General features: G+C 50.7%; 4 protein-coding genes across 5 annotated transcripts; 3 read left to right on the plus strand and 1 right to left on the minus strand.

The window, feature by feature from the left end:
* The first annotated feature begins 48,152 nt into the window (after positions 1-48,152).
* LOC115651218 lies at positions 48,153-73,605 on the plus strand. The gene is given in 25 exon segments (XM_030562168.1): positions 48,153-48,533; positions 50,668-50,789; positions 51,081-52,119; positions 52,900-53,043; positions 53,732-53,916; positions 54,002-54,099; positions 55,024-55,151; positions 55,255-55,444; positions 55,532-55,682; positions 56,561-56,708; positions 57,046-57,072; positions 57,666-57,770; positions 63,711-63,905; positions 66,703-66,824; positions 67,232-67,438; positions 67,928-67,947; positions 68,552-68,736; positions 69,565-69,749; positions 69,832-69,929; positions 71,423-71,550; positions 71,647-71,836; positions 71,931-72,081; positions 72,288-72,372; positions 72,852-72,974; positions 73,589-73,605. Coding segments are annotated over 25 exon segments (4,236 nt in total). The 5' UTR covers positions 48,153-48,340.
* Positions 52,798-57,843, plus strand: LOC115650653 (zona pellucida sperm-binding protein 1-like). The gene is made up of 9 exons (XM_030560903.1): positions 52,798-53,043; positions 53,732-53,916; positions 54,002-54,099; positions 55,024-55,151; positions 55,255-55,444; positions 55,532-55,682; positions 56,452-56,536; positions 57,046-57,169; positions 57,666-57,843. Exons 2-8 carry the CDS (start codon positions 53,749-53,751, stop codon positions 57,165-57,167), a joined length of 942 nt encoding a protein of 313 aa, XP_030416763.1. The 5' UTR covers positions 52,798-53,043; positions 53,732-53,748; the 3' UTR covers positions 57,168-57,169; positions 57,666-57,843.
* An 8,061-nt stretch (positions 73,606-81,666) lies between the features above and the next one.
* Positions 81,667-87,793, plus strand: LOC115651219 (zona pellucida sperm-binding protein 1-like). The gene is given in 11 exon segments (XM_030562170.1): positions 81,667-81,683; positions 81,685-81,735; positions 81,737-81,843; positions 83,612-83,733; positions 83,903-84,187; positions 86,100-86,339; positions 86,426-86,523; positions 87,139-87,206; positions 87,209-87,265; positions 87,361-87,550; positions 87,637-87,793. Coding segments are annotated over 11 exon segments (1,392 nt in total).
* Positions 87,794-97,609: 9,816 nt separating this feature from the next.
* On the minus strand, positions 97,610-108,565 carry BAAT (bile acid-CoA:amino acid N-acyltransferase). Of its 2 annotated transcripts, XM_030560904.1 has the most exons (5): positions 108,250-108,565; positions 105,303-105,400; positions 101,749-102,236; positions 100,116-100,318; positions 97,610-99,384 (listed from the first exon to the last, which is right to left on the minus strand). In XM_030560904.1, exons 3-5 carry the CDS (start codon positions 102,209-102,211, stop codon positions 98,794-98,796), a joined length of 1,257 nt encoding a protein of 418 aa, XP_030416764.1. In that variant the 5' UTR covers positions 102,212-102,236; positions 105,303-105,400; positions 108,250-108,565; the 3' UTR covers positions 97,610-98,793. The 2 variants fall into 2 exon arrangements, with proteins under 2 accessions (XP_030416764.1, XP_030416765.1); XM_030560905.1 differs by lacking the exon at positions 105,303-105,400.
* Positions 108,566-112,211: the final 3,646 nt, after the last annotated feature.

Consider the following 112,211-nt stretch of genomic DNA (forward strand, 5'->3'; position numbering starts at 1 on the left):
GGAAACAGAATCCATGGGTCCTCATGTGAATGACCCTGGATGTATGGAGGAGACAAGAGCACCAGTATGCGTGACCCTTTTTCAGCTCCAGGCATTGTGCTATCTTGCAGCAGTAGTCATGCAAGGCTATTGTTGCATTTGGGTGGCAGCCTGGCTTCAGTGGTGACTTTTACCAGATGCCTTTGACAGAGGCAAGGTAGCCCACAACACATGTAGCCAGGTGCACTGTATTTTGAAGGTTATACAGAAACAGCTGACATGCAGGTCTTCTGCTGAGGAGAAGAAAGGCTATGTTTGTGTTATGAGATCTTCATATGGTAAGTAGGATGCACCCTCTTCTAGTATTTAGATCCACAGAGATTGAGTGATCTGGTGCTCGTAAAACAGTGCCTCACATCTGCTCTACAGATAAAATAGATCAGACTTACTTGTAGCAGCGCCTGGTGGACAAGTGGTCCTGCAGGCCTCCAACTGAGAGGGGTGACAGGCAGATGCACTACAGAAAATATACACCTGAAACCCACAAGTTAGGAGCTAGTTAGATCTGGCCAGGGCTACTCAGTGCACTGAGCCAGCTGCTGGGAGGTCCTATTTTCTAGAGGAAGCCTCTTATGTAGTATGTTTAGGGAAGGAGAGTTTACTTAGGACTGTTATCTGCAGGGTTAGAAAGGCCCCTAGCACTGAGCTTGATGAGTTTTGTTAAAGTTAGAATAAGGACTCCCAATTTGTCAGACCACTCTGTTTTATTAGCGCAGCGCTCCGCCAATAACACCCAGATAATGTGAGCACCATGCAAAACACAAACTATCTTTTTTATACAGATAAAAGGGCGAGCACTTAACAAGATAACAAAGGAAGCAGAATCTGATAAGTTTACCTGGGCTAGGCATGCATATCTTATTTCCTTACTAACTATTACCGATCTTCTGTTAATGTTTCGCCATTAGCACGCTTGTTTATGCCTAATGTTTCTTTTCCTGGCACCTGTATTTCAACATTTCTTATTTCTGCTTAAAGGTACATAAAACATTTCTTTAATCCATTCTTATTTTTACAATTTAATTCATTCTACTTTCACAATCCCTCCTTTTGGTCAAGCTCACGTCATGACCAAAATTTTACTGGTTTCACAAATCAATCATTTTTTATTTCTTTATCAGTGATATTTAGAATCATTATATTAGCACTCTGGTTTGGGGCAGCTATCTGTGTGGCATGGTCTTACACCATTTTGGATGCAACAGGAGATTAACTGAAAGCATACAAAAATCACTAAGATTTCAAACAGGATAGTTAGGGCTTCCTGAAACAACCAGTTTCCTATGCCAGAGAAATTGAAAAGGTTACTTAGGCCATGGCTACACTCACACTTTACAGCGCTGCAACTTTCGCGCTCAGGGGTGTGAAAAAACACCCCCCTGAGCGCTGCAAGATACAGCGCTGTAAAGCGTCAGTGTAATCAGGGCGCTGCACGCTACACCCGTAAGGGATGTGGTTTACCTGCAGCGCTGGGAAAGCTCTCTCCCAGCGCTGGCGCTCCGACTACACTCACACTTCAAAGCGCTGCCAGGGCAGCGCTCCCGCAGCGCTGCCGGGGCAGCGCTTTGAAATTCCAAATGTAGCCATACCCTTAACCACTTTTATAAAGAACTCAGCTCTACTTGGGGAAGATATGCAATTTGTTTTAAGTGACTAGCGCAATTTATTACCTCACTGGTATTGTCAGGTATAAACAGACAACATTGTTTTCCAGTGAGAGCACAGGTCCCTTCTTTGGCTGCCAGCACTATGTCCAAGGCCTGGTAGTTCTGGAGGGCCACCTGTCAGATCGTCCCTGTTTCTTTGGCCAGGGCTCTTAAACTTTCTCTGGTTTTATTTGTCATTATTTTAACTACTGATTGTAACCTTAGGAGCCTTTTTGCCTGGTGTATTGCTCCCCCAAGTGAGATAAAGGAACTGCCAATAGCCTCTTCCCAGGTGTCATTACTGTTCCATATTGTGTTAAACGGACAAGGTTCTCCAGTGAGGTCTGGGGAATTGAGTGGGATAGCCAGGACAGGAACACCAGTTTGAGAGTGGGCTGGGATGTGGCTGCAGACCCAGCATTTAGAAATAATAAGGGTCTGAGCTATCCACACTTGCTGCTGGATAAAAGAATTGTCATTGTGGACTCCCCAGACCTTAAGGGTATGTCTACATCTACAATTTTGCAGCGCTGGTTGTTACAGCTGTATTAGTACAGCTGTATAGGGCCAGCGCTGCAGAGTGGCCACACTTACAGCAACCAGCGCTGCAAGTGGTGTTAGATGTGGCCATGCTGCAGCGCTGTTGCACACCGCGGGGAAGGAGACCTGCTTGGAGGGGGGGTCGGGGAACGCCAGAGCACACCGCGGGGCTGGATACCTGCTTGGAGGGGGGGTCGGGGAACGCCAGAGCACACCGCGGGGAAGGAGACCTGCTTGGAGGGGGGGTCGGAGAACGCCAGAGCAAACCACGAGGAAGGAGACCTGCTTGGAGGGGGGATCGGGGAACGCCAGAGCACACCGCGGGGCTGGATACCTGCTTGGAGGGGGGGTCGGGGAACGCCAGAGCACACCGCGGGGCTGGATACCTGCTTGGAAGGGGGGTCGGGGAACGCCAGAGCACACCGCGGGGAAGGAGACCTGCTTGGAGGGGGGGTCGGGGAACGCCAGAGCACACCGCGGGGAAGGAGACCTGCTTGGAGGGGGGGTCGGGGAACACCAGAGCACACCGCAGGGCTGGATACCTGCTTGGAGGGGGGGTCGGGGAACGCCAGAGCACACCGCGGGGCTGGATACCTGCTTGGAGAGGGGGTCGGGGAACGCCAGAGCACACCGCGGGGAAGGAGACCTGCTTGGAGGGGAGGTCGGGGAACGCCAGAGCAAACCGCGGGGAAGGAGACCTGCTTGGAGGGGGGGTCGGGGAACACCAGAGCACACCACGGGGCTGGATACCTGCTTGGAGGGCAGTGGAGTTTGCTTAATTACCGGAGAGGCTTCCTCAGGTATGCTGGGATACCTGCTTATTCCACGGAGGTCAACAAAAACGCTGGTGAGTGTCTACACCTGATGACCAGCGCTGGTGATCCAGCACTGGATCCTCTACACCCCAGGCATTACCGGGTATACGGCCAGCGCTGCAAACAGGAAGTTGCAGCGCTGGTAATGCCCTGCAGGTGTGTACACATCCTAAGTTGCAGCGCTGTAACCCCCTCACCAGCGCTGCAACTTTGTAGTGTAGACAAGGCCTAAGACACCAACAGCCGAGGAACAGGCACCACCAGAGGTGCATGTTGGAGGCAGGGCCCTTCTGGTTCTGACAACCTCAACTGAGGGAACTGCAATCACAGTTTTATGTTCACCAGGCAGCAGGTGCTAGGCTCACTACTGCTTCTTCTTAGGCCTTGCTTTATGTAATCGTCTGCTTCTGGCAACCCTTACAAGAGCGTAGATTGTAAGGGCTTGGCTACACTCACACTTTACAGCGCTGCAACTGGGGTGTGAAAAAACACCCCCCTGAGCGCTGCAAGATACAGCGCTGTAAAGCGTCAATGTAATCAGGGCAGCAGCGCTGGGAGCGCGGCTCCCAGCGCTGCACGCTACACCCGTAAGGGATGTGGTTTACATGCAGCGCTGGGAGAGCTCTCTCCCAGCGCTGCTGCTCTGACTACACTCACACTTCAAAGCGCTGCCGCGGCAGCGCTTTGAAATTCCAAATGTAGCCATACCCTAAGGTATTGCAGGCTGTTCCTCTATGTCTTCTTCTGGAATCAAAAATTGGCTCTGCGTGGTCCTGAGGTGATGATTGGTTCACTGGGGGTGGTGCATTCTTACACTGCGAAGCATGTATCCACTCTGAGATGCCAGACAGGTTAACAGCCATCTCTTGACTCTGGCTGTAACAATGGCCTTTACACCTTATCTTTTTCTGATGCATACATTCCTTATTTACACAAATAGATTGAGAATACAAACAGTACTATTTTATATAGAACAAAAAAGCATTGCAAATTAAACCTTGCTAAGTTTTACAATTGATAACTAAGACAATTTACATTGAGACCCAGGCCTTTAATGTTTCTTTAATTTACCTAACATAGACACAATAGAGAATCCTGTTTCTTACTACCTAAATCTTAAAACAAAGAGTTAGAGAGGGCCCAATTTGTAATGCATATGGGAAAACAGAATCTTATAGTTCCAGGGGGTCATTTCTTTCTTCTATTTAAAAAAGGTGGCTAGCAGGATGAAATCAAATTATACTTTAATTCTTATAGGACATTATAAAATCCTGCTCCTACATATTAACCTACATATCCCCCTTTTGACTCTAAGATTATTAATCGCCAGTGTCACTTCTTATTTAGTCCACGTAATAGAAAATGCTGGGAGGTGATTTGGGCCTGTGGCTTTAGCTTTACATACATTTGTTCTATTCACCAGCACATTTTAAACATTTCAGTTAAACACACACAATTTAAAACCAAAAACAATTAGGGGTAGTTACATTAATATGCCAGTAGTTGTGGGAGACCATCCAGAAAATATGTTATACCAATGGTAAGCTGTTATGCTTTTCTGCAGTGGCAATTCTTAACATGTCCCATTTGTGTGTATAATATGAATAGTCCCGTTTTTCACAATTTTTTAAATTATTTTTTAGGAACCATGTTACCTTTTTACCTTTTAACAGATGATTGGTAACTGTTTGCCATTCAATACCAAGATTGATAGAGAACTTAGCTAAATCAGTGTTTACAGTAAGCTGAGACTCTGTTGTTGTTGTTGTTGTTGTTGTGGCAAATAGTAAATGTGATTATTCGTAAACACAGTACTTACATTACATTTACATTTGTCTTCTGGTAAGTTGCTAACACTTTTTAAACACTTTTTCCCAAGAATTAACACATACACATAGCCCATTATACAGTACTTTGGATTATCTGAAAGAAAAAAATAACATTTTTCTATCCCTTTTGGGGTGGCATTGATTAGTACATAAAAGATTCCTTTCCTTTACATATACCCTTGCTGATTGCAGGCAAAACAGAGGAATTACCCCCATATTTTTTTGTGTGTTTTTTTTCTATAGGCAGGCCAGGTTTTAATGGGTTTTACTTTTTAAGGGTTATGCGGAAATTATTCCACTGTTTAGTTATTAAATTCATAAGGTGGTGTACCTCAAGTTTTTCCTCTGATATAGCAGACCAAGTTTGTAATGTTTTTCCTGCTGTGTTAAGCTTTAAGTTTATTTACAGGTAATGGCTGAGAAGCATCATTACCATATTACTTTAAAGGATTTTTCCAAAAATCATACACACTACAAGTTGTTGCAGGTGTACTTACTAACATTAAAGTTATTTTAATGTTCCTTTTATGTAGGCAGTTTGTTTGCTGACCAGGTATGTTCTTTATTTGCAGCTTCTTTTGTGCTGGCAGTTTTCACCTTTCTTTATCAGTTAGGTAATTTGCATCAACACAGGCTTGGCTTTTGGATTCAAAGCCATCAGCAGAGCTCACAGACTCTGTCTTAACACACAGGGATCTGAAAAAGAAAACACAGCCTATTGTGGCTCTTTTTGGAGCCCTAATAGGATTTTAATTCAGCAGCAAGTTTCATTTGCATTTCTTTTACCCCTTTCTACAATATACACTGCACACGTCCTAGGGAAAATGCACATTCCTTCTATACTATAACTTTTTAAAAACATTAGCCATATCAATTTTTACATAAGGTGTAACTGTTTCTTTTGTTCTTACAGAGTTTTCATGTACCCTTATCAAAGTGACAGTCTGATTACACAGAGCCATTTTAAGGCTCAGTGTTCTTAACACTGCTTCTTTTTGTTTTGTGCACCTCACCTCTGCTGTTGCTTCAGAGGGTCACTGTTAATTTCTTATTATTTCATTACAGCTCTTATCTGCTATTGTTACAAAAACAAACAAACAAACAAACAAAAAGACTCCAGAATCTCTACCTATTCTCCTGATTTTGACTGCCCTATTGCAGCCATGACTTGGTCTTTATTTAAAAAATTTTAATTTTGTAAAGAATCAAGTTACCTTTGAGGGTTAAATGTTAAATCCCAAAGCCAAACAACACTAATTACCTGTGTCTTGCAAAAAGGTCTGTCAGTTTTGCAACTTTGAATTAAAGAGTCAAATGAATTTGTAGTAGCATTAAAAACAAAAAGAAAATCAATTTATCTTACACCTACAGAACAGGAGTTTTACAAACCAGATGTGCTGGTTTAGATTCTTAGAACTTTACATATTTTCATAGACAAATAGATACATACACATTTTCTTTTTCTTAACATTTTTTTTACACTGCTTTGTTTTTGCATAGCTGTATATATATATGGATTATTTACAGGCACTCTTCTGGAAAAGGGCCCATTTTCCCTTCAGAATGGCTGCAAAGAAACCAAGAATTCTTTCTCTTTAACATGGTTCTTTTTAACATTTTCCACAAAGTTTAACTGCTTAATTCTCTTCAGCCTCTGTAGAGCTAACTTTTCACTCTCTTTTTTTAAATCACTTGTTTATGTCCCAAAATGACACCTTTATCACCTCAGATTTTACCATTTTAAGTATTGTTCCAGAGGTTCATGCCTGCACTTACTGCTTTTCTTACTCCTGACACTCTTCCCTTAGGGCTTTCAACCTGTTTCTTTATCTGTTGCTTGCCTGCTTGTCTGGGCCCGATCCTGCTTTTTCCAATGAACTGTTTGTGAGTGATATTGTGGTCATTTCACATTTTTGAAAGAAATGTTCAAGGAAAGGGACCAGGAAGGGTGGGGGCTAGTTGAGGAGCCCACCCTCCTTGCTGAATTGGTAGTGGAACACTAAAGAATCAGTTTCTGGGGCAGACAACAAAGGGGAACAGAACAAGGGGCTTTTTGTCCTTTTTACAATGAGATGGGAGTATGAAGGGGGTTGGATCGATCTGGGGTTTGGAGAACACGGTAAAGGGGAGCGCTCAGTCTGGTGGTGGGAGAGGAGGCTTTTAATAAAGCTTTTAACTTATTATTTGAATAACTGAGATGTGAGTTTTGATTTTGTCCACTTATGATTTGCCTCTTGCCACCACTGCATGAAACAATTAACCTCTCCTTTAGCCAATTTAGTTTTAGGTTGGCTGAGCTTGTCCTTTAAGACGTCCACTCAGTCTTTGTTCCACGATTTTAACAGTGGCCACTGAGTTTTGGGATCCCCCTGAGTTAGCCTAGACCATTTTTCCAGAAATTTACAGGAGTCTGAACCCTTTTTTTTTACAGGAGTCCGGACCCATCCTAAATACATAAAATGAGCCGGCATTCATTTAGGGAACTGTCCCAACTTAGACGTCTGGTTACCCATACAGGAGGACTTCACAGACCAATCACACAAGAAGGAAATTCAGGTTCGTCAGAGTGATGCCCTGTGCAACACACAAAAGGAGCCCACAGGTTACTGCCTCAATTGCCCTTGCTTTCACACCAGGGGGTGCGGTGCGGCTGTGACTGTGCAGATTCCACTCACTCAGACGCGGAGACAGGAACCCCTTGGTCGGCCTATCCCCGGACGAAGATGGCACCCAGACTCAAACACTCCACAAGAGGATGGATAGACACAGAGACAGGACAGTCCTCAGTCTGGACTGAGGTTTTTAAGGTCAGGCTTGACAAAGCCCTGGCTGGGATGATTTAGCTGGGAATTAGTCCTGCTTTGAGCAGAGGGTTGGACTAGATGACCTCCTGAGATCCCTTCCAACTCTGATATTCTATGAGTCTGTCCCACTGGGGTCTGCCTTGCTTTGAATGATGGGTTGGTTGTCCTTCACCACAGCAGGAGGAAGTGTTCTTCTACTCCTGGGAGTCATACTATGGCAATCAACATAAGCTTATATATTAAGATGATCACTTCTTGCTCGTCCATGTGTGGCCCCAGGAACATTTAGCACACATGGAGTAGTACCCACATTAGAGGCAACATTGACTTAACTAGTCTCTTGCATTGTAGCCTGAGACTTGCAGCCATAATGGCATGACAATTCACCTGTGTTCTCATAGACTTGCTCTCTGCGTGGCCCAGGACTTGCCTGGAAGATCACAGGTCTGCGATAACTCAGTAGGTCCTGGGGCTCTCTTGTCCCATTTCCAATACGCAGAAACCAGCGGCCTCCTGGAAGATGGAAAGGGGAGAGTTAAGGAGTGGTCTTCAGAGAGCTCTCCAGTTCTGTCTAAGGTTAGGTGGAGAGTGCAGTATTTGAGGATGCAGAGGCCAATGTAGACCCAACTGCCCAGATAAGTGGCTTCTGCTCAGTACATCCTCCTGAGTTGGTCATTGGGGGTTTGGATCAGGTGGGAAGAGGCAATTTTAGCAGGAGTAACCCATATTAGAAATCTGTTCTGGGGTTCCCAGTGGCCTATTTCAGTTCCTATATAGCAAGGGTACAGTTACAGTGTAGACCATAGTACCATCTAGCCAGGGTACTTGCCTCCAAATTCACAATGCACCTAACCAGTTTGGCAGGTCACATGTAGGGGATCCAGCTGAGTTCACATTGCAGTGACTATATAATGGAACAGTTAAGAGTTCTAGCTGTTATGCCCCAGGATCTCCTCAAATATTTGTTTGAAGCAGTGGGGCTGGGTATACAGTGTAAGTCTCTGTGGCTTCCTTAAAGTAGCCCCTGATAGGCACATGGTCTTGCAGAGCTCCAGCCGGGAGGGACGGCAGGCAGAGGCACTACAGAAGAGGTACACCTGAAATCTACACAAATGGAAATGGAGTTAGAGTAGCTCTGACCCAGCAGGTAGCAACTCTCTTGTGACAAGCTTTCCTGCATATAGGCAGCACCAAGGAGGGAATTTGGGCCCTTCAGCTCCAGAACTAGCTGCTATCACATGGCCTAAAAGGAGGACCCATTTAGCTGCAGTAGGGACTTATCTTTGCTGGAGTCTGGTCATTGGAAAGATGCTTACCAGAACAGATTCCATCCAGCAGAGGGCAGTACCAGCCTCAGTACATTATATGACAAGGAGGTTCTGTTGGACTAAGCCCCATGAGAACCCAGGTTATGTATCTTGAGTTATAGCAATGCCATGGAGGCTGTTGACACTGGATGCTGGTAAGTGGATATTCTCTCTAAACATGAGAGAAATCCTGGGGAGCATTATCCACTAGCCAGATGGAGCTAGGACATTAAACATCTGAGATGCAGAGACTCCCAGTTGGTCACTGTTCATATACAACCTGGATCACATGTAGTTCAGGGGACTGTGTTCCTAAAGCAGCTATCGTGATGCTGTGCCCATTTTGGGGGTAAGGGCTGTAAGTGCCACACTCAACAAGGTGTTAGATTAGGAGCATCATAGGCCAGTGAGATCAAGGGAACCAATTTCTCCAGCTTGATGCTGGGGTGAGAGTGGGATAGAAGAGAAAGAGGTATTTAAAGCCACACCCTCCCACTTGGCCATGGCCAGGGCCGGCTTTAGGAAGTGCGGGGCCCAATTCGAACACTTTCGGCGGGGCCCTGGCAGGGATGACTTAAAAAGAAAAAAGTGTAAAAAAAAGCTTTCCATTTCTTCCATGTATTTACTTTCCATGACTATATAAATAATAAAATTGTATGTTATGTACATTGCATCATGTATGCTGTTGATTGGTTATTAATGACTGCCGTTTCACATGTGTGGGTCCCCGCCACTCCCTGGGGGCGTGCACATGTGTGGGTTCCCGCTGTTTCCTGCCCCCCTCATTGAAGCAGGTGTGCAGGTTACTGGCCTGGGAACTGCAGGGTGGCAGTGGACATGGGGCTGGTTTGAGGCAGGGCAGGGGCTGACTGGAGGTAGGGTCTGGCTGCAGGAAGGGCAAGGGGTGCGGGGCTGGCTGGAGACAGGCGAGTGTGGGGCGGGCTGGCTTCAGGCAGGGCCACAGGGGGGTGCAGCAGGGGTTGGCAGGGCTGGAGACAGGAGTATGGGACTGGCTGGCTTCACGCAGGGGGTTGCAGCAGGGGTTGGCTGGAGATAGGGCAGGGCGGGCAGTGCAGGGCTGGTGCGGGCAGGGGTGTGTGGCAGGGGTTGGCTGGAGACAGGGCAGGGGGTTGGTAGGGACTGGCTGTGGGCAGGGGGTGCAGAGCTGGCTGCAGGCAGCGGGGGGCAGGGCTGGTGCGGGCAGGGCAGGGGCTGCAGCAGAGGCAGCTGGAGCCCCGGCCCTTTAAAAAGCCCCCAAGCCTCCCGCTATCCCAGGGCTCTGGGGGCTATGTAAAGGGCCCGGGACTCCCCTGCTTCTACCCCGCCCCGGGCTTTTTAAATAGCCGTGGGAGCCCTGGGGAATGCATGGCGGCGGCGGGGCTCCAGCGGCTATTTAAAGGACCGGGGTGGCAGAGGCAGCTGGAGCCCTGGCCCTTTAAATAGCCCCCAGGGCTCTGGGGGCTATTTAAAGGGCCCGGAGCTCCAGTCAGGGGCACGGGGTTTGTCGCGTTCCGGCCAGAGCTCCAGCCAGGAGAGCGGGGCCGCGGGGCTTGTCGCGCTCCGGCCAGAGTTCCAGCCAGGAGAGCGGGGCCATGGGGCTTGTCGCGATCCGGCCAGAGCTCCAGCCAGGAGAGCGGGGCCGCAGGACTTGTTGCGCTCCGGCCAGAGCTCCAGCCAGGAGAGCGGGACTGTGGGGCAGCCGCGCTCCCGCCGGCGCTTTGGTCAGGGGAGCGGGGCCGCGGGACTTGTCGTGCTCCGGCCAGAGCTCCAGCAAGGAGAGCGGGGCCACGGGGCTTGTCGTGCTCCAGCCAGAGCTCCAGCAAGGAGAGCGGGGCCGCGGGGCTTGTCGTGCTCCGGCCAGAGCTCCAGCCAGGAGAGTGGGGCTGTGGGGCAGCTGCGCTCCCGCCGGCGCTTTGGTCAGGGGAGCGGGGCCGTGGGGCTTGTCGTGCTCTGGCCAGAGCTCCAGCAAGGAGAGCGGGGCTGCGGGTCTTGTCATGCTCCAGCCAGAGCTCCATCCAGGAGAGCGGGGCTGTGGGGCAGCTGCGCTCCCGCCGGCGCTTTGGTCAGGAGAGCGGGGCCATGGAAGACCCCAGAGCAGACCGCAGCCAGGGTAAGTGAAAAAATTTAAAAGGCGCCTAAAGCGCGGGGCCCTCTTAGGTGCGGGGCCCGATTCCCAGGAATTGGGCAAATCGGCCTAAAGCCGGCCCTGATCCCCAGTTCCTCTGGGCCAGGGGTATCAATAATTTTCTTCAACTGGGTCCCTAGGGAAAAAAGTTTGAACCACTGATCTAGTCCACACCCCTGCTCAAAGCAGGACCAACCCCATTAAATCATCCCAACCTAGACCTCCCCCACTGCAACCTGAGGCTCCTTGTTCTATCATCTGCCACCACTGAGAACAACTGAGCTCAGGGGAGGGCTAACTATGGCCCGCGGGATTGGCAGCCTTATGGCACAGCGGGGCTAAGGCCGGTTCCGTGCATGCCCTGGCATTGTGCCGCTCCCAGAAGCGGGCGGCACCATGTCCCTGTGGCCCCTGGGTGGGGGGGAAGAAAGTTCTGAGTGCTGCCGTCACCTGCAGGCACTGCCCCCACAGCTCCCATTGGCCAGGAACAGGGAACCACGGCCAACAGGAGCTTCAGGGGTGGTACCCAGAGGCTAGGGCAGTGCGCCTGCCCCACCCCATTCCCAGGAGCCACTGCTGAACATGCTGGCCACTTCCAGCTGTGGTGCAGGGCGAGGGCAGGCAGGGGGCCTGCCTTCCCCCCAGGAGCGGCACCAGGGATTTTGGCACCCTAGGCGCAGGGCCGGCTCTAGCCATTTCGCCACCCCAAGCATGGCGGCACGCCACGGGGGGCACTCTGCCTCTTGCCGGTCCCACGGCTTCAGTGGACCGCTGGAGCTGCCTGCCTGCCACCCTCCCAGCAACCGGCAGAGCCCCAGAAACTAGGCGGGAGTCCTTCCCGTGCTCCCAGTCAGCAGCAATTCTGCGCTGGGAGGAGTCCTTCCATGCTCCCAGTCTTCGGGGCACTTCAGCGGCGGGTCCCGGAGCGAGTGAAGGACCCCCCGTCGCCTTGCCGCCGAGGGTGGAATGCCACCCTCCCAAATTCTGGCGCCCTAGGCGACCGCCTAGGTTGCCTAAATGGAAGCGCCTGCCCTGCTTAGCCCCACTGTGCACCAGAGCCACCCAGGAGCTGCTCGAGGTAAAGAGCACCGGGCCGGAGCCCACACCCCAACCTCCTTCCCAGAGCCCCTGCTGCACCCTGTGCCCCTCCTGTACCCTGAGCCCCTAACCCCCTGACTTGAGCTCCCTGCCACACTGCATCCTTCCCTGCACCTCAACACCCTGCCCTGAGCCCCTTTCCTGCACACTGCACCCTCTCCCCCAGCATGCACTCTCTCCCAACCCCCTGCCCCAGCCCTACATTCATGGCCCTGCATACAATTTTCCCACCAGATGTGGCCCTCGGGCCAAAATTTTCCCACCCCATCCTAGACCCATCCTCTTTGGAACCCCCCTTCAGATAGTTAAAGGCTGCTATCAGATCCCCTCACTCTTCGCTTCTGCAAACTAAATAAGCCCAGTCCCCTCAGCCTCTCCTTGTAAGAAATGTGCCCCAAACCCCTGATCATTTTCGTTGCCCTCCATTGGACTCTCTCCAATTTGTCCACATCCTTTCTGTAGTGGGGGGCCCCAAACTGGTCACAATACTCCAGATCTTACGAACAGAGGCAGATTTACAGTAAAACACAGGGTGCTCTGACACGGTGCCCTCCAATGACAGGGGACCCCAGGGTTGGGCAGCTGTGGGGGAAGAAGCTTGGTTCTGCCGGCTCCTGGGGCTCATGCTGAAGACTGCACCCGCCGACAGCCAAGTTCCCCCTCCCCGCCTCTTCCCCCGAGTGCACCATGTTCCCGCCCCTCCCTCTCCCTCCCAGTACTTCAGCTGCTGCCAAACAGCTGTTTGCCAGCACTCAGATCACTCTGGGAGGGAGGGGTAGAAGCAGAGCCAAAGCACACTTGGGGTAGGAGGTGGGGACTTGGAGAAGGGGTGGAATTGGGGCAGGATGAAGCCAAGGTGAGGCCCCCACACTCCCCCTGTACTTACCTTCCCCCCCGGCTCCTTGCTGTGAGCCACTCAGGGCAGGGGGCTGGGGTAGAGCAGGGGGTTGGAGGCACCTCCGTGATCCCAGCCCACACCCCCAACTCCCTGCCCTAACCCCTGCACCCCTTCAATCTCCACCTGCACTCCTCACATCAAATGGGAGCTGCCCCAGGTAAGCGCTCTACACCTCAACCCCTTCCCCAGCCCTGAGACCCCTCCCACACCCTAAGTCCTGGCCAGACCCTGCACCGCAATGCTTTTTTATATTTTTTCTAAAGCAAAAACAATTATTTCCTGTTACTTATAGGAGGAGGATGAAGGAAAAAAGAATGAAAAACAGGGGCGGGGGGAGATAAAAGAGAATATTCTTTTTCTTGGCTGGGTCCCAAGAGGGGCCCCCTAAAATGAAGGTGAGCATAGGGCCCCACTAACTCTAAATCTGCCACTGCTTACAATTCAACCCATTTACAGGAAGCCCAGAGCTTTTTATAATGAGCAAACATGCCCGGCAGTCACTGATAGCTTTTAATAATCGCTTGCAATCTCTGGGCTGCCAGTCTGCCTAGTAACTGGTGACGGATGCCTGCACTTCGCTTTCTGAGCCCTCAGCTATGCACCAAACATGGCTTGCAGAGACAGGGTTGGATGAAGCAAGCCAAATTAACACAGCAAAGGACTGAGTTGGCTTTGAGCCTCCAGGCTCTGTTCTCTTGAGTTTCCCATCTAGATGTGCATTAACAGGCAGTGCTTCCATGGCACCAAAGGCATCTCTGGAGTAACTCTACTGCTGTCAGGGTGAACTGGGCCCTGTGTGTTCACAGCACTTTAAATCATGAACAAATAAGCAGTGGCTTCATCTTCCCAGCTTTGCAGAGCATGCCCTGGCTGGGATGATTTAGTTGGGGATTGGTCCTGCTTTGAGCAGGGAGTTGGACTAGATCTCCTGAGGTCATCTCCTGAGGTCCCTTCCAATCCTGATATTCTATCCTTCACAGAGACTAAAGGACTGGATGCAGGGAATAGGGCTATGTTCATATACAAGCTCAACCCACAGCACGTTGATCCAGATTTAAACGCAGATTTCAAGCTTCCCAGAGGTGAGGGGGTGGGGATCTAAGGCCCCAGTTCTCCTACATGGGGAGTGATTTTCTTTTGACTCCAGTGGGAGTTACATCCATCCTCCAGCAAGAAAATGGGCCTCTTTGGATTGCTCTGGCCCATTATGAAGATGGGGCCATTGGTGACATGGAGCTGGGTTTGGCTTTCCAATAGCCGCAATGGGCTGTTGGATCTGGGGGCTAGTGACTTAGTTTTTCAGTTGGGAACTTTCCCAGGGGAGTTTCAAAGGCTGGATGAGGTACACCCTGACCAAGCCTCTTATAAACAGCGATGGTACCTGCTTTTGCTTTCAGTTTCTAGAGGGACTTTCCAGCAGCCCCTCTATAAACATCAGCTTGGGCTGCTTCCCAAAACAGATCAACCAAGTGTTGCCAGGAGCCGAGGAGACCCAAGGAGAAATCATGACTACAACTATGCAGCCACTGCCAAAGGTAAGCAAGAGTGAGGGAGGTGCCAGCTAAAGAAAGAGAACGATGTAGCTTTGTTTTTATTTCAGTTTTACAAGCCTGCCACCATCACAGCTTTTCTTTCTTTCCCTGAGATCTCTGCATTTATAACTGGTTCTGATCTGCCATATCCAAACAAAAGGTTCTAAGCAGGGCCTGGCATTCTCACTTTAGCAATTTTTTCTTTGAAATAAACACTCATAGATTGCTGTCTTTCCTCATGACCATCTCAGGTAAAAACCTTTTGCTCTCCCATGATCAGCTGTTCACTTATAAATCACTTCATTCTAACTCTTCTTCCCCTTAGCTGTTGTTTTAAAGACACACGTAGTTATCATTTACCGCAAAGTCCTGTCACACCCTTCTTGCAATGTAACAGAGCCTTCAGCTATGTCTGCACTGCAAGAAGGGATGTGTTTTTTACACTGCAATAGCTGTCTAGATGTAAACTCACACCTGTTTTTGGCAGTGAAGACAGCCTTAAAGTGGGAGCACTTTATATTTACAGCTACTTTAAGTCACCTTTTTAATGACTGGAGCAATGTAAACTGGCCTTAGTATAAATAAGAATCAAGCTCAAATGTTTCTCTACATTCTAGTGAATCAACTACTGACATTGAGTGTGTGGGAAAGGGACTACTTGGCATTCACTTGAGCTAGTTTTTAGTTGAAAATGGGTTTTTGTAAAAATGAAATTGTTCATTTTTCTACTAATTGGAATGACAAATTTTGGAGGGGAAAAGTTGAAGTTTTACAAATTCCATCTCTATTTTTTTTAAATATTCCCCTCCTTTTTCACCATTGGAAAAACAGGAGAATGTGTAACTATGTTAAGAGAAAATTAAAGAGAACACTGTTTTCTCTCAATAGAATAGGAAAAATTAAGTGAGAGGAAGTGGAGAAAAAACATTTCTCACATCTGACCTTTTCCCACTGGAAATGTGTGAAGAGAGCTGTTTCCCTCCCTTTTTTCACACTTTTAAAAAGTCACACTTTTCCAGTGGAAGAAAATAAACAATGGCAAAGAAAGGCAGGGGAAAAAACTAAATATTCTAAGTGAAATTTTTCAAAACAAAATGAAAATTAAAATAGTTTAGGATGTAATTTTTTGCAAAAAATTGCCGACCAAATCTCAACCAGCTGTAATAAAAGTTTGCCTCCCCTTCTCCTCCCTGGTGTGGTATGGATCTTGATACAGAAATAATTGGCCTTTGGTGACTGGGAGGAACAAGTCTCTGAGACTGTATGTACAGTGGCGTCATGTTGCAGGGCTGGATCTGTTATCTCTCTGGCCTAGATCCTACACTGCAATAAAAAACCTGCGCCACCAAGTCTCAGAGCTGGGGTCAGTTGACTCAGGCTGGCAGGTCTTAGGCTGTGGGACTAAATATTGCTGTATAGGCATTCAGGCTTGGTCTGGAGCCTGGGCTTTGAGACCCTCTCCGTTCACAGCCACCAAACCCAGGTCTGCAGGACACAGGCTTGTGAACTCCATGTTTCCAAGCCCATGCTTGAGCATCCATGCTGCATTGTAAACCTGGGCTTACAATGGCTAGACTGGGTCTCACAGCCATGCTAATGTCTCCATGCTGCACCACACAGACCTCCTGACTCAGGTCTCTGGCTTGAGCTGTATCCACACGGCACAATGACAGGGTTTGGACCTAAGTCATAAGGTCCTAGGACTCGGGTTCTGAGTGCTTCCCAGGTCAGACTGATTTGTGTGTGGATGGAAAAGAGGCTCAGGCTCAAATCTGAGTCAGTGCCCAGGTTTAGTGTCCAGGGTAGACAGACCCTAAGGGGTTTAAGCCTTTCTTTCCAAGGCAGCACTGGTAGACTGTGCATTGACTACTAAGCTCAGTTCTGGCAGGGGTTGACAAGCCGGAGAGGATTCAGGGAGAACTAAACAAACCAATGGGCGGGCTGGAGGGATAGAGCAAGAGATCTTAGTGGGCCTTGGGGAGGAAGCCAAACCTGCGAAGCTCCTCACACAAAGGGAGTGTCCAGGACCTGAGTGAAGGTCAGAGGTGAAGCCTGGGGGAGGACAACAGGGCCAGTTCTAACCTCATACAGTTCCTGTCCATAGGGACCAGAATCAGGCCAAGGAGAAACTCTCTGTGAGGCACAACCTTGATGGCTGTATTAAATCTCTCCCTCTCTTTACCTCATCGAGGCTAGGAATGGGGCTTTGAGGAGGGATTAGAGCTAGCAGAACGAGGTGTCTTTGTGCCTAGGGATGCCTGTCAGAGGAGAGGAATGGGGCACCAAGGCTGATACAGCAGTGGGGGTGGGGGAGATGAGGACACCAAGCCCAAGGCATAGGCAAAAGTATGATACATGCCCTCAGAGGCAGGATCTGGGAGATTGAACTCAATGGGCAGCACAACTGAGAGCTAGTGATGTGACCTAGCTGGCATGGAGGTGATATTTTTGAAAAAATGAACAAGAGGGCTGATCTTGGCGGTGGCAGGAGGGCTGGGCTGGAGTTAGGGGTGGTGTGAGGGTGAAGTCCAGAGGAAAACAGGGTAGTGAAAAACACCGAGGGTTGGAAAGGGGGCAAATCCCCAGTGTAGACAAAGGAGCTTTATGGGGCAGGGTCTGTGTCTTGTTTCAAGGAAGTCCGCAGCACACTTTTGGGTGCTAATGAAATGAGACTGGCTGGTTTAGGTAGAGATGGTGGGTGCAGGAGCTGACGTGTGGACATGAAGGGTATGGTAGGTGGGCACAATAACCTAATAGGCCTCTTCTGTCTGTAATGTCTCTGCTTCTTCTGTTCCTCACCTGTCATGTTAGGTAATTCAGAAGCCTGGCTGCTCAGCAGTGCTTCAGAATTCTCCCACCAGTGTCTGGAAGGCTCTCTTGGAGAAGGCCACCCATCTACAAACCCTCATCGGCCCAGAAACTGATACCAAAGTGACCCTGAACATTGTCAGTGGCCAGAAATCCCTGTGCCTGGAAGTCCATCTCCAAAACACGGTCGATCAGATCAAGAAGTGGATCATGCTGGAGGGGAAGTTTAGTGGCTCGGGGTCCATCCACCTGCTGTATGGGAACCAGGAACTGCAGGGTCCAAAGACCTTGGACCAGCACAGAGTGACAAGCCCAGCCACCCTGTTCATTGTCCACAAATGCACTGGGGGATAAGCCACCACAGCATGTTAAAGGCAACATGGGAGAGCGCAGTTGATTAGATTAATGCAAATTGCTTGTTTCCTTAAATTAAATCTGTTTTCTTATTTTAGTTCCAATGATTGTGCTTAGTTTTAGAAATTGAGCAGCTGTTAGTCCTGCACACTAAAAGACAATGAATAAAATGTTTTTCAAGGGGCTGGATTTCTTTTTCTCCACTCATACTCTGACTTTCAGTTCCCTGTCCCTACCCCACGGGGGGGCTTTTCAGCTGCTGGTTGAAAGAGCAGCAATGTGACCTGAGTGCAGCACAAGGAGTCACAACTCCTGGTGTTCTAATCTTGGGTCTGCTGCTGATCTTTTCTGGGCTTGTCTAGTCCTGGGCCCTACATGGTTCTGTTAATTGACCTCTACCCAACCCTCTTGCTATTACAGTCTTATGTCCTTACATAACTCTGCCAATGGACCTCAGTCCTGACCTGCCACCCCCCCTCACTGTTATCACCCTGAGCCCCTGTACCACTGCATTTCTATTTTAAATTATACACAAACATTTCTATTTAGGAAAGAAACAAAGTAGAGCAAAACATTGGTCTGTGATGATGCAGAATTCTCGCCATTTCTTGCCAACAATGTTGGTGAAAGGGTGATTTCTGCTATATACTGAATAGAACTACATTAAAGGAACAGTATCAGATCAGGCACTCCAAAATTGGGAAGTACCAGAACTTAATTCTGGCCCCCTCCCCCACCCCACGTGAGATACTCTGTCATTACATGATCACATTTTTTTTTTCCTATGGGACCCCTGCCTCATTCAATGCACCAGATGGCCAACACTCGCTGAATGAAGCAGCTGATTGAGGTTTCTGTTCATCTTGCCCTGTTTAGCATGTGGCCTCATGTCTACCAACCAAACCCTGCACTAAATGTAGAATTTTGAATTTCCTCCAAGCCTAGTGCCTGAGAGCATTAAGGGGTTTCTCTTCACAACACCTATGCAAGGCAAGGAAGTATTGTTTAGAGCCAGTCAGGAACTCACCAGCAAAACACTTTTCCACTGATAAATGCCGATTGGTCAAAATGGACACTTTTTGGTGGGAAAGCATTTTGTGCCTTTGAAAAAACATTGGACAATTTTTTTTAAAGCCTTGAAATAGTGGAAATGTCCTGTTGTGACATTTTTGCAACAGAATGTTCCAATGTTGTGGGTTGAAATGACTTTCATTTCAAAATTTGGATTTTTTTAATTATAAAGGGTTGAAATGGAAAAAAATGGTTTTGAAATTATCAAAACAAAACACTTTACTTGACCTAAACCACTTTTTTTGGATTTTCAGTTCACAAACATTCTCAAGACTTTGACTTTTCATCCCAGTTTGGGATGGGACCATTTTTTCAAAATCTTGAAAATGTTCCCAGGATAGGCAAACCATTCCCCACCCAGGTGTAATATTGCTATCCTCACAGGTTTTCTAGGTCTTAGTGCAGTGCCTTAACTGTAAAACTATTCTGTCTCTTTGTGTGCACCTCCACGTTGTTCACCGTGCACCTTCCATCTTCAGTTAGAAATGAAGCAAGGGGCCTATGGAGAACATCCTCATCACTACGCAGCCCTGCTATTTTCACCTTCCATCCTGTGCACCGAATGAAACGGGGGCCTGTTGAGAAAATAGCATGTGATCATGTAACAAAAGACTGGATCACGATGCACTGCACGAGGGGGCAGAGTTTAGTGCTGTGGCTTATTACTCATCCCAATCTGGGTTGATTTTTTTCAGAGGGACAACAAAAGGTACTTGCTTGACCCCAAGGCTAACCTGCTGCCAAATGTCTAGTTCCTGCTCAAAATCCCAAAGGTGTTAGAGCTTGTAAAAAACAATTGGAAAACTGGATTACAAGTGGCAAAGCCACTTTTTGTCTCAGCTCATGTTCTCTGAAATGGCAGGTAAATGTTTCCAAACCAGTTTAGCCTGAGGCAGCAGAGACGACCAATCCTGCTGATAGTGGGAGGGAGGAGGCAGAGGGCAGCCAGCTTCAGCAGTGTTATAGCACATGCTCAGTACAAGCCAAGCAGGAAATTGGGGTGGGGGGATGTGACCCTGTATGCCCCCTGCCATGCAGGCCCTATGCGAGGCCAGGAGCAAGCATGGAATATTTTATCCCAAAGAGTTACAATTTGGCAAAGTTATAAGCCACTGAAAACAAATGAAGTGCTAGGCAACCGATAGGGCTGCATGCTAGATTCAAAGTTCAGCCCATTTACGGGAAACCCACAGATTAGAGTAATGTTGTTGGCAGGTAGCTGTGATCAAAGGTGACAATTCGAATCATCTGAAATCCCCAGAGCTTCAATATGCCTTGTGACGCCTGCAGTTGGCCACAGAGCAGGTGAGAGGGAAACAATACAAGATGTTAAGGCAGTGACAAGTTAGCTCTGGCTTTCAAATGAGAGCTCGGGTCTCTGGGGTTCTTTCTCTTGATCAGTCCCACACTCTGCCCGGCAGCACTTGTGTGTCAAATTCAGCCCTGGTGTAATGTCACTGATGGAGCTGGGTGGTAACAAGGCTAGATTTGTCCCTGTGTCTTCACTGCCCTTTACAAACACTAGCTAATGAGCCCTGGATTGGCTGAGCACTGAGAGGTGGCTTCGTGGACAGTGAAAAGCTCCAGGCCAGATAAAACAATGCTCCAAAATGGGCTGGACTCCCAACCAGATTTTGAACACCCCAGGCCCAGTTCTCAAGCAGTGGGATCTGAGCAGCTTCACTACTGGTATACTGAGGTAGGAGAATGAAACCTCCCTGTGGTTTGCTCCAGCTCGTTATGAAGATGGAAGCCATTGATGAAATTCAGCTCCAAACCTGGGTTCAGATCTCAATCACCTTCCATGTTCAGGGGTGTTGAGATCTGGGTCTTTGGCTTGGGCCCACTAGCTACATTTTAGTTTGGCCAGGGTAGAGGGCTCAATCTACCTCACCCCGCTGCCCTTCCTGTCCCCGTCTCGCCCTAAGCTTTCAGCTGGGAATGCTGCCAGGTGCTTTTGGACATGACAGCTGTACAGTGCCGTCCCCTTGTTGCTTGCAGTGTATCTTTTGCTTTCAGTTTCAGGGAGAGAGTATAAAGAACCCCAGATAACAGCTTAGGGGCTAAGAAGAGACAGATTGGAGTCTCCCAACAAGGATATCCTCCGGCCAGGATAACCATGGAAGCGCTGTTCCTAACCCAGGTAAGTGGGTGAGGGGCGGGATCTGCCAGCTAACCAAGAAAATAGAAAAGAAAAAATAAAGAAAGAGAGAAAATACATTATTTTAATTTTCACTTTTGCAAACCTGCCACCATCACCACATACCTCCCCTCCCCCCGCCGCATCTTTCTTTCTCTCCGTTGTTCCACTTGTGCTCTCCCAGCCTCTCTCCTCTTTCTCTACTCCCCCCATTTCTTTCTTGGCCTCCCTCTCTATTTCTCTCCCTTGCTTCATTCTCTCTGTCTCTCTAAAGACAATCTCCATGGTGCCAGTGCCCTGTGCAACCAAATCGGGAGAAAAAACTCACTTGCTTCCACATCAGGTCTGAAAAGGTCCTTTTGACAATGCTGACAGCTTCAGAAGGGGCCACAGATCAGCTGATTTAGAAGTATCAAATGTCCCCTTTCCACATGGATGGACTCACATTACCAATGTAAATGGACCCACGAATCTGCATCGCTCTCCTGTGGACTAATTGTGAACTCACATCTGGTCTTATGTTCAGGGCCGTCCTTAGACATAGGCAGAATAGGCAGCTGCGTAGGGCCTCACACTGCCTGGGGGCACCACGCTGCAGGCAGCCCAGGCAGTGTAGAAGCAGGGCTGCTGGGTCCTAGAGAGAGCCAAATGCAGCATCGTCTGAGGAATGGGATTGGCTGCTGGGGTCTCTGGGAAGGGGAGGAGGCAGGGTTTGAGAATGGAGCACAGGGCCGACCTTAGGCATAGGCAACATAGGCAGCTGCGTAGAGCACCTGAAAATTTGGGGCACCACTGGGTCTTAGTGTCCACCCTCTTGTTTCCTATCCCTGTTTTGACCCTTCCTGCAGGCTCCCACAGATGGCTGCTCTAGCGTGGTGAGTCTTCCTTGGGAGGGAATCTAGTAGTTAAAAGTGAAAAAACCTCCAGCCTGCCAGACCTATTAGCACAACATTGAAACTGTTAAAGAGACATTCAAGGGGTAATAAAGCCATTTAACAGGCATTTGCCAACCCCAAGTATATACTGACAGGTTTCAGAGTGGTAGTCCTGTTAGTCTGTATCAGCAAAAACAAGGACGAGTCCTTGTGTCACCTCAAAGACTAACAAATTATTTGGGCATAAGCTTTTGTGGACTAGAACCCATTTCATCAGATGTCCACGAAAGCTTATGCCCAAATAAATTTTTATACTGTCAGTTTCTGACTTTACTGACAAAAACAGTTGTGCATTAATGTAATATTTACACAGAACATGTCAGTCTACAGGACCTTAGTTTAAAATTTGCTTTAAAAATATGTCATTAGTGAGCTGGTGAAGATTATAAAATCACATTTCTAAAAAATGCTTGCATAGAGTTTTAGATGCACAATCATCTTTAGCCTTAAATGTGTGGATCTTCAGACATAGTTTTTTAAATAAATCCTTCAAAAGACCTCCCTTATCTAAAATACACATTTTAATTACTATAGTTAAAAAAAAAAGTGCTTCCAAGTCTTCCTGTCCTTTCTGTCCATCCCTTCACCACCTCTCCCCCCACTTCCCACTGAAGAGAGCCCTTAAAGGGACAACAGTCCTTCCCTTCCAGATAGCTGGACAAAGAGTTCCCTTTCTTTACTTCTGACTATCCGACAAACTAGTTTTAAAAGAACCCTCCAGCAAAATCAGTACCTTAGTAAGACAAAATCCTTGTTATACCTAAAATCTTCGGAAACATATTTTTTTTAAAGTTGGTGAAATTTCATAACCATGTCTCTTGTTATGGAGATTATACAAAGTAAATTACTGTTCCCTTTTTCTAAAAGCAATGAACATTGTTATGAACACACTACATCTCTCTGATTAATTTAAAAGAATGTCTTTGTTTCAGTGAGTTAAATATGTAGTAATCTGGAATGCTGGCTTAAGATTTGAGTACATTTAAAATATAAATTCAACTTAGAAATACTGATGAAGAAAATGTAAAACAGAGAAGAGCTGCATCATGTATTCCATTATATGTAATGTTGTATTCAGCAGGACAGCTGACTCACCCTTACTATGAAGTTTTTGCAAATAAATCTCTGACAAACTTCAGGGCATATCAAAAAACCTGTGACTGACATTTTTTTATTCCCAAATTTTAGTGCTTTTAATTAGGTACTTTCTTAATGTCCATTCTGCATGAGGGAAAGTGCATGGAAGTCTCTGCGGGGAACTGTGACTCTCCGCCACCACGAGGCAGGCTGGGCATCTCATTATCCTTTGCTGTCAAGTCCCTCCTCCCCCTCCCCCACCAGGCTGTGAGCTTGGGCTGCCATCCGGCATAGGGGCACCAGTTTAATAATACTGCCTAGGGCCCCATAAATCCTAAGGATGGCCCTGCTTATATTAAGCTTTTTGTTCTGCGTCTAGCATCGTGGGGTCCTGTTCCTGACTTGTTTTTTGTAAGCACTACAATAGTGCAAATAACAAATAGTAACTAAGGGCTGCCAGCCCCTGCCCTGCTAGTCTGAAGCCAAAACACTTTTCTTCCATCCTGATGAGTCCGTGCAGGGGCGGCTCCAGGCACCAGCACACCAAGCGTGTGTCTGGGGAGGCAAGCCACAGGGGGCGCTCTGCCGGTTGCCGCGAGGGTGGCAGGCAGGTTGCCTTCAGCGGCGTGCCTGCGGAGGGTCTGCTGGTCCCGGGGCTTTGGCGGACCTCCCGCAGGCTGCTGCCGAATCCATGGGACTGGGGACCTCCCGCAGGAAAGCTGCCGAAGGCAGCCTGCCTGCCGTGCTTGGGGTGGCAAACTACCTAGAGCCACCCCTGAGTCTGTGTCCAACGTTTCTCAATGTGGCTTTGAGCAATTGTCCTGGGGTTTACAGACCCCATCCTGAGCATAGACAGAGAGGAGAGTCTTTCCTGTTTACAAACAGGCACCTTGATCACACCTCCAGAATGACTAGTCATGGAGGCAAGCACCCACAACTGCAATCAGGAGAGGAAACATGGCCTGCTATAAAGGGGAGAGCACAGAGAAGGAAAAGGAGGTAGAAAGGCCTGAGATAGTAAGATGACAGCCCCCCAACAGGCTGCCTCCAGGAAAGCAGCCATCAGACTGCAAGCCCTAAAACAGAAAGGCTGAGGTGAGGGTCCAAGAACTGATTTGATTGAGAACAAACTCAGGAAGGTCAATTAGGAGAAGATAAGACACTCTCCCCACTATACAGACCATGCCAAGAGGTGGCAACAGCAATACAGTCTCCCTCAGCCCTGTCTCATCCAAAGGCAATGTGAAGCTTGAGGATCTGGGGTACAGCTATAAGGCCAAACCCTCTGCTGGTGTTAAACCCACTCATTTAAAACCCAGTTTCTAGTAAATGTCAACTCTTTAATGTGTTTTGCAATAGAGATTGGGGATGTGGGGGATACCAAAGAGAAGCTTAGAAAGCAACAATTTAATTTTTCATGAAAAATGAAACCTTTTGTCAAGGTGTGACCCCAGCACCCCTTAATGCCAGTTGGCAAGGGAGTGCTGAGGGGTTACCGGAAGCTCCTGATTCTGGGATGTACATTCTGATTCACCAAAGACTGTCACATGAGGTCTTAAATGACTCACTGGTCATCAATATCATTGTGAAATGTATGTACAGCTACTTTGCAAGGAGCTGTGTATCTGTACCAGAAACTTACATTCTTAGGCATGTCTGTTAAAAGTGGGTCACCAAAAGGTGACATGCCCTAGACCAGTTCCTCCAGATAGGAGCTAGGAAACATTTATCTTCAGTCGGGATGTAAATTAAGCTACATACAAAGTCAAATGTTAACGAAGAGATGTGAAATCAACAGGAAGAAACAAGCCCTGGGGGTGGGGGGAGGGTGTTATCCTGTCTATAAGTAAAGACCATGTACTTTGGGGGTATCTCTGGAAGTTAAAGACACTCTGTCTCTTCACAGAGGAAGTAAAGAGACTGTGGTTTTGCAGACAGATCAAGGAGTAATGGCCTCAAGTTGCAATGGGGGAAGTTTAGGTTAGATATTAGGAAAAACTTTTTCACTAGGAGGGTGGTGAAGCACTGGAATGGGTTACCTAGGAAGGTGGTGGAATCTTCTTCCTTAGAGGTTTTTAAGGTCAGGCTTGACAAAGCCCTGGCTGAGATGATTTAGTTGGGAATTGGTCCTGCTTTGAGCAGGGGGTTGGACTAGATGACCTCCTGAGGTCCCTTCCAACCCTGATATTCTATGATTCTATGATTCATGAGAAAGGGGTCTCAGCCAGGCTTGCTTGAAGGGGCTGCAGAGAACGTTGGGTGAGAGAAAACTGCAGGTTTAGTCTCTAGAAAGCATGTTTTGACTTTGTTTTATATGTGTCCATTTGTTTCCAATATTGTTACTCCCTGTTCCTTGAATCTCTGATGACAAACATTCCTAGTTTCACTATAAATATCTCTGAGTGCTGTGGAGGTCAGCAAAGGGCTGGTGCTGAGCTAAAATGTACAAGCTGTTGTGCTCTGTTCCTTTGGGAAGAGCGGGATTCGTGGTTCTGTCAGTGCTTGGGGCATAAGGGTCTGGATGTTGCTGAGAATGCTTAGAGGACTCAGCGGCTGGTGTGCACTTATTGCTACCTATACTGAGTAAGTGAGGCCTGCCGAGGCCTGGAAGGCAGCATTTGTATTGCCAGAAGCTGTTGGTCTCAGGGAGCTGAGCTGCAGCAGGCAGAGACAAGCCTGCTTCATGCTAAGGGCAAGGGGTGCAGAGATGCCTCACAGCTCCGGATGCCCTTAGGGATCATCACATGGGATCAAAGGTGCATTTTGTGGGCGGGATTGGTGCATTACGTGGCATACATCACAAGGCCCCGATAATGCACTTGTTCCTTTCTGGCAGCCATGTCTGACTATTTCACTTCTCTCCCTTATGTGTTAGATTCAACAGAGGAATGGCTGCTCCCCAGTCCAGCCAGCTTCTCCCACCAAGGTTTACAATGGGCTCTCCCAAGAGACCATCCACCTCCACCCCTTCATGATTGGCCCAGTAACTGACACCAAAGTGTCCCTGACCATCAGCAATGGCCCGAAAACCATGCTGCTGGAAGTCGATCTCCACGACACCGTTGATCAGATCAAGAAGCGGATCATGCAGGAGAGGAAATTTGGTGGCTCGGGGTCCATCAGCCTGTTGTATGGGAATCAGGAACTGCAAAGCTCGGAGACTCTGGGGCAGCAGAATGTGAAGAACCAGGCCACGCTGTTCATCGTCCACAAATGCAATGGGGGATAAATGGGAATAAGATTAGCAAGGAAAAGCATGCGTTAGACAGAACGCATGCTAATTGCTTATTGCTACTTATCGATCTATCTGCTCACTATGCACAGGCACCAGCTGCCCTGGTAACAAATCCAAATGATCATTTTTACTTCATAAAGTATCATTTCCATGCTGTAAAAGCTATCTGCTTGAGTGGGCTAAAGGATGTCAGAGGGCTAAAGGATGAAGGTCTGGAACTGAATTTTTGTAGACAACTGGCTGAGTCACTTTCTTTAGTTAATTTTTCTTACAGAAATCTAAATAAATGTGAAATGCTAGGCTGCCCAGGAACTCCAGCTGCAATTGCATGATTCAGAGAAATGCAAATAAAGATAATAAAAATTAACCACCCAGCTGGATTTCTTTTCTCCTTGTTTTTGACTCCTGGTCTCTCTCCCTCACACACTCTCACTGAAGGAGGGGCAGGGTGACATGATTTGATCACTGAAAAAGGAGCCAGGACTCCTGGGTTCCACTTCCAAGTGTGACACTGATCCACTGCTTGGCTACTCCAATCCTCAGTTTCACCTAATTCTGCTGATTCACCTCCACCCACCTGGCAGCTCTGCTGCTATTCCAGCTTGTGGCTCAACATAACTCCACCAATGGGTCTCAATCCTGACCTGCATCTCTTCTCACCACTGTCATAATCTGGGCCCACTCTGACACTGCACTCCTGCTTTAAATTCTGTACAAGCACTCACATTTTGCATGCTGGATACTCACACTTGAACATGGGCAGTGGGGGAAACTTCCTCTGGGGGAGGCGAGCTCCTAGTCCTGCCTCTTCCATCCACAGCCCCACCGGCACTCCACACCTGCTCTGCCCCGGGCCATGCCCACACGTGAGGCTGACTCACCATTCACCTCTTCACCCCCCCCCCCCAAGATTCCCTCCTCTGCTCATCTCCTTTCCTGCCTGCTGCTCACCTCCTCACCCCCACGTCAGACTCATTCCCCACCCACTGCAAGACACCCCACCACCACCACCTGCTGTGCAGCTGGCTCACTGCTCGCCTCCTCACATAAGAACATAACATAAGAATGGCCAGACTGGGTCAGACTAAAGGTCCATCTAGCCCAGTATCCTGTCTTCCGACGGTGGCCAATGCCAGGTGCCCAGAGGGAATGAACAGAACAGGTAATCATCAAGTGATCCATCCTCTGTTGCCCGCTCCCAGCTTCTGGCAAACAGAGGCTAGAGACACCAACCCTGCCCATCCCGGATAATAGCTAATCCTCCATGAATTTATCTAGTTCTTTTTTGAACCCAGTTATAGTTACTCACCCTGCTACCGCAACCTTCATGACACTCTCTCCCCTTTTCACCTTAAAGCACTAATAACATTCCCCAAGGGAACTGAACAGGCAACGGGTATAGCTCAGTTGCCAGACAGATTCTCTGCACGGCAGGGAGCTCGGTGTGCGCTGTTTAGAGAGAGATGAAAAGCCAGGCTACCTGCGCCAACCTGAAGCCTAATGTCTCCTTTTGAAAAAGTGTTGGTCATTGACAGCCTGCATTCAGTCAGCAGTTTAATCACCTTTCTTACCCAGAATTCCCTGCCGGACTCATTTACTTAAACTGGGTTTGAATAAAACAACTAGATCAAGAAATAAACTCAGCTCCTCCCTGAGCCAGGTCAGCAGTTACTTCTTCCGGGTATGAGATTATGGAAGGGTTGTCATTTGGAAACCGGTTTTAATCCCAATAACACATTTTCCTACAATAGAAAAGCCAGCGAATGTGGCTAAAGGCTTTCTGGGCATTGGTGAATGCCTGTCAAATGGCTTCATTACCACTTTAATGGCGCTTTAACAGTGTCAGTGATCTCTGAGGCTTTTTCACTGTGTAAAGTTACCCAGGGATCCCCACCACTCGCCTCCTCTCTCTCGCCCCCCCCCCAGTGACTCCCCCCTGGCATTCTCACCCTGCGCCCTGCATGGAGGTGCGTTTGAGGAGAGACACAGGCCGGCAGCTGCAGGGACCTCTGAGGGGGGAAGGGGATGGGGTAGAAGAGAGGAGGAAGACTCAACCCAGGCAGCGGCAGCAAGCCGTGGGAGCCTTGGAGAAGGGTCAGAGCAGGGAGAGGAAGAGGCAGAGGTAGGGACCATGGCCCAGGTGTCGGGCAGCAGGGATGGCTGTGCTAGGGGAGGCAATGCCACCCCTTGCCTATTATACCTGCCACCCATGCACGTGCAGACCAAGCCAGTGGGAGTGTGGATGCTCAACATCTCTGAAAAAGCAGATTCTAGGCTTCTTAAGTGGGGCATTGGGTTCCTGAGACTTTCACAACTAGTGGATGAATGTTTCCCTGGCCCTCTCCGTGCCTCCATTCCCCATCTGCAAGATGTGGACAACAATACCTCTTACCTAGCAGAGGTGCTGTGACAATAAACCCATTGATGCTGGCGGAGCACTCAGGTGCTGCGATGATGTCTACCATATTAAAGCCCAGGGAGAAATTAATTTATTCTGCACTCAGTGCAGGGTTTGGCTGGTGGTCAATAAACAAGGCATGAGGCCATACACATTGAATGAGGCTAAAAAGAGATATTATGCCTCTGTCATTAATGTGCTGGTGCACTCAATGAGGGAGTGGAAAAGAAGAGCATCTGCTGATTCAAAGACCAGCAGAATGCAAATGCACAAGGGGGCATACTTATAACTCAGGGACAGCAAAATGTGCCTCTGTGCCCCCAGCACTCATCCCCTACCTGTAACTGGCGGGTGGTGGGAGGGAGAGAGGAAGGAAAGGAATGACACTCCTTAAAAGAAGACTTGGAAAAGTGGCTGGAACTGGCAAAAGTACTATTTTCCCTAACAGTGTTGTGAGCGATGGCTGAGCCGTTTCTGGGGAAAGTTGGCCAAAATATTAAGCCTTAGGCAGGGAGCAACCAAGGAATATTTGATCCTAAACAGTTAAAGTCTGGCAAAGTTATAAGCCACTGAAAGCAAGTGATGTGCTGGGCAGGTACAGGGTGTCACTCCTTACTCTACTTATAATACCTTGGCCCATTTCCAGGAAACTCACATCTTTGAATAGTATGTGACAGAGTCAGACCAGTGAGGTACAGGAGTCTGGTCCTATTGGCATCCAGTGGAGGTGGGCGGGCAAAGCCCGCCCACTTCTAAAGGGCCTCCCCCCAGCCTAAGGGGAGGACCCACAGGTCTGGGACACCAAGTAATTACGGGGGACAACTAATGAAAAAACAGGATCGGGAGTGAGGTCATAGGGCTAAACGAAGGGAACCTGATGGGGACACCGAGCAGAGAACCCCGGACAATGCCCACTGCTCCTCGAAGGCGTCAAGGGAGCCAGTGGATGCCGCCCAGAGGAACTCTGCCCGGATGCGTGAGCAGACGGAGGAACGGAAATAGGCCCTACAGTCGCAGGAAATCCCGTCGGCCAACCTCCTCTCCCTGGTGTTGTAGATGGCCAGTTTGGCCAGGGCCAAGAGGAGGTTGAGAAGGAGATCCCGCGACTTCGTGGGGCCATGGATGGGGAGCGTGTAGATAAAAAGGTGAGGGGAAAAGTGCAACCAAAAACGCAGGAAAATATTCAGGAGGAGCCGGAACAGGGGCTGCAACCTGGCGCACTCCAAATAAACGTGCGCCAAGGTCTCCTTCTCACCACAGAAAGGGCAGGTGCTAGGGACAGACATGAACCGCGCCAAGTACACGCCCGTGCTCACGGCTCCGTGAAGGAGCCGCCAACTGATATCCCCGGCGGGCCTCGGGACCAGGGCAGAGTACAAGCTGGCCCACCAGGGCTCCTTACCCTCGAGAGGCGGCAGGAGGTCCCGCCCTTTGGCATCGGGGCAGGATGCGAGGGTGAGGTAGTGAAGGGTATGGAGCACGAGCGAGTACAGAGGTTTCCATAGCGCGGTCTGGAACAAAACCGGCTGCAGATCATGCAGCCGGCTGGCAGTGAAAGGGTGAGGGGGCCAATTGGGTCCACGGCGCGGGGGCCCGATAAAAATGTCCACAGGGCCTGGGGTGGAGGGTGGGTGGGGCGTCCCTCTCGCAGGACCCGGTCGAGGTAAGCCTGAGCAGCAGGCAGTAAAGGGGCCTTCACCTCCTGAAGTACGCGCTGGGGAGTACGAGGTCTGGAGAGCCCCATGCGCTGAGCGAGCGTCAGGGGATCCAGCCAGTCTCCCCGGTCATAGTCCAGGAGGTCTCCAACCCTGGTGACTCCTGCCGAGACCAGCCTCTGGCACACCGTGTGGGACTCCGCCACCTGCACACGAAGCTGGGGATTGTGTAGCAGGGGCTCCGCGAGGAGGTCAACCCCCACGGTGGCCGCCACGGACCTGGTCGTTGAAAAGAGCTTCCAGGTCCGGAGGAGATCTTGGTAGAAGACCGTCAGCCCGGAGAGGTCTCGCGGAAGACCTCTTGGATGGAGGTAAAAGAGCTGCCGGTCGTATCGGAGCCCTCGGAAGCGGCGGAGGAAGGCGTGCGCCAATACGCTCCACACCGGACTACCCGCACCAAACAGGAGCCTCTGCAGGGCCTGGAGGTGGAAGACATGGACTTGAGCGCGTAAGCACTTCAGGCCCTGCCCCCCCTCCTCCAGGGGCAGGTGGAGGACCCCTGCAGAGACCCAGTGCGTCCCTGGCCAAAAGAACTCCAGAATCGCCGTCCGGAGGTTGGCCAGGAAAAACGGGGCCGGGACCAGGGTGTTGAGCCGGTACCAGAGCATGGACAGGACCAGTTGATTAAGCACCAGTGCCCTCCCCCGAAGGGAGAGGCACCGGAGTAGTCCTGTCCATTTCCGGAGCCACTCCGTCACCCTGCCCTGCAAATCTTGCCAGTTCTCCGGGGGAGACAGATGCGTGGCAGAAAGGTAAACGCCGAGATAGAGCAGCGGACCCGCGCTCCATCGGATGGCCTGAAGCATGAGTGGGAGGGAGCTCGCTTGCCACCAGTCCCCGACCACCAGGCCAGAGCTCTTGACCCAGTTGACCCGGGCGGAGGAGGCCGCCGAGTACACAGCCTGGCAAGCCTCCACCCGCGCCAAGTCACCCGGGTCCTGGACCACGAGGAGCACATCGTCAGCGTACGCTGACAGGACCAGCCGCAGCCCCAGCTCCCGAAGCACCAACCCCGTCAACCTCTTGCGGAGGAGACAGAGGAAGGGCTCGATCGCCAGAGCGTACAGCTGGCCCGAGAGGGGGCACCCCTGCCGCACTCCCCGCCCGAAGCTGACCGGCTCGGTCAGGGTCCAGTTGAGTCTGACCAGACACTCTGCAGAAGCGTACAGCACCTGGAGAAAACCCACAAACAGGGGTCCGAAGCCGAACGCTCACAGAGTGCCCAGGAGATACCCGTGATCCATCCGGTCGAACGCCTTCTCCAGGGACAAGAGGGTGAACGACAGACCATCCCTACACCCCAATTCCAGAAGGTCCCGGACCAGATACAAGTTATCAAAGATGGTGCGGCCCGGGACGGTGTAGGTCTGGTCTGGATGGACCACGTCCACCAGCACGGACCCTAGCCGCATCGAGATAGCCTTCGCAACAATTTTGTAGTCCGTGCTGAGGAGCGAGATGGGACGTCAATTCCGTAAGTCGCGGAGGTCCCCCCTCTTCGGCAATAAGGCCAGCACGGCTCGCCTGCACGAGAGAGGGAGGACCCCGCTCTGCAAAGCCTTGGCCCAGACGGTGACCAGGTCTGGGCCGAGGACGTCCCAGAACACGCGGTAGAACTCCACGGTCAGCCCGTCCAAGCCCGGAGATTTATTGGTGGGCATGCGATGGAGGGCTTCTGAGAACTCGGCCAGAGTGAGAGGCAGCTCTAGCCGGTCCCGGTCGCCCGTGCTGACCGTCGGAAGCCCGTCCCAGAGCACTCTGCAAGCGTTAGGATCGGTCGGATCCGGGGAGAAAAGAGTGGCGTAGAAGGCCCTGGCCCTCTGGCACATCTCCGCTGGATCTGTGAGGAGGGTGCCGTCCTCCGCCAGGAGGCAGGTGACGTGCTTCTTGGCCCCCCTCCTTTTCTCCAGGGCATAGAAGAAGCGGGAGCCGTGATCCATCTCCCGAAGGAGGTGGATGCGGGATCGAACAAAAGCACCCCGGGCTCGATGGTCTTCGAGGGCCCAGAGCTCCTCCCGCTTCTCCCGGCACGCTCCGCAGAGGGATGGATCCTTGGGGCTGGCGGCCAGACGCCTCTCCAGCTCCAAGACCTCCCGCACCAACTGCCCTATCGCCGCATCCCTCCATCGGCTGGCACCCCGAGTGTAGTCACGGCAGAAGAGCCGGGCGCGCACCTTCCCCAGATCCCACCACTGCCGAGCCGAGAAAAAGGCACGCCTCTGCCCTCGCCAGGCCTGCCAGAACTCCCGGAAGGATGCCACGAAGCCCGCATCCTCCAGCAAACTATTATTAAAGTGCCAATAGGCCGGCCCCGGCCTCTCCACGCAGACAGAGGCCGTCACGGTGGCAAGGTGGTGATCTGAAAAGGGGGCCGGCCGAACGCTGGAGGAGTGGGCCTGTGAAAGGTGGAAACGTGACAGGTAAATACGGTCCAGCCGGGAGTGGCGCGACCGATGGGCCTCCACCCGGACGAAGGTGAACGTCGAGACATCGTCCGGGTGGTGGTCACGCCAGACGTCCACCAGGGAGTGGTGGTCGACGATCTCCCGGAGGACGTCCGCGGCGGCCGGGCACTGCTCGGTCCCCGAGCGGTCCCGTTCCTTGAGGGTGGTGTTAAAATCCCCTCCCAGGACCAGGCACTCACGAGGATCCAGGGAGCCGAGGAAGGCGGACGCCTGCTGATAAAAACATAGCCTCTCTGGGCCCGATGTCGGGGCATAAACGTTGACGAGATTAACCACAAGCCCCTCCATGCGGACCCGGAGGTGCAGCAGGCGACCCGGCACAGCCTAGGCGACCCCCAGCACCTCGGGCCGTAGGTCGGGGGAGAACAGGGTCGCAACTCCAGCCGCGCAGACCGAGAAGTGGCTAAAGTAGGCCCCGTCCCCCCACTCCAGCCGCCAGCTAGCTTCAGCGGCCGGATCCGTATGGGTCTCCTGCAGGAAAACCACAGAGTAACCCCCCTCCCGGAGGAAGGAGAGCACCTGGCTCCTGCGGAGACCCATCCTACAGCCCCGGGTGTTTAAGGTGGCAAGGACGATCGGCGCCATGAGGAGGGCTGGGGGGGGGATCCTCACCGGCAGACACGCCCACGGCCTCCGGCAGGCCGCGCAGCAATCCGTGACCAACCCCGAAGGTGAGTAAAGAGTCACGGAAGACACGGACCCGCCGGTAGGCCGCGGCGGCCTGCTTCCCAGTCCTCTTACCCTCCCCCATGAGGGCCCTCGTGGCCCGGAGGACCTGATGGAAATCCCCCCACCGCTGGAGCGCAAGATGGACTTTGTTCCGGGAGCCACGGACGTCCTCGAGGAACTCCCTCAGCTCCTCCCTCAGCGCATGGGGGGGTGGGGTCACTGATCGATGACTGGCCCCCAGTGGGGCCCCCGTCACAGCCCCGTGGCCCACCGAGGCGGGTAGGCAGGGGGCAGATCCCCAACGTGGCAGCAGATGGACCGACGCCACATGACCGGCCCCGCTCCCAGATTCAAGAAGGGAAGGTGGAAGGAGAACAGCAGCCCCTGGGGGGTCGGGACAGGAAAGAACTAGTGAATCTGCTCCCTGGGAGGTATTCCCAGGGGCGGCACTGGCATCACAGGAAGTTGGGGGGACAAGGGCAGAGCCAACAGGAGTAGGGCGGGGATCAGGGAGAGAATCCGGGAAGGAGGTAGAGGCAGGATCCGGAGCCTCCATAGTTGAGACGCCGGACAGTGGCTCCTCCTGGCCAGGCTCAAGGATCTGGGAAGTGGGCAGGGGACCCCTAATGATGCCGGGCTCAGCCTCTGTGGCATGTGCTGCAGCCTCGGCATCCAGAGAGAGATGGTGGTCAATGGGGTCCCCGCTGAGGAAGGAGGGCGGGTCCTCCACACCCAAGAGGGACACCCCCTGGGAAGCGGGGCTCGGCAGCGGGGCACTCGCCGTCGCCCCAAGGGGCTCGGCAGCCCTCAACAGAGTGCCACCCGCAGCCAGGTCGATAGAACATTCCAGGGGACCCTCAGAGGTGGGAGCAGAAACCCGGGGACAGGGGGGATGTAGTGAGGTCGCCCAGATCGAGGCCCGCCGGCAGAGGGTCGTCCTCCCCCTGCGTGACCGGGGTCAAACCCAGGGCCTCGATCTCTGCGTAGATGGGAGGGAGATCACCATCCACCACCCCAGGGCCTTCCCCGCCAGCACCCGAGGCGATACCCACTGCGGCGCTCTCAGAGGTGTTAAGTGGGAAGGGGGCGAGAGAGGCTCCCTCGGGGGCTTCCACGGGAAGGGACCCTGGAGGAGGGGTGGTGTCACCTTCCGGTGCTGCAATGGCATCCCCAGCCAGCACCACAAACTGGGAGTCATCAGGGGGCAAGGCGGAAGACTCGACATCGGCGCCCCCCTTCCTGCTCTTCCGGGGGGCCTCTGAATCTGAAGGATGTAAGGAGACTCGAGCCTTCTGCTTGCCCCGCTTCTCCTGCACTAAGGACCAGCTCTCCATGGCATCATCCGGGGGCTGGCTAACAGGGGTCGGCTCGGGGGGCAATGGCAATGGCTCAGGGACTCGAGGAGGCAGTGGTGGGACAGAAGAAACCGGGGAGGACTCCCCCTGGGACGAGCCCTCTCCCACGGCTGGCGGTAGCCCCGCCACACCCTCCTCCACAGAGGTGGATCGAGAAGGAGGAGGAGGGGCAGCTTCGGGTGCCGGGCAGCTAGGGGGACCGGCGATGACAGGGCCGGCGCCTTGCCGGGGCTCGGGGGTCCCAGACGCTCCTCCGTGCTGGGCCAAGGGACAGTCCCTTCGGTCGTGCCCCATCGCCCGGCAGAGGTAGCACCGGGCCTCCCCTGTTGAGTAATGCACCCGGTAGTGGGCTCCCTGGTAAGGGACCAGAAAGGACCCCTCAAGCGCCTCTCCGCCACGCGCCGCCGGCGGCAGTTGAAGCTGCACTTGCCGGCAGAACGAGAGAACATGACGGAGGGCGGGGTCCTTGCAGCCCAAGGGGAGAGGGCTGATGACAGAGATGGGGCGTCCCAGGGCAGAAAGGGCAGGCAGCAGGGCGGCATTGGGCAGGAAGGGAGGGACGGAGGTCAAGATCAAGCGGACCCCCAGGTCTTCTAACGGCTCCAGGGGGACGAACACGCCCCCCACCGCCAGGCCCGTCTCTACCGCTTCCTGGGCGGCGGCCTCCGATGCCAGGAAGAAGACCACCTTCCCGTACATTTTGGAGGCCACCACGATGGCCGTGGGCCCCACCACCCTCGCCAACGCCCGCACATAAGTCTCCACGTGGGGCGAGGCGGGCACCAGGAGGCAACGGCCGCCGTGCTTCCTGGTCAAAGTGGGAAAGGGGCCCCGGCCGCTGTAGATGTTGGCGGAAGCAGCGGTTGGAGGAGCAACGGCAGGCGGGGGGGCCACCGCCACCTGGGCGTACGCCCTGAGGACCAGGGGAGGGACACCTGCAGAGCTGGTGGAGGGAATAGCGGGGAGGGATGCCGCAGCCGGTAGCGGGGCTGCGGCAACGGGGGCAGTCTCCACCATGGAGGGCCTGGGCTTTCTAGCGGGGCCCTTACCCTTCTTCCCACCCCGACCCTTCCCACTGGCTGGGGGGGGCTCCCCTCGAATCAGAAGGGGCGAGAGATGTGGCAGCAACGGAGGTCCCCCCGGTACTCGCTGCCGCTGGTGCCCCAGCAGGGGCGGTGGTAGGTTGATCGGCAGCGGCGGTCGAGGTAGAGGCTTGGGCAGTGGACATGGGGGCAGGTGGAGGAGGGGCAGTGGGAGCATCGCGAGGGGTCTCCCCCGCCACGTCCCCCGCCATAACGAGAGCGGGGAGGGGGACAAACAGCGAGGGGAGGGGAAGGAGAGGAGGCAGCCACCCCTCCCCGCTAGGCTGCAGGCAGGAGAGGAGGGCGCCAGAAGGGGAAGGCTAAAGGGGCGTAGGGAGCAACCAAGGACCTAAGGGTGGGAAGGTGTCAGGGCACCAACTCAGGGGGGTTCCGGCTCCTCCAGTTGCACTAGGGGAGTGGGGGGGCAATGGTAGAGGGGGGAGTGCAGTGAACAAGGGGAAACCAAATGGGGAAGGGCACAAGCGCCTGGGAGGGTGCGTGGGCACACGGGGGGGGATCGATCAGGGCTGGGGGAGCACTGGGTAGGGGGAAAGGGCAAGCTGGGATTGGGGTAGAGGGTCCACAGGGACAGCTGCAGGGCTGGGGCAGAGCTATCAGGCGGCAGAGGGAAATAGGTGGGGTGGACAAATGTGGCAAAGGGCAGGGGATCAGTCCAGGAGGAGGGGGGAGGTGGTGCACCCACAGGCACTTGTGCCAAAAAGTCAATGGTTGGCTGCTGCTGCTGCAGGCCCAAATGGTGGAAGTGGGCGTGGTGAGCCAGGCGAGCAGCTCAGACCCAGAGGCAGGAGTCCAAAGCAGAAGAAAAACAGCCAGCGGGGGTGGTGGAGGGGGCAGCGATGGTGGTGGGGGCAAAGGGGGACACAGATGGACCGGGGGCAGGCTCCACACCACACCCCTGGTGCCCAGCAGACACAGTCCAAACCCCCACCACAAGAGCACAGTTTGAAAAAGACTCAGTCCAGAAAAGCCCCCTCCACAGTGGTCTTCGCACAGTCTCCAGCAGCAGGCGGTCCTCTTCTCCTTCCTCTCCTTCTTCGGGCACCAACAGCTCCCCAGCAACAGCCACAGCAGCCCCAGGTGGTGGTGGTCTGGTGTCCAGGCAGGAGGGACCCCGCTCAGAGGGTGGTGTCCTCAGCAACAAGAGCCAGGGTCCCTCATTCCCCTCCTCTCTGGGAAGCAGGCCAGCAGCCCCCCCCCCCCCCCAAGGGGCCGTAGGTGGAGTAACAGCAGTGACTGAGATGGGGGGGAACCACCAGCCAGCCAGCAAACAGACAGCAGAGAGAGGGGCTGGTGGTGGTGTCTAGCCCAGCCAGGGAAGAAGCAGGAGCAGGAACAGCAGCAAAAACAGCAGCAGCAGCAACAGTGAGGGCCCAGTGCCCAGCAGGAACAGCAGCAGCAGCCCTCTCCATCCTTCCTCTACAGCAGAGCAGTCAAAGGGAGAGCCAGTACTAGCCCCAGGAGAAGCAGGCTTCTCCTCCCTGAGTGACCAGAGCAGGGGCTGCACTAGAGTAATCAGGAATCTGCTAGAACTAATCAGCCTGTCTGCCTGAATTGAAACACCTGCAGCCAATCAAGGCAGGCTAATCAGGGCATCTGGGTTTAAAAAGGAGCTCGCTCCAGTCAGGTGGGGGAGGAGCTGGGAGCAAGAAACAGTGTTGTTGGAGGACTAAAGAGTACAAGTGTGATCAGACACCAGGAGGAAGGTCCTGTGGTGAGGATAAAGAAGGTGTTTGGAGGAGGCTATGGGGAAGGAGCCCAGGGAGTTGTAGCTGTCATGCAGCTGTTACAGGAGGTACTATAGACAGCTGCAATCCACAGGGCCCTGGGCTGGAACCTGGAGTAGAGGGTGGGCCTGGGTTCCCCCCAAACCTCCCAACTCCTGATCTGACACAGGAGGAGTTGAACCAGACTGTGGGGAAGATCACTGAGGTGAGCAAATCTGCCAATAAGTGCAGGACCCACCAAGGTAGAGGAGGAACTTTGTCACAACTGTCAGGGACTCTAACCCCCAGATGGCAAAGTTTGTTGTCTGACTGCAAGAGAGACAGGCAACACCAGCAAGGTCTGATCAAAAGCTCTTTATTGACAAGTGCACGCATCAATAGAGAGCAGCTCGTCTCCCGAGAGAATCAGCCTGCTCTTTACATCTTAGTATAAGCCTATATAGACAGTTCTGTTGCGTCATAAATAATTCACTGGAGCAACCCACCCCCTTCTTTTAACAATTAGAAACTAGACACCTTTAGTATACATGCATGCCTAAAGTTAGAAATGTAGGGGAGTTAAAAACAAACAAAGAACAAAACCAGGGAGTGAAAACAAGGAGGCTGGGAAACTAGGGCTCTTATCAGTTCTTTGAAGGAGTTGCCCTAACACAGCATATCTGCTACTATGCCAGGAATGCAGCTTCTCTCTTATCTTACTTTTTTCCAGTGCTTGTGAGACATGCTGTTGCTTCTCAGTGTTTTCCACTCAGGAATTACCCACAAATCTTTGTTAGCCTGACTTTGGTCAGGTTGGCATACCTAGTTGTGTCTGCAATATCTTTATTCAGGCCTAACACAACTAATACAGTAGAACCTCAGAGTTATGAATGCTTTAGGACTGGAGATTGTTCAGTGTTATAAACACTGTAAATGGTGGTTCTTTCAAAAGTTTAAAACTGAACATTGACCTAATACAATTTTAAAACTTTACTATGTAAAAGAAAAATGCTGCTTTTTAACATCTTAATTTAAATGAAACAAGCACAGAAACAGTTTCCTTCCCTTGCCAAATCTTTGTTTTTTAAACTCCCCCTCCTTTTTTAGTAGTTTACATTTAACACCAGGCTGTATTTGCTTTTTTTTATCTCTGCTGCTGCCTGACTGCATACTTCCGGTTCCAAAGGAGGAGTGTGGTTGACTAACTCTGATCTTCATAATTCTGAAGATCTACTGTATTGACATTCAAAGGTGACTGATGGCTTTAATCTTCTCTTGCAAACCCTGCAGCTCCAGTTTGGCTGGTGACAGGTGATGGTTGTCACAGGGACTGTTGCAATTGGCTATCAAGTGAGTGGGAGGGCAACAATGTGAGGAAAATCAACTCAGAGGCCAATACATTGGCCATAGCTTTTGAATGAGTGCTCTAGTGCCCTGGTTTCTTTGTCCTGAGCATTCCCATGGTCATCATCATATTCGGTGCTTCCATGCACTTCTGGACCACTGCCTCCATGGTGTAACTTCACTCCTGTAAGCAGGGCCCTCCTGAGGATTTGTGGGGCCCTGCGTGGCATTATTAAACTGGTGCCCCATGCCCAATGGTAGCCCAGGCACACATGTGTATTTTAGATAGGTGTGGTCTTTTGAAGGATTTATTTTAAAAAATCTATGTCTAAAGATCATAGAATATCAGGGTTGGAAGGAACCTCAGGAAATCATCTAGTCCCACCCCGTGCTCAAAGCAGGCCCAATACCCAGACAAATTTTTTTCCCCAGATCCCTAAATGGCCCCCTCAAGGATTGAATTCGCGACCCTGGGTTTAGCAGGCTAATGCTCAAACCACTGATTTTTTTTTAGCAATGTGATTTTATAATCTTCAGCAACATATTAACGAAATTTTTAAAACAAATTTTAAACGAAGGTCCTGTAGACTGATGTTCTTAGTAAATCTTACAATAACGCACAACTGTTTTTGTCAGTAAATTCAGAAACTGACAGTATATACCTGGGGGTTGGCAAATGCCTGTTCAATGGCTTCATTCCATTTGAATGACTCTGTAACAGTTTCTGTGTTGTGCTAATAGGTCTGGCAGGCTGGAGGCTTTTTCACTTTTAAGTGCTAGATCCCTTCTGGAGGAAGACTCACCAGGCTGCAGCAGCCAGCTGTGGTGGGAGCCTGCAGGAAGGGTCAGATTAGAACAGGGATAGGAAGAGTAGGGGGAGTGGACACTAAGGGCATGGCTACACTGGAGAGTTGCAGCGCTGGTAGTGGGTTTACAGCACTGCAACTTAGTAATGTCCATACCTGCAAGGCACATCCAGTGCTGCAACTCCCTGGCTGCAGCGCTGGCTGTACACCTGGTCTGCTTGGGGTATAACAATTGCGTGCTGCTCGTCAAGTGTGGCCACCAAAAGCACTGTTGTTGGCCTCCAGGGTATTAGGAGGTATCCCAGAATGCCTGTTCACAACAAACCGGAAGAATGGCTGAACTCCAGGCTCCCCGGAGCTGCTTATCTAAAAAACAAACACAGCTTCTGTTTGCTGGAGAACAGGCAGGTAGGGGAATTGCTTTGGAATGTTCACAGCTGTTTGCTTGAGTAGAGAAGCCACACAGCGGAGGGGAAGGGGGGAGTCCGTGTTGAGCAGCTGCTTATGTGATCTGAAGGCTATTTAGGAGTGCATAATTTGCATTCAGTGAATAAGAGAGGGGTGGGGGAAGGGGTCAAAACTTTTAAAATGATTGAAGGTAGGTGCTGTGTATCTTCCAGTCCTTAGAACTTGCAAGGCAGGGAGCTGAGACAGTGTCAACTCCAAAAATCCACTCTCTCTGTCTCCCCCACGCTCCCTGTCACACTCCACCCTACCTGCCTCTTTTGAAAAGCACATTGCAGCCACTTGAACGCTGGGATAGCTGCCCACAATGCACCACTCCCAACAGCACTGCAAATGTGGCCACACTGCAGTGCTTTCCCTACACAGCTGTACAAAGACAGCTGTAACTCCAGCACTGTACAACTGTAAGTGTAGCCATGGCCTAAGACTCAGGGATGCCCCAAATTTTTGGGTACCCTATGCAGCTGGCAGCCTTGTATGCTGCCTATGCCTAAAGATGGACCTGCCTGTCAGCAGGATTACAGCCAAATCTATCCCTGATGTATGTCATTCTAAGCACTAGCTACTATGCTGTAGCCTCATTTTTCTGGCTTTGCAGAACATTGCAAGGGACTGTCGCAGAGACTGTGTAGCTCCAGGCAAGATCTGGAGTGATGTTCAGAAACAGGCTCAAGTTGCAAAGCTCCAGTTCAATGCCACATCTAGATTTCAGACCTGTCAGAGGCAGGGGTGCAGCAATTCAAGGACCCAATGCTTCACAGAGGAGCAGTGGGGCCTTTTGCCTTCATTAGGAGTTATTTTTACACTGCAGGGAGGAAACTGGGTCTCCTGGGGTGGTCCAGGCTACTATGGAGCCAGGGGCCACTGGTGAAATGCAGATCCAGAAATGGGTTCAGATCTCAGACACCCTCGAAGTTTGAATCTGGGTGTCTGGGGCAGGCCTGTCTCTAGTAGTTTGATCCTGGGCAGCAGAGAACACTTGTCACCTCCCCCATCTCCCCTTCCTGTCCTCCTCCCCTGGTTTTGATCTCAGGGGCTTTCCCAGGCCTGGCTGCAGAGCAAACAGTTTCCTTTTTGGTCTTGCAGGGGCTTTTGACCGCTAGGGGCAGGTCAGAGCAGCACTGGGTGGGACACTGACAGCTACAGAGAGAAACTGCATACCAGTGGATAGAAAAGAAGGAAGGTAGAGAGAGGAATGTAGGAAAATATCCCAGCTCAGCCTCAAGCCAAGGAATGGGAAGAAGGAATGATAGCAGCAATGGGTGGGACAGGACTCTCAGAAGCATTGCCTGGGATCAGTGGGGATAGTGGAAATCTCAGTTGTGGGATCCAATGAAGCCAGGAGTCTGAGCAGACATCTCCATGCAGTATGGAAATCCATCTAGACCTGCCTGATCTCAGGGTCTTTGTTAACTACCAATGGTTTCCTTGAGCTCAGAGTAAGGAGGGAAGTAGCATAACAAACCCATGGCCCCACTGGACTCCTGAATGACTGATCTCCTCGGGATCTCACACTGACAGCGAGGACAGAATAGGGGGTCCTCCTGCTTCAGAAGATCAGTGCAGTGAGCGGCTGCAGGTTGTGGCCACGATAACTTAAGAAGTCCCATCTGGCTGTAATGTCTCATACTCTTGCTTCTCTACCTGGCACATTAGGTTAATCTGAAGGGTGGCTGCTCACCTATGCAGCTGACTTGTCCCATCCGTGAGTATGATGCTCCATAGCAAGAGGCCACCTAGTTGCATCCCCTGGCCATCAGGCTGGACCCTCCGACTGGAACCAGATTGTCCATGATCATATCCTGTAGCCAAGGAGTCCTGTCTCTGGAAGTCAGCTTCCATGACACTGTGTCAAATCAGAGCAAGGAGCAGATCATGCAGCAGACGAGTTAGGTGGCTCAGACTCCTGCTGTATGGGAGTCAGGCACTGATTCTTTTTCCTTCACGGCAAAACTACCACGCTTGCTTTAGTTATTGCACAAGTTTCTGAGCTTGATACAGGGGTAACAGGGTGGTGTTCTCTGGTACGCAGTAAATCAGACACAATTATCAAATGGTCCCTTTTCTGGCCTTAAAATCTACATATCAGGGCAGCTCTAGGGTGGTTGGATACCTTCCCATCATTAATTGGTGGGGGCAGAAGTAACTGGTGGATGAGAGGTAGGGCCCGTGTTGTACAAAGTCTACGGAATTAGCTGCTACATGTTTTGTGGGGGGTAGAATGCATTGCTTTGGCCAGGGAAGGATGAGGGGGTGGGGGAAAGATTCAAACTGGATTAGTGAGAAATTGCCTCTTCCATCCCCCACCCTTTAATTGCTCCCACCTAAATTCCACTCTCCCATCAAATCCATTCCCCAGCCAGACTAGCCACACTTCTTACTCAGCCTGTTTTCTCTCCTCCATCTTACAGTAGGTGGGGGGAGAAAATCACAAGGACAAGGGGGAATGGAGGGACAAAGCACCCCCAGCCAGAGCACTTGACTACTCTCACCCTCACCCCGGAGGGGCCAAGCTAGAACCAGGGCAACCCTTCCATCATCCCAATGGACAAGGAGCTACCAGGCACTCTCCACCCCACTGGGGCCACATAACCCTGTTACTAACCACACGCAAACACATGTTCAGCCTGGTCATGTGTGTATTTATGCCTAGGCCTCAAACACAGTGAGTGTTACAAAAGGGTATTGCCCAATTCCTATATCCTGCATAGGGAGGGGAGCTGGAAGTCCCCACACCAGCAGCAAATGTTTTCAATTTCAAACATACACTGGACGTGAGGATTTGGTTAGGACCCATCTCGATGATGTTTTTTATTAAGCACGGTAAATGGATCAAGTCCCCGCCCCCTGCATTCCTGTTTGTCACTTGCAGACTTTCTGAAGTCCTGGCTGCTGTACCCTGAGACAACATCTTTTGCTTTCAGTTTCTGCAGGCTGGGGCATTTTAGTCTGAATTTCAGGGGTTTTCCATGGTGATAACCCAAACATCCCCGAGGGAGTGCCCTAGGACCAACAGCACTGTGCAGCAGAGCTGCCAGGCTAGTAGGGTGACCAGATGTCCCAATATTTTAGGGACAGTCCCAATTTTGGAGGCTTTTTCTTATATAGGCACATATTACCCCCCCACCCGCATCCTGATTTTTTTTGCTTGCTTTCTGGTCACCCTACAGGCTAGAGCCATTGAAATAATAAACTGTGGATATGGGTCAGCTGCTACCTAAGAGAAGTGGGCAAGGTGGTTCTGCTGGCTAACAAGGACAGCCTGAAAGGAAGGGGTGAAGGAGGAATAAGGACAACAGTGCAAAAGAGAGGACAAAATAAAGTTGTTTGTTTAATTTTGCAAACTTGCCACCCCAACAACTCAGCTTTTCTCTTTATCAGTCTTTGTTTTTCTCTCCTTTCTCCCTTTTCACATTCTCACCATTTTCCCCCTCTTTTTTTCTCTTATCCCTGACCCTGTTTTTTATCAGTCATTGAGATGATCTGTGTGTGTCCATGCCTTTGGGTTGCCAAAAATAAGGTGAAAGAAGCCACTTGATTCTCAACCAGGTCTAAAATCCTCCCTTGAGAATGTTTAGATTTCTTCCCACCCCAGTAAGATTGTTTGAATTGTTAACATACTCTTCCGTATAGAATGGGACATCTTATACATCTAGAAGGACTTATGAACCTGCGTCATTCTCCTGTGATTGTTCTCTCAAAACTCATCTCACTTTTGATTCATAATTTGATCCCTGCAGCCTTTTAATCCTTTCCAGCATTGCCAGATGAAAACGTTCAAAAACAGTATGTGTGTGTGCGTGCAACTTATCACCAAAACATACCAACTGGAGGGAATTTAGAGAACAAAATAAAATGCAGTATTGGCAACCCTCATGACTTTGTAAGTTTCATGATATTGTGTGTTTTTCTACCCCAGTTCCTAGAGGCACACAATTAAGAGAATCTCAGGTTTTAGTAAAGAGATTTTTTTTTCTAACTTTCAGGGGTACAGAGAAAAGCCTGAAAACATAGACCTTTAAGGCTCCAAATCAAGAAGGCAATTAAAAACAACCCCAAATGTATTATTTTTTTAAAATCTCATGACTTCAAACATCCCTCCTCCCGCGCTGCCTCCCACCCCCAGCAGCGCACAAATTATATTGGCTTGTTCTCTCCCATAGGCAGTTGTTTCTGTAATGTTATTTCTGGATTCAAATCCTCAAGGTTAGTATTGCCTCAGTGATAGGACAACTGAAAGACTTTGGGTATGTCTTACTTGGGTTTGAGTCCAAGCCCCACTCCTGTCCACACACAAATCAGTCTGTTTCAGGTCAGCAAACACTCAGGACCCAGGTCCTAGGACCCTGCTAGCAGGGCTGGATTAACTTTTTGTGGGCCTGGCTCCAAACATATTTGTGGGCCCCCCGGGGGATGATTGTAAAAGGGGCCGGGGCAAAAGCACAGTGAGGCAGGAGCTAGGGTTGGTCCCTGGAGTAAGGGAGGGGCCAGGGGTAAACTGCAAGCGCAGCAGGGCTGGAGAGGGGGTAAACAGGATCCCCCCCACCCTTACCCACATAGAGCAGGTCCCTACCTTCTCTCTGGTTCTAGCCCATTCTCTTCATCTCTCTCTGTACTGAGCTGCCCCTCCTCCAGTGTGACAAAGTGGGAATTTCTTACAGTTTTCTCTGAATACTGTGTGTGCCTCAGTTTCCCCTATGCATTTCTTAAGTATGTAGGTGGTGGGATAAGGCTGTGTGATTGTTGCAGAGCCCTAGAGGGCAGGTGTGATGCTGTGTGCACAGAGAAGGGCTGACACACTGTCTCCTGGCAACTGATGGCTTGGGCCCCTCCCCTGCAAGGTGCCAACTGAAGGTCTTGAAGAACAGAGATCAGATAACCTCCTGGCCTGGGGAAAGAGACAAAGGACAGAGGAGGGGCTGGAGGGTGTTGCACTTTGGAGCTGGCTAGGGAAACAGAGGGAGACCCAGCACTGGTGTCTGGGCTCCCTACCCCACAAGACAGACCTGATTGAGGGGTCCTCTCTTCCATACCTACAAGCTCTGCTTTGACTGTGTTCCTGTCATCTAATGAACCTTCTGTTTTACTGGCTGGCTAAGAGTCATGGTGAATTGCAGGAAATGGGGGGTGCAGGACCCTGACTTCCCTATATTCCATGACATCCAACAGCAGCACAGGTTCTCTTCCAGCCCTCTAGGGTGGGTGTTGGGAGTGGGAGGAGTGGAGGGTAATGTGCTTACTCCTATAACCTGACTTTTTTTAGTTTCCAGTCAGCACTAACTGGACACCCAGGCCACATTTTGTACTGGAGTTTCCAGGGATACCTGGCAACAGGGCTGCCAGAAAAGCCTGGGGGAGGGGCAAGCAATCATTTTAAAAAGTGAGAGGGCTAAGCCTAAAGCAGTGGGAAGCAAGGGGTAGGTGGGCTAGGGAGTGGAGAGGAACTAATGGGCAGGGCCATGTCTGCTGTATTGCCCATGTAGGTTGGAGACTGTGGGGATCAGCTGACAGTATTCCCAGCCCAGGTGACGTGACAGCCAGTGGTGGATTTAGAGTTAGTGGGGCTCCCTGGCCGTGTGCTCAGCTTCATTTCTGGGGCCCGTCCTTGGGACCCAGCCAAGAAAAAGAACATTCTCTTATCTCCCTGTGCCCCTGTTTTTTTTTTTCATTCTTTTTTCTTCATTCTCCTCCTATAAGTAATAGAAACTAAATGAAAATAAAGTGAGGTACCTTTGATTGTTCTTGTAGCCTAACTTATTTTTCCACAAACCACTTGAAAATTGCAGAGGGTCTCAACGGACCACTTAATGATCTTTCCAAATATTGTAAAACAACATTGGGGTGCGGGGTCTGGCCAGAAGCTAGGGTGAGGGAGGGGCCTCAGGGTTGGGGAGGGAGGTTGGGGTGTGGAGCGCTTACCTGGGGCAGCTTCTGTTTGGTGTGAGGAGTGCAGGTGGGAATGCAGGGGGTGCAGAGCTCACATTTGATGGTCAGGATGGGGTGGGGATGGGGGGGTTCAGGATTCAAGGCATGGGATGTGGGGGGGCTGGGTATGTGGGGGACACAGGAGTCAGGGCAGGGGGCTGGGGAGGTGTGAGGGGAGAGCAGGGGTCAGGACGGGGCTGGGAGGTGAGGGGGTGCAGGGGTTAGGGCAGGAGGCTGGGTGTGTGTGAGGGGGGGTCAGGGTGGGCGAGAGCTGTGGGTATGGGCTGAGGTCATGGGGGTCCTCATGGCAGGGGGCTGGAGGGGGTATGCCCCTATTCTAGCCTCTTCCCCAAAGCCCCATCCCCGCCTCTTCTCTGCTTCCATGCTCGCTGCTCTTGGGAGCTGAGGTTCTGCTCCTCCTCCTGCAGGCAAGCAGCTGATCGGCTGCAGGGAGCAGGGTGGAGGGAACAGAGCACAATGAGGAAAGAGGCAGGGGAGGAGCTTGGCTGCTGTCAGAACCTGCCCTGCTATAGCAGGAGCTGGCAGCACTAAGCTTCTGCCCCCACTGGGGTGGGGCGGAGGAGAGCTGGCTGGGCTGGGGCCCCTTTGGACTGTGGGCCCAGCACCATGGTAAATCCGGTACTGCCTGCTGTGGGGGTGGGTCAGAGCCCAAGTCCTACTGCAACTCAGGTCCAAGTCCTGTCATTTTGCAGTGTAGGCACAGCTCAAGCCACAGGCCCAAATAAGGTCGTGTAGTGTGATATGAATGTTAGCATGGCTGAGAAACCCGGGTCCAACAACTGTAAACCCAGGTTTACAGTGCAGTATGGATGCTCAAGTGCAGGCTTGGAAACACTGGGTCCCACAGACCCAGACTTAGTGTGCAATGTAGACATACCCTACATGGATCCATGCTGAGAAATGCTTCAAGTCCGTCAAAAGGAAAACATGGTAGTGAAAGACACCAATGGCTGGAACCAAGAGAAATCCCTCGTGTAGACAAGGGCTAGGATCAGAAGCTCCTTGGGGCAAGGTCTGTGTCTGTACTTGTTTCAGGGAAGTGCAAAACACACTTTTGGGTGCTACAAAATAAGTAATGATAATGGCTGGGTTAGGGACACACAATGAGTGCAATAGGTGGAATGTGTGGGGATAGCAGGTGAGCATGATGGCTGCAGTAGTTGACACAACACCCCAATAGGCATTTTCTGGTGATAATGTCTCCAGTTCTTCTGTTCCTCACCTGTCATGTTAGGTTAATCAGAAGGACGGCTGCTCAGCAGTGCTGCAGAACTGTCCCACCTATGTTTGCAAGACTCCCTTGGCAAAGGCCACCCACCCACAACCCTTCACCATCAGCCCAGAACCATTGACCAACACCTGAGTGACTCTGAACATCTTCATAGACCAGACAACACTGTGCCTGGAAGCTGATCTCCGCAACACAGTTAATCCCCCATAGTGACCTTGGGCATGTCGCTGTGCTGCCCCGTGCCTCAGTTTCCCTCTCTGTATAAGGGGGATAATGACACTTATTTTTCTCGCCAGATGTGTAGCAAAGCTCAATGAATGTGTACCAAGAGCTCTGAGCAGCTTGGAGGGATGAGGATGTGGAGGAGGGAAAGAGAATAAATATAGACAAAGGAGGCAAATACATGACTGGAAAGAAAACTGTGGGACATCAGGTGCAGTCCCTTGCTATGGCAGGCAATCTCATCAAACATGCTGCCTCCCCACCGGGTGATCAACCCCCAGTATCTTGCATGGCAGGCAGAGATCTGCACCACTACATAAAAGAGAAACACAGAGAAATAGAGGGGAAAAGAAGTTCATGTGGAGAGGGAAGCTTCAATTTCCATCACAATATCAAAACAAGAACTGGGAGGAGGGCAGGAAGCTGGGGTTGCATTTGAAGATGGGGGTAGGAGCTTTGCTGACATTTCCCTTTCACCCAGAGCTTTGCACTTGTGACCTGGCCCTTCAGCAGCAGCAGCAGGGAGCTCCACCGCTGCAGCTTCTCTGCTCTCATGGTTCGCAGCCCGCCCCTTCCCACACTGATTTTATAAAGCTCCAGTCCCATAGCTTTCTTGTAATGAGAAGTGGCTGCTGGGCAGGGTTCTGCTAGCAGCTCCTGAAATCATGGGGCTGGGCTATAGGTATTTTGTGAGCTTAGTACTGCTCTGGTCCCTGGGGACAGCACTTGGGCAGGAGGACTTCCTTCGGGTCAGTTTCTCTGTCTTGCAGCGTGAATATGAGTATGACTGTGGAGATTATGGGATGCAGCTGCTGGTCTTTCCCAGCCCAGGCCGCACTGTCCGCTTCCAAGTTGTGGGTAAGTGGCTGCCTGGTGGGGTCCGATGCCTTTCCATCTGTTAATGGTGTTAACTGGGAGCTTCTGACTTAATTAGTTCCGTTGGGCAGGCTGGAGCAGGGATGTGATCTCTTAACCTTCAGTTGTGAGGTGACCTCCTTCCTTTTGCCATGATCTCAGCTGGCCTGCCTGTTGACCTTAGATCTTGAACTCCTGCGCTAGTCTAACTGACTGGGGGTAACTTCCTGCATATCCATGGGAGGCCTTGTTGTTGAATTAAATATAAGTATCAATTGTCCTAATGGCTGGTCTAGCGCTAACTTGTGCTCCCCAATATGGAGGAGCAGCTACTGCAGCTCCTCCAGGAACTTAAAACAGTGAATGGCCATTATGCAAGCTGGCTGTTTTGCCTTAACCCCTAGAGAGGTACCATCTCCTGGAGAGGCTCCTATATACTAGTTCAAACTGGGCTCTCTGGGGACCAACAGACCAGGAAAGGACTCCTGGAAAAAGAGCCTGAGTTTAAGCTGACTTAGCAAAGGGACAGACCTGTCTTATCAAGGACTGGGGGGCAACGCTTGGGGAAAAGCTGGAAGGAGTAACACCTACCAGAGCTTGAGCTGGCCATTGTGGTGCCCTCTGGTCAGCTTCTTAGCATGCATGTAGGATCTTTTTTTAACATCTTCTCTGTCTTAAGAATAAATGTGCTTGCTTAGAAGATTCTGAGTAGTAACTTACAGCAGCTGGCAATACATTGGTCATAGCTAGGGCCCTACCAAATTCATAGTCACAGGATTTAAACTGTAAATTTCATGATTTCAGCTATTTAAATCTGAAATTGTAGGGGTCCTGACCCAAACAGGAGGTGGGGGAGGGGGAGAATTGCAGTACTGCTACTCTTACTTCTGTGCTGCTGGTGGGGTGCTTGGCACCTCAAAGAGGATGGATCTAGACTGTTCTCAGTGGTACCAGATGACAGAACATGGAATAATGGTCTCAAGTTGCAGTGAGGGAGGTTTAGGTTGGATATCAGGAAAAACTTCTTCACTAGGAGTGTGGTGAAGCACTGGAATGGGTTCCCTAGGGAGGTGGAATCTCCTTCCTTTAAGGTCAGGTTTGACAAAGCCCTGGCTAGGATGATTTAGTTAGGGATTGGTCCTGCTGGAGGTCCCTTCCAACCCTGATATTTTAACAGCTGCTGCTCTCTGGCTGTCTGAAGGCAGTGTAGAACTAAAGGTGGCAATACCAAGACCACCACCCCAGCCAAAAATAACCTTGTGACCCCCTGCAACTTCCTTTTGGGTCAGGACCCCCAATTTGAGACATGCTAGTATCCCCCGTGAAATCTACATAGTATAGGGTAAAAGCATACAAGACCAGATTTCATGGTTGGTGGATTTGGTAGGGCCCAACTATTGGAGAGAAAGCAAAGTGCAGGTGCTGGCCATTTCGGCAGTCTGACTTGCTGGGGATACTGCAGTATAGGCAGGGAATACACTGGTCAGGAGGCAGAGGTGCAGGCCTCTGCCCAAGAGAGGTGATGGCAGAGGAACTGAGGACCTAGAGTAGATGACCTCAAGGGACCACAAGTGGGGAATACAGGTGCTGTTACTTGGAACTGACACTATCCTTTATGCCTCACAGCACATCCTGTGAGTCACTGCTCCTAGGATGTGTCTAGATGGCCTAAACAGGCTGGTACCAGACCTAACTCTCTTCCTTCTAGCTTGTGTTATTGCACATGCTCCTGTCCCAAAATAAGCCTCTCAATTGTAAGTCCTGGACTGAAGAGAGAGGACACGAGCCTTCTTGTAACCTCCCAAAAGAGTGGCTTTGAGTTCTCAGCTGCTTATGTGGCCTAGGCTTGTCTAGTGGGATAACTTTACATTGGAGTCACTGCAGTGTTGTAATAGGACTATGTCCCAAAACCTCACTTTGGAATCAGCTTATCCCTTATAAAAGGGGAATCTCCCTATTTTAGGATCAGGCCTACCCAAGCTGCACTGAGACTCCACAATGTAGTGGACCACTGTCCCTGCTCCAAATAGGAATACTTAAAAGACATCGGTCTTCTGCACTACTGAGGTAGGGGAAGGGTGCTGGAGGAACTGTCTCGTGTCAAGGTTCTTCTGCCACTTCCATGCTATCTCCACAGATGAGTTTGGGACAGCCTTTGAGGTTACTAACTGCTCCATCTGCCTCCACTGGGTCACATCTAACCAGGACGGGGCTGTGATCTTCTCAACAGGCTACAATGGCTGTCATGTGCTGAAGAAGGTGAGTTTCTGCACCTCTGACCTCCATGGCATCCTCTATGCTCCCATTACAAAGACCTGTGCCTGCATCCCAGCAAAGCACAGTCCTTAGCTCTAATCCAGAAAGTGTCACTTAGCATCTCAGCCATGAAGTGTTTACTGTGGGCTGTCCAACTAATTTTACTGACCTCTCCCATAACCCCCAGCAGTGAGGTAAAGTGGTTGGCTCCCTACTAGTCTCCCTGTGCCTACTTCTATTAATACCTCAAGGTTGATTGACACACCTAATACTTGCACTTTCTTTTTTCTACAGGATGGCCGTAACCACCTGCGGGTCCGTGTAGAAGAACTTCTGAGCACCAGAGCTGTTGCTGCCACCTATGACGTGAACATGACCTGCCCCAAGCCCACTGAACATGACTTAACCATGCGCTACGTGCCGCAGCCGGGCCTGGTGCACCCAGACCCTCAGCCACAGCCGGACCTGGTGCACCCGGACCCTCAGCCGCAGCCGGGCCTGGTGCACCCGGTGCCGCAGCTGCAGCCGCAGCCGGGCCTGGTGCGCCCGGTGCCACAGCCACAGCCGGGCCTGGTGCCGCAGCCGGGCCTGGTGCACCCGGTGCTGCAGCTTCAGCCGCAGCCGGGCCTGGTGCGCCCAGTGCCGCAGCCACAGCCAGGCCTGGTGCGCCCAGTGCCGCAGCCGCAGCCAGGCCTGGTGCGCCCAGTGCCGCAGCCGCAGCCGGGCCTGGTGCGCCCGGTGCCGCAGCCGCAGCCAGGCCTGGTGCGCCCGGTGCCGCAGCTACAGCCGCAGCCGGGCCTGGTGCGCCCAGTGCCGCAGCCGCAGCCGGGCCTGGTGCGCCCGGTGCCGCAGCTACAGCCGCAGCCGGGCCTGGTGCGCCCGGTGCCGCAGCCGGGCGTGGTGCGCCCGGTGCCGCAGCTACAGCCGCAGCCGGGCGTGGTGCACCCGGTGCCGCAGCTACAGCCGCAGCCGGGCCTGGTGCATCCAGTGCCGCAGCCGCAGCCGGGCCTGGTGCGTCCGGTGCTGCAGCCGCAGCCGGGCCTGGTGCGCCCGGTGCCGCAGCTACAGCCGCAGCCGGGCCTGGTGCGCCCAGTGCCGCAGCCGCAGCCAGGCCTGGTGCGCCCGGTGCCGCAGCCGCAGCCAGGCCTGGTGCGCCCGGTACCGCAGCTACAGCCACAGCCGGGCCTGGTGCGCCCGGTGCCGCAGCTACAGCCACAGCCGGGCCTGGTGCGCCCGGTGCCGCAGCTGCAGCCGGGTCTGGTGCGCCCGGTGCCACAGCCACAGCCGCAGCCGGGCCTGATGTCGCAAATCTATCCTCCGCTGAGTAATATCGGTACGTTCTCCTGTGTCTCTACTGCTGGGATTCAGGGAAGCTGTATTTTTCCTTCACCCTTGCCCAGGACACTGCAGAACACCTTCAGATTCAGAACTTAGCCCATTCTGACTCTGAGGCCTCTACCAAGAACCATCATGACTTGTATCAGGGACTGGGGCTGGATGATAATAACAGAACCATGACCTTTCTTGTACTAATGTGGTGTGGGGGGTGGATCTGAGCATGTGGTGTCTGGTCCATGGGTATTGTGTAACACCTGTGTGGGTGGGATCTGTTGTGGTGATTGGGTCTGCACATTTACTCTAATTGTGAGATTCACTGTAAAATGTGAAAGTTTATAAAAATGTCATGAAGTGGTGATGCAGGAGAGGTATCAAGGAGACAGGCTGAATTAGCCTAAATGAAAAGGCCTACTGATATAACTGAAGGACCAAATTGAAACCATACTCAGTAAAAACAGATATGGAACCAGAGAACATTTGTTTACCAATAAGGCCTAATAAGGAGGTGGGCTAGTCTATTCATTGTTTTCTTGTGGGTTCTTAAAGATAGTAGTTGTGGGGGAAGACCAAACAAATGAAGGCTTCATCCCACTGTCTCCTGGGGCCCTAGACTTTCTTTACTCTAATCCTGACCTGTCCTAACCAGGCCAGAGACGGATCAGATGATCTCTCCACACCATCAGTGGTACCCAAAAGTGTATTGGGGTAGCAAAGTGGCCATGTGCTGTGCGCCAATCGTCTTCTGTGCTCAGTGGTCTGTATCTTGATCTTCCAGGTGCCCGCCTGACACCGGAGCAGTGCCAAGTGGTGGCTGGGAAGATCCCCTGTGCAAATGCCCTTGACCAAGCTGCCTGCTTCCAGGCTGGCTGCTGCTATGATAGGACTGACCCAACTACTCCTTGCTACTATGGAAACACAGGTAAGGGACCAGCTGAAGGAGTTCTGTCCCATAGATCTCAGGACATGTTCACATGATAACACTCAGTTGGAGGAGCTAGGCCCTGAGCCAGCAACTGCTGCTGTTTCATTCCATTTCCATTGGGCAGGGTGAAGAAGCAGGGGATGGAAAGTGTCCCCAGATCACGTATTCAGGGCCCAGAGTTGATGTAAACTGAGTACATCCATAGATGTTCACACCCAGGTTTGTGGTCCTTCCCACTTAAAGCATGGGAGCTCTCAACAATGATTCCCATTGCCCCAACCATAAGGGTGGAGAGGAAATGGCTCAAGAATGCAAGCCTGAACTCTCTCAAACTGATTGAGGTTTCTCAGGTGTTATGAAGGGCCTATACAGAGTGTGCTCTGCCAGTGCAGGGTAGGTAGAAAGAAACTATCTTATCTCCAGGGGGTTCCATTGGGGGAATATGGCCCAAAGCCCTCCTTTCCATAGCCTTCTCTATCTTTCTGAAGGAGAAATAAAAAAAGGGGGTGGGGGGCAGCGTACTAGCCTGTGTTCTGAGGCACCGTGAATATTGGCTTCTTCCCTCAGCATGTTGGTGCCCAAACCTAACTCTGGCTTGTAATAAAGGGTTGGGGTTCCTGCCCCCACATGTTCAGCATCATTAGGCTGTAATTGCTGTACTTCACCCTACTCCTTTGTGTTGCAGTCACTCTCCAGTGCCTCATGGATGGTCACTTTATTCTGGTGGTCTCCAGGGACATGTCTGACCATCCCATCATCCTGGACAATATACGGCTAGCCTATGCCCAGGCAGGGTGCAATCCCATCAGGATGACAGAAGCTTTTGTGCTCTTCCGCTTCCCTCTCACACAATGTGGCACCACAGTCCAGGTGACAATACATCCCCTGACATGTAGCACAGACTCTTCTGCTTCAAGAAGGAACTAAACACCTCCTGTTTCCTATTCCTCTCCAGGTAATTGGGGACAAATTGATCTATGAGAATCAGCTGATCTCTGGCATTGACATACAGACTGGGCCAGAAGGCTCCATCACTCGGGACAGCACCTTCGTGTAAGTTGGTCAACTTCTGTCCTGCACAGACAAGAGTCTTTCAGCGTGAGACAGATCCTCTCTCTGAGGATCTAATAGATCACCTGTCAACTCCCTTAGTTTCTAGCTTTTTCAGGACAGAAGAATCTCAAGATGCGAAGTCAGTCTTAATTCTGCCATCTCTGTGGTTGACAGCTGATTTTCCAGTACCACAAAGCAACACTGCCTTGCAATTCAGGACTGTTAACAAGTACTAGAGCTTGACAACTCTACATTTCAGTAGGAGGGAAAAGCTGACTTTCTGGGGAAAATAGAAATCAAAATTCTGGACTCTAGTCAGTTGGAATTTGTCATAAAAGATTAACTTTGATTAAAATCCTTCTAAAATATCCTGTGGAAAATTGACACTTTTGATGCATGTCCCAGTCCAATGACAAGGAAGAATAAAACAAGACTAAAATGTGGCTGGGATACTAGGAGGATGGCTTCTACTGTAGCAAACCACCATGCAATTAATGGCAAGTAACTAGAGCCTCTTTCTGAATCTCTTAAGAAACTACTGCCCACCTCTCCCTATATTAACTTGGTGCTGACTCAAAAGAACAAGTGTCAATGACTGAATTGTCAACTATTCATTGGAGACTTCCCTTGGATCTCTTCCATCCAAATGCAACTTAAATCCGCCAACAAAGTTCACTCTGACTAGATCACAGCTTGAGGCAGTAAGGTCAAAAACCTGAGATTAGCTTGGGAATGAGCAATTGTGTAGGATCTTATACGTTCAGTGAGTGGCACTTGGATCTTGCCATGTTGAGCAGTGGTGGGCATTTAAACTGGGTACAAATCGCCACGGGGAGGATGAAGATGCACAATGTGACTCCTAAAACACCTTAGCTTGGCTAACAAACCTCAGCCCATCTCCACCCTCTACTCTCCCCTGTGCAGCCTCCATGCTCGCTGCATCTACAATGCCAGTGACTTCCTGCCAGTCCAGGTCACGGTCTTCTTGCCCCCCACACCTGCTCCAGTCATCCAGGCAGGACCCCTCCGGCTTGAGCTGCGTATCGCCACAGGTAGGTGACCCCTCACTCCAGGGCAGCAAACCCATTCCCTGAAGTCCCACAAGCATCTCAGCTCAGCTCTGCTCTGCTCTCCTCCTGCCCTCTTCCCCCACAGACCTGAACTACAGATCGTATTTCACAGAGAGAGACTATCCTGTGGTGAAGGTACTCAGGGACCCTGTTTATGTGGAGGTTCGCATCCTGCAGAGAACAGACCCATCCCTGGTTCTGGTTCTGCACCAGTGCTGGGCCACCCAAAGTGCTAACCCCCTGCAGGCGCCGCAGTGGCCCATCCTGGTGGATGGGTGAGTGGCTGGGGACAAAGGGATTACTGGCTCTCAAGGAGTGGTAATCCTGGCAACCTGCTTAAATCTACCCCTCCTTGTTCCTAGGTGCCCATTCCTAGGAGACAACTACAGAACTCAGCTTGTGCCCATGGACCCTGCCTCATCTGAGCTGCCCTTCCCAACTCATCACCAGCGCTTTGTCCTCTCCACCTTTGCTTTTGTGGACTCTACTTCCCAGATGGTACTTGAGGGACTGGTAAGTGGGGTGGGGGGCTGAATGCCTATCATTGGTAGCCATTCCTACTACAGCCAGGGGAGTGACCCCTGAATAGCCTCTTCCTCTTAAAGAGGAACTTTGCCCATCCAACTGGAAAAGGTCCATTTTGGAGGGTGTTGCAAGCTGCAGCACCTGTGAGGAGTTATTCTGACTCCTGGTACCTTGGCCATGTTGTGGTAGGTGAGTTGGCTCACATGTTCTGCAGCCCCACTTCCCTTCAGGAGCAGTGCTCATCTGTCATAAGAACATTGGTCTTGAGCCCTATGACCACTGAACTGCATGGTTCTGGTCACTAATGACCTGGATACAAGACTGACCTTGGGTGGAAGCAGCTCTAGCATATAACCTGCATCTTTGCCATCCACTAATTAGAAAATAGCATGAAGATTTCCCTGCTGGAGTAGGGCCTCCTTGGAGTGGACAAATACCACCCCAGTTCTCAATCCAGAATAGCAAACTCATAGGTTTTGCCTACTCAAGAAATCAGTCTGAGGAAATCTTCCAGTGACTTGTACACACTGGCACCTCCTTGGCTGGTGATGTACCAGGGTGCATTGCCCTCTGCTGAACACTATGACTAGACTTTCCAAATGAAGATGCAAGTCCAGTATTACAGTAACTAATCTGACCTCACAGGTTAAAAGGACCAGTCCTTTTTGGGGATGCATGGTTTGAGGCTGTGCACTTACTGACTAGGATGACTGGCCAGTGCATTATGTAACTTGGGTTTCTGCCATGTCTGGTTTAGGTGTACATCTTCTGTAGTGCCTCTGCCTGCTCACCATCCCAGCTGGAGTCCTGCAGGACCATATGCCCATCAGGGGTAACTGCAAGTAAGTCTGGCCTCTCTGTTCTAGGGATGGGTGTGTCATGCTGCTGTTGGTTCTAGACCCACACTGGCTGTAGCCCAGCCAGAGCTCTCAACTGTCCAATTAGCTATATTCTACAGCATAGAAATAGTTGGCAAGGAGTGTGAACTCCAGCTCAGACCAGTGGATCAACTGCGTGAGTAAGGTACTCCACAGCCTCTAAAAGCATGATGCATCAGCATGAAGTAACTCAGTACAGCTACATATGACACAGACCACTAGGTCAGATCCCTTGCCCATCCTTGTGGCAGCCATGATGTAACAATGGCCTGACTGTCTCCTGTAGCTGTGTAGGAACCAATAAACACCCCTTGCCCTCCAGGACAGTCCTGATTCTGAGGCCTGGAGGTGTGAGCAGAGATCACCCCCTTGTCAGGCCAGCAGCTGGTTCCGAGTGAGCTGTGCTTCAGCTTGCTGGCAGCTCTGAAATGCCTCCAGATTCTCCAATTCTCTCTACTCCCCCCTACCCCCAGGAGGCCGTCGGTTCCTGACTATCCAAAGTGAGACAGAGCCTCTTGATGCGGTGAGCTCTCATGGGCCTGTGATTTTTCTGGGACAGCCCAGAGGCATTCAAAGAGCCAGTCTATGGGAATGAAGGTAACTATCCTCTCAGATCTCACATCCCCCACTCAGTGGTGTCAGACACCACAGCCAAGCACATGGTAACTTCAGTCCTGTCTCATTGGGAGGCACTGTCTCCTGCCAATGTGTAAAGGGGTGAGGTAGGGACTGAATCAATGACCTGCCTTGTAGGAGGTAACAGAAGCTTGCTAGCAGTAGAGGATGCACGGACTCCCATCTGGCCTGGCTCTTACTCGTGCCTCTGTCTGGGGAGTGGGGAACACAGGACTGACTCAAGAGTAACTGAGGATGTCCTATTCAAAAGCATGTAGCTGGGATTTAAGTTGCTGGATAGCAGTGTTCCCTAAGGGGCAGGGAGTAATGCAAAGAACCATCTGCCTGCTTCCAGTTTAGATTTAGTGAGTAGGGAAGGGATGGAGTCAGTCTTATCCCATCCCTGGTAGGATAGATAAATCTAGGTATCCTTCATCTCCCCTGGCCACATCTAAGCCATGATCTACTTTTCCCACAGACCCTGGTTCTAGACTGGACCTGTCCCCTGTGCTCCTGGCTGGGCTCTTGCTGGTGGCTGTAGTCTCCATCCTCACTGCCGTGATCCTGCTTTGGAAGAAAAAAGGTTGGATGACCAGGTTCCAAAACCCTCATGAAGGAACATTGTAAAAAAAAACAATAAAACTGGTTGTATCCTGCTTGTGGTCCCCATTCTCTTGGGGTGGGCCATGGCATGCAGTACTCAGAAACAGTAGTTAGATTGTATTACTTTCTGTAAACCAAAGGTGGTATCCTTCCCCCACTGCCCCAGGTGTAGCCTTCTATGTGAGCTTGTGGGGCCCTTGTACCTTAGACTTCATGCATGCACCAGCCCCTCCAAGCAAATATTAACTGCATCAAGACTGCCTCAACCAGCACAAGTTCCCATAGCTCAACTTGCTAAGGAGAGCAAGAAGCAAGCCTTGCATAACTGCAACTATGGTAAATCTATGTTCAGCACAGGTTTCTCCTGCATTGCAACACCCTGTTGCATGTGTCTCCTTCAAGCATCCGTGAGGCAGTGTTGAGGGGAGCACTTCTTCTAAGGGCCAAAATAGAGGAGCTCCCTAGGAGAATTCCATTACTACCCCCCCACAGACGACCTCTACATAATATGCCAGGACTGAGGCACCATGTACTAGATCTACCCACAAGACTTGTCCTCTGAGAGTGGAGGCTGAAGGTAGCTGATGTATCCAGCTGGCACAAGCATTCAGATTCTCCAAAGCAGAGGTCACAAATGCAGGGCAGTAGAGTCTAGATGTGCAGCAGCCTAGAGCTGACACTCTACATTTTTCTTTAGAACTGAGAGCCTAGGTGTTTCACATACACTGCTCGGTTTGGAGATCCTGTAACAGTGTGGTATTCCAGAGCCTACACCACCAACACAGCTCTAGTGGCTAAGTGTCACTAGAGGGGAGATTTTGACAACCCAGCAAAATGCCTAGGCTACTGCTAGTATTAGAATGTATTTTGTTTATTGCCAAAAGCAGCTGACAGCCTTTGTAGCAGCCTTAGCATAACTAGTCAGGAGGGGTTGACCATGAGATGTGAGCATGACCCTGCTGCCTTCCTTGGTCAGCAATTTCAAAATAGCTTACATCTGCCTCAGGTTGTTTGTGGTTTTTTTAAAACAGGAAGTCAAGCTAATCTTTAGATTGTAGTGCAGGAATAGTCCTGCAGCTGTAACAGATTAAAAATCTTGCTTAATGTGTTTTCTCTCCTTGACATGTTGATGTAATTGTAGCAGTTACTAATATAAAGGTGCTAGACAGTTCTGAGGAATTCTGGATTTAACCTTCTGGACATCTCTTGGAATCCCCAGTGATGGGTGGATAGCTGGCCACTTGAGGCCCTCCCTCCAGACCATGGGTAACTCTTGTTTTGCGGTATTCTTATCCTTTAGCATATCTTTAAGTCCTTGACCTCAAAATAAGTTTGGCACAAACCCAAATTGCTTTCATCAAAACAATCTTTAATCAGACAGATGTGTTGTGTCCCCCTTTGACTTCTTCCTTTCAAAGAGTACAATTACCCCAAGCTTTGGTTTGAGAGATTCCTGGGTAACACGACTGGACCAACTAAAGCAAATTCAGACCTACCTGTTACCTCCTAATCATTGAACAAATAACCCATTGGTAGGCACAACCATTTCTGCTGTGCAATTCTCCTACCAAAAGGGCACAAGGAAGTGGCCTTATTAGTAAGGTCCTACCAAAGCCACAGCCATGGAAAAATGCATCCTGGACCATGAAATCTGGTCTTTTGTTTTTACCCTATATTATACAATTTCATGGGGAAGATCACCATTTCTCAAATTGGGGGTCCTGACCTAAGTTCCCTGTAAGCTGTGCAGCAGCCTGTTTACTGTCAGGCAGGCACTCAGGGAACCAGTGCAGCTGAGATCTGTTGGGGGGTGAGGGAGGGAGACCCTTCCCCAGCCCCAGCCTGCCAGAGCCCTTCCCCTAAGAAAATGAGCTCTATCTACTGCGAAGAGAGGTGGATAGTATGGGAGATAGGCAGGGCCAGTGCAACCTACTAGGTGACCTAGGCGGTCACCTAGGGTGCTAGGATTTGGGGGGCAGCATTTTCTTCAGAGGCGGCCAGATCTTCGGCCGCCCCAGTTGCCACTGGCATTTAGGCAGAGGGAGTTGGGACAGGGGGCTACAGGACTGCCTGCAGCAAGTAAGGTGGGGGGCGGCATGCAGGGGAACTCCCCGCCCCTGGTCCACCTCCTCCCCAAGCACGCTGTGCTTCACTTCTCCCTCCTCTCAGGCTTGCGGCGCCTAAGCTGATTGGTGCCACAAGCCTGGGAGGCGGGAGAAGTGAAGCAGCCACGGGGAGGAGGTGGAGCAGGGTGAGCTGGGGTGGGCAGCTGCTGCATGGCTCCCCAGGCCAGGGGGGAGCTGCTGCAGGGACAGGGGAGGGTGCAAGGTGGAAGTTTTGCCTAGGGCGCGAAACATCCTTGCACCGGCCCTGGAGACAGGGGAAGCTTGATGGTTGCATGTAATGTGGGAAGCCAGCTGTGGATTTATATAAAGACCTTAATCATCAGCTGAGGTACTGAAGTGGTTCCATGCCTATCAAAGGCTGTCGAGGATGTTCATGGTCTCTGACCTGTGATTTCATCATCATCAGACTAAATGACTCATCCAAGATCACACTGGAAATTGGTTGCAGTGCCAGAAATTGGATGCAGATCCCAGCCCAACCTTCCTCTGTGGGCAGTAGAGAGAAAAATAACACTTGTCACTGTAATAGTCACTTGTCACTGTAATAGTCATTTTGCCATGTGTGACCGGACACACATGGCAAAATGATTATTCAAGTAGCACTTAACTAATGCACTAGATCTCTGCTAGAGAGTTTTCTTTATTTTCTTCATTTCCTTCTTGCTGTTTGCTTACTACAAATTAAAAAAAAAAAAAGCCCCCAGCCTTTCTGGGCACTTCCCCTTCTCCAGCCAGACTACGTTGTATCTTGCTATGCCTCTGTGATGCTTGCTGGAGTACCTAGGCTTGTGAAAGACTTGATACTACCTGCCCTTAGCATGAGCCAGCCCCATCTGGGCCTGCAGTAGGTTAGCTCCCCAATGTCAACAGCTTCTGGCAAAATGAGCACTGCCTTTCAGGCCTCTGCAGGTCCCCTTCTCTCTGTACAGACTAACAAGCACACTCCAACCACTGAGCATCCAGCCCCAGCTCCATTGGATGCTCACAGAATTCAGAGCTGGAAGTCCCAAAGAAATACACCCCAGCCTACAAGTTCCACCTCTGCTCACTGCTCTGCTTAACACACAGCACTTGGATATGTTTATAGTAAAAACAAGAAGAAATTTAGTTAACAAAATCAGAAATTCGTGATGAAACAAGTAGAATTAATGGAAACCAATGGTTACAAACAGTGGCCTGCTATTCCCCCACCAGTCTGATCCTCTCACCCTACTCCCATGCTGCTTTAACCCTAACCCCTCATTTCAGTGGTACTGGAGCCAGAGTCATGTGCCTGACCCACCACACCTTTCATATAAAACAAAATCATAGCATGCTGTCTAGAGCCTAAACTTAACTGACAAGACATTCCTCTGTCTCATACAGATTAGTGCAGCCAAAGTTTGTCTCCCAGCATCAAACAGCTGGGATCCTCTGTTCATAACACAAGCCAGCTGGCAGCTTGTCCACTTGTGAAAGAAAACTGGGTGTATCGCTGCACCCCCAGATATAGTACCAATGAGTCATTGTCTTTATTTGCAGACAGGATAGCCTCCTGCTTGTTTATTTCTTTCTGTAAATTCCCTTTCTTGAAGATATCATACTCCCTTCACTAGTATTCGGCTTAGACTGTAGCTGGGCATCCATTGTGATTTTAATTTACATGTGGTCAGACTGATAGATAAGCATAGAATCATAGAATATCAGGTTGGAAGGGTCCTCAGAAGTTCATCTAGTCCAACCACCTGCTCAAAGCAGGACCAATTCCCAACTAAATCATCTCAGCCAGGGCTTTGTCAAGCCTGACCATAGAAACCTCTAAGGAAGGAGATTCCACTACCTCCCTAGGGAACCCATTCCAGTGCTTCACCACTCTTTGAGTGAAAAAGTTTTTCCTAATATCCAACCTAAACTTCCCCCACTGCAACTTGAGACCATTAATCCTTGTTCTGTCGTCAGGTACCACTGAGAGTCTAAATCCATCCTCTTTGGAACCTCCTTTCAGGTAGTTGAAAGCAGCTATCAAATCCCCCCTCATTCTTCTTTTCTGCAGACTAAACAATCCCAGTTCCCTGAGCCTCTCCTCAGAGGTCATATGCTCCAGCACCCTAATCATTTTTGTTGCCCTCCGCTGGACTCTTTCCAATTTTTCCACATCCTTCTTGTAGTGTGGGGCCCAAAACTGGACACAGTACTTCAGATGAGGCCTCACCAATGTCAAATAGAGGGGAATGATCACATCCCAGTCTCCCATGGTGCAATGAGTACCTCAGCCAGAGAGAAGACTGTGGTGTATCATAGGAAATGTAGTTCTTCTAGACAGCACAGCCCATAGAGGAGAATGGGAGCATGAGGCACCTGAACTACACCTCCCACAAGACACCATGACAGCATTTCCCAATCAAAATGTTTTCAACTGAAAATTAGAGGCCAGAAATGTTTGTATTTCAGCCAACTTTTTTTCAGTTTTAGTCTGAAAATTTGTTTTTTTTTGACTTTTCACCAAATAGTCAAAAGTTTCTACAGGGGAAAAAAAAACATTTGCAGAGCAACTCTATGCTGAGCACTTATGCTGAGCAGTAAGTTGCTCTGGGAACAATCCCACTTAAATCAACATAAGGATGGGATGCAGAATCTGGCCCTTTGACCACAATGTCTTTGGGGCAGGAACTGCTTCTTACTACATGTATGTTCAGCACCCAGCAAACTGGGGCCTTGATCTCGATTGGAGCCTCTGGGTGCTGCTGTAATACAAATAATAATAACAGTCAAGTGACTTGCTCAAGGGCACGGAAAATCTGAGGCAGAGTCACATTCAGATTCAGAGTCCTGTGGCACCTTATAGACTAATAGATGTATTGGAGCATAAGCTTTTGTGGGTGAATACCCACTTCGTCAGATGCATGTGATTCACCCATGAAAGCTTATGCTCCAATACGTCTATTAGTCTGTAAGGTGCCACAGGACTCTTTGTCGCTTTTTACAGATCTAGACTAACACGGCTACCCCTCTGATATTCAAATTCAGACTGTAATGGCAAAGCCCTTGCTGGGATGATTTGGTTGGGCTTGGTCCTGCTTTGAGCAGGGGATTGGACTAGATGACCTCCTGAAGTCTCTTTCAATCCTAATCTTCTATGATTCTGTGATTCTATGACCCACAGCCCTGGATCCACCCAGACCTACCTGCCCCCAAAAGCTGGGGCTAGTGTGCTGCACCATTCCTGTATGTACCGCAGAATTGGTCACAGGTCAGGAATGACTGTTATGGTGATACAAGGGAGGTCACAGGTCAGGATAGATCAGGACTGGAAGTGGTGGGTGCTAGGCCAAGCTTGGGCAGGACTCCAATTATTCCCTCTCAATAGCAGTTTCTTCTAGCTCCTTCTCAAGCACTGGGAAGAGAGTAAATCTTGGAAGGAGTTCCCCTTCCCTCCCATTGACACCCCACAGTCTTACAGAGAGTAAAGTGGGAGAGTGAAAGGCAAGGAGAAGGAAAGAAAGACAGGGCAAGACAGGGGGACAGAGAGGGGACATCCCAAAAGCCAGAGTAACAGTAGGATTCTCTGTGTGGGGGTTTTGTTTATTTGTTTTTGGTTGGGGGATTCAATGGTTACATTTCCCTTTCATCCTGAGCTTTGCACTTTTTACCCGGCCCCTCAACAGCAGCAGACAACTCCCCAGGTGCTGCCTTTCTGCTCACCTGGTTCACAAGCAGGTCCCACCCTTCCACTCACCCTACAAAGCCCCAGTCCCACAGCTTCCCTAGTTATGAGAAGTGACTGTTGGGCAGGGTTTCTTCTGTAACACCTTCAGCCATGGGGCTGGGCTGGAGGTATTTTGTGGGCTTAGTACTCCTCTGGTCCCTGTGGCCAGCCCTTGGGCAGGGGGACTTCCGCAGGGTCAGTTTTTCTGTCTTGCCGCATGGATATGAGTATGATTGTGGAGACTATGGGATGCAGCTGCTGGTCTTTCCTAGGCAAGGTCACACCATCCGCTTTAAAGTTGTGGGTAAGTAGCTGTGGGGCTTGCTTAATAAGCAGCCAAGGGTACCCCCATCCATGTTCAGATTCCCTTTTAAACAAATATGCTGGAGGGTTTCTTAGAGGCTATTGATAGCTTCCCTGTCTCCCATGGGTAACTCTATTCTTGCATGTGGACTACCTTCCACTCTTAATTGTGGATCTAATTTTTTAGTGTTTACTACAACTCTTTCTAGCTTAGTTGCTGTCCTCCACCCTAGGAGGTGTTATCTGGCTGACTTCAGTAGTCCCTCTTCTGACTGTAAGATAAGGGCCTGACTAGGGGAGGTAATAATAATGCAGGAAGGCCTCCCAGTCTCTGGCTTGGCCCCCTAAAACTTCTCTGCTCTAGGACTCCCACCTGACTATACAATAGATGTTAATATTGCTGTTGTTGTACATTGCTGCAAGACAGCCCTTATACTGCTAGGATTTGGGGCCATTCTACTCTCCTTGGTGGGTTTAGGAGAAACTTGGCAAATAAAGACTAACTTGAATTTGGGGATGGCTGGTAATCTAAATCCAGCTACCCAAAGATACTATTGATGGAACAAGACCTAGTCCTTGCTTCATACATTACTCAGACTTTAAGGTCAGAAGGGACCATTAGGATCATCTAGTCTGACCTCCTGCACAATGCAGGCCACAAATCTCACCCACCCACTCCTGTAACAAACCCCTAACTTATGTCTGAGTTATTGAGGTCCTCAAATCATGATTTAAAGACCTCAAGGCACAGAGAATCCTCCAGCGAGTGACCCGTGTCCTTTGCTGCAGAGGAAGGCGAGAAACCTCCAGGGCCTCTGCTCTTGAGGGAAAATTCCTCCCTGACCCCAAATATGGCAATCAATTAAACCCTGAGCATGTGGACAAGACTCACCAGCCAGCACCCAGGAAAGAATTCTCTGTAGTAACTCAGATCCCATCACAGACCATTGGGCATATTTACCTGCTAATAATCAATTAACTGCCAAAAGTAGGCTATCCCCTCCATAAACTTATCAAGCTTAGTCTTGAAGCCAGATATGTTTTTTTTGCCCCCCACTAATCCCCTTGGAATGCTATTCCAGAACTTCCATCCTCTGATGGTTAGAAACCTTCATCTAATTTCAAGCCATAAACTGGACACTAGGAAGTCTAATCAATTTGTTCTTTTGTCCACATTGGTACTAAGCTTAAATAATTATTTATCCCTCTGATATATTTATAAAGAGCAATCATATCTCCTCTCAGCCTTCTTTAGCTTAGGCTAAACAAGCCAAGCTCTTTGAGTCTCCTTTCAGAAGACAGGTTTTCATTCCTCAGATCATCCCAGTAGCCCTTCTCTGTACTTGTTCCAGTTTGAATTCATCCTTCTTAAACATGGGAGACCAGAACTGCACACAGTATTCCAGATGAGCTCTCACCAGTGCCTTGTATAACAGTACTAACACCTCCTCATCTTTACTGGAAATGCCTAGCCAGATGCATCCCAAGACTGCATTAGCTTTTTTCATGGCCATATCACATTGGCTGCTCATAGGCATCCTGTGATTGACCAATACTTCAAGGTCCTTCTCCTCTGTTACGTCAGTTGGAAGTGTCCCCAATTTATAACCAAAATTATTATTACTCTCTAAATGCATGACCTTGCACTTTTCACTATTAAATTTCATTCTATTATTATTACTCCAGTTTACAAGGTCATCCAGATCTTCCTATATGATATCCTGGGCCTTCTCTGTGTTAGCAATACCTCCCAGCTTTGTGTCATCTGCAAACTTTATTAGCACATTCCCACTTTTTGTGCCAACATCAATCATAAAAAGATTGGTTCTAAAACATCAGATGGGTTAGAAATCCTCAGATAGGTCCCTGAGGAACTCTACTAGTAACCTCCTTCCAGCCTGACAGGTCACCTTTCAGTATGACCCGTTGTAGTCTCCCCTTTAACCAGTTCCTTATCCACCTTCCAATTTTCATATTAAGCCCCATCTTTTCCAAATTAGTTAATTCCCCATGTGGAACCATATCAAATGCCTTACTGAAATCGAGGAAAATTAGATCCACTGGATTTTCTTTGTCTAAAAAATTCTTTACCTTCTCAAAGAAGGAGATAAAGTTGGTTTGGCACGATCTACCTTTCGAAAAACCATGTTGTATTTTGTTCCAATTACCATTGACCTCAATGTTCTTAACTACTTTCTCCTTCAAAAATTTTTCCAAGACCTTAGTTTGACATCTGTAGTAAACAACAGGCCTATAGTTACTCAGATCACATTTTTCCCTTTCTTAAAAATAGGAACTGTGTTAGCAATTCTCCAATCATACAGTACAACCAACCCCCATTAGCTTTCCTATGTCTCTGAACTAGAGTGTCTGTCTTAACTTACCCTTACCCATGGGTGAAGGCAGGGCCAGCTTTAGAGGTGCGGGGCCCAATTTGAACAGTTTTGATGGTGCCCCAGCAGGGATGACTTAAAAAAACAAAACACATGGGGCTTGTACTCGCCAGGTGGTGCTCGAAGTCTTTGGTGGCACTTCAGTGGCGGGTCGTCCACTCACTCCAGGCCTTCAGAGGCACTGAAGGACCCGCTGCCAAAGACCCAGAGCAAGTGAAGGACCCACCGCTGAAGACCTCGAGTGCTGCCAGGTGAGTAAAAATTAAAAAAGCACCTCTAGCCAGGGAAGGGATTCTCACTGGGCGAGGGGGCCCTCTTAGGTGCAGGGCCCAATTTGGAGGAATTAGTGGAATAGGCCTAAAGCTGGCCCTGGGTGAAGGCTTGTCTGTGTGACTCTCTCAACAGATGAGTTTGGGACTCCCTTTGAAGTTACAAACTGCTCCATCTGCTACCACTGGATCTCATCTGGTGAGAAAGGGGAGGTGATCTTCTCAGCTGGCTACAACGGCTGCCATGTGCTGAGGCAGGTGAGTGAGTTGGCACAAGAGGCTCCAGTGTCTCCATCATCCCTGCTGCTACATTGAATACCTGCCTCTAAATCCCAATGTATCAATGTGAAGAGGTTCTTGGCCTCCTTTGTAGGATGCCTGACTGCCCTGTTATTGATGAGATCCAGCTAGCATACCCAGGCTGCTGAAGTGCTGTAGATTTTCCTACCTATTGTCATACAGCTGTGCTAAGCTTGCCAACTCTCCAGGATTGTCCTAGAGTCTCCAGGAATTAACAATGAATCTTTAATTAGACAGTATGTGACACAACCTCCAGGATACATCCAATCAAAATTGGCAACTCTAGCCTGTGCAAGGGGGTCTGGGCTGAGCAGCCATGGACACTCCATTGCACCACAATCTTAATTGTTCTGCTTTCATTACAGGATGGCCGTAGCCTCCTGAGGGTCCGAGTGGAGGAATTACTGAGCACCAGGGCCATCGCTGCCACCCATGACGTGAACATTACCTGCCCCAAGCCCACTGAACATGACTTAACCCCAGAGGAGACCATGCGCTACCTGCCCGTGCCGCGCCCGGTGCCCGTGCCGCGCCCGGTGCCCCACATCTATCCTCGACCAAGCAGCATAGGTGTGTGGGTCCCCTCTAATGGAAGGTTTCCTGCTCCACTTCTGATTCCTGTGTTAGTGTTTAGGGGAGCTGCACCTTGTCTCTTGCTTGTGTCTGCCATCTTAGAGCTGGGGTTGACAGTGTTGTAATCCATACTCAAAAATGAGATTAGATTAGAAATCCAGTTCCCCCAAATAAACTGGGGGGAGGAGGGGTGGCTATTTGCCTTCTGGTTTTTCAAAGCTTTAGTGGGAAGGCACTTGCTTCCAAAGTCTGAGTTTCTTTGGTGCACGTGACTGGATTTTGCCCCAATGTGTCCTTGCCATTGGCTGCTTAGAGGGGTCTCCCTGTTCCTCCAGTATCCCAGGGTTTGGGATCTGATGTTGTATCCCTTCATATCTCACCCCCACATCCACTTGCAGTTGGTCTCCTGCTCCCCTTGTTCTCCTCATGCATCTCACACAGGCTCTCAACAGCTCACAGTCCCTCTGCATTAATAGTGTCCTGTCTAGCCCTCCCCTAAACCAGAGTGGCAGCCACCTTGCCTGTAGGTACAGCTTTGGTCTCATTGAAGAAAGTGGAAATTAGCAGCCATGTTTGAGAGGCACTTCCTCTGATAGGCTCTGGGAAAATGGTAGCCATCCTGCTAGCTTTTGCCCCATTAGCAGTAATGGGAGATGGTGACTTTAGGAATTTTTCCTTTTTTAATAGAGTAGGGGTCTGCTCACCATATCATGAGAGGGATAGAAAAACCCATTCCTGAACTGCTAACTCGTAAATTGCAGTTGACAACACTGGCTGGGGGGGGGGGGGGGGCTCTCCTCTGACACAGCAGCAGATCAGGGGCCTGAATTTCCATGTCCCATTTTAAGACTGGTATCAGGCTTAATGCTAAGAAGGGCAACATGTAACATCTGGAGGCCTGGGGTGGGGCTCTGAGCACAGTGCTGCCTGAGGTGGTATGTGGCTTGAGGCAGGGGTGGGGGGTAGGGTGAGCTTGGATGGAGGACCACTGTGGGAGCTCTTGCAGCCCTTTGGGGAGGAGGGTTGGGCTGGTGTTGAGATCAACCAATTGTCCAGAAGTTGCTACAGACTTTCAAAAGTCTCTGGGGAAGGGTCTCTTGTGATCCCTTCAGAGGATCTCCAGCTCTTCTTAATCCACACCTTGCTGTTCTAGGTACTCATCTCACACAGGAGCAGTGCCACGTGGTGGCTGGGAAGATCCCCTGTGCAGACACCCCAGGCCAAGCTGCTTGCATTCAGGCTGGCTGCTGTTATGATGAGACTGACCCTACTACCCCCTGCTACTATGGCAACACAGGTACGAGACTGCCATCATGTCAGCTTATGGAGCCCTTTGCCATCTGTATCCTGGGAAGCTTGGTGAAACACCATCCTTCTCAGATAAGCTGGGTCACCACCTACTAGCATGCTGAACTAGACTTGGATCCAACTTCTTTGTATCTCTTACTCTGGGCTGCAGTTGGCACCAGTTGTGTGCGAAGGGATTCCTTCCTATGTGACTGTCTCTCTCCTCAGTTGGCCAATGCTTCTCAGATCTTGAGAGCAAACACCAAATGTGTGGTGGCAGAACCATCAGACAGTACAGGCTGGTGCTCCACCATCCAACTGATGGATAACTCTGTTGGCTTGTCTCATTCCTGCACAACATGAGCTGCAACCACTCTGTGTCAAACCCACTTACCCCCATGGAGTTTCATTGGATAGATTCCAAAACCAGAAGGGACCACTGATCACTAGTCTGGCTTCCTGCATAACACAAGCTATAGCAGTTCCCTGAAAATTCCTAGAGCAGATCTGTTAGCAAACATCCAGTCTTGAATTTTCCATTACTTACCCTGGGCAAACCATTCCAATAGTTGATTATTCTGACTGTCAAAACTACACCTTAGTTAAATATTTGTTCCCTGTGTAGCTACTTAGACTGTAATCAGGTCACCCCTTAACCCTCTTATAGAGTAGTGACCAAATTCTGTCCCTAGAAGGCATGTTCTCTAATATTTCTCATGAATCCTTCTCCAAACACGCTCCAATCTTTTTATTATTTATTATTGTAGTGTGACATGGACCTCTTGCCCAACTCTACACCAGGAACATCTATACTTAATCCTGCTCCTTTGTGTTGCAGTCACTGTTCAGTGCCTTGTGGATGGTCACTTCATTCTGGTGGTCTCCAGGGACATATCTGATCACCCCATCATCCTGGACAGTGTCCGGCTAGCCTATGCCCAAACAGGATGTGATCCCATCAGAATGACACACGCTTTTGTGATCTTCCGATTCCCTGTGATGCAGTGTGGCACAACAGTCCAGGTGAGGACACACTCACTGGAAGGGTGAGTGCTCTGCTCAGCGTCTTGGGGGACTAAACCATCCCATATCTCAACTCTACCAGGTGATCCATGACAAACTGATCTATGAGAACCAGCTGATCTCTGGCATCGACATCCAGACTGGGCCAGATGGCTCCATCACCCGGGACAGCACCTTCATGTAAGTTGACCTGCTCTATTGACTAGCAAGGAAGTGATGAGCAGTCTTCAGCACTTCCACAGTGGAAGTGGGAGGCCAGATACTCTTTTCCCTGGCAAAGATCTGATCTAGCCATTTTCTACAGCCTCTCCTGGGGGTTACAGTGGATGAGAAGCTGGATATGAATCAATGCTGTTAACCTTCTTGCCAAGAAGGTTAACAGCATATTGGCCTGCATTAGTAGGAGCATTTCCAGCAAATCAAGAGAAGTGGTGGTTCCCTTCTCAGCACTGGTGCAGCCACATCTGGAGTATTGCATCCAGTGTTTTTTGTTTAGGAGGGCAACTTACAGAAAGGATGTGGACCAATTGGAGAGTCCAGCAGAGGGCAATGAAAATGATTAGGGGGCACATAACTGAGGTGAGGCTGAGGGAACTAGGCTTATTTGTCTGCAAAAGAAAAGTGAGGGATTTGGTAGCCCCCTTTCTCCCCCTGAAAGGGGGGTTCCAAAGAAGATGGTGCTAAGCTATTCTCAGTGGTGGCAGATGACACAACAAGGACCAATGGTCTCAAGTTGCAGTGCAGAAGGTCTAGGCTGGAAATTAGGAAACACTATCCCACTAAGAGGGTGGTGAAGCACTGGAATGGGTTACCTAAGGAGGTGGTGGATTCTCCATCTTTAGAGGTTAAGGGCCAGCTTGACACAGCCCTGGCTGAGATAATTTAGTTGGAGTTGGTCCTGCTTCGAGCAAGGAGTTGAACTAAATGACCAGGGGCTGCTCTAGGTATTTTGCCAGCCCAAGCACGACAGGCAGGCTGCCTTCGGCGGCTTGCCTGTGGGAGGTCCTGTGGATTCAGCAGCATGCCTGCAGGAGGTCTGCCAAAGCCACAGGACCAGTGGACCCTCCACAGGCACGCTGCCAAAGGCAGCCTGCCTGCCGCTCTTGTGGCAACTGGCAGAGCACCCCCCCCATGGCTTGCCACCCCAGGCATGTGCTTGGCATGCTAGTGCCTGGAGCTGCCCCTGTAAATGACCACCTGAGGCCTCTTAGAATCATAAGAGGATTGGAAATGCCACTTGCTACATGATCTCCAATGACAAGTAGACACAGCCAGCCTGACCTGAGAAGGCCACACTGAGGGACTGATCTCACTACAGGGTTGGTAGGAAGAAAGGTTGGATAACAATTGGTGATGACAAAACTGATGATGCTGCCAGGAGTGATGGCTACAAATTAGTAGGTGCTTCTAGCCTGTCTGAGAAGGTGCTCCCTCCCTTCCCCTCCCCCATGTGGCCATGCTCAGGCACTCCTGTGGAGTCCAAGTTGTAGGGAAGAATATCTGAGTTGCTAGAAGGGTTGATGGGAGACATCCAAGAATGCCAGTGCATCCAAGTACTGATAGGGCCTGACCTTGCTTGTCTGAAGCACTAAAAGTCGGTACCAGGAGCAGTATGGCCTCAGTCTGAATTCAGAGCACCACCCCATCTCCTCCCTCTGCTCTCTCCTGTGCAGCCTCCATGCTCGCTGCATCTACAATGCCAGCGGCTTCCTGCCAGTCCAGGTGGAGGTGTTCTTGCCCCCCACACCTGCTCCAGTCACCCAGGCAGGACCCCTCCGGCTCGAGTTGCGAATTGCCACAGGTAGGTGACCTCCCCCCTCACTCCAGCACAGAGATCCCATCCCCTGAAGGACCACTGGCATTTCAGCTCTTCTCTCCTCCTGCCCTCTCCCTACAGATGTGAGCTACGCATCCTATCTCACAGAAGGAGACTATCCTGTGGTGAAGGTACTCAGGGACCCTGTCTACATGGAGGTTCGCATCCTGCAGAGAACAGACCCATCCCTGGTTCTGGTTCTGCACCAGTGTTGGGCTACCCCAAGCACTAACCCCCTGCAGCAGCCACAGTGGCCCATCCTGGTGGACGGGTGAGTGGCTGGGATGGAGGGGGAGCATGGCTTGTGGGGGGGGGGGAGGGAGGGAATTTCCTTGGTCCACCATTCTCTCGTGTCTTGTTCCCAGGTGCCCATTCCGGGGCGACAACTACAGAACCCAGCTTGTGCCCATGGTCACTGCCTCATCTGAGCTGCCCTTCCCAACTCATCACCAGCGCTTTGTCCTCTCCACCTTTGCCTTTGTGGACTCTTCCTCTCAGGTGGCTCTTGATGGACAGGTGAGAAAGGGTCTGCGTATAAAGGGGGTGAGGAGAGGAAGTCAGAGGGCCGGGGCAGGAGCTCCTATTTTAGTTGGGTACTGACCTGCAAATTGTCTGAGGTGCTGCACATGTGCAACTAAACTGATAGCTCTGGGTTTACTTCCTAGCTCCTAGCAGCACTGGCAATCACTCACTAACTCAATTCTCACTTGTGTGGATTTCAGGTGTACATTTACTGTAGCGCCTCTGCTTGCTACCCCTCCTGGCTGGAGCCCTGCAGGACAGCGTGCCCATCAGATGCTACTGCAAGTAAGTCTGAGTGGCTTCATCTGTGTACCAGTGGTCTGAGATCCATGTGGGTTTCTACAAGCTCCCATTCCAAATACCAGAGGACTCATGGAGAACAGAGCTCTGCCTGTCCTATATACTTACTGCAATGAGTTCAGCCTAGCTTCTTATGTACTGTAGTGCTAGCTAGGGTGTGATTGGCCAATCTCCTACAACTGCCTTTTAACCTCTGTGTTAGCCCATGCTGGAGAGCTCAGTGGAGCATGGTCTCCTGAGGCAATTTCTTGTCTCCTACTCCTGAGGAAATGGCCTTTCTTCCCATCTTCTCCCACACTTCAAATAAGCCATTCATGATCTAATACCTGGTACCACAGCCTGTCAGGAGGCCTGTAAGGGCTCATGGTTGAGTCCATAGTGACCATTGCATTTCTTCACATGATGCACTCACAACCAGAGGGCCCTGGACAGACAGCTTCCTAACTCTCCATTCCATCTCCCAGGAGGCCGCCGGTTCCTTGATATCAACAATGGGACAGAACCCCAGGACCTAGTGAGTTCTCATGGCCCTGTGATCTTCCAGGAGAGCCCTGAGCCGTGGAAAGAACAAGTCTATGAGAACAAGGGTGAGTTCTGCCCGCCTAGGGTTTAACAGAACTGGCTTCTTGCACAGTAACCTGGAATACAGCAAGTCAATGCTGTCTAGGGGGTGCCAATCTAAATGTTTATGGAGCTACATGCAGAAGTCCTTCCTTGACTATCCATATGTAAGCTAACGTTGTCTGAACCATGCCTGAGTGCTTCCCATGGGTGAGCGAATGTCCAAAGAATAAGGAAATAACCCAACATTCACAGGATGTCTTAAACAAGAGAACTTGGAGGGTACTAGCACCTTGTATGCCCCAAGCCTTCTTGGCACTCAATGCACTAGGGCTAGCACTGCCTCTGCCCTCTATTGGATGGCTATCAATGGAATGGTGGTGCTGATTCACAATCTAAAGTGAGTTGACCAATCTAGTATCTTTTGGATGAAGACTCGCCTGACAGGCAGGGGGAGAACCACTGGGGGAGGGGAGTCTAGGTGTCATCTCCACACTTTAGATCCTACAAAAATCTGGATTGTCTTAACCTCTTCTCCTCCTACAGACCCTGTCTCCAGACTTGACCTGACTCTGGTGCTTCTGGCCATGCTCTCACTGGTGGTTGTGGTTTCCCTCATTACTGTGACACTTCTCCATAGGAGAAGCAGCTGGATGACAAGGTCCCAAATATTCCATGGCAGATCATTGTAAAATAAGGGGGAGGAAAAATAAAAATCTCTGGATTGCATTAATGTCTTGTGGCCATGTGTCCCTCTTGGGGAGGGAACAGCAGTTTGAGGCCAGGGGTCTATTACTGGCCTTCTAGTAGTGTCCCTGCCCCTTCTCCTCCCACCCCCAATTCAGCAACAGAACAGATCTCTCTGCAGGGATAGACTCCAGAACAGGATGTGGCACAGAAGGCAGGAAAGACTGCAAGCTAGTACTAGACAAGGTACATCAAATGGCTTTCTCTTGTTTCTGGGGAGGAGGGTCATCTATGGGGGAAGCCACTCAGCCCAACTAAATACTTTTTTTTTTTTTTTTTTTTTGTTAACTTTACTGTGAATAGCTGGATTCTAACTCAGCTGGGCACACAGTAAGAACTACTGGTGCTTGCCAACCTAACCTGAAGCCAATGTGAACCAGAGGACTCACGTAAGTTTAGTAACTAGAAACTCTAGTGTCTTGTGGCTGTCCGGTCCTCCCCAGAAACTAGCTTACAGGAGGCAGTGAAGACTACCCCATTGTGAATGACTGACTGAGAAACCTGATGCTTCAAGACCTTAAGCATCTGCCTGCCTTACAGCTGGGATCTCCCCTATAACTTGTATCTTCTGCTTCTAGACACCTTAGCTATAGGGCAATCCAACATGTGGCTGCAGTGCACACAGGCATAAATGAGCTAGCTTTCATCTGGCCAGTTGAAACAGTAGATACATGGAAATGTTAATACCATTATAAAAGGCAGTGAGACCTTATCTGGAAAACTGGACACAATTCTGGTCTCTCACGTGTAAAATGAGTTCAGACTGGACCAGATACAGAGAAGGGCTACTAGGATGTCTAGAGGAATGGATAGCCTCACTTATGAGAAGAGAGAGACATTTGTTTAGCCTCTAACTAAAAGAAGAATGATAAAGATTGCTCTCTTGAAATGCATCAGAGGGATAAATATCAGTGAGGAATTAAGCACCACCATGGACAAATGAATATAAACTGGCCATAAACAAGTTTTAGGCTTTAGAGTAGACAAAGGTTTCTAATCATCAGAGGACTGAGGTTCTGGAGCAGCTTTTCAAAGGGAGGTGTGGGTGGGGAGGGGGGCTTCAAGACTGAGCTTGCTATGTCTAGGGAGGGGATGGTATGATGAGACTGCCTACACTAGTATGCAGCTGATCTGACTAACAGTGAATATCTCCAGTGCCTGGTGATAGAACCCTTCCCCTTTGGTGTCCTGAGTTACTACAGAGAATTCTTTCCACAGGTACCTAGCTGGTGGGTCTTGCCCACATGTTCAGGGTCTAAATGATCACCATATGTTGGGTTGGAAAAGAATTCCCCCCCATGTCAGATTGTCAGAGACCTAGGGTGCCTTCCTCTCCAGCCCCAGGCATAGGTCACTTGCAGACTTAAATGAAAGTAAATGGTGGATTCTCTGTAATTTTGTCTTTAAATCATAATTTGAGGACATCAGTAGAGGTCATGGGTCTATTGCAGAAATAGGTGAGTGAGGTTTTGTAGCCTGTGACATGCAGGAGGTCAGACTAGGTGACCATGATCGTCCCTTCTGGCCTTAGTCTGACAGAAGAGAGGGGGTTCTCTGAAAGCTCAGCCATGGCAGCAGACAGCCACCTATAAAGAGTAACACCAGTTGGGACACAAGTTGCATGCAACTGGATGAGTGCCTGTGACTTTCTTCATACCAGCTAAATGACTGTCTATGTTGATTCATGTGCAAGATGTGACAATGCAAACACTTGATATCATCTTGGCGCAGAAGTAAGATGAATGATTGCTTTAGGGTACTAGAGGCAATCCAAAGGGAGGGGTGTAAGCTACAATTTTTGCATCAGGATGGCCAGCACTGATCTGTGCCAGGATAGAACAATCGCAACAACCTGTTTCCTCAACAACCCAAAGGCTTATTTAAATGATGCAAAGCTGGAGGCTAATACTGGATGACTCACAATTAGGCAGTGATGGGGGGGGGGGGGGAGGCAGCAGTGTGCTTTCCAGGACTGCAGTAATGGAGAGGAAAGGCTTAGCTAACCAAATTAGCCTGGAACCAAAACAATAGGGTGGCAGCAGAACAAGAAGTTTCAGGCACAAGGGTGCAAGTTCTGCATTTTTTTTTTGGTATTGCTGCCTATTAAAATCTTTAAATGGAAAACCCTGGCCACCCCCAATTCTAAAGGCAGGATGAAGAAGGGAGGCCTCACTAGCATGCTGAAAGGCCAATTCTGAATATGTATAAAATGTCGTTGCTGGGGGGGTTTCTTCCAGACACTGAGGGTAAGGTATGATTTTTTCCCTGCCAGAAAAGGCCTGCTTCAAAGTCCATAGGAATCCTTCCATTGACATCAGGGGCAGACACACTAGACAGGAGAGAGTTGGAGGAGAGGAGGAAACTTCTGTAGGGGAAAAGTGCTGATTATGATTGAAAAATGGCCAAATATAGTGTTTCTCTTGCTGACATGGGAAGACTTGGGCTGAGGGTTAGCAATGCCACGAGAAAAAGACAGAGGAAGCCTAGGAAAAACACCAGCCAAGAGAAACTCAAGAGGCATAAGCCTATGGAGGTGTCCTCAGGTTTCACATAGCTCAGGCTGAGGCCAGCCTTGTTCTGTGGAGCTTCATACTTGGACAAAATAGGTTTCTTCAAGGCCTGGTACGAGGCCTCTCTGCTTTTTGACTAGTTTCACTCCTAACTTGGCCTCTGCCCAGGCCACCAGGATTAACCCCCTGAATGACTTTATAGCTCTTTTAAATAAGATTAATAATCATGGGCCTGAGTTCCACACCTCATTAGAACAATGGCACCTCCATCAGCCTCTGGCACCATACCATAGCCCTGTTTCAACACTGAGGCAGAGAGAATGGAGTGATTCCTAGTGAATTAACACCACTGTTTTCTATACCTGCTGGGTTTTGCCCACAGATCTCCCTACTTCACACTGAGCAGGCCTGATTCTTCTGAAGTTATGACATGTAATAGTAGGTCTCAGCTCATAACCCTTATGGGGTTGGTGATGAGACAAAACATCAGAGCGACTAGTGGCCAGGACTACACCTGTGCAGAGATGATGATGTCATCTACATGAGCGGAGAGTGGGGATCTGTTGCTCTCTAGTGGCTGACTCACATGGAGGTTAATGAGTGTGCCATAGCCACTCCCTAGACGTGGTTAGTCCCTTAGCTCAGAAATTACTGGGTTTTGCTCTGAATATCATGGAGTTTAAATTTCAGCATGTGCCCAAGCAGGGGCAGTTAAAATTGCAAGCCAGAGATTGACATACAGGGCAAGGGGGTGCAGAGCAGTGGGACCAGAAGACCAGACTAGCAGCATGTGTTGTAGGTCAGCGTTAAGGGTACTAGCCAGAGGTGAAAGTAAGCCCGCACGGAGGACCGGTAAGAAAAAATGCAATAGCTACCAGCAAGAAAATGGAGCATTTTTTCCCTCTCTGACTCTGCCTCCTGGTTCCAGCAAAATTGAGGGTCTGGGCGCCCGGCTCCATGAATGTTTGGGGCCAGGTCTCCCCCCTGGCCCCACCCCGCACCTCCCAAGTGTGCCCCAGACCCCCTTTGCTGCCCCCGTGCACCTCCCTGTGTCCCGGAGCAGAGCATTTCTCTCTCCCCATCCTCTGCAGCTCCATGCTGCTTGCCTGCATTAACTGTTACCACAGGGTCCTAGTGCCCCCTTTCACTATTGCCAGGGCAGGCTGCCCTTCTCCCTTGGACCCTTTCATTTTCCAGTGGGACCCTCCACCAGGACAGGCACTCCCCTGCCCAAAGTCCCATGCTGGGCAAGGGGCAGTCCCAGTGAAGCGAAAGTGAGGGGCTGCAGCAGGGGAGGAGGCCCACATGTAATGGCAGCCCCCCCCCAGCATGGCGCCCACCACAGGGGAGGCAAGGCGGATTCCTGGACCTTAGAGGGGCCCTAGGAGCATGTGCAGTGACAGTGGGGGAGTGAGTGTGCTGCCGGGGGAGAAGGGGGTCCCTACCCCAGAGCTCGCTGCTGCCAGCAGGGAGAGGGCTAGGAAGAGTCCTTCTCTCTGGCTCTAGTCCCAGGGCAGCTTGCCTGCACCCCAAACTCACCTCAGACCTGCCTCACCTCAGAGCCCACACCCCCAGCCAGAGCCCTCATCCCCTGCACCCCAACTCTCTGTCCTAGCCCTGAGCCTCTCTAACACCCCAAACCCCTCATCTCCAGCCCCAGACAGAGCCCTTATCCCCCTGCACTCTAACCTTCTGCCTCAGCCCTGAGTCCCCTCCCACACCCCAAACCTCTCATCCCCAGCTACATCCCAAATCCACCCCCAGCCTCATCCCTCAGCCCTGCTCCCCCTCTCTCCATACACCCTCTTATCCCCAAACTCCTTCCCAGAACCTGCACCCCCTCCCTTCACACTCCCTCCCATCCCCAAACTCCCTCCCAGAGCCTGCACCCAAGTCCCCTGCCACAGCTCAGGGCCTGCACCCCAGACCTCCTCCCCCACCCAAACTCCCTCCCAGAGTCTTGGGCAGGTTGAGGGTGGAGTTTGAAGGGGCAGAGTTTGGGCAGGGGCAGGTTCTGGGCACCATCAAAGTTTCTACAAATCTGCCACCTCTGCTGGCAAGAGCTGGTGCACCATACCGGGATGGATTGGCTTCCTGAGGCAGCAATTTAAAGGGCTGGAGCCCAGAGCCCTGGGGTAGCGGCTGCGGGGCTCGGGTGGCGATTTAAAGGACTCAGGGCTCCTGCCGCTGCTACCACCCCAGGTCCTTTAAGTCACTGCTGGAGCCCCACTGCCACTACCTCAGGGCTCTGGGACAATTTAAAGGGCCCGGGCCCTTTAAATAGCCCACAGAGCCTGCCAGAGCCCTGGGGTAGCGGCTGCAGGGCCCTGGTGGCTATTGAAAGGGTGCGGGGCTCCTGCTGCCTCTACCACCCTGGGCCCTTTAAATAGCCACCGGATCCCTGCCGCCGCTACCCCAGGGCTCCAGCAGCAGGGCTCTGGAGACGATTTAAAGGGCCCTGGAGGGTAGCAGCAGCGGAGCCCTGGGCCCTGCTGCTGGAGCCCTGGGGCTCCGTTGGCAATTTAAAGGGCCTAGGGCTCTGCTGCGGTAGCAGCAGCTAGAGCTCCGGGCCTTTTAAATCGCCCCATTTAAATTGCTCCTGAATCCCAGGGCTCCCAGCCACCTTTGCAGCTGGGAGTTCAGGGGGTGATTTAAAGAGCTTGGGGCTTTCAGCTGCTGCTACCACAGAACTAGCCCTGGGCCATTTAAATACTGATTTAAAAGGCCTGGGGATTTAAAGACTCCACCTCTTCCGGTGGATGCCACGCCGCTCCTCAGGATTCCAGAGTACCAGCAAGTCCTTTAAGTTACTTTCACCCCTGGTACTAGCAGAGCTGTGGCGGAAGCTTCTTTGGCAGCTGCTAGCATCAGCCTCAGGGCCCAGTTCTCAATTCCCCAGTCACAGGATCAGTTTCTCTACACGCCTTGCCTGCCACAGGACCCCATTGTGCCAGGTACCATACAAACATTAAACAAAAAGAGGAGGGCTAGAAACCCTTTTTTAAAAAGGAAAGCTGATGTTCTGGTATGTTCACATGACTCCAGGATCTGGAGCTTTAAGAAAAGCAAAGTATTGCATCACTCACAATAACATGATGAGAGTTGGCAACTCTGTCTCTGCTTCTTCCCCACTTCACTGTTGTGTTGTAAACACTGGGGAGGCATCAGTGGAGGGATGTAAAACTTATTCAAATAATAATGGTTGAGAGAAGCTTGAAAGCATGACCTCTGCAGATTCAAAAGCCAGAAAAGCATTTTAAAATAGCCACAAATTTGTTATTTTTAAAAGTTCATGAGTTATGGGGGTCTCATGATTTTTGAGTGCTCAGGGATGGCGATACTCTAGGCAGTGAGAAGGGTAGAAAGAAGGAGACGAGATGGAGAGTCCCAATCCCAAATAGGCAAAAATCATGAGATTTTTCAAAAAATACACTTTGGGGTTTTTTCATAGATTCATGGATTTTAAGGCCAGAACAGACCCTTAGATCAACCAGTCTGACCTCCAGCACAGCATAGACTAAAGAATGTTACCCCATTACCTTTGTATTGAGCCCGATAACTTGTGTCTGAGTAAAGCATCTTCCAGACAGACCACCTGCAGGCTGGTCTACACTAGAAAGTTAGGTTGATCTAGGTGTGTCCCTCAGGGCTGTGAAAAATTCACCCTCCTGAGAGACGTAGTTAATCCAACCTATCTCCCAGTGTAGATGCCATGAGATCACTGGAAGAACTCTTCCATCATCCTAGCTACCACCTCTCATAGCAGTGGATTTAGTGTAGTAAGTGTCAGCACTACAGGGCATCACTGCAGCTGTAGTGTTTCTAGTGTAGACATAGCCTGATCGAGAATCCCCCACCTCCACTGTCAGTCTGTTCCAAGGGTTAATCACCTGACCTGTTAAAAATGTGTGCCTTATGTCTACCTTGCCATGGATGGTGGGTGAACCATGGGCTCGGGGAGGCTAGCCCCCAGCCTGGCCCACCCCTTCAGCCTGAGGCTCCCTGGCTGCTAGCCCCCCTCCCTCCCAATCCTGTATTACCTGAGCACCACCAGCCCTAAAGCACCAGGGTGTGCACACACACGGAGCACCAGGCAGGCTGCCCCTGGAGCACTGGGTGCATGGGCTGTCCCCCTCCCCAGCACCAGACCACTGGGCAGGCATCGGGCAGCCTTCCCTCCCCACCCCCACATTCCCATCCACCCAAAGTCCTAGCTGCCCCAGCTAGGAGACCAGACAGCAAATGTGAAAAATTGGGACAGGGGGTGGAGGATAAGAGGAGCCTGTATTAAAAAAAACGACCAAAAAATCAGGACTGTCCCTATAAAATCGGGACATCTGGCCATCGTAGCCCCAACCCAGCAGGCTTCCTGGAAGAGGAGCAGCCAGCTTGCCTAGGCTGGAGCCAACTAGCAGAAGGAGGGGGCCTTGGGGTGAAGTTTGGTTAGGACCATGCGGGGCTGTCTGTGGAGGTATAGCCTTCCCATGCTATTATATGTGCCACTCATGGATTTAGCTGGCTCCAACTTCCAACCACTGGATCTTGTTCCACCGTTCTCCACTCAGTTAAAGAGTCCTTTAAAATAGCCAATCTTTTCTCCCAATGAATGTACTTGTGCAAAGTAATTGAGCCACTTCTTGATCTCCTATTTGATAAGCTAAACTGACTTAGCTCTGTAAGTCTCTTGCTATCCGGCACTTAACCCATCTGGCAAATTGCATTTGTGACAAGTGTTCTCCGTACCCACTCCAGTTTTTCAATACCCCAATCACACAGAACAAGAAAGAAAAAGGCCTCATTCAATACCATGGCCACGCACACACTGACTAGACCTTGTGCCCGCCCACTTCCCAGACCCCCATAGGATACACTGACTAGACCCCTCAGATTACAAGGCTGATTCTCTCCCAGGTGAGCTATTCAAGTGCCTGGGACATCCATGCCCTCAATGCGGGGTCTCAGACCTGAGAACAAGTGTCTCTGTTTCACCAGCTGTTATCCAGGCAACTTGGGGTGCACTTGAGCCCTGTTTTCAAGCTTTTCTCTGCAACTGTGAGGGCAAGAAACTTACTTTTATTTTGAATGCACAGAGATTCCCAGCTAGTTCCTTGTTTCCAGGAGATGGGGCTTGGAATAAAACATCAGTTACCATGAGACTTGCAATAAAATCCTGAGAGTTCGCAACACTGAAAAGGGAATATAACAGGAGGATTCAGTGGGAGAGGGGTCTTAGGGCTGAAAGGTTTGACGGTTTTGTTTCCCTTTCACCCTGAGCTTTGCACTTTTCACCTGGCCCCTCCCCAGCAGCAGGCAGCTCCCCAGGTGCTGACTCTCTGCTCATCTGATTCACACCCCACACCGTCCTCTCCCCTCCCCTCACCCTAGAAAGCCCCAGCCCCACAGCTTCCCCACTTATGAGAAGTGATAGCTGGGCAGGGTTTCTTCCTTAGCACCTTCAGCCATGGGGTTAGGCTGTAGGGGTTATGGGCTTAGTGTTGCTCTGGTCTGTGGGGATTGCCCTTCTGCAGGGTCAGTTTCTCTGTCTTGCAATATGGCTATAAGTATGATTGTGGAGACTATGGGATGCAACTGCTGGCCTTTCCCAGACAAGGCCATGCTGTCTGCTTCAAAGTTGTGGGCATGTAGCTGCCTGGCTGCTTCTTAAGAAAGCTAAGGAGCCTCCTGGCTGTTTTCTTAGACATGCAGGAGGGTTTTATGGGTCCCCTGTGAAAACCTCTTACTTATATAGTATGTAAATGAGATCTTCTTTTTCTCTTCCTAAAGTTCCTGCTCTAGTGTGTTTCTTGGTGGCCTGGCTGTTGCCCTCAAATCTTGAGTATCCTGGTCTCCTGAAGTAAGAGTCTGTGACTTCTGTCCCCTGGAGAAAAGACCAGGGCCACCCAGAGGATTTGGGGGCCTGGGGCAAAGCAATTTGGGGGGCCCCTTCCATAAAAAAAGTTGCAATACTACAGAATGCTATATTCTTGTGGGGGCCCCTGTGGGGCCTGGGGCAAATTACTCCACTTGTGCATGCCCCCGTCGCCCCCTGGGTGGGCCTGGAAAAGACTGGAGTTACCTAGTTGAATTCAGCTGTTAGGGCTAAGTATTTCCTCACAACAGGTATTTTTTGGGTCACAGAGGAACCATGCTGGGGGAAAACTGTAGAAGGACATACCAAAATGTGGCTAGGTATCTCAAGCTCTGGTGTATCTCAGACCTCTGAGTTCAAGACACCTGAATCCTGTGTCCTCTGTGGGCTATCACCTCCCTGTTGTCATGCACAAGTGTGGGATGGGATGGCCTGGTCTGGCCACTATTGGCACTCCAGGCTTGGTAAATGAGGGCTGTCCTGTACCTTTTGAGCTGCTTACCACCATGCTAAAGCTCCACTAAACTGAAGGATGTGACAAACAGTCGCTGTTCCAAACATGGCTACTTGGCAAAGCTTCATCATGGGATTGTCATAAACAGATAGCTAAGGGTTAATGTCTCTTACACCTGGAAAAAAAAGTACCTGAAACACTTGACCAGAGGACCAATCAGGAAACCAGATTTTTTTCAGATCTGGGTGGAGGGAAGTTTGTGTGTGAGTCCTTTGTTCTTGGTTCTTCTGCCTGTATGCTCTCTCAGCTATGAGGAGTGATTTCTATTTCCTGCTTTCTAATCTTCTGTTTCCCAGTTGTAAGTACCAAAGATCAGATAGTGATTTATATGTTTCTTTTGTATTTACATGGATATAGTTGCTGGAGTGCTTTAGATTGTATTCTGTTTGAATAAGGCTGTTTATTCAATATTCTTTTAAGCAATTGACCCTGTATTTGTCACCTTAATACAGAGAGACCATTTTTATGTATTTTCTTTCTTTTTATATAAAGCTTTCTTTTTAAGACCTGTTGGAGTTTTTCTTTAGTGAGGAACTCCAGGGAATTGAGTCTGCAGCTCACCAGGGAATTGGTGGGAGGAAGAAGTCAGGGGGAAATCTGTGTGTGTTAGATTTACTAGCCTGACTTTGCATTCCCTCTGGGTGAAGAGGGAAGGGCTTGTGTTTCCAGGACTGGAAATAAAGAGGGTGGAATCCCTCTGTTTAGATTCACGGAGTTTGCTTCTGTGTATCTCTCCAGGAACACCTGGAGGGGGGAAGGGAAAAGGCTTATTTCCCTTTGTTGGGAGACTCAAGGGATTTGTGTCTTGGGGTCCCCAGGGAAGGTTTTTGGGGGGACCAGAGTGCCCCAAAACACTCTAATTTTTTGGGTGGTGGCAGCTTTATCAGGTCCAAGCTGGTAACTAAGCTTGGAGGTTTTCATGCTAACCCCCATATTTTGGACGCTAAGGTCCAAATCTGGGACTAGGTTTTTGACAGGGATTTAACTCTTCCTTACCCATGACGTGTATGACTCTCTCCACAGATGAGTTTGGGACACCCTTTGAAGTTACCAACTGCTCCATTTGTCTCCACTGGATCACATCTGGTGAACAAGGAGTGACGATCTTCTCGGCTGGCTACAATGGCTGCCATGTTCAGAAGAAGGTGGGGGAGGGGGGTTTGCACATGTACCTGAGCAAGTACAGAAGCTGTAGATGGGTCCATACGTGCTGCCCCAGCAGCCTGTGAAGATTTGAGGGGAGGGGTAGGCTGTGCTTAACAGACTGATTGTAGGTGCTATGCCACAATACTGACTGGCACCTCTTCATTGCAGGATGGGCATAACTATCTACAGGTCCGAGTGGAGGAACTATTGAGCACCGAGGCCATTGCTGCCACCCATGATGTTAATATGACCTGCCCCAAGCCCACTGAACATGACTTAACCCCAGAGGAGACGGTGCGCCCGGTGCCTGTGCCGCAGCCGGGCCTGGTGTGCCCGGTGCCCCTCATCTATCCTCCACCAAGGAACATGGGTATGTCATTTTGTGTGGTGGCTTTCACTGGAACTGTTCCTTGTCTCCTCCTCGCAGCTGCTGTGTTGTTAGGATTGATCGTGGTCATGTCTCAGGGGAAAGGGAGTTGAGTGATGTGGCTCATTTCTCCCACAATAGTAGGAAAGGAACATGAGATCACACAGGAAATTGTCACTGGTGCCTGCTTGATGACAGGCCACATCTTGTACCTGTGAGGCCTGGCATGGGGCACTGTGTACATAGTGGTGTGAGGATACTAGAATGACTGGGGATCTGGAGTAAAAGGCTATTTGAAGGGGTGGGGAGAGTATCTGGTGAGTTGGCAGCTGGAATAACAAAGCACACAAATGGCTACGTTCGATTGGATCATCTAAAGAATTTTAGGAAGGGCCAATTGTGATCCCTTCAGAGGATCTCCAGCTCTCCTTAATCCACACCCTGCTGTTCTAGGTGCTCACCTCACACAGGAGCAGTGCCACGTGGTGGCTGGGAAGATCTCCTGCCAAGATGCCCCAGGCCAAGTTGCTTGCATCCAGACTGGCTGCTGTTATGATGAGACTGATCATACAACCCCCTGTGTAGAACTGATAAACGAAATTGTTTTTAATTTATTAATGTAACTTCTGTTCACCATCCACACTACACTTGCCTACACTGTAATTTCTGTTCCATATTGTAATTCAAACTCCATTTTAAAACACTCACTCCATTTTGTAAAAGCCAACCTTCAGTTTTTGCAAACCCTGTTGTAATCTTATTAGTTTAGTTTAGATGTGTGAGTGAGGTATGTATGGATGACAGAATCAACCTCCAGCCCCAGCCTGTCCTGATGAGATAAAGTTCAAATACCAATGGCTGAAGACCTAGACAACAGCCCTAAACAAAGTAAGAAGCATCCACCCTAAAAAGAAAAGGACAACAGAAGGAAGATCAAAGCCAGGTTCAAGGCTGAAAGTCATGCCTGCAATTGATGGGTGATCAATCCAAATCCAGAGGCAGCGTGACACAGCAAGACCTATAGACTTTGAATCCAAACTAAAAGCCTATAAAAAAGAAGGGTGAGATGAGAGAGTCTGGGTAACATTCTGCTGCCAACATGGAAGGACATCGGTGCCTGCCCAACAGAGATCCAGCTTGTCCTTGTGCCCAGCTTTCCTGGCCAGTTAGCCGCCACAAGCTATGAACCCAAGCTACAAAATCAAGCTATGAACTTAAGCTATCTTCAGGATTGGTAACTATGCAGCAGCTGCAGAACATCTGGTGTGTGTGTGTGTGAATAGGTATAGTGTGTGTGTAAGAATTACAATATTAGTTATTAGTCATAAATCAAATTATCATAATAAATGTGGTATCTTTGTCTTGCCCCCTGAAAAGATCCTGTGTAGTTTTGTCTGCACAACACCTGCTACTATGGCAACACAGGTAGGAGACCTGGCTTTGTGTTGGCTCATGGAGCCCTTCGCTAGTTCTGTCCTGAGAAGCCTGGCCACATGCTCTCAATTGAGATGGTCACCACCTATTAATGTGGTGACCTAAGGCTGGGATTCAGCTACTGCTCTAGGACTGTTGTCTAAGTGGAAACCACTGCCATGTACCCCTTACTGAGGCTGCAGTGAGCGCCAGCCAGATGCAGACTGAGTTACTTCCCAGAGCATGGGTTTGCTGATCTGTCTTGAGTAAAGCAAGACTAACACCACCAAATGTGTGGCAAAAGAGAGCAGTGAGGGAGCACAGCCTGGCATCCACAGATTTGAGGGTGAGAAACAGCTGGTGTGTGTAGATCCTACATGACATACATTCTACTGCTACCTGACCTGCAGAGGAACCCAATTTTCTAGCTCCATTGGGTTGCATTGTGGGTTAGTATGGCCTGGAACCAGTTTTCAGAGCTCTCTAGATTCTTGACCGATATAAGCAGCTGCCCTACAAGGAATATGAAATACTGATGTCTCTAACAATGAATATATAAACTAGAGTGGGATCCAGGACTCCTGACCAATCGTGTTCCAAATCTATTACTCTGTACTTAACCTGCTCCCTTGTGTTGCAGTCACTGTTCAATGCCTTGTGGATGGTCACTTCATTCTGGTGGTCTCCAGGGACATGTTTGATCACCCCATCATCCTGGACAGTGTTTGTCTAGCCTATGCCCAAACGGGATGTGATCCCATCAGAATGACAGAGGCTTTTGTGATCTTCCGATTCCCTGTCATGCAGTGTGGCATCACTGTCCAGGTGAGGATACTCCCTGTGGAAGTCATGGAGAGTGCTCTGCTCAGGGTCTTGGGGCACTAACCCACCCTATGTCTCAAATCTGCCAGGTGATTGGGGATAAACTGATCTATGAGAACCAGCTGATCTCTGGCACTGATGTCCAGACTAGGCCAGATGGCTCCATCACCCGGGACAGCACCTTCATGTAAGTTGGCCTGCTCCATGCTTGAAGGGCTGGTGTTGGAGAAGTAACTCCAACCTTCCCATATCCCAAGGGGATGGGAATAGGCTGCTTCACTGACTAGTGAAGTGGGGAATGGAGGGATCACAGTATCTCAACAGCCTCTCCTGTCCAGAAGGTTTCCCAAGCATCTTGCAGACTAAGCTCACTTCAGAAGGTGGCTGACCCTTTTCTGAGGTGCAGTGCATCATCTACCTAACAGCATATAGAAACAACTGCTGTAATGATCTGTGTCCCTAGATAAGCCCCAAAGTACCCTCTTTTCATGGCACTTGGTATGCTAGGAATGAGATTTGACTACAAGTGAGCAGGTGCTTCTCTTCCATCTGAGAAGGCCCCCATGTGGCCATGCTCAGGCACTCCTGCTTAGTCCCTGAGCTGTAGGGAAGAACACCTGAGTTGCTGGAAGGGTTGATGCACTGGCATCCTTTGGATGTCTCCCATCCAAGGGCCTGACCCTGTTTGTCTGAAGTGCTAATAAGATGACTGCCAGAAGTAGTATTTGCTCAATCTGAATTCATTGAGCATCAGCCCAACACCACCCCTCCCAATCTCCTCCCTCTGCTCTCTCCTGTACAGTCTCCATGCTTGCTGCATCTACAATGCCAGTGGCTTCCTGCCAGTCCAGGTGGAGGTCTTTTTACCTCCACACCTGCTCCAGTCAGCCAGGCAGGACCCCTCTGGCTTGGGCTGCGGATTGCCACAGGTAGGCAGCCCCTTTGACTGCAGCGCAGAGATCCCATCCCCTGAAGGGATATAGGCATCTCAGCTCTGCTCTCCTCCTGCCCTCTCCCCACACAGACCGGATCTACAGATCCTACCTCACGGAGAGAGACTACCCTGTGGTGAAGGTACTCAGGGACCCTATCTACGTGGAGGTTCACATCCTGCAGAGAACAGACCCTAACATGGTTCTGTCTCTCCACTACTGCTGGGCCACCCCAAGCGCTAACCCTCTGGAGCAGCCACAGTGGCCCATCCTGGTGGACGGGTGAGTGAGGTGCAGACATCCTAGGGCTATTAGTGGATGAAAGAATAGTGCTTGGTCAAAATTGAATAGTGTCCCTCTGTTCTCAGGTGCCCATTCTTGGGAGACAACTACAGAACCCAGCTTGTGCCCATAGGATCTGAGCTGCCCTTCCCAACTCACCACCAGCGCTTTGTCCTCTCCACCTTTGCCTTTGTGGACTCAGCCTCCCAGATAGCACTTGATGGAGAGATAAGGATGGCCTGAAACTACTCAGGGGTGGGAACGGTCCTTTCCTGGTCAGGCAAGGACCTGCATCCTCTACGTTCCTCTTGTGGGGACATTGCTCTTTACTTTTTTGTGAAGCTTGCCTCTAGATGAGGCCATGATCCCCCTGCTTGGAACCCAGACCTGCTGCTGGCTGCTTCTGGGATGAAGAGAGGTGTTGGAGCAGGTAGGCACTAGCCTGCCTTAGCCGGCTAGCACTGCTGATGGGACTTTTAACATCCCAGTCAACAGTGCTGACCAGAGCTGCTGGGTCACTGAGCAACTGGGTGCTGACCAGTGTCTTACATGCCGCGACCCAAACTTTGAAAAACATATTATCTTTTATGATCTTAGGATGCTGACAAAAGCCTGTCTCAAGGGCGGGGCGGGAGGGAGTCCAGCATTATCTGAGACCTACCTATGGCTCCAGTTTGGGGTTTCTCCAATAACATAAGTGCTTATAGGAAAGCAAATAGAAGTCCATTGGCAGAGCTGTGAGAAGCCCAGGACTAGAAGCGTAGTGTAGGACTCAGATTCTTCATCAAGGCTTTGTGGGGGACCAGGACTTTCATAGAAAAGGGCATTACAGGGTGGGATTGAGGGGTATCAACAGTGCTTGGGGAGGGGGGGCAGGAATGGAATAGCAGAGGGCTGTGGGTCAGGACTGAGGGCCATCAGCAGAGCTGCCTGTGAGCATGGGGAACCTAAGGCTGCAACAGCAGGGTGCTGCATTTTGGGACTGAGGGATATCAGTAGAGCTGGTGGCTGGGAGAGCTCAGGGATGCTAAAACAGGTGGCTGAGAGTCAGGACTGAGAGGCATTGGCAGAGCTGTGGGGTGGGGAGCCCAGGCCTGGAATAGCAGGAGATTCTGTGGGTCTAGAAACACCAAGGTCTAATCAGCAGAGCTGGCTGTGGAACGCCAGGGCTGGAATAGCAGAGGGGCAGGGGTAGGGAGGTGGCTCAAGGCTGGATTTAGGGGCATCGAACATCTGGATAGAACAAGTAGATTTAAGCTGTAACTGACAATTGGCCTGACCGCCAGCCTGTTGCTACTGAGGGAAAGCCTGCTGTGGGTGTCAGTGGGCTTTGGTTCAGGCTCGAAGTCTGGAAAGTGGAAGTGCTGAGTTCCTGCTAATCTCCAGGCAGAACTGGGCATAGTCACCATCCCTTTCCCTTCCCTCCCCTCCTCTCCCACCCCTCTAGTGACAAGCACCTTCACCGTCCCAGCTGCCAATGCACCTCCCCCTGCCCGAGATAACCCCGCAGCTACCCAATCCCTCCCACATCCACAGCTTCCGATAACAGGCCCCTCTGAGGCCTTATCGTCGCCGCACAGGTCACCCAGGTGATTGGTGCAGATAAGAGGCAGGAGGGTAGTGGAACATGCCTCTAGCTGACGGAAGGCAAGACAGCACGGCCACTGAATACATGGCACGTGAGCAGATGAAGGGGAGCGTGATGGTCAAGAGAGGGCGGAAGATGGGTCTCGTTGCAATGTCCTGTACAGCCAGTTGGAAAGTGCAACTGATGGCTGGGGCTGGGTCAATGACAGAAACAAGGGGAGCCGCGAGTGCTCACATCCTTGGTTTGGAGGGGGAAAGCCCCACTTCACCCCTTTAGACTCCCATCTTACCTGGCTGAGATGCTGGTTTCTCTGCTGCGTTCTCCCTGGTCTGTCCCTCTGTTGCCCGCCCCCAAACAGGTCCTAGGGCTGGAGCTGGTCAGGAATTTTTTGACTTATTTTCTTGAATGTTGTTTTCAATCAGTTGGCTGAAATGGAAACTTTTCACAGAAAAGTGTTGGATTCTCAGGCCCAGGGTGGAATTTCTGCTCAAAACCAGAGATTCAGGTCCCCCAGCAGTGAAGCCATGGCAGTGTGGGCAGTACAAACCTGCCTAAGATCCTGAGTAATTACTCTCAGGGCTGCCGCAGCTTCACTGCACTGGTACCTGAGCTGGCTAGAGCAAAGTGAACTCAGGTACGTCTAGTCAAGCTGCAATCATACTCCATGAGCACAGTACAGAGGTACCCACACAGATAGGTCCCCCTCCTCCACAATAGAAGCACACATCATCACAGGCACTCACATGCACCGTCCCCCCTCCCTCCCAAGAGGCACATGCTCGTCTCACACCCACCAGCAATAAAGATGCCCAAATTTCCTATTGTTAAAATCTGAGCTTCCCAGGACTTGACTTCAGGGGTGAAATTCTGGCCCCACTGCATTCCAGGGGATCCTTGCCATTGATTTCAATAGGGCCAGAATTTCACCCTAGGCAGGGCCGGTGCTACCATTTAGGCAGCCTAGGAAATCGCCTAGGGCGCCAGAATAAATGGTGGGTGCCGTTTTGCTGGAGGGGGCAGCAGGCGGCTCCGATGGAGCTGCCACAGTGGTGCCTGTGGAGGGTCTGGTGCTCCGCGGCTCTGCTGGAGCTGCCACAGTCGTGCCTGCGGACGGTCGGCTGCTTGCGCGGCTCTGGTGGACCTCCCGCAGGCATGACTGCGGCAGCTCCACCGGAGCCGTGGGACCAGCGTGCAGGGCAGCAAAATTGCTGTCCGCCTAGGGTGCTCAAACCCCTAGCGCCGGTCCTGACCCTAGGTCTTTCACTCACTCCACGTCTGAGCACTGACAACTGTGATTGCCTTGAAAAGTGAAAGTGATGAGTTTGCCAGGAACCTCAGGGAAACCCCCCTCTCCCCTAGGTTATATTGTTCCTGAGACGTAACTGCTTAAACAAAATGGGAGGACATCACAAACCTGGAATGCAGACTTATTTTCTTGATCATAAAGTAATGTTCCCCTGCCCTTTATATCTTCCGAAGCCTTTATTTACAGTGTAAAGATATCCACTGGTAGCTAACGATTTTCAAAAGTCCCAGCTGCTGACAGTCACGTGTTCTCATTAATGGAAAGCTCTGGTCTTCCTGCAAATATGCTGAACTATAAAGATCAGGTAGCTAATGAAGGGGGGAACAGAAGCAGCTAAAAGGAGAGTTTTGTCAGTGAGTTTAGAGCAAGAATGGGAGAGCCAGATACACTTGATGAACATTCTCTAGAAGTAGACTGATAAACACCCCCACTCCCAAACCAAAACCCAACAAAAATGCAGGCAGAAGTCCAGTAGCAGAATGGGGACTATCCAGTTTATTAATGGGGTGGTGGTGGAAGCCCTGGGCCAGCACCCACAGGGGGGGCAGGGAGGGAATGCCACCAAGCCCCTCTGCCCCCCAACTCTGTTCCAGCTCCCAGCTGTGGCTCCGCTTCTGGCCTGGCCCCACCTGTGACCCTCAGCCCTGCTCCTGGCTCCCAACCACAGCTGGGGGAGGGGTTTGGCCACAGAAAAGGGTAGTGTTAAAAAGTTTGGGAACCACTGCCATGAAATTTCTATGGATAGAGAGTCTGTGTGACTAGTAAGAGCCTGTACTTGGTCTCTGAGGGCACCGAATGCACACATACGCCACCTGCCCCCCAGGCTGGTAATCAGACATACCGCATTCAGTGCTGGAATGTCAGAAACTCTGTGACTTGCTGTAGAGAAGCAGACTCACCCCTGTGGCACTTCCTGCTCGTCATTCTTGGGAATTAGCTATTTTTTCCAGCTCCAGAGCACTTTCTGCCAGCCAGTGATCCACTTGTCCTCTGGCCCCTGTGTCTCTCCCAGGACTCAGTACCCCTTTTACATGGGGTGCTGCCCCCTGGTAGTAACCCCTCAGTCTTAGGGTCTCCTCTCCCCAGGGAACCCCCACCCACTATCCCCACCTTGCCTCAGAATAAGGCTACTGCCAGTCATGGTCTAGCCCCACACCGTGGGGCAGACTGCAGTATCAGCCTACTTATCACTGGCAAGGAAGGTTTGCACCTGCTGCCTTGGCCTACCCCTGGGCTGCCCTCTGCAACCCCTAGTACCTATTAGCCTGATGCTAGGCCACAGCCTAGGGCTTTCCAGGCTGGAGCTCCCCAGCCCTGCTCCACTCAGGTCCTCTACTCAAGTCCCTGCAACCAAGCCCATCTTCCTCTACAGTCAGAGAAAGACTTCTTGGGCTTCTGGCTCACCCTCTTATAGGGGGCCAGTTGGGGCTGATTGGGGCATGGCCCCAGCTGAGCCTATTTTCCCCCAATCAGCCCAAGCTTTTAGAGCTGCAGCCCTCTGCAGGGCTGCTTTTAACCCCCTCAGGGAAGTAGTGGGGATCCACCCTGTTACACTTGCCTAAAACAACATTTAGGGTGAAAAAGTACATTTTGTAACCTGTTGCTTGAGTGTATTAAGCTTAGTTTGTGTGTTTTGTTTGATTTGCTCAGTAATCTACTTTGTACTGTTTGCTCTCCCTTATAATCACTTAAAGTTTACCTTTTATAGTTATTAAACTTATTTCTTCTTTATAACATAACCCAGTTTGTGCAATTCATGCCTGGGGCAGGGGGCAAGAAGCTGTGCGCATCTCTCTTCACATTGAGGGAGAGGGCAATTTTTATGAGCTTGTGCTGTGCAGATTTTTCTATATAGTGGAAGACAATTTTATTTTAGGTTTACTTCCCAAAGGGGGTGTGCATGTGAGTGCTGGGTGAATCTCCGAGCTGAATCCTCTCACGGAGAGCTGACTTCAATCTGTGTCTGCAGCTGGGTTTGGCCTTACTAGTATGTGTGTTCTAGAGAAGGCTTGAGGGCCTGGCACAGCATAGACAGGGTGAGGAAGCCAAGGCTGGTGGAACGGGTGGGCTCTGTGAGACCCCAGCAAATCAGGTGGCATCCTGGATCGGGGGTCCAACACATCACAGGCTAATAGCCAGGATGGTCATGGCCGCAGCTTCTGACTGCCAGAATCTGGGAGTGGTTGACAGGAGATGGATCGCTTGATGATTGTCTGTTCTGTTCATTTCCTCGGAAGCACCTGGCATTGGCTACTGTCAGAAGACAGGCTACTGGCCTAGAGGGACCATTGGTCTGACCCAGTATGGCCGTTCTTATGGGGGATTTACAACAGGAGCAGGAGGTAATCTTGCCCCATCCAGGAATTTCCAGTGGCTCCACTTCCCATCCCAAACATAACAAGTGCTTATGTAAAACTCAAAATGGCACTGAATTCCCAGAGTCTTAGAGGACCCCAGAGCAGAACAGCAGGGCTGGGCCTGCCCTGGATTGAAATGAATTGCCCAAGCTGTATTGGGGTCCAGCACTGGGATAGCTGGGGGTGCATGGGGCAGCAATGAGACTAGGTGGCACAGCATGGCCTAGTGGATAGCGCACTGGCTCAGGAGACCTGGTTTCTATTCCCAGCTCTGCTGCTGGCCTGCAGGTGATCCTGGGCAAATTACTCTGGCTCTGATCCTCAAAGGTATTTAGGCACCAAACTCCCAATTGAGGTCTTCACCTCCCGCAGCCTCCAATTCCCCATCTGTGCAATGAGAATAATGACCCTGCCCTCCTTTGTAAAGTGCTTTGAGAACCACAGATGAAGAGCTCTAGGCAAGAGCTAGGGAATTTCATTAAATGAGAACCAGGCTCTGCATCTGGAAGTCTACAGAACACACAGAGACATCCAGTGGCCAAATGACATATTGCTAGTAAACGTATTACTTCCCAGCTGCTGCTGCATTAGCTGGGGCATGCAGTTGAATCGGACACAGAGCATGCTTTACAGCTTAAGCCAACATCTTAAACACCTGCTGGAAATTGATGGGAAGCCAGCAGGAGTCACAGAGGTCATGTCAGGAGCTGACTACGGGAAACCCCTTTTGGGCCAGGAGCCAATAAAATGCATAAGCACATGCTTGACTAGAAGCATGAGTTGTGCCACTGAAATTGATGCTTATGGTTAAGTGTTTGCCGGGCTTGGGTTCTTGTTCAGAAAACAGCTGCCGTCTACACTAGCTTCAGGGAATGTCTATACTACCCGTTGGATTGGCGGGTAGTAATCGACCTATTGAGGATTGATTTATCACATCTTGGCGATAAATCGATCCGCGAATTGATGCCCGTACTCCACCTCAGCAGGAGGAGTAAGGAGCATTGACGGGGGAGCTGTGGCAGTAGACTCACTGCCGTGAGGACAGCCATGTAAGTCGAACTAAGATACTTCGACTTCAGATACATATCTTAGATTGATTGCCCTCCCCCCCAGCCTAGACCAGCCCTCAGTTTCAGAATGAATGAAGGCTCACTTCGCGGCAGGGCCGGCTACAGCTTTTCTGCTGCTGCAAGTGGCCAAAACAGAAAGAAAGAAAGAAAGAAAGAAAGAAAGAAAGAAAGAAAGAAAGAAAGAAAGAAAGAAAGAAAGAAAGACAAGCTGCGGTACTTAAGTGGCAGCTAAATTACGCTGCTTCTTCAGCGGTATTTCGGCGGCAGGTCCTCCCTCTCTTCCTCTTTGGAGGCAATTTGGCGGCAGCTCAAAGAGGAAGAGAGGGAATGAGGCACCCGCCACCAAATTGCCGCCAAAGACCCGAACATGCTGCCCCTATACTGGATAGAGTGCTGCCTCTTTGAATTGACTGCCCCAAGCACCTGCTTCCTACGCTGGTGCCTGGAGCTGGCCCTGCTTTGCAGTGACCCACTCTGCAGATGACATTGGACCAGAGAACACCGAGCAGCTCCCTGAATGTCAACAGCAGCTGAGATAAAAACTCCTTGCTCTGATATTTTAACGGGGTGACTGTGGCAACGAGATGGAAGGATTCCAGAACATTAAAAGAAGGGTGCTATAGCAACAAAGGGGGAGCTGGGCCTGGGAGGGGAGCCAACCTGGAGTCCGAGAACATTGCAGCAGGGGGCACTATGCCACCCTGTCTGAGCAGATCCAGGATGGCAGGGAAATGGCAGCTGGCTGGGAGGGCAGCACAGGAATTGGAGGGTGACAGGTGGGCTAGAGGCAAGTGGCGAGGGGTTGGGAAGTTAGTAGAGATCGAGCAAGGGGAAAAGCAGGGAGTCAGTTGCACTCCAGGCTCAGCACAGGGGAATTTAGAGTTCAGGTGGGTCTCATGGGTCTGATGACCGGTCACTCGGGGCTTCTTCTCAGAGGGACTTCCTGACAGACTGGAGAAGCTGGATTCAGAGCCAGAGATCTCCCACCCAGCAAACCCCCAGAGTGGAATTTTTCCTTAAGGAAAGCAGGAGTTGAGATCAACTGATGTTTATTCCCATTATCCTGCCTAAGGTTTTGGTCTGATATGAGACGGGAGCAACACCGACTTTCTGAGACAGCTACCGGACTAGCCTAGACTGTATGCTAGAAGATAACAGCGTGTCAGTGGTTTTATCAGCCTAGCTCAGAGCTACACCAGCTTGGGATCTGATGGGCCCAGAAGTTTCCTCCAGGACCTCAGATCCCATGGGCCATGTTCAGAGCTCAGTGGGATTAGCTGGGCTGCGAGCCATGTGAACTGGGATCAGCTCGTTCCCTGACTCTGCTGTCTTGCCCATAGCTCTGTCATTATGTGGGGAATTTCCACCTGCACTCTTGGGAAAGGCATTGCTAGCTATGCTTGTGCGGAATCCATCTCCCACATAGATTATACAAGAATAGCCATACTGGTCAGACCAATGGTCCATCTAGCCCAGTACCCTTTCTTTTTACAGTGGCCGGTGCCAGGTGCTAAGGAGGGAATGAACAGAACAGGCAATTTATTGAGTGATCCATCCCCTCAGGCCCACCAACAGCAATTCTGGGCCCCAGGGCAGAAGAGTCAATGGGATCCCCGCTGGAGCCCAGCGAGCTGCTGCTGGCTGCTGTGCTGGACATGTTCTTCTGGCATGGCCAGGGCTTCCACATGCCCACCCGGCAGCCTTCACCACCACCGGTACCACCTTGCACACGCCTAGGAGCATGGGCACCAACTTCCAGATTTCCCGGGGTGTGCTTGACCCCACCGCTTTGTCCTAGGCCCCTTCCCCCAATGCCCCACCCCCATCCCACCTCTTCCCACCCCTGTTCCGCCCCCGTCCCCTGAGGGTGCCCCATATATAGCTGGTACCTCCCCATAGTGTGTGTGGGGGGGTGTCATGCTCTAAAAGGCAGGCCATGTGTCTCCTCCCTGCCCAGCCCAGGGGCACCGTGCTCTCTCAGACCCATGTTACCTATGTGTGTGGGGGGCACCTAGTCCTCCCACTGCACCTACCCCAGCACATTATGCCGCTCACCCTGGTGGGCCAGAGCCCTGGCAGGGGGCAGGAGGGAGCTCCTTAGAACCCCAGCCCCTCCTGGTCGCTGCTCTGCAGCCCTGTCCCGCAGCTGCCTCAGATACCTTGCTGGGGAGGAGGCAGCCGAGCCAGGCCAGCAACTGGAAGTGACCTCCCCAGCCAGGCTCTCTCAGGCAGCTGCCACGCAGGGCTGCAGAGGAGCATCTCACTGGCTGGAAGGGGCTGGTCCCGCCCATTTCACTTCTGGCATCTGGGCCATAAATCGTCCAGGCCCGCCCCCTTCACCTCTTCCCACCCCCACTCCTCTCCCTCCGCCCAGGGCCTTCTGCATGCCGCCAAACAGCTGATGGTGGAGGGCAGAAGGTATTGGGAGAAGAGCGGGGACAAGCTGATCAGTGGGGCTGCCGCTGGTCAGTGGCTCAGGGTGGGGGAAAGGGGCCAACCAGTGGGCGCTCAGCACCCACTTGGTGCCTATGCCCAGGAGCCCTGCAGCCCCGGGACTTTCAAATCACCCAGACCCCTGGGCAATTGCCCCTCTTGCCCCCTCAGGCCCCCATTGGTAGGCCTGCCTGGCATCCACTCAGAGTCTGGCAGTCTGAGGCTAGGAACACCCAGAGCATGGGGTTGCATCCCTGCCCATCCTGGCTAACAGCCATTGATGGACCTATCCTCTCTGAACTTTTCTAATTCTTTTTTGACCAGTTAGTTTTGGCCTTCACAACACCCCCTGCTAAGGAGTTCCACACATTGACTGTGCATTGTGTGAAATACTTCCTTTTGTTGGTTTTAAACCTGCTGCCTATTGATTGCATTGGATGACCCTCCGGCTTGTGTGTTATGTGAAAGTGTGAATAGCACTTCATGGTTACTGCTTTGAACTCATGCTACCTTTCTCCCCAGCATGGAGTGGGTGCATTCATAGTACATAAGAACATAAGAACAGCCAGACTGGGTCAGACCAAAGGTCCATCTAGCCCAGTATCCTGTCTTCCAACAGTGGCCAATGCCAGGTCCCCAGAGGGAATGAACAGAACAGGTAATCATCAAGTGATCCATCCCCTGTCACCCATTCCCAGCTTCTGGCAAACAGAGGCTAGAGACACCATCCCTTCCCTTCCTGGCTAGTAGCCATTGATGGAACATAGTGCATTGTGTTTCAACAATTCATGGCTGGCATAGCAGGCCCTTGGGGATCGTACCAAACCAGCAGAATTTAAGAGCTGTCCTGAGATTGCTCCAAATTATGCTAGGGGTCAAACCTGCCCTTGGCAGTTCTGAGGGTCAGCAGAATGCAAAGGTGGCTTAAAATCAGCTTGCCCCACCCCTTCTCAGCTGTGTCATGCACAGCTCTATGCCCTGGAACTGGGTTAAACCCTGGGACTATACAATCATCAGCCCAGATCCAAGGTCACATTTAAATGTTAATGGTGCTGTAAGCTGGTCCCCTGACTTTTGCAGTTATAACTGAGTCAGGTTTCATGCTAGTGCAAGAGAGGGAGATGAAATTGACCAGACACTGACAACCCACAGCCCTGAAGCTGATGAACCTATTGTCATTTTGCAAAAGGACAGAAAAAGTAAGTAAGTTGAGGTCATGTTGATGACTCAGTTAAATGCTTAAAAAAAATTTCTGACAGAAGAACTAACGTGAACGTAGTGAAGGATATTTGTTTGTGTGACTTTTCAGGCATGATTTTTTTCAACAGGATGATGTCCCTTTAACAAATGCTCCTTTCTAATCAACCCCAAGGCTCATTAATTTGCTCCTCCCCAGCAGAAGAGCTCATCACTCTTTGAGCCTAATCCATCCCAGGGGCATGACTGGATGTGAGGATAATGTTAGGCTCTATTTAGCGAAGGGTGAAGTGACAACATGAATAGTCTGCGTCACCCTTCATTGGTGAAAGCCTGGGCTGGGGCCTTTAAAACACAAGGATTATTCCCCTAATCCTCTTCGATCAGTATCACGCACAACCTGGAGCACAGTCTGCATCTCATGGATTTAGGTTGCAGTGAAAGCTCATGGGTTACGGATATGAAGAAGCACATCAGAAAGGCTGCCCCTTTGTACAAGGGTATATGGCCCCCTGCAGCCGAGACATAGCCCATTATTCACTGAGTACGACACCCTCCCACCCCCCTCAGTGCTTGATTGTCTGAGGCTCCATCTCAGCTACAGCAAGGAACTCAAGCCATTCAGGCTCCTGCTCTTAGCTCCATAGGGCTGGCGTTTAGCCGCAGGAGACGACCAAGACGATGAATTTTTCTTTATTGCCTGTGACCGGTCTGTGATTTTTACTAAAAATATCTGTGAAAAAAACTTAGCCTTAGTTATAAACTAATGGGGGATACCTGTTCCCTTGTATCTCCTGTGGACTCCCCTGCCTATAAATGCAGGGTGTCCCCTCCTCCCTTCAAAGCAGTGCCCTCCCCTACATAGCCTCTTTACCAGCTACCATTCCAGTAGCACCTTCAGACTCTGAGCCAGGCTCCGTGAGCTGGGCACCGCTCATGCACACACTAAGAGCCGCTCATTCCATTGATGATCTTGCTGTATACGTACACAAGGCAGAAGCATTATCCTCATTTTACAGACAGGGAACAGAGGCCTAGAAAGATTCAGTGACCCACTCACGGTGTCAGCAACAGAACTGAGACTTGATCTCCCAAATCCAGGGCAGTGCCTTAAGCAGCTTTCTTGTGTGGGCACTCCCCCTCTGCCCCATCCCCCCAGTGCTCCCCTGGAAGCGTCCCACAGATTCTTTCTATGTTCTCAGTATTTATTATGTTGATTGGGCTGGGTGGATGGCAGGAGGTCCCCCAGCCTGACAGGAGGGGGTCCCGCTGGCCCCCCACTCCCTTGGCTGTTACAGGTTGCTGGTGAGTCCAAGACAGCGGTCGAGAAATTTCAGGATCTCCTGCCAGGAATGCTCCTGAGCTTTGGCATGGGGCTCTGGCTTACCACCCCAGTGCACAGGTTTGGGGGTCCCCCGGATCAGTGAGATGCTGCACACTGGGGACGCCGGTGGCTCGATCAGGTGCCCAGCCCCGGGATAGGAAAGCAGAGTATAGTTCTTCTTCCCATGGCTCTTCATCCTCTCTATGGCCATCTCAGCAAACAGCTTGCTATTAAAATTGCGGTCAGCTTCTCCCACCACGAAGAGCACCTCTCCTTGAGCCTTCTCCACAGGGATGGCAGCAGCTGCATGGGCTGGGTCCCGGGGGTCCTTGAAGATGTGGTAGTTGTCCAGGACCCCCATCTCTGTGATGAGCAGCCGCTCAGGGCAGTAGGGGATGTGGGGGATGTGGACCCCTTTGTAACGCAGTGGCGTGCCATTCAGGAATCCTGTGCCATTGATCCAGACAGCGGCCACCACTTGCTCTAAGAAGGCAGCCATTGCCAGCGTGACCTCGGCCCCTTTGGACACCCCGATCACTCCGAGGCCTGGACCGCTCACCTGAAAAACCCACAAAGACCTACATTAGAACAATCATGCCAACAGACTGGGAATCTGCAATTTGGTGCCAGCACAGGATGGGAGCAGGAGGAGCCTGCAGGGGGCGCTGTGAAACAGAAGAAGATGGAGCCTGCACTACCCAGTCCCACCCTACCCAGCAAGGGGCACTATGACCCTGGGGCAGGAACCTGCACTGCCCAGCCCTGTCCTCCCCATGGTGGCGCTGTGACACCAGGATGGGGCAAGAATCTGTATTGTCCAGCGCCATCCTCCCCAGCAGGTGTTGCTGTGACACCATGGAGGGGAAGGAGCCTGCACTTCCCAGCCCCATCCTCCTTAGCAAGGGGCAATGTGAACCTGGGGGAGGAGCCTGCACTGCCCAGCCCTGTCCTTCCCAGGAGGGGGCGCTGTGACACCAAGGCAGAGGAGGAGCCTGTACTGCCCATCCCTGTCCTCCCCAGCAGAGAGTGCTGTGACACCATGGAGGGGAAGGAGCCTGCACTGCCCAGCCTCATCCTCCTTAGCAAGGGACAATGTGAACCCAGGGAGGAGCATGCACTGTCCAGCTCCATCCTCCCCAGCAGGGGTTGCTGTGACACCGGGGAGAGAGAGGTGGACCCCATGGGTGAGAGCCATTGCCAGGACCTGCTACATGTCTGATATCTAGTCTGGAGCCTGGAGCCCCTCATCCAGTGGCTATGAAGGGACCCTCGTGAAAGAGTGGGACATACCTTGGGGTGTTTCAAGAGAAGGTTGGCTGCTTCCTCAAAATACTCCAGGTCCAGCTCCACCAGCACCTGTGGTAGGTCATCATAGCCAAAGAACGCCAGCGCCAGCACGGCGTAGCCCCGGCTGGCGAGCAGGCTGGCTCGGAACTCAATGAGCCCACCGGCCCCGCCAAACATGTCAATCACTCCCGGAAAGGGACCCGGCCCTGCAGAGAACAGGGGAGAGAGGCATTGTGGGGAAAAGGGAAAAACACTGCAGTTAGTTATGGTGACCCCAGGGCTAAAGGTTTAGCTTGTTTTCCAAGGCAAACTAGGGCTCAATAGAGGGGGAGGATCACAGGAACAGGAGTCTATTTCACTTGTGCAGAAATCTTCCATTGAACTGGATATCAATGAAGTTAGAGGCCTAAATACCTTTGCTGATCTGGGTCACTGCCTCTTAAGGAACTCCATATTCCTGTTGTTCATGTGTTGAAGCCAGCACCACAGGACTATTGCCTACTCTCACCATTTCATCCTGAGGTCTTGTAAGATTTGGGGATTTTCTTTCATGCTCCTGAGGATCTCAGCTTTCATTTTCTTTAAAAAAATAGTTTCTAGCTCCCATTGTTGGAGAAAGGTTAAATGTGACCCATACACGCTCAGAGAGCAGATGGCCCAATAGAAAGAACCCTATAGTTATTATTTCTCAAATCTCAAGCTTTTAAAGCCAATCTGGTGATTTCTGAACACCTGGGGTTGGCAATACTGTACCTCTGTTTTTTCTGAGGGGCTGAGCAATTAGTTTAGAAGTTTTCATTGTATTTGAACCTCTGAGAATTGTCTTTGAAGAGAATTAGCTTCTTGTTGAGTCTTGAAGCTGTTATAAGTGGCGGGGGGAGGGGGAAGAATTCTTTTTTATAATTTCGAGGGAAATAATTTTCTGTCAGTTTGTATGTGTTTGGTGAAATCAGTGTTTACTGACATTTAGCGATAAAAAGCTAAGTGCATTTATAAGCTCCACCTAAACCCAATCTTTGGTCCAGGGAAACCAACAGCCTGTGATTGCTGCAGGGTTGTGCAGCTGAACTAGCTGAGCTAAAAGCAATGATATACTCCCCCAGCCAGGCCTGTGGAATGGATGGCCTCCAGATGCGCTTGGGGTCAAGAAGGTTGTTGCAATGGGACCCAGACATCTGCCTCAGCAACCAGGAAGGGTTTGTTATTCACTATGGCAGGGAATCAGGGTGATTTAGGAAGAGAACAGGGATGAGTCTGGCTTTATGCTGAATACAAATGTTGATGTGTCAGTGGGTGGCATTTCTGTGACATTATGGAGGGGAGGGAGCCTGTAGCTGTCCCACCCTGCCCTCTCCAGCAGGGGGTGCTGTGACAGAGGGAAGAGGGACAATCTGCTGGCCCTGTTGGGATACTGGGGAGGACGACAGAGTCCGCCATGAGCTTACCTGATGGTCATGCCCTATTGCAGAGAGACTGACCCTTTGGGGTGGGGAGTACAAGAGGATCTTGTGCATGGCAAACAGAGAAGACAAGCATGAGAGCGAGGTGGGAAGGGAACGCCAGGCTGGGCTGGGAAGGGAGGAGAACAGGGATAAAGGATGCAAGAGGCAGGGATGTGATGAGCCAGTTTCCTCACCAGGAGGCAGGAATAGGGCCCCCCGGACCCGGCCCTCCTTGATGGGGACACGCTCCACTCCGGGGCCCACATACCACCTCTCCACAGTGCAAGTGGCCAGAGGCACCACCTGGGGTGAGGGAAAGAGATGGCAGGAGTCAAAGAGGTCGAGCTGGAAGCAAAAGGGGCCGCTCATCACATCCCGTTTCATCAGCCTGTGGAAGAGCTTCTCTGGCTTGAGGAACCAGAAGAGGCCCATGGGCCAGACGCCCACGTAGTCGCCCCCCGTTGCAGCTGCCTGCTCCACGTCCACCTCCCCAGCCTCGTCTGCTCGGTAGAAGGCTCGGGCCTGGAAGTTCACCCCCTTCTCGTCCGTCAACGATGACTGCAGGGTCACCAGCTGGGTAGGCGCTAGGCCGGAGACGTGGATCCTCACCGGCATGTCGGCCAGTGATGACTCAGGGGTGACCCGGAGCTGGATCATGGCTGATGGATGCTGGGCTTGGAACCTGGGAAACGGGGAGTCGGGGGAGCAGGGGGGGGAGGGAAAGGGAGAAAAGGGAAATGAGGGGACAGACTGTTATCAATGGGAGAAGCTAGGAAAGGTTTGAAGGGGGCAGGCAGCAGCACTAAGCTGTCCCTCCTCTGTGCCCTGGTTTCCCTATCTGCTGGGGGCAGTGAAAATGGAGTGGCTGAGCTTGGAGCAGGGAACTGATCGCAAGACCAGAACCTCCCCCGCTGATGCTGGCAGGGAGTAGTTAGAGCCAGCACCCTCACACCCCTGCCCCTAGCTCCCTGGCTTCCCAAAATGCACAGGGTCTGACTTTCCAAGGCTGCTGCCATTACAGTTTTGAGTCCCACATCGGGGCACTTGGCTCAGCCTAAAAACTAGGCTACCTGTCCCCCCATGAGTCCCTTCAGTGTCCTCACCTCTTCCTCCAGCCCTGGGGCCCCTCGGCGACCCCACCTCTCGCCCCAGGGGCCAGGCAGGTCCCCCAGAGCTCCCAGCTGTGCAGACGGCCAGCCAGGCCCTCTGCCATGTGACCCACCCCTCACATGATCCTGCAGTCGTCCCCTGTCCCCAATGTGTGTGATCCTCGCCCCAGCCCAGTGCTAGGCTGTTCCCCCATCCTGAGTGACATGGGGCAAGGCTGGGCTATTTCCTGCCCCTCCAGTACTGAGTGGGAGAGTCACAGTCCCCACAATCCCTTGCCTTCACTCCGGCTTCAAACTCCTCTCTAGCTACTCCCCCTCCGTTGTGAAGCACTTTGAGATCCGCTGACGGGAAGTGCTGGATAAGAGCTACTAGGGATGGGGCAGGGGAGATTATCTCATAGCTGTTACTGCAGGGTTACCTTCCCCTGAAGCATCAGGTGCTGGCCTGGCCCCCATCGGGCTACTGGGCTAGATGGACCCCCTTGTCTCTGATCCATTCCAGTCTGGCAGTTCCTGTGCCGGCCCCACCTTCTCGGGGTGAAATCGGGCTCCTGGCACGGGGCCTGGAGAGCTGAGTAAGCCACCTGCAGCCCTGAGGTCCCCTTGCTTCTGCCCAATGGCACTGTGCTAGTCCTGAACATAGTGCTGTGATGCAGTAGGGACTGTCTGCATGGGGTGATGGGAGAGCAGGGGATGACTTTAGGTGAGGGGCAAGACCTGAGCCTGTAACCTGAGCCAGGAAGGTGGGTGAGGAAAGTAACACCTTGGCATGGGAAGCTGGACAAAGGAAGAGAGCCTGCTGAAGAGGTTTTTGGGGTCAGTTTTGGGCTGGCTGGGAAGAGGCAGGGAACCCCAAGTCTGGGGTCTAAGATCCTTGCCCCCGAAGGGACCTGACTAGGAGGTCCTTGGTTGAACCTACAAGCCCTGCTTGGAACTGTGTTCCTGTTGTCTAATAAACCTTCTGTTTTATTGGCTGGCTGAGAGTCATGGTGAATCGCAGGAGGTGGGGATTGCAGGGCCCGGACTCCCCCACACTCCATAACAAGTGTGTAACCCTGGCACAGGTGGATCTATCTTAGGTACTTCCATTGCTGTAGTATCGGAGCAACTCACAGTCTTTATTGTACCATTATCCCCATAATACAGATGGGGAAACTGAGGCACTGTGAGGCTACGTGCTGGATTCACAAAGAGATTTAGGTGTCTAAGTCCCAGATGTTTAGGGTGACCATATTTCCCAAAGGGAAAACAAGACAGTGCATGGGGCTGGCCTGAGCCCTCCCCACTCCATGGGACTGGCTAAAGCCACTCACCTTAGGGCCCGCCCCCCCTCCTCACCCAAGCCCCCTCCCCATGTGGGGGCAGGCACGGCTTGTGCAAGCAGCAACACATATATTAGATAGGGTGACCATATTTCCCAAAGGCTGGAGTTAGTGTTGCTGCTTGCTTGAGCCCTGTCTGCTCCCCACCCAAGCCTTGGCTTCCTCCCATGCCTGGCATTGCCAATCATCTGCCTCCCCCACACCCCGCACATCCCTCTGCACCTCATTTTTTTTGACAAAAGTGGGCAGTCGTCTCATTTACTCTTGCCAACTGATCAAGCTTAAAAAAGGGACTGTCCAGCCAAATTGGGACATATGGTCACCTGCCCATCTAACCCTGTAGGAGCCTAAACTCACTCAGCACTTACATTTTTGCAGTAAAGGTTTGTTGGGTGCCTCTCTTTCTGCCTTTGAACATGCACTCTGCAGCCTCCCGCTAGGTGTCCGAGTACCTAGGGCCCAGTGTGATTCATGAATTGGGGGAAGACAGATGCTTCTCCACCTGGTCTGCCAGGCTGGAGCCGGTCCCTGAACACCATGTGACTCTACCTCTAAGTGATTTGCCCCAGGTCATACAGGGAGTCTATGGCAGAGCAGGGATAAAGGGTCTGTCTCTGCTTCACACTGGCGCTTGTCAGGCCCGTACATTGGGACTGAATTGAGTCTGGATCTGGGCCCGTGCAGTCACTGATGCAGCACCTTCATGTGTATCCAACCCATGCTGATACCACCACCAGAGATCAAACCTGCCACCATCCCTACCAAAAGCCTCGTACACACCCCACCTGAGCCAAAGGACCAACTCTGTAGATTGTCACTAAGCAATCGGCTATCACAGCTGCTAAAGGAGACCCTATTCCCTGTGCTAAGCCAGCATGTCCCCCCGCTCCCCATGACTCCCATCTTCTTCAGCTCTCTCTCTCTCATACTCACCCCCATCACTTCCCCAGAGTCTGAACTCAGAAGACAGGGCAGTACATAGGTGCTGGAATTAGGGGTACTACTGCTGTCCGTGGCTGGAAGTGGTTTCCATCATATACAGGTTTTAGTTTGGTTCAATGGCTCTCAGCACCCTCACTATACAAATTGTTTGGGCACCTCTGGGGCAGTAGGGAGGGAAATCTGCGGTAGGAGGCCCATGATCCCATCCAAATTCAGCCTGTTCCCTTCCCAGCCCAACTCAAGGGAATAGATGCTCCCCACTGCTTGAGAACTCCAGCCACTAGACAGCTCAGATACCACTGCGATGGGCTCCAGAAGCTAGCCCCTGGGTAAGAGCATTTCCTGAGCCCAGGAGAAAAATCAAGGTCTTTTTACCAGACAGGAAGGAAGGAAGGTGAGCTCCTTGAGTCTGCTGGAAATCTCCAGGGCTCCCACACAGATGGAGTGGTTTTCAGGGTTCCTCCCTGGTGTGTCTGCAATGGGCCAGAGTTGTAGGTGAGATATCCAGGCGTTGGTCTTCATCTGAACCCACAAACCTATTGTTCTTGCTTTATATCTCCCCACCCTCCTGGGATGCCCTTTGTGCTCAATAGTGGAGATAATCATTAACCCGGAGGGACAATCAAAGCTGGAGATAATTCGCTGACTCAGAGGGCACTGCAGCTGACTGAGGGGCCAATGAACCTCAAATTTGCCCCTCTTGGCCTCCTCCTATCCCAGCCCTATGTTCCACCCAGCTCTGCCAACACCCCTTAATCCCACCCTATAGCCCCTGCTGCTGTCCCGGCCCTGGACTGCCCACACTCAGCACTGCCAGTGCCCCTCAATCCTGACTCGCAACTACCTGCTATCTTAATGTGGGGTTACCTCCCACCCCCCAATCCCCTGCTGCCCCTGGGCTTGGCCATCAATGCCTCTCATGCCCAACTCACAGCCCCTCAGTGCCCCCTGCCATTCCAGTCTCATCCTTTCTCTGGCTGTTCAGGGCAGGTTCTGTCTCCCACTAGGTGCGTATCCAGCACCCAGCATGTTGTAGCATTTAACGGCTACCCTCAACTAAAAATAAAGATGAATTAGGCATTTTCCAAGGTCTTAGGTGCTTACAATTGCAGCCAGGCATTTAGTGGGATTGGCAAAAGCCGCTTGCCCCACCTAACTGCTTGAGCCCACTACGAAGGGGTTAGGCTGAGAGCAATCACACCTGTGCTCTGCAGCCAGACAGCTCCAAGGTGAAGTTCAAGGCCCTAATGGTGGAAGGACCTGTCTACTTCAGAGCCTGCTGCTCTCCCCCGCCCCAGCCTAGCCTGAAGCGTTTATAACCCAGCGCTCCTCTATCTAATCTCTCTATCCATCCAGGTACTTTATACTGTGCTTATCTCCATGGGATCTGAGCACCATAGGAAGGCAATAAAGTCTGGTTCACTGTCACAGGGCCCTGCCTGTCCTGGTTCCTAGGCCTCATTAGTAGGCAAGAGTTTCCTTACTGAGGGAAAGCAAGGGCAGAGGAGAAGGTACTGTGTTGTAAGGTAGTGTGGCCTAGCAGACAGAGCACAGGACTGGGCATCAAACCAAGACTCATGCTTCTATTCACCGCTGCAATGACCTGTGGTGTGATTTCGGTCAAGGCCCTTGCCTTGTTCCCCAGTTCCCCCTTCTACCTTTTGTCTGTGTAATAATACTTAGCTCTTTATATCACACACAAAGGTGGTGAGTATCATCATGTCCATTTTACAGCTGGGGAAAGTGAGCCATAAGGCAGTTAAGTGACTTACCCAAGGTCACGCAACAGGCCAGTGGTAGAGCCAAGAATGGACTTCAGGTCTCGAGTCCTAGTCTAGTGAGCTATTGACTTGGCCACACTAGCTTTTCACAGTAGGGACTGTCTCTTGTGTGTACCCTGATCTCAGGCAAGATCTCTATAGGCTACTGTGCTGACACTGCATCTGGAGCTGTATGACAAGAAAAAACTAAAAAGAAAAACCCTGACTAACCCGCCGCCAAAGTGGCTGCCGAAGACCCGGAGTGTCTGAAGGACCCGCCACCGAAGTGCCGCCAAGGACCTGGAGCGCCACAGGGTGAGTAAAAGCACCGAAGACCCAGAGCACTGCTGGGTGAGTGAAAATTAAAAAGGCGCCACTTTTCTGCTCAGTGGGAGCGGCCACTCCCCTTCCCCCCCCAAACTGTGCTACTGCCTACCAGGGGGCCTTTTCTTCCACAATCCATACATCTAAATCCACATAAATCCATAATAAATCACTGGCGGTTCCACGGCCTGTTCCTGATAAGCCACAGGAGCTGCCCTAGAGTCTGCACAATGGATGCCCCACCTCCTCTGGCCTATGCTTTTTGCCTGTCTGGACAGTGGCAGTACAGGAAGGGTTAAAGACCCCTGAGTTGGCCTCAGCAGGGAACAGGGTATGATAGCTGCATTGCTCAGCCTGATGAGGAAGCAGGGATGGGGAGACAAGGAACCGATCTCAATTCCCAGATATGTGAAAATTACTTTTGCAGAGAAACTGACACTGGATTTCTGCCTCTCGGGCTCAGCGGGAAAACAGACCGAAATTGGCTTTTTATTTTAAAAATTATGTTGTTTTCTACACCTAGATGGTAGGCAATTGTCCTGGAGCCCACAGAACCCCTTATTTGTCAGCCAGCTGCTCCTATTACCCCTAAAATAGGACTCCAGGCACCCCTACAAGGGCCTGCCTATATTCACAACTTAATCCTCAATTTGTCTGGTTTTGGTAAGTGAAAGGGGGTGGCGCACCCTAGAGGAACTGCCAGGGTGTAGACGGGTTCCGCTGGGGCTCGACCCTCCCTGACGGGGAGGGGAGCCACACCAGCCTCGCTGTCATCCCTGCAGTCACAATCAGCTCTGGCTCTTTCGGCAGGTCAGAGCAGTGGCAAAGTCAAAAGGGGCCCAGCCCTTGGTTCAGGCAGGGCACCAAACACAGTTACAATCAGCTCTGGCCTTTGGAGCAGGGCAGAGCACCAAACACAGTTACAATTAGCTCTGGCCTTTGGAGCAGGGCAGAGCACCAAACACAGTTACAATTAGCTCTGGCCCTTTGGGGCAGGGCAGAGCAGTGGCCTTAGGCCAGAGAGAGGGGGAGTCTGCCACCCGGATACGGGTGGCAGGGGGAACGCAGGCCCACCCACTCCTCTGCGTTCCAGCCGGGGCCCTGGTAGCAGCTATCACCGCTACCGGTGGTCAGTGGGGATCCTGACCGAAACACACTGACATTGGCACGGTTAGCTCTGCAGCCTGACTGGAGTCAGGTTCCCCCGGGCTACTTCCTACCTCCCCCTCTACTCCTACCTGGTCCGGGGCCTCCGTTCCGGGGACGTCCAGGACCACCGGTTCCTCCCAGTCCGGGCTGGGAGGCAGGTCTGGTAATGTTTTGGGGAAGGTGGGCCAAGCCTGGTCTGGGGGCTCCTCGGGGCCGTAGTAGGGGCGAGGCAGCTCTGGCAGCTCCTCGTCGTAGCGGCCTCGAGAACACTCCGGCGGCTCCTCGTCGTAGTAGGGGCGAGGCAGCTTTGGCAGCTCCTGATCTCGGGCTCTGGCTTGGGCAGCCTCCCAGTTACGGGCGTCGGCAGACACGTCTGCTCCTGCCGGTGGCAGACTTGCAACTGAAGCCTGGGGCCCGGCTTTTATTCTTCCGGGTCGCTGCCTGACCCTTTGAGGGGTGGGACTTCCGCTCAGCAGCCCCGCCCCCGTGGATGACTGACGGGGCTCGACCCTCCCTGAGGGGGAGGGGAGCCACACAGCCTCGCTACATAGGGTTTTACCAAGGAGCTTCCCTCCAACCAGTAGAGAAGAGACTAATTCTGTTAACTCTTGGGAGTATATGGATACAGCCTTCTGCTCAAAGGATTGACACTCAAGCAGTAATCCTTCAACAAAAAAATAATCTTTATTTAACACAATGTTTCCTAATACAGTAAATCTAAAAACCATAATATTAAGAAAACAGCAAATCTAAAATATATTGAAAGAAATAAAATGACATTTTCTTAACAAAGGCATACAATTCTATTAGCACAGATGCACACTAAAGTACTCAAAACTGCAATATCCTGCAATTGGAAGATAGCTGTAAGGGGTTACACTCTATATGCAATGGCTAATCACATATAGGATGTGGACAGCAAGTTCTTAAACATTAAAACATAATAAACATATATACACAAATATTCAGCTTTATTATCCCATACACACCCACTCACTGAGTTTATTTCTTATTATTGACTTACTTTCCTGTTCGCTTCCTTCCCTCTGCTCTAGGTCCTGCTGATCTGTCAGACCTAATGTCACTGCTACTGCTTCTTTGCTTCTGCCCTCTTTCTTCTTATGATTTCAGCTCGTTGAGGAGCTTTTCTTCTTCTTTTGCTTCTCTGACTCATTCCAGCTCCTTCCACTCACATTGAGGTAGACTAACTAAAACCTGTCCGCTTTCTGCCTTATATAAGATTTTAGCTTATCCTGACTGGTTCTCTTTTCAATCCCTATCATTATCAGTGTGGTAAATGAAGGCCCAGTATGAAGCCTGAGGCCTGAACTAAAGTAATGGTCAAGACTTTGCTAACATAAAGCAGAGTGAAGCTGTGAGCCAGAGGCAGGCCCTGCTCACAGAAGCTGGCAAGGAAAGGGCTGATGCTGCAAGAAGATACGTACCTAAAAAGTACTGAACAGTAAAGATCAGAACATTCACATACTTGCACATTCCACACAGATAACAAGGAACAGACTGACCCATCCCAATGACAGGGGCAAAAGGGTAATATGATGGATAGAGTTGTTTTGATCGAACCAACATGTACAAGGTGAGAGGCAGCACTTTACTACGTAGAGGGGTTGTACCTTACTACGTAGAGGGGTTGCACCTCAATACGTCAGGAATGATGTGTAACTTGTTTGTACCTGTGTATAAAAATGTGTCCCTGGGGCGATGTCTTTGTCCGGCCGAGGGGGCAGTGGAAAGTCCCGCCACTAACTGAGCCGAGTCCATTGCCAAGAGGCACTTTCTCGTAGTATGCCCTGTAGAGTAACAATCTAGAGGGAACTGCAATTGTGTCCGAGCGCAATAAACCTGGCCGACGTGCCTTTGTACCTTACTAGACTCTGTGGTCATTGGGGATTCTCTTTGGGTCTGCTGTGTCAGCTATCTGCACAGAGCTGGGGCAGCACACAGAGGGAACACACGCACGCAGCCGAGTGATACCAACAGAGAGAGAGCAGAGCACCACACCGGTAGCATCTGACAACAACACACCTCTAACAACAATCAGCCAATCAGTTTCAAGGCCTTCATCTCTCAATCAAAGCTGGACTGATTGAAAACCTGTGTTATTAATGCTGGATCTCTTTAAAGACCTGCGTTCTACCTAACTGACTCCTCTCTTTGGGTTTTTGGAATGACCTTTATTTCACCCCGAACCTGCCCGCTTGTCCTTGGCCAGATCATTCTAAGGCCTTCAATTTGGTTTTCCCAGCTTTGATTTCTTGTGGCCGCCATCTTGTTTTCCCTAATCATAACCGTTTAAAACTATCTCTATTAACTATTTACACCCTTATGATTATTAAACATATAATATACTTATATGTACCTTAACATTATGTTTCAATGTCACCACTCCAATTTCACTAACTCAAATAAGCCCAAATCATGATCTCTCCCTGCTTCAACTAACGGTGACAGATCAGCTCCTTTAGTGCTGGAAACTGCTTCTGGTGCTGTATTTCCACACAGAATAGAGAAGCCAGAAAAATCTCTTGTATCAGTCTCCTCCTTGTTGTGTGATATACTTGTTTATCAACCCAACACCTATTAGTGAGTTCAGTTGATGTCCAGTTTTGTTCAGCATGGGCTCAAGGCTCTCCTTGAGACCAAGCAGATATTTCTTCTTGCTGATAAAATATCTCATCATCCCTGACTCTGCCTCACTAAGACTGCACACCTTGTGCACCATTATAGCTCTTTTAATACTTGTGGACTGTACATGCTTCAGCTGCTTAAATTTCTGCTTGGGCAAGCACACCAAAACAATAAGTGTAATTGCCACCAAAACATGAAACTCTAAAATTATTACTAAAGGGTGTAGAATAGCATTAAGAATCCTGTTGCTGTGGGAGACCATTCCAAAAATATCCTCCAACACTTATGTTTAGTATCTTTTTACATTCATTCCATAACTTGTTCATTTTCATCATTAGAGTGGTGTACAATGATGATGACTTTTTGTGTACTTTCCTGAGCTTTCTGTAATTGTTTCTGTAAGTCAGGATGCCTTAATAGCTGCCTAACTAAACTTATGTTCATTCCCAATGGTATTGGGTTAATCTTGCTATATATCTGAAACTGATCCTTAACTTCTTCACTTTTTATTTCAGGCAATGAAAAATTAAAATCACATCCTATTATAGTAGTTATATTACATAGACGTTGGTTTTCCTGAGGATCACGTGTTATGATAAACAAATGATTAACTTCAAACCAGTTACACCAACTTCCAGTACATACACATTTATTTCCTATAAACACAACCACAGATCCATTGTCAGAGAAAAACTTAGTTCTTATTTTTTTGGTTGGGTGCAGCAGAGTCAGATACTTAATTTTTTTTTTTACAATTATATAGAGGGAGGGATGCCCTAGGACACAGGGTTGCCCCAGTCCCAGGCAGGTCTCTCTTCGGTAAACAATTACAGCAGCATTTATACTTTTTGTTACCTACAATAATGAGCAACAGCTGCATTTTGTTTATACATATGCATTGAAATCCCTGTCAGTTCTTGCTTTACTTTCACACCATTAAGTGGAAAAGGATCTAGTTGGTAATGACATCTTCTCTTTTCTGAATTTAAACATATATCATATGGTTATATAGCATCATAACTGCAAACATATCCAATACTACACTTTTCCATGCAGGCTTCAAATTCCACAGTTTGTTTCATGCCCTACAATTTATGTTCCACTGGCTGCATTACACTGTCATTAACACTTAATCCTAATTCCACAATCCATTTTATCTGAGCATCAGACATCATCACTATATAGGTGGTAATTTGATTTAATTGTACATCATGTGTAAAAGTTATCATTTCCCACCAAGAATACAATTGTTGTTCAGAGACAATAGCATATTTCCACATAATGCTCCTTATTTCCAAAGGCAAAATCCCACTCATTCCATCCCTTATGATGTCCTTTACCACATCATTAGTCCATGTTTGTGCTTGTATACAAGCTAATGCCAGAGATACATTGCTCTGTAATA

The sequence above is a fragment of the Gopherus evgoodei genome, chromosome 4 (genome assembly GCF_007399415.2).
Source record: "Gopherus evgoodei ecotype Sinaloan lineage chromosome 4, rGopEvg1_v1.p, whole genome shotgun sequence".
Taxonomy (NCBI): Eukaryota; Metazoa; Chordata; order Testudines; family Testudinidae; genus Gopherus; species Gopherus evgoodei.

What these genes read in the sequence shown, in the direction of transcription:
- LOC115650653 (XM_030560903.1), top strand. Translation starts at nt 53,749, where the DNA reads ATGGATGGTCACTTTATTCTGGTGGTCTCCAGGGACATGTCTGACCAT. An exon ending in ACTCGGGACAGCACCTTCGT is followed by an intron (nt 54,100 to 55,023) that starts GTAAGTTGGTCA and finishes TCCCCTGTGCAG; the next exon opens with CCTCCATGCTCGCTGCATCT. An exon ending in TGAGCTGCGTATCGCCACAG is followed by an intron (nt 55,152 to 55,254) that starts GTAGGTGACCCC and finishes CTTCCCCCACAG; the next exon opens with ACCTGAACTACAGATCGTAT.
- BAAT (XM_030560905.1), bottom strand. Translation starts at nt 102,211, where the DNA reads ATGATCCAGCTCCGGGTCACCCCTGAGTCATCACTGGCCGACATGCCG. An exon ending in GGCCCTATTCCTGCCTCCTG is followed by an intron (nt 100,319 to 101,748) that starts GTGAGGAAACTG and finishes TGTTCTCTGCAG; the next exon opens with GGCCGGGTCCCTTTCCGGGA. An exon ending in TTCTCTTGAAACACCCCAAG is followed by an intron (nt 99,385 to 100,115) that starts GTATGTCCCACT and finishes TGGGTTTTTCAG; the next exon opens with GTGAGCGGTCCAGGCCTCGG.